This window comes from Malaclemys terrapin, chromosome 3 (assembly GCF_027887155.1).
Source record: "Malaclemys terrapin pileata isolate rMalTer1 chromosome 3, rMalTer1.hap1, whole genome shotgun sequence".
Classification (NCBI taxonomy): Eukaryota; Metazoa; Chordata; order Testudines; family Emydidae; genus Malaclemys; species Malaclemys terrapin.
Window position 1 is genome coordinate 53,469,389 of NC_071507.1, and position 118,499 is coordinate 53,587,887.

General features: G+C 43.3%; 3 protein-coding genes across 5 annotated transcripts; 1 reads left to right on the forward strand and 2 right to left on the reverse strand.

Annotated features, from left to right (window-relative positions):
- Positions 1–31,795: 31,795 nt before the first annotated feature.
- On the forward strand, positions 31,796–33,240 carry MIXL1 (Mix paired-like homeobox). Its single transcript, XM_054022852.1, has 3 exons — positions 31,796–31,880; positions 31,975–32,246; positions 32,617–33,240. The coding sequence occupies exons 1-3, from the start codon at positions 31,796–31,798 to the stop codon at positions 33,238–33,240; spliced, it is 981 nt and encodes a 326-aa protein (XP_053878827.1).
- Positions 33,241–37,995: 4,755 nt separating this feature from the next.
- On the reverse strand, positions 37,996–40,069 carry LOC128834842 (eukaryotic translation initiation factor 3 subunit A-like). The gene is made up of 2 exons (XM_054023974.1): positions 39,605–40,069; positions 37,996–38,541 (listed from the first exon to the last, which is right to left on the reverse strand). Exons 1-2 carry the CDS (start codon positions 39,618–39,620, stop codon positions 38,027–38,029), a joined length of 531 nt encoding a protein of 176 aa, XP_053879949.1. The 5' UTR covers positions 39,621–40,069; the 3' UTR covers positions 37,996–38,026.
- A 4,745-nt stretch (positions 40,070–44,814) lies between these two features.
- On the reverse strand, positions 44,815–108,910 carry LIN9 (lin-9 DREAM MuvB core complex component). Of its 3 annotated transcripts, XM_054022765.1 has the most exons (16): positions 108,832–108,887; positions 91,263–91,295; positions 90,940–91,048; positions 87,721–87,815; positions 81,218–81,322; positions 79,934–80,067; positions 75,843–75,968; positions 70,870–71,027; positions 69,523–69,656; positions 67,380–67,499; positions 67,100–67,201; positions 52,500–52,580; positions 49,632–49,757; positions 49,122–49,304; positions 48,829–48,926; positions 44,815–46,217 (listed from the first exon to the last, which is right to left on the reverse strand). In XM_054022765.1, the coding sequence occupies exons 4-16, from the start codon at positions 87,721–87,723 to the stop codon at positions 46,112–46,114; spliced, it is 1,476 nt and encodes a 491-aa protein (XP_053878740.1). In that variant the 5' UTR covers positions 87,724–87,815; positions 90,940–91,048; positions 91,263–91,295; positions 108,832–108,887; the 3' UTR covers positions 44,815–46,111. The 3 variants fall into 3 exon arrangements, with proteins under 3 accessions (XP_053878740.1, XP_053878739.1, XP_053878741.1); XM_054022764.1 differs by lacking the exon at positions 90,940–91,048 and having other exon boundaries at positions 108,832–108,910; XM_054022766.1 differs by lacking the exon at positions 91,263–91,295 and having other exon boundaries at positions 108,832–108,880.
- Between the last annotated feature and the right edge of the window lie 9,589 nt (positions 108,911–118,499).

The window sequence follows — 118,499 nt, forward strand, 5'->3', positions numbered from 1 at the left end:
AGTGGGGCTCTGGCAGCGATTTAAAGAGCCCAGGGCTCTGGCTGCTGCTGCCCGGAGCCCAGGGCCCTTTTAAATTGCCGGCCTGGGGGGCTGCCCCCTGCCGGTACGGTCAGTTTTGTACTGGCTCTTGCCGGTACGTCGTACCACACTGTACCATACCAGCTTACTTTCACCTCTGCCCACCCTCCTCTTGGAAGAGGTTGGGCAATAGTGCTCGATACCACACACACACACACACACACACACACACACCCACCCCTCTCTTTCAGGCAAGTAAAAATGAGCAAAAATTTCTTAGCTACTGCAGTGAACCTCCCCCTTCTCCTTTGACTGCAAGGGCATATGGACTCCTCGTTATTTTCAATGGAGATGGATAGTACAACCAATCCTGACTCACATCCATTCAACACTAGCTCTGTTTCTTCTCTGTAAACTGAGGCCTGTTCTACACTATAACATTTTGCCGACATAGCTACGTTAGCGAAGGATGTGAAAAAAGTGCACACACACACACACACAGCTGACATAGCTATGCCAGCAAAACCCCCAGAGTAGACAACTATGCTGACAGAAAAGTGCTTCTGTTGATATACATTGCATCTCCATTAGGGGGCTCTGCCAACATAGCTATTCCAGCCAAGGCTCTGTAGTGTAGACCAGTGGTTCTCAACTTTTCCAGACCACTGTACCCCTTTAAGAAGGCTGATTTGCTTTGTGTACCCCCAAGTTGCACATCGCTTAAAAATTACTTGCTTACAAAATCAAACTTAAAAACGCAGAGGTGTCACAGCATACTATTACTGACAAATGGCTTACTTTCTCATTTTGACCATATAATTATAAAACAAATCAGAGGTTGAGAAACACTGGTGCAGACAAAGCCTGAGAAGTGGCTTCACCTGACTAGTTATCCTTCAATTACTGTATTTACATAGTCACGTTACTAAACATTTTGCTCTCCCCACAGTATTTTGTCAGCTATAGATGACCATGTTCTCACCAGCAGGAAATAAAAGTGCTTCTCAGCATCACTCCACACACACAGCAAAAAAGCCTGGTCGACCATACACAGACTCTCTGAAATACAAAGATAGGTGGATATTTCAACATCTCGACTGGTCAGATTGCCCACCAAATGCTACTCAATGGGCAGGTTAAGCAGACTACTACCAACTAGTCATCACTTCGGCAAATCCCCTGGATACATCCAGCAATCTAGATCTTACAGCACCCTTCACCATGGGGGAACTGGACGCTGGCATCAGTTCCCTGAAAATGGGAAAAGCAACAGGCTTAGATGACATCCGAACCAAACAGATCAAAAATGTCGGCCCCTCACACATGGAACAGAGTAGCAGCCGTGTTAGTCTGTATCCGCAAAAAGAACAGGAGTACTTGTGGCACCTTAGAGACTAACAAATTTATTAGAGCATAAGCTTTCGTGGACTACAGCCCACTTCTTCGGATGCATATAGACATGCATATAGACACACATGGAAGTCGCTCCTAAATATGTTCAATACCTCTCTCATCCAGCTCAAGATACTGAAAATCTGGTCACAAACCAAGCTAGCGGCCCTTTTGTAGGCTGGTATGGAACCATCCAGCCCCCCCAAAATTTTGACCTATCTCACTCCTGTGTGATACTTTAAAATTGTCTGAGTGGTTATGGTCATGTCACCTAACACAAGTTATTGAACCACTGCTTATCAATGAACAGGCTGGCTTTCACTCAGGTCAGTGATGGACTGGACAGCTTCTGAACTTGACACAACATATTGAAGGTGGTTGATTATGGAAGCAGTGTTTGTTGATCTCTCAGCCACCTATGATTCAGTCAATCATTGTAAGCTTCTTGCCAAGGTACTAACGGTGACAAAGAACCACCAGTTCATGAACCTAATGCAGACCACACTAGAGAACAGAAAATTCTTCATGAACTTTTATGGAAAACAGAGCCGATGACAATGACAGAAGGATGGCCTCCCACAAGATAGTGTCTTAGCACCTACATTATTTAACAAAGACACAACCAACCAACCAAGCTACCCTGGCACAAGGTGCATTATCTCTGCAGATGATGATCTGTGCATCACCACACAGCACAAGGTGTGAGAGAGAGTACTCTGGTGAATGCACATAACACTCTAGAGAGGTATTATGCAGCCAAGCAACAACGTGCAACCCAGCAAAGACACAAGTCAGTGCATTCCAGCTCAAAAACAGAAAGGCCAAATGCAAACTCAGTATCAACTGGGCTGGGACAAAACTTACTTGTTCCATACATCCCGAATATCTTGGTGTTACTCTCAACCGCACATTCCCCTTTAGAGCCCACATTGAGAAAGCTAAGTAAACTGGTTATCCACTCACTCTGCAATCAACAGCATTAGCACTTTGCTGCTCCTCTGCTGAATACACCTGCGTATGTGGGCATGATTCCCTCATGCAAAGAAGCTAGACTTGTACTTACCACTGCCTGCCGCTATATTACAGGACGCCTTAAGTCTACCCACATCAACAGCCTCTACATCCTTGCAGGTATTGCTCCTCCTGATATATGCTGGGAAGTTGCTAATAGAGTTGAGCACATAAGGCAGTGCACAGATCCAAGACATCCACTATATGATATAACATGGACGCGGAGTTGACTGAAGTCATGACAAAGTTCTACTGCCACCGTTAAACCCCTCGATTTGTCACACAAACAGACAAGGGTTCAGTTATGACAACAAAGCCCTGTAGCCTGTGCACTCCAGCTCCCAGGCAAGCATCCACCACCTGGTGCAGACTAGCCCTGGACTATAAGGCATTGCTTTAATTGACTCCGCACTGGAGTTGGCCAGTCCAGAGACGCGATGATCAAGTGGGCTACTTCGTTGGCCCCCCAATATCTGGGACTGTGGCAGAGCGCCTCAAAAGATGAAGCATCTCCTGCAGTGCCAGCTGCTTGAGTGACTTGGTGGCGTGCAATGATCGGGCAATTGAATATGCACAAACGTGATGGAAAGCAGCATGAGGACATGACAAGAAGATCTTGGAGCTAGCAGTAAAATTTTGGAAATGCAGTAGGAGAACTTCAGTGAGTCAAGTACCAGATAGTTCCATCACGCTGATCAGGCAATTGACACCCGCATTTCTTTTTTTCCCCCTCTTCCTCCTCCCCAATTACAGCATTATTAAGTCCTTTCATTTTCAGTTTAAACCAATTTTTACCGAAAAAATCCCAGGTTTTACAAAAAGTATTATTTGTTTTTTTCCAGTTTTCACCCTTCTTTTGTATCATTCAAATATATATTAAAAATAACTTGTTTTATTATGAAAATACATTAGTCTGTGTGTATATGCAAAGCTGCCTGTTGAAGTAAGGCTATGGATTGGTCTAGAAGATACACACAAAAAACTAACAGGCATGCACGCAAGCTCTGAAGCGTTTGCATATCTGAACGTACTGATGAATCTCACGCCCACCACCTGCACATTTCAAGCTGTGAGCAGATAACTGTTTAAAGATCTGACACACTAAAATGGGAAGAAAATGAAAATCTGTATCAGAATACATTTCAGAACACAAGGAAGTATTCAAAAGTAAAAACAAACAAACAAACAAACACACAACAGGAGAAAAGGATGGAGTTGAGTGTATGTGCTGCAAATGGTGTGGCCCAATAATTAAATGTAAATATTTATAGGCTAATAGTTCTAAGTCTGCAGTAGTAAACTGTTTATTCAAATGAAAAGTTTTATGTGGGGATTAGAGATATATTGTTTTTTTTAAACGCAGAGGTGGCATTGTGTTTTGAGTCCTGTTTTAGTTCTGCGGCAAACTACATTAGTGCTTTGATGAATGGAATTCAATCTATTTAATACTTCCCCACCCCCAATCCTTCGTCCACCAAAATAAACCCCAATATTTACCCAGAAAAATTATGAATGTTTTTTTCCACCAACTTTCATCTATTTTTGTGGTTGCAGTAATAAACACCAATAAATTCCTGGGAAACATAAAATAAAATAAAAATAAAAAATGAAGGGCCCTAAGCATTTGACAAGACTCACTTTTTCATTCTTAAAGGATCATAAATTCCCCTCCCATCAAAGAGCACTGACAACAAGGTGGAAAGAGGCAACATACTGCATGATTAGAGTAGGGAACCAAGAGTCAGATCACCTGGGTTCTGTTCCTGACTCATTGAGTGGCCTTGGCAAGTTAGTTAACCACCCAGTGCTCTCTAGTTTCTTCATCTGTGAAATGACGATAATGAGACCTATCTCACACAGGTGTTACGAGACTTAGTGAAATAACGTTTGCAAAGTGATTTGAGATCCCCCCTTGAAAGATGTGTGGTCACTTCCGTACATGTGTGCATGCTGCTCCATTAACACCGCCCTTCACTGCCCAGCAGATGTCCCTCTTTAAGAGAACACGGCTCCCCCTCCCAGCATGGCATTAGAGCAGCATCACATCTACAGCTATCCTTGAATCTGAGTGGTAGAGCACATCTGCAGTCTGAACCAGCCGCTCCTGCACAGATTTTTAAAAACCACTATTAAAACAAAACCCTACACTGCACACACAATTCTCTCCCTGTGGACTGTAAGCTAGAAAGCATCATAGAATCAAAGGGTTAGATGGGACTGTAAGGGTCGTCTAGTCTAACCCCTTGCCGAGATGCAGGATTTGTTGTGGCTAAACCATTCAAGGTAAATGCCTATCCAGCCTCCTTTTGAAAACCTCCAGCAAAGGAGCTTCCACAGCCTCCCGAAGCCTCTGTTCCATTGTCCTACTGGTCTTGCAGTTCGGAAGTTTTTCCAGAGATTTAATCTAAATCTTCTAGACTGTAGTTTGAACCCATTGCTTTGCCCTCTGTGGCAAGAGAAAACAACTTTTCTCCATCTTTTTTATGGCAGCCTTTCAAGTATTTGAAGACCACTATCATATCCCCCCTTAATCTCCTCTTTTCCAAACTAAACATATGCAGTTCCTTCAGCCTTTACTCCTCTGGCTTGCGTTCCATCCCTTTGACCATCTTTGTCACTCACCTCTGGATCCTTACCAGTTTCTCCACATCTCTTCTATACACCGGTGACCAAAATTGGATGCAATACTCCAGCTGAGGCCTAACCAGCGCTGAGTAGAGCGGTACTATCCCCTCCCATGACTTGCATGCTATGCTTCGGTTAATGCAACCTAAAATTGCATTTGCAACAGCGTTACATTGCTGACTCATGTTGAGGTTGTGATCCACCACAACTCCCAGATCCTTCTCAGCCGTGCTGCTGCCAATTTTTCTTCCCTAAGTGCAGCTCCTCACATTTGTCTTTGTTCAATTTCATTATGTTGTGAATGAACCACATTTGACAAACGTTAGGCCAGGTCTACACTACAGACTTCTGCTGCCATAGCTATGTTGGTCAGGGATGTGATGAGCTGTGATCCCTGGCTGACATAGTTATGCCAGCAGAAGACCCTAGTGTAGATGCAGCTATACTGGCAAAACTGTCTTGCTTTGCTCACAGGGGGTGGTTTTACTATAGGTACAAAACGCAGCTTTGCTGATATAGGTGCATCCACCCTAGGGGCACTTTGACCATGTAGTATACCAGTACAGTACTCCTAGTATAGACATGGCCTTTGCCATGTTATTTCACGTGCTATTGGAAGGTGCTCAAGTACTACAGTGATTAGGATAGTTTGAGAATCTGTACAGAATAGAACAAAACAGGAACAGATGAAGCCACAAAGAAGCACTGTTAGTGTGCTAAAAATAGCAGTGTGGATGTTGTGGCACAGGTGGTGGCACCTGAGCTAGAATCCAGGGGATTGGCTGCACTTGGTCTCATGGCACTAGACCAAGCCATTGCTCATGCCATAATGTCCACAATGCTATTTTTAGCATGATAGTTGAACCCTGTTAGCAGAAGTCTGTCTGTTCGGGCTGGGAGGCACGTTCCCAACTACAGTGTAGACATACCTAAATAGTGGAGGGACAATTAATCTGACCATCCTTCTGAATCCCCAATTTACATACGAAGCCTGCATAAGAGCACGGAAAAGGTCAAATAGGTTCCCTGATCAGTGTGAAAGGTCACAGACATGGGATCAGAAGCCAAGGCTCCTGGCGTTCTGTGGCCATTGTACTAGACAGACACTGTCCCCTTATCGCTGCTGCAGAATAGCAATAGAGTTGTCTTCCCTTCTCAGGACAACCAGCCCCCACGGGCAATGATTTACTTGTCACATTTTGAGGAGTGTGGAAGCCATTCTGGTGCCTCAATGCTTGAGACTGACGTAAATGGAGGAGCATCATAGTACAGGGCCCTATTCCTGCCAGGTGTGGGACTAGAACGGAGAGAGCTCATCGCCTTGCAGGATGGATTCCATGTTTATCAGAGGATAATGCCAGCCTCAGAACAATCTGCAGAAGATGGGAGGATGGAAACAGTCTCTGGTTGGGAGGTTATTGAATGCACAAAACTTATTCCCAGTGTCCTAAAAATCACAAAAACAAAAAAACCCCATGTCCTACAGTTCTATAGCAACCCAGCTTCCCCTCCCATCCTATTATGTATGGATCACTGGACCCCAGCAATGCACCAGTTCCCCTGAGAGCATGTGGCTACAAACTCAGATTTTAACCCAGCACTGTTGACACAACACACCCTTATTCTTCAATATGTGTGTGTGTGTGTGTGTGTGTGTGTGTGTCCTGATTCTGCCAAACTCATATGAAAGAGCTTACTATTGGAACTACTGGTGGAATAAATACTTCTCAGTATGAACAGGAGTGTCAGGATGAGTTCTATGAGGGTCAGTTGCACTTTCATTGCCTTCAGTTTAGACCTTATCTATGCAGGGTTTTTAGCCACTGGTGTAAATCATTCATTGTTGCAGCCGCACTGGTGGCTAAAACCCCAATGTAGATAAGGCCAACAGGTAACTAAGGAGCCTAAATGCTATTTTCAAAAGTGAGTTAGGCACTTTACAGCCTAAATCTCATCAAAAGGCACTGGAACTTAGGCTCCTAAATCGCTTAGGTGATTTTGAAAATTTTACTCTAAATCTCATTTACAGGGCTGTGCTAACAAGACCCCACCACATAAGACACACTTTTCACTGGCGGCAGTCTGTTGTTTTCTTGGGAACAAAACCTTATCTGCTATGCAAAGGGTGTAATTGCTCTTTGATAGCAGTATCTTTTTCTAGCACCCTTCAGCTCAAGGATCGTAAAGCACCTCCTAAATTATATACATAGAACACCATTGAAATGCAGCCACCTCTGGGGAGGAACACAACTGTCTGCTGCACCATAGTGCAGGAAGGGAGAATGCTGACCAAAGATATTGGTGCAAATCCATGCTATTGCAATATTCAGCCTAGTCTACACAGTTTTTTGTGCCAATATAAACTATTTTGGTCAGGGGTGTGCTTTTTTTTACCCAAATAGTGCTACGTAGTGTAGATGCAGTTATATTGGTATAAATATGCCTACTGGTATTGCTTATTGCCCTTCCCATATAGGAATAGTTATGGGTTCTCAAACTGGGGGTTGTATGACCCCTCAGGGAGTCGCGAGGTTACTACATAGAGGGTCGTGAGCTGTCAGCCTCCATCCCCAAACCCCGCTTCGCCTCCAGCATTTATAATAGTGTTAAATATAAAAAAAGTGTTTTTAATTTATAAAGTGAGGGTCGCATTCCAATGCTTGCTGTGTGAAAGGGGTCAGTAGTGCCACTGTGAGAACCACTGGCCAATATAAAAGCACCTTTTCCCAGTATAATTGCATCCACACTATAGGGGTTGTACCTCTTTAACTATACCAGTGTACTTAAAGCAGTACAACTTTTGTGTGTAGACAAGCCCTTTGTCTGCTCTCATTGACAGTGTTATCGGGGTTTTAACATCCACCCAGAGCCAAACAGAGCTTGGGTTTTAAGCTCTGCAGGTGCATCCACAACACCCAGGGTACTTCTGTTACTCCTGTCCCATCGAAGAGCCGAGCCCTGTAGTGTGATACAGAGTTCCAGCAGACCTGTCTTGACTTTGGGGAGTGTGGCAGTGGTCCGAAAAGTGGCTGTGTGAAAATAGCACCTTCCTTGTGTATACTCAGACTCACAGCTGATTAGGGAGTTGGCTCATGCATCAAGAGAACTGTCCAGTAGATCCCGCTTATAACAGCTCTGATCCTGAGAAGGACTCATTTACTGGTGATGGTAGGCAGAAATAACCCAGCTTGACTCTCAGATCCCAGCAGGAGTTTACAGAGATTACAGTGTGGGGGGGAGGGGAGGAGGAGACAATCTCTTTACTCTTACACTAAGAACATTGGATCTGAAGATGAACAGAATGCCACAATGCCATTTTAACAGCATGACTTTGAGAGCAGACCAGCACCTTATGTAGAACTATGGTGCCACACAGTCCTATCTACCATTTGGACTAATATGGTAGAGAGAGAGGCAGAGCCCTGGACAAAGAGTCGCTCATTTAAAAAACAGCCTCCTTTTGCCCCCCTTTAATGCACATGGTAACCATGCTGAAATGTAACTGCAGAAAGAGGATAACCACTGTGGTTATATTTTGTCCATTTGCCCAGGAATGAGCTTGCAATAACCCAGCCCTGATCTCATGATTGTGTTGGAGAGGTGGTGATGAGGGGCTGACCTTTTAAAAATTATTTCTAAAATATGAGAGGAAGGATGGTCTTGGGTTTAAAGCACTGAACTGGGACACAGGAGACCTAGGTTCAATTCTGGCTCTACCATAGGCTTCCTATGTGAGCTTGTGTAAATTATCTGATCACTCTGTGCCTCAATTTCCCCATCCATTCTTGTGTTAGGCACTCACACACTCTGGCTACAGGTAAGTAAGCACAATAGAAACGCCTACAAGTAAAATAAATACTATTCTAAAGACCTAGGGGGCCAAATTCAGCTACCCCAGCTATCTCAAGACAATTATACTGTCATAGTTCCACTGATGTAGCAGAAAGAGGAATCTGACTAGAGACCACTACTACAGGGGCAGTTATACCTCATCCACACTAATGGCACCACTGTGTTGTAAGAGACAACTTAATAAGCACAACCTGTTTAGCACAACCCAAGATGTATGGACTAGAACTAGATTACCTCCTGAGGTCCCTTCCATTCCAACCCTGATATTCTATGTAGTTTAGACAGGATCACAGCGTGTCCGGTCACATCTGAGTCTCCTTGTTTAGCATATAATAATTTCTCTCTTTGCCTAACTGCCCAGTCACCTCTGGCTGCTTTAATATTTGTCACCTGACCATTTCCTCTCAAACCGTGTGAGCATTCCACCACTTCAGACCGTGTCAAAGGACTTTACATGCTGCTTAGACATTGGCAGCACCATTTTCCAGCCATGCTCCAAAGGCCCTATCTACACCACAAAAAAACCAAACCAACCTGGACACAACACCATTGTGCTTCGACACGGCTCTGTCTTGCAGGTTGTCCATGGCTTTAGCATGGTTCGGTCTGTTCTCATTCTGCACTGCAAGGGGAGAGAGCGAGCACTTTATCTAATTCACACTGGTGCTAGCAAGTTGATTGGGGCCTTAGGAATGCTTAATATAGACAAACACATGCCTGATTGGAGATGGACTCCTTCTTTTCAACTGCTACAGCATGTTTCTTTGAATCTTGCTTATGGCTGGGGGAGATGGTGTAAGACTATAGCAGGCTGGGTTGCAGCTCCATCCCCCAAAGGCAAACTAGCTCTGAAGTAGGTCAATCATCTGGCAATGATCTGGCCAAGTTTGCTGTGCTTCCTAGTAAAATGTGGAGCACAGCGTCAGTCACTCCCCTCCCCCAGGATATTCTCCTGAATTACCTGATCTTTTTAAGATTCTATACCCTCGCTCCCATAGAGCCATAACACACATAGTAGAGCATGGGAGTGTGTGCACTGGGCATTGGATGGGTTTGCATTTCAGGTTACAAACGAAACTTGTGGGTTTATCAATATGAACTCATGGGTTTCTCGATCATCTTATTCCTTGCTAATGAGTCACAGTTTGGAGCCTTTAATCTGGCCAGTAAGCAACTGATAGAAGGCATTTCCCAATAGGCTAATTGGAAGCATTTCATCTTAGTTCTCATGCTATTTCTATTGAAAACACTTTCCTGCATCCTCCAAAGAAGAAATAGCTTTACAAAAATATTTGCACATTGTTTGGGCCCCACCATTTGATTATGAACTAATAAAATTCCATCATCAAGCAGTTACAGGCCCTGTAATATCAGGACACCAGGCAGTGATGTCCAGTGGCTAGAACAAGAGGCTAGGAGTCAGGGCACACACGGCTTCTAGTCCTAGCTCTGCCACTGACTTTTTTGTGCAACTTTGGGCAAGTCACTTAAACCCTCTGTGCTTCAATTTCCCTATATGCAAAATGAGGATAATAATACACAGCCAGCTTTGGAAAATGCTTTGAGATCCTCAGCTGAAAGCTGCCATATAAGTGAAAGAATTGTTAAGGGACCATCTTAAATCCTGGGGACTAACACCTACCCTAGCCAAATGTTTGTTCAGATTTATAAAAGAATGAGTTTTACCACAGCATACAGAGAACTGGGTCTTCTCCAGCTTCATTAGTTAAAGATCAGCCACTTACTCCAGACAAGAATTTGTTTCTGTGTGTAGTATTCACAGCTAGCAGAATTCCAAATGCATGGAACTAGTATGCTAACTGTAAATCAGTAAATTCTATTTCAGAAATTAACAAGTTCCTCTAAGATCCTGCTACTAAGGGAAGCCTAGGGTTAACCATGATCAGCTAACGTTTTTAAACACAACTGTTCTTGTCTACTTTATGGGCAAAATCCTGTTGAACGTGTTTGTTAACATGTTTTCTAACATAATGGATTTTCTCCAGTGTAAACAAGGCCTAAGTGAGTTTATACTTGTCCAGTATTAACAGTTAGCAAAGCTACAGAAATTATACATTCGCCGGCCTCTCTGTTACTACACAGGGATTGCTTATACCATGCGCCCAGATCACAGGTAAAATCGGAGGATTTATACAAATCTAGAAGAAATTATTTTTGATACAACCTTGGATTCCTGCTTGTCAAAGAGGCGTCTGTGTTCTGAATTCCTTGAGTTGTACAAGAAGATGATTGCTATAACATTTTCTGTAGGTTGTGTTCACATGAAGTAGGCCTGACTGATAATGCTCCAGAGTGTGTGTGGAGCAGCAGCTGTTATGCTTTCAAAGAGCATTACTGATCTTTTTCAAGCCTGGCTGCAGATTGACATCACTGCTAAACAGATTCAAGTCCTCAAATAAATTCTATCCACAACATACAACTTTCATGCATTGCTAGCAGGAAGGAGGTACATAGAAAGCCTCTGTATGGTGACATAGACCAGTAAAACTTGTGTATTTGTTCCTTTCTCTTCCCTGCACTCAGGGTCTGCTGCATCTATTATGATTAGCACTGTGAAAGACTTATCCAGGGAGACTGGTTGCCTCAGGGAATTAGCAATAGGAGTAAAGTCTTTCATCTCTAGAGCTGTGGTTCAAAGGCAGCCTCTGTCAGCAGTGACCAAAAGTTGTTACCATTTGGTAAGCTAATGGCTAGGAGGTTTTGTTAGTTCCCAGTATATGGCTGGTCCAGATGATAAGAGGCTGGAAACACATTAGACCCTTTACACTGTCAACACTGATGTCTGTGCCCTGAATTCCTGGCTATGCTGGAAGGCTCGTAAAAAAAATGGTGTATAGCAGTCAAAGCCATTGACAGGGAAGCTTGAACTGCTGCTGCCCAGGCTGTACCTGCCTTGTGGATATGCTCAGTCCATCAGTTTCCAGGACGATTGGGCTGGTATTGTTTACTAGCAGGATATTCACAGTTTCAAAAATAAGGACGCTGGGTTTGGGGAAATGCCTGTGGGGCCCAGAGGCAGTTGGGGTAACGGAATAATTGTCATAGATGGTGAATTCACCACTTTGCAGAGCATCTGCACAAGGCCTGTGCACTACTTAAGCCCATAGGGCTTGATTTAGTATTACCTTGGGGCCCCTTTACACTAGCTTGGCTGGCACAAAGGGGCCACAGACAAGCGCGATACCCCTAATGCCATTCAGATGCAGAATGGCCTCTGCCAGCTCTTCACCACTCCTTCGAAGCACATTGGGGAAGGAGGAGCTGGGGCCAGGGCAGCAGACCTGTCCTCCTACAAAGCCCAATAGAGCTCATTGAAGCAGGAGTAGTTAGGGCAGCCTCCTGGATAGAGGAGGCACAAGCTGCTTCCTCCTTGTTCCTGCATCAGGGTGGGGATCAGCAACAGCTCTAGGCTTGGCAGTTCATAGCCCTGGCACCTCTGGGCTTGCCGTGTCAGTTATGAAAGTAAAAAAAAATTGCTTGAGCCCCAGCACCTCTTTCATTAACAATTAAGCACTGGTGGGAATGTGGTCCACTGAGTTGAAATGGTGCACAGTAATCAAATGGGGGGGGGGAGGTTTGTGTGTGGCAATTATAAAAAAAACCTGTTGCTAACATTTCTTCAAAATCTCATTATAAGAAAATGAGAACAGCCATACTGGGTCAGACCAAAGGTCCATCTAGCCCAGTATCCTGTCTTCCAACAGTGGCCAATGCCAGGTGCCCCAGAGGGAATGAACAGAACAGGCAATCACCATTTGATCCATCCCCTGTTGCCCATTTCAGTTTCTATCATTTCATTTGTTCACTGAGAACAGAGACTTAAGAACAACCTTCCCCCTTTTTAAAGTGATTCTCTTCTGAGAGAAAATTCAAGACACTCTCTATTTAGTTCATTTTATCCCGTTTGTGTTATTTTCTGAACAGCACATGTAATAACTGGAGCAACAGTGCAATTGCATCAAAATATCATAGACTGAAATGTTGCTGAATAAGACATAGAGCAATGATTTGGACATGCTGGCATTATGTGATTTAACCTTAACAATATCCAGACAGAGTGGGGACACCCACACGTTCCACAACAGAGGCGAGCTGGTGGGAGGTGGGGGTGAATGTGTCAAACCTTAGGGGGGCTATAAACATCTGATTAGCTGGCCACTTCATCAAAAAAAAAAAAAAAAAAAAAAAAATGGTGGCCAAGGTGTATACATGCCAGACTGTGATGAGCTGGGAAAGTGAGAATATTGCAAATACCTAACAATACATTGTTGCACAATTCTTGTATAAATGCCCTGGGCTTGCTGAGGTACTTCCCAAGGTGGAAACACGTATCACTCTTCCCCTTTTGAGTTTCTAATCAAAGACTGATCTGTTTTCAGCTACAGTCTACTTTGAAGTTCTAACAGACATCACAGCAGTGAAAATGCTCAGGTGACACCAAGCTCCAGACCTGCTCTATTTCACACTCCAGTTTTAAGGCAATGAGGGAGAGCTCTATAACAGTTACCCTATATACTGAAGGACTATGAAGTGTACCCACGCACAGGTGCAGCAGCACCACTGAAAAGTAGCTTTCTGTGTGAACTTGTGCTGCAGTATGGGGAGGAGGAGTTTTGTTTTGGCCCCAACCACTTCTACAAAACGTGCTGCCAATGTCCAAAGACCCTTGAGTTTTAAGATACCATTTCACCGACCTAACCGGTCAACTGCGTTGAACACAGGGCTTGTCTATGTTGACAAATGCTTCGTGTTCAAAAAGCTAAACCAACACACAAGTAGCATTATGATAAACACGATTTTGCCCTTAGTTTTGGCAAAGAGAGCACTGTTTAAAAACACATTAGATGGTTCTGGTTAACACTGCATGAAACAGGGTAGGCTCAACTGGTTAGTCATTGACTGCTGGAATTGGGGAAAATTCCCACTGTAGACAAGGCCTTTATTCCTGACTAACCATCAGCTTGTTGTGGTTTCCTCTCACTTAATTAGTCAGTTTTTTAAAAGTGAATTTCTTGCCGGTGGGACTGATAGGCCTGGAGAGAGAAGTCCTCTTTGCAAGAACCACAGTAGTGCCGGCATCAGCCAACCCTGCCAATGAGTGTCATTGGTGGTGGTGGGGTATGATATGCAGACACTTCTCTACTTTCGCCCAGTGAAAAACTCTGCATCTCATTTCTAAACCCCTAAGCTATTCTTTCTAGTTGATTTTTCCATTGGAAAATATATGTGACACTTTCTATAAGAACAATTTTTCAGCTTGTGTGTTTAAGTGAGTGATATTTGAACATCTTCCTGCACTTTTTCCAGGCTCTAAATGAAGAAATCTGGACCTTTTTATTACTAGATCAGAGTGGGCTAATAGACCACTATAGTTAAGGGTGAGACTAGTTCACTACTTAACAGCTGTTTTTCCTACATGCTCTAAAATCCACATAATTTATTGTCTTGAAAATTGCTGTGCCTCATGGAAATCAGGGGGAGGTATATCGGAGGTTGTTTGAGCAGGGGTTCTTGCAATACAGCCGAACCCTTCCTTAAAAATCATATGAGGTCAACGTTTTATAGTTATTATAACTTTTTTTTGTACATACCTGGGGCTGAGACTAAGACTCTGATCCTCCCAAACTTGATATCACCTGCTCAGGACTGATCTCAGCTAGTGTCCAGCATCCACTGCCCCTTTTGAAAGACAATATTTAAAAGGTTATTCAGAATAAAATTTGGATGTGCCGTGAGGCTTCAGTGAAGAGGCTGTGCTGGAGAAAGTCATCTGTGCATAGTGTAGCAGGACTGGGGCCCTACTACAAGCCAGAGTGTTTGCAGGTAACCTGAAGTCAGAGTAAATGGGCCACTCAAGGTGAAATGCTCTGGTCACTGAACACAAGCAGGTCCATGTACCATGATTCTGAGTCCTACCGTTGGCAGCTTTCCGAGTGTGTGTGTGTTGAGCATATTAATTGCATTCTGCAAGGGCCCCTTCTGTAATTTTTGCTATGAGACCAAAGTTTCAGGTTTAAGAGCTAGTATTTCAAGGGCCCTGAAGTCCACATACACACTTCGGGTATGCCTACACAGCAGCTAGACACCCACGGCTGGCCCATGCCAGCCAACTCGGCTGGAGCCTGAGCTCTGGGTCCTAGAGCCCAGGCTCCAGCTCGAGCGCAGATTTCAACTTTAGCAGTATTGTCAAAGATAACAGCATTAATTACATAGAGGGAAGATGAAAGACTCGAGTAAGTATTGCATTTGGGTAATATAATGTAATCAAGACTGATCGTCTTCATTAAAGCATTTAGGAGGCACAGCTTGATCAGTGCAGCTGCTCCAATGCAGTCTTTTAAGTGTAGACCTGCCCTTAAGTTCCCCTCCACTCCCCCTTGCTGCTGGTAGATATGCACCACATAGCCATATGCACCATAGCTGGTAGATGCACACCTCATAGCCCAGCGACTACCCCATTCCTTCCTCCTTATGGCCCCTTCAGCCCTACTGGGGCAAGAAGGGGCCAGGAGGTGGGCAGACCTGGTAGTTGAGTGGCAGGGAGGTGTTCCCAGGAATCCTCCTGGTGCCACCCGAGGTGCTCCTCTCACTACTGCTACTTCCTCAGAAAATAAGGGAAATTCACTGCCTGTAAACCCAACACATGACATAAAATGACACCATTCCTTATGTCTGCTTATTGGAAGGCAGTCCTGGTTGACACTTACAGCTTATCCCGAGTGACTCTAGCCAGCTCCAGGGGGCAGAGCTAAGGTCAGAGTTAGCATGTACCTTAACTCTTTATTTCCTGCTTTTTCAGCAGTTTAAGTATAGGTACATCCAACGTTTTGGAACTTTACTAGGCACTGTCAGTCAACCTTAACTCCGCATTAACAAAGCCCGTGGCCAATGTTCCTAAGACAACAGTCTCAGAAACAGATTGCCCCCTTGTAGAAAAATTAAACTTTCAGCAGACATACATTTTCCAGGAAAGTAGAAAAGAGTTTGAGGGGGACTTGGAGAAATTTTCAAATATGTTTGCATTTAAATGTATTTACCTTTCACAGTGACCCCTTTGCTTATTAAATAAATTTAATTATTAAATACATTGTTAAATAGATTTAATTTAAAAAGCTCATGCCTAAAATTCTAGGAAATTGGGCCACTTTTATGCTATTAAAGTCACATGCGAGTTACATTGCATCAGTTGCACAAAAGATATACCAAAAATAAGTCTCCCTTTCAACACTCTCTGACTCCTCCCACCCCTCAGGGCCCATATGGTATATTTATGTTATAGCAATACCCACAGTGAGGCACAGGCATAGCTAGTAATAGAACTCCCAGTCCACTGTTCTCTTAGCCTTTGCTGTAGTGAGCCCTAAGAGACATCTACAGGCAGCTACATTCCGTATATCTTAGCTCCTCCCTTCACACTTTTAAGACCAGTGACCAGGGCTGACGAGAGGGGGGGAAAGCCGGTACAAATTACCAGGGCCCCGTGGTCCGGAAGGGGGCCCGGGGCCCGGCTTTCCCCCCCCCCCGCTCGTCGCCTTACTGGGGTCCGGTGGTCCGGAAGGGGGCCCGGGGCCCAGCTTCCCCCCCACTCCCGTTGGCCCTGTTTAGCCGGTCCACCCTTGCTGGGGGGCCCGAAAATGTTTTTTCACTGGGGCCCGAACCCGCTTTCGGCGGCCCTGCCAATGACAGTTATTTTGCAGGTTTCAGAGTAGCAGCCGTGTTAGTCTGTATCCACAAAAAGAACAGGAGTACTTGTGGCACCTTAGAGACTAACAAATTTATTAGAGCATCCGAAGAAGTGGGCTGTAGTCCACAAAAGCTTATGCTCTAATAAATTTGTTAGTCTCTATTTTGCAGGTGTTTTCAGGCAATTCTGAGGGCTTGGGAAATTTCCCAAATGCTTGAGTCTTAGACAAAATTATGAGGGTAGGTGAGTTTGTTCCCTATGTGCTTTCTCTGAACACACTGGCAGCAGTACTGAAAAAATATTTTCCCTTGGCAGGAAATCCCTCTGTGTGATTTGGTTGCATTAGAGTGTGTAGATATAACAACTAATTTTGCAGGACTTTTAATCATGTGTATATATATATATATATACACACACACACACACACACACGAAAAAAAGTTTGCATAATGTGGAGAATTAAAATAAAGGCATTGCAGATCTACAGAAGTGGAAGAAAATCTATGTAAGAATCTCCGTTGTAGGGAGAAAAAAGTCATTTACTCTTATATAGTTTGCTCAGAGGGTTCTGCATCTGCTGAATAACATCGACAACAGTTTAAGCATTAAATCTGTTAAATGTGGTATAGGTTAGAAAAAGCACCCCAGAAATACAACCACTGAGTTTCCATTAGCAATGTGTGTCTGCAGTTTTTGCATAGTCCTAAATCAAAGCCAGATCTGAAAATAGCTTTCCCAGCTTGTTTATTTAACCAAAGGGAAGCCCCATCACGTCAGTCATTTCTATCTAGACTGGATAAAGCACTAAAGAACAGGTTGAAGGGAACTATCTTGCATTGGAACAAACTAGACATGACCAAATGTGGATCTTCCAGGGTGCTATGAACTCCTTGTATAGTTGTAATACTAGCACATGAAGATTACTTTGGTAATTGATGCATCTAGTTGGCCAGCAATAAAATGGTTATCATTATTAATAAGGAAGCCCAGTTGTGGAAAGTTTAAGTGTGCCATTAAAATGAATATGGTTAGGAGTTCACACCTACCTTGGGTCCATTGTTAATATGGGACGTGAACAAGACCACAGTACATTGAATTATATTGTATATGTCCTTCTTACAACCCGAGAGCTAGAAACTCCCTTCGAGCTTGAGCCTGCTCCATTGAAGTCAATGGGAGTTTCACCATTAACTTGAATGGGAGCATGATCAAGCCCTTAAACATGGAACTTGAATTCTGCAAGTAAATCCTGGAATTACTCTCATTTCCCTGCTGCCTCCCCCTGAATTTCTGTTGTTTCACCTGATGGGGAAGGCCTAAATGTGAAGATATCTCAGCCAAGGAACAAACACCAGTGGGAAATTCCTCATCTTCTTACCTTCTCCCTTTGAAGAACATGTGTTTTTCCATTCTTCTAATGCAGCAGGGAAGACAGTCTTCTGAAATGCTGTAAAATGAACATCCTGAATGACATTATTTTGGCCCTGAACAAGTCACCTGTTACAAAACAGCCAGGTAATATTGCAGCCAACTCATCTGCTATTCAGTTCTGTAGATTCCTGCTACTTAACTAGTGACAAGCCCTCTCAAATGGGCACTTTAGCCACTAATGGTGTAATCATGGGACAGCCCAGGTGCTAGCAATAGTGGATGTGTTAATGTAGACAGAGCAGTGAGGTTTTTATATCTAACTCTGGCAAACCCCCTGTACTCTGTTTTATTCCACAGCCCTCCCAAAACTCTGTATTTGGCAGTACTATCACAAAACTATGTTCAATAGGGAGAAAGAGCATTTCTAAGCTAGCTGTAGAAAACAGTTCTTGGGTCTGTATCGGCTCAAGATTTGGGATTGTTATTTTTCTGATTTAGAATATAATAAATGCATTTGATGATAATTTGGGCATGTGTCAAGTGGCAGATGAAAACTTGGCAAAAGGAGGAGAAAACTCAGGATTCTTGGTTTTCCCGTGAGGCACACAAAAGGTGGGTGGAAGATGGGTTAGCCTTGGTCACACACAGAAGCCACTGGAAAGAATCAGGGGGCCAGAGCACTAGAGGGGAATGAGATTATAAATAGTAAATAGAAGGAGAGGGAGATGGAAAACTTTAGACAACAAAGGAGTGGATTAGACTAAAGAGGTGATAATGGTGTTCCTTTGACAAGTCAGGGCTAAAACAGATAACAATAAGCACAACAGAAATAAAAAGAGAAGAGAATGGGGGGGGGGAATAAAGAGAGGCACTTCAAAGGAATGATCAGAGTTGAAGCATTTTTGTTGTGATTAGCTCCTAATGCTTCCAGGTGGAGAAAACATGATTCAGTAGGTTGTGTATGGTGGGGAGGTAGCGGGTAGATGCTACAGACTGGGTGTTTGTGGAGGGGAAGGATATATTGCTTGACTGGAGAGACGGAGGTAGGGTGGGAGGATGGGGCTGTATTTCCTATACAAATGTGCATGGAACAGATGGAGATATTGCCAGACTTGTACAAAAATCACGAGTCAGGCTGCAAAAATCACGACACTGGCTTAAAATTGTGTGATATTGAAAAAAAACAAAAAACAAAAAAAACATGGTGGGTTCTGTCTGATTTCTGAACCTTCAGGGTGCACTCACTCCACGTGATCAAGCTTTCTCCACAACCAGGATGGCTGCTTTTTATTTATTTATTTATTTTAAAGCGATAGTTGAGCTGCTCATGCAATCCATTAATTCCAGCAGCTGTGGCTTTAAGATGGACACCAAATATTGTGAGACTTGTGCTAAAACCACATTGTTTGTCAGATGATGGGAATAGCAGGAAAATGGAATGGAAGATCAGTATCAGATACAGCTGGTTGGGATGGGGGGAGAATGGTTCTCAACCTGTGGTTCTCAACGTGTGGTCCCCAGACACCTGGGGGTTCATAGAGTATGTCTAAGGCATGGGTCTCCAACGCGGTGCATCTAAGTGCACCCGTGTACTGGCCGGTGGATGAGCATCCACCGGAATGCCACTGAGAAGCAGCGTCACCCAGATGCGTCTCTGCTGAAATGCCATCGAAAATCAGCGGCATTTCGGTGGCAACGCCTCTGGATGACGCTGCTTCTCAGCGGCATTTCCGCAGCGATGCTTATTGACGTTGCCGCTTGTTGGCGGCATTTCAGCAGATGCTTGTCCGCTGCCACGGTCCTCCGTGGCTCGTCGTCTGGTGCCCGCCAGAGGAAAAAGGTTGGGGACCACTGGTCTAAGGGGTCCGTGAAAGGTTAGAACAGTGGTTTTCAACCTGTGATCTGGGGGTCCTCGGACTATGTCTAAGTTTTCCAACGGGGTCCACACCCCCATTTGAAATTTTTTAGGGGTTTGCAAATGAAAAAAAGTTTAGGACTACAGGGTTAGGGTGCAGCTGGGAGGGATTATTAGATCGACTGCATATGTATGAGGGCTACATACACAGGGATATAATTATTTTCTATAGTAACTCAGAGTTTATCTAAAGTAGGGAAATTTGTACTGGTATAACCATAACAGTGCAAATTCCTACCCCCTAAAAACAATATAAACCAAGACTCGGTGCAGCTCACTAAAAGGCTTTGACTAAGAACATAAGAATGGCCCATACTAGGTCAAACCAATGGTCAATCTAGTCCAGTATCCTGTGTTCCAACCATGGATGATGCCAGCTGCTTGAGAGAGAATGAACAGAACAGGACAATTATTGAGTGATTCATCCCCTGTCGTCCAGTCCCAGCATCTGGCAATCAAAGGTTTATGGACACCCAGAGCATGGGCTTGCATCCCATACTATCTTAACTAATAGCCACTGATGGGCCTATCCTCCATGAATTTATCAACCCAGTTTTACTCTTGGCCTTCACTACATGCCCTGGCAACGAATTCCACAGGTTGACTCTGTTGTGTGAAGAAGTACTTCCTTATATTTGTTTTAAACCTGCTGACTATTAATTTCTTAGGGTGACCCCTGGTTCTTGTGTTATGTGAAGGGGTAAATAACACTTCCCCATTCACTTTCTCCTCACCGTTCTTGATTCTAGGACAGACCGTGAATAAATCAGTAGGATTGTGACTTTTCATTCTGATATTTAATTAAAACAATATTTGGTATCTATGCAAGTTTCAGCAGAAATACAGGGTCTGAGAACTGCCTTAACCCCCTCAAACTTCCAGATGTGGTCTGAATATTTATTATCTAGTATTTATATTGTGGCAGCCTCTGCACAAAAACATAGGAAGATGAGATTCTTGTCCCTTTCCTTAGTTCTTTTGTTTTTACTTCCCTTGTAATTCATTTACTGGGACCCAGTTACTTCCCTACCTCACAGGGATATTTAGAGGCTAAACCCATTAAGGACTGTGAGGTGCTTAGGTACTGTTGTCATGGGGGCCTTATATGTATCTTAGATTGATAGTTATTACAATAGCCCATTTTAAAGAAAACACCCATAAAATACATTCTTGGCAAGATCCTGTATTCCATCTACAAACCATGGTAATGAGCTAAGCAATCTAGTTTATCCATTTTAAGTGGTGGGAGCTGGTTCTCTCAGTTTTGTGTCCTATAAAATTAGAAAGCTGGATACAGGACTAATAGTTAAAAATCACTGTCAAAGGATGGGCTGTGGGTAAACCCACTTTAAGTGCCCAAAGGCCCAAGCCTGCTGACACTGAAGTCAGTGGGATTCTGGCCATAGACTTCAGTAGGAATAAGATGGGCCCCAAGTGACTGTCAGTTATGTACATTCTGTCTTTCCCAAAGCATCTCAAACTTCAAAGCCAGAATAAGGTTTAATAGAGCCCAGATTCACCAAAAATCCCCTTCACTCTAGATAGACTCTTCCCCTTAACCTAACCCCCTTCCACCTCAAGACAGCTTCCTACTAGTTCTCCCCCCACCTATGCTCTGATCTTCCTCCTACTCCTGAGTCATTCATCTTCCTCGCAAGTGAAGCAGGGAGCCAGCTGCCAGCAATCAGACGTACTTTGCTCCTGCCTTCTTGCTCCATTTGGGTCCCCTCCAAACCTGGGATCTCAAATCTGTCCCTGTTGAGGTTTAGAAAATGCTGCTCCTTGATCTTTTCATATGCATCTTTTGGATTCTTATGCCTCCCGCCTGCTGTTCTTTAAAAAAAAAAAAAAAAAAAAAAAGTCTTCCTTATGTCTGAAGCTCTTATCAACTCTTTGGAACAGAATACACTATTGGTACCATGGGAGACTGATGTCATGTCTCACACCTCCTGGGTCCCAAGTCACATCTGCTTTCTAAGCAGAAGGCTCAAGTCACAAGATTCTACTTGTTCCTTACTGCTAAGGCCAAAGAACAAAATTAATAAGATTTAGGCATTTTTTTAAGAGTTTTGAATTATGGATGGAAGCAAGATATAATCAAACTCTAACCAATGGAGATCAAGTCTCCACCTTTTGGAAAAGGCATGAATACTTGATGCACCATATTTATTTTAATCTGCATATGTACAGCCCAGTCCTGGCAGCCCTGGATATCAGTGGCTGGCAGAATTGTGCCTGTGTTTTGTGAGCTGTAAAGATGCTTGATGCTGCAACAACTGTGCAAGGGTACAGGAGAAGACAGTCTCTTGTATTGGTATCTGTAGATTGTGGTCATCGGGTGCTGATGGCATAGTTTTAGCTCCAAGGAACAACAATTCTTGGCTTTTCTGGAGTGCTCTTTGTCTGTAGCTCTCAAAGCACTTTATAAAGAGGGGGTAAACATAATTATTTCCATTTTGCAGCTGGGGTATATGGAGAAGTGACTTGTCCAAGAACATAAAACAGGTCAGAGTCAGAGCTGTGCTTTTCATCCAAATAAAGCACCTTATTTATCACAGATGACCAAGTAGCAGTGTTGCCAACCTCAAATGCTCAAAAATCATGAGTCAGGCTCACCAAAAAACATGAGGTTGGCTTTAAAATCATGCAATTATGTAAAAATAATAGACTTGGTGTTCTTTTTATTTGTCTTCCGCTTTTTGAGTCTTTAGGGTGCACTGGGGTCACATTCTAACCCACAAGGGTTAGAAACTTACTTACTTTTTCTTTAAGAATGAAGGCTGGTGACCCACCCAGGGCCTGCTTCAGGGTTTTGGCCGCCCCAAGCAGCCAAACAAAAAAACAAAACAAAACAAAAAAGCCGCAATCGCGATCTGCGGCGGCAATTCGGCGGGAGGTCCTTCGCTCCGAGCAGGAGTGAGGGACCGTCCGCCGAATTGCCACCGAACAGCTGGACATGCCGCTCCTCTCCGAAGTGGCTGCCCCAAGCACCTGCTTGGTAAGCTGGTGCCTGGAGCCGGCCCTGGACCCACCTCCAAGCAGTCAATTACACTTAACAGTCCATCAAGATGGATAGAACTGTTCACACCTCTCAGAACTATCGTTTCAGGATGTTTGCAAACTCAGGCAAGTGTCACCCTCTCTGTTATATTTAAGTCACATTTTCAAGCTTTTCTTCTTCACAAGGATGAGGTTCAAAACATAAATATTTTTAAATGAAAGCTTACAGTTAGAAGCATGACATCATGAGATTCCAGGAGCCAGGACCCTATCTATAAGCCTATTGTACCTGTGCCTCAATTTATAGCCCTACCTATGTGTGTCTCCATTAGGGGAATCTGATAACCAACTGCAAGTATTTGAAGGTAGTAAGAAGCATTGTTTAGGGTGTTATATAGTAACTAGGAGTCATGGGATAGAAATTAAGAGGAGGAAGTCCTTAGCGTCCAACTGAATCCTTAGGTAGAAGAAGAAAACTAAGGCCAGTTCTACACTAGAAACTTTTTCTGATATAACAATGCTGGTTAGAGGCGTGATTTTTTACAACATTTTTATGCTGGCGAAAGTCCTACTATAGGTGCAGTTATACTGGCAAAAGAGATTTTGCTGGTATTGCTTATTTCATTTGGGGAATTGGTATAAACTATACTGGCAAACGCTCTTTTGGCAGTATAAGCTGCAGCACCTGCGCTAGGAGGGTTTGCCAGTGTTGGGAAATGGCATTGTTGTATATATTACACAGAGTAATAAACACCCTCTAGTTCTCATGTAGCACTTTTTGTCATTAGATCTCAACATGCTTTATAAAGGAGGTATCATAATCCCCATTTTATAGAAGGAGAAACTGAGGCACAGAGAAGGGGAGTGACTCATCCAAGGTCTACATCAAATATATGGTACCTCTCAGTGCACATAAGGGCTGCTTAGAATTGTATCAGCTGATCACGGTTAAACTACCTCAACTAGGCTGGAAAGCTCAATCATTTGTAAATGAATTCATCAATGGCTTTATGCTAACTGAAGCACAAATGATTAACTCCATCCACACTCGTCATGCTGTTATCATGATAATGACACTTGCAGTTTTGCCCTGTGCTTGCACTAGTAGTCAGCTAGACCAATTCAGCTGCAATAATTTCTGGCAACCTGTACCACTGTTCCCAGCACAGTGCATTTTGAGAGATATTGACAGACATTGTGGGCTCTCTCTGTGGGCCCTGCGAGACTGTGAGGAGTCATACACTCACCATTCCCTTGGGTAGCACAGAACTCACGGTGCTGGCACTTGTTTATGGTATAGTCTTTAGTTACAGATTCACATGCTATTGCCTTATCCCACAGTTGTTTCTACAACCAATAATGTGTGTAGCATTTTGTAGCAATGTACTGTACTCTGGATGCCAGATGGTCCATGAAAGTAATATCTATGAAAATTACACGGTAAACTTTACATGTTAGAATAATATAGGATAAGAGTGAAAATCTTTTGGCATAAGCCAAAGTTCACTAGTTAATTAACTTCATTGATATTTGCCTTACTCCTTGAATCACACCTAATTATATAGTGCACAGGTGGCGGCAAAAAATAAATAAATTAAAATACATACCTTTAAGAAAAAAGCACTTACATAAAGAAGGCTGTCAATAAATTCACATTGGACTATTACCGGGGTAGGTAACCTATGGCACACGTGCCAAAGGTGGCACGCGAGCTGATTTTCAGTGGCACTCACACTGCCCGGGTCCTGGCCACAAGTCCGGGGGGCTCTGCATTTTAATTTAATTTTAAATGAAGATTCTTAAACATTTTAAAAACCTTATATACTTTACACACAACAATAGTTTAGTTATATATTATAGACTTATAGAAAGAGAACTCCTAAAACCGTTAAAATGCATTACCGGCACGCAAAACCTTAAATTAGAGTGAATAAATGAAGACTTGGCTCACCACTTCTGAAAGGTTGCTGACCCCTGGACTATTAGGACAATAAAATTAACGTAAGCATAAGAGAATGAAAAAATATTGCAAGATTACATTACAGATTTTACATGTGCATCTAGAGTTGTAGAAAACAGTGGTATTAAGAGAGCTCCCTCTCCTCAGATCTATTCAGGATTGCAAAGAAAGCTTCATCAGTTTTTGCTGATGTTCTGCTTGCTTATGGAACATCTTTGTAATAAATTGGCTACTGCCCCCAAAACAGAAGGAAAAAAAATACACTACACTCTTCCAGTGCAATAATGTTACCATAAAAGCTAACCCCCTTAGCATTTTCCTGCCCTTCCTGTTTTCTCCCTAGCAAGAGCTGCTGCATTGAGACCACAGTGAAGAATGATTTTACTGGAAAGCAGCACTGGCTGGAGCAGGGGAAGCTAGGTTTACAGAACTGGGATCTAGTAATTAGACAGCATTAGGAAGCATCAGAAACCAGATTTAAATGTCAAGTTTCAGAGTAACAGCCGTGTTAGTCTGTATCCGCAAAAAGAAGAACAGGAGTACTTGTGGCACCTTAGAGACTAACAAATTTATTAGAGCATAAGCTTTCGTGGACTACAGCCCACTTCTTCGGATGCATATAGAATGGAACATATAATGAGGAGATATATATACACACATACAGAGAGCATAAACAGGTGGGAGTTGTCTTACCAACTCTGAGAGGCTTATGCTCTAATAAATTTGTTAGTCTCTAAGGTGCCACAAGTACTCCTGTTCTTCTTTTTGCAGATTTAAATGTGCCTTTCTCCCCTTCCAACTAGATCAATCATGGGCACCACAGCAAAGAAGTGTCTCTGGTGGGAACAGGGTTCAAAATCATGAAAGATGAGCAGTGGTGGGTGGCAGGAGAGATGAATTTTAATGGCCATATTTGTAGTCAGGAAGGAATTTCCCCCCAGCTCTGATTGGCAGAGACCCTGTAGACAAAGCTCATTACAGGATCAGGGCCCAAGTTACTGAGTTGTATGTTATAGGATGTTATTAAGATGTGAAAACTGCACTTTATAAAGGAAATCCTGAGTTATTCTTAACTACAGCAGAGATAGCAGCCAAGTAGAATCCAGACTACAAAATGTGCCACACCTAGAATATAATGTATTCTGTTCCATCTTTCTTCTATTTGCCTTCCCTTCTTTTTATAGTCTATATAAATATCATCTATCTATGGCTCCTCATTAAAGTTTTGAAGTCTGTGAAGGGTCCCTCATAATTTCATTCTTTAGGAAAAGCAGATTAATCATTACAAGCTAGTTATTGGAGCTCCTCCCTCCCCCTTTCAATATCAAGATACAGGAAAGTGCAAGAGAACCCATGGAATCTCTGTTGCCCTAACGATGTCACATAAGTCACTTACAAGGGAAGTGCTGAAAGATCAAAGAACTGAGCCCATTTCCAAATCTACAGGTTGGGAATAGGTCCATTATCTCCCAATACTAGCTCTTTCCTGGGTTTGTTTTCAATATACATTGATATAATGTCTGTCTTCATGGGAAGTCTGACCTGGAAAAGGAAGCATATAGGTCCAAGGTCTGCCTTCAGTTACAGCAGGGCTGGATTGAGGCAAATGGGGATTTAGGCACACCGCCATGTGGGTCCCCCACAGCTCTCCCCCCCCACACCCGTGTGGCCCTGGCCCTGCTTGCACAATGGCACTCTGGTCCATGACTGTATTAACAGTGACAAGGGTAAAACTCATAAAGCTGCTGGCTGGTGGAGAAGCTGGGCCTCCCCCATCTTGAAACTATCACTCCCAGTTACCAGGCAAATTAATGTCCATCCCAGAGGAAGACTCAGCCCCACCCCTTTACAAGAGCATGATGAGATGGTGGTAGCAAGACTCTTTTCATTTCTCCCAGTCATCTCCCCTTGAGTAGCAGGATTCGAAGTTAACAACCCATTTAGATGAATGGGGCAGTTAACACCTCTCTGAACAATTGTTTCATGTTCTTTGCAGGTTCAGGCAGAATGTCTTTTAATCAGTTAGGGTCTGTCTAAACAGGAAAATTATTCCAGAATAAGGTAGGATGTGAATTTAAAGTACTCTGGTTATTCCAGAACACCACATTGTGGGGGCACTCTTATTCTGGAATAAATGGGCCTGCATGAGTATATGGGGGAGGTACAATTTGTATATTAAAGATGTAAACAGAATTTGGGCCCTCCTTTATTTTGTATCACTGGTAAAAGGAGTTTTTACATAACTGCATTGAGGAAACTGAAGTACTGTTTTTAAATTATGTCTTGGTGTCATCAAAAATTCAGAGATGCTAAGGCCAAAAGGGACCATTGTGATCATCTAGTCTGACCTCCTGTATAGGAGAGCCCATAGAACATCTCCAAAATAATTCCTAGAGTATATCTTCTAGAAAAAATATCCAATCTTGATTTATAAATTGTCAGTGATGGAGATTTCAAACTGGAACATATGCCGAGAAGGACTACTAGGATGATCAGAGAAATGGAAAACCTACTTTACGAAAGGAGACTTAAGGATCTTGGCTTGTTCAGCCTAACAAAACAAAGGTTGAGGGGAGATATGATTGGTCTCTATAAATACATCAAAGGGATAAACAGCAGAAAGAGAGAGGAGTTATTTAAATTAAGACCCAATGTTAGCACAAGAACAAATGGATATAAACTGGCCATCATAAATTTAGGCTTGAAATTAGACGGAGGTTACTAACAGTCAGAGGAATGAAGTGGTGGAACAGCTGTCCAAGGGGAGCATTGGGGGGAAAAACCTAACTTGTTTCAGGACTGAGTTTGATAAGTTTATGGAGGAGATGATATGATGAGATTTCCTCCAATGGCATATGGCCCACCTGTGACTGCTGTCCCTAACAGCCTGAGATGGGGCACTAGATGGGGAGGGCTCTGAGTTACTACAGATGATTTTCCCAGGTGTCTGGCTGGTGGATCTTGCCAACATGTTTGGTGGGTCTAACTGATCACCATATTTGGTAGTCAGGAAGGAATTTCCCCCCAGGTCCGACTGGCAGAGACCCAGGCTGTTGGGTTTTTTGTCTTCCGCTGCAGCATGAGGTATGGGTCAAGTGCTGGTTTGAACTACAGTAAATGTGGATTCTCTGTAACATTAAGTCTTTAAATCAGTATTTAAGGACTTCAGTAACTCAGCCAGAGCTTACTACAGGAATGAGTGAGTGAGATTCTGTGGCCTGTGATGTGTGCAGGGCAGATGAGATGATCATGATGGTACCTTCTGGCATGGGTGGAGATTGGGAGGTGCATGTAGGGGTGTCACCCTCCCAACAGTCTACCATAGATTTTCACACTGTGGGACATGCCTCCCTAAAGGGTGTGCAGAGGAATGTTCAGAGGGGTGAGCCCTGTTATGCATGCCAGGCACTGCTGCTCGCCCCCCTAAATGTTCCTCCAGGCCCCCATAGGGAAGCACACCCCACAGTGTGAAAACCTCTGGTATATGTTCAGGGGGGCAAGTGGCAAAGCCAGGCGACTTGGGCCAGCCCCATAGGGGAAGAGGGAGGAGAGGCTTGGGCCAGCCCCACACAGGGGGGCGTGGGGAAGGAGCACCACCTTCACCCCCAACTCACTCATTAAGTACACTGTAATTTAAGTACCACTAACAATCAGTAAATCCGAAAGTTAGACTTATACCTATTAATAATATTAAGCCTCCTGCCCCAAATATAGAAGTCAAACTATGCCTTGTGGCCTTAAAGTCTGTGAGTCCATGAGAATCCACCACAATGCTTAGTAAATTGTTTCAGTGATTAATTTCCCTCACAATTAAAAATGCATGCCTTATCTCCAGTCTGAATTTGTCTAGCTTCAACTTCCAGCCATTGTTATATCTTTCTCTGCTAGAGCCCATTATTAAATATTTGTTCCCCGTGTAGGTACTTACAGGCTGTAATCAAGTCGCCCCTTAACCTTCTCTTTGTTAAGCTAAATAGATTGAGCTAGAGTCTATCACTATAAGGCATTTTTCTAATCCTCTAATCATTCTTGTGGTTCTTCTCTGAACCTTCTCCAGTTTATCAACATCTGTCTTCAACTGTGGGCACCAGCACTAGACACAGTATTCCAGCAGCGGTCCCACTAGTGCAGATTACTGAGGTGAAATGACCTCTTTGAGATTCCCCTATTTAAGCATCTCAGGATTGCATTCACTTTTCTGGACATAGCATCTCAGTGGGAGCTCACGTTCAACTGATTATCCACCACAACCCTCAAATAATTTTCAGAGTCACAGCTTCCCAGGATAAAGTCCCTCATCCTGTAAATATGGCCTACATTCTTTGTTCCCAGACAACTGAGTAAGCAGCATACACCTGAAGCAACTTTCAATATTTTTGGCATTAAATCTACATAGATCCCCTCCCTCTGGGAAGCATTTATCACAGACGTCCCTGTACTCAACTGTGAGGAATTACACCCATTAGTTGTGAGTGGGTGGGAGAAGAAGAGATGTTGTAGTGACACAGGCCTCTGCTTAATATTTACCTACAGGAATTTCCAGATGTGTGTAACCTATATCTTAAAAACAGAGAACAAATCTTTGCTGCAGCAGGTATGTTATAAACCAACAAGCACAATTTACTGTGAGATACTCCCCAAACAAAACAGGAGAGAAGATCAATAGGAGATAACTTTATTTACCATTTCTCAGTCTGTAAGGTACATAAGGTCCTTCCACGCCACTAAAGCGTACCTTCAGTGTATATACTCAAGCACTAAAGACTGGTAGGAAAAGAAAAGCTACATCCTTTAAGAATTCTAAGAGAATGTTTTGAGAGGGATAAGTGCTGAGGTGTCTGGCCTAACCAACTTGACAGGGACTCATTAAAGGCCCAGGCCTGCGAGAACACTGCATAAGATGCTTGTTTGCATTTGCAGGACTGAGCCCATAATGCGTGCCCATATTGTGGTCCATAGAGCTTTAAAATGAAGCCCCTGCTCTGCCCTACCCCCCTCTCTGTAATAACTGCAAAGCAAGAACAGAGCTGATCACCAGCAATGAAACTGAAGTTGAACACACACCTATTACAATGATGCATGGCTCTTTGGCAATTTATCAATGAGGACCTGGGGTTGGGGACACCTGTGCATTAAATCAAATGACTGAATAGATTAACTGATTGCAAAGAAATGCCTGTGATCAATAAGCAAGGAAAGGAAAGCTAGGTCAAAAGACACAGAATATAAACACACCATGCCTGTTAGGGAATAGTGTTTACAGTCATTTGAAACAAGGCACACAGTTTTGCTGGTAAATGTACATAGAGACAAACAATGCTATAAATGGTTATTGATGCCTATCTAGCTGGAGCTGTGGTTTAAATAGTTAAAAGCCCAGCACAGACATGCCAAAACTGCAAGATTCAAGGAGGAATGCACATCCAGAGCGGCCCACCAGCTTCACAATCAAGAAGGGTCACTGTGTACTTTAATGGGTAAAGTACATTGCTCAACAATAGTGCAGTAACAATCCATTTACAAAAAAAGAACAGGAGTACTTGTGGCACCTTAGAGACTAACAAATTTATTAGAGCATAAGCTGTCGTGGGCTACAGCCCACTTCTTCAGATGCATATATGCATGTAGCCCACGACAGCTTATGCTCTAATAAATTTGTTAGTCTCTAAGGTGCCACAAGTACTCCTGTTCTTTTTGCGGATACAGACTAACACGGCTGCTACTCTGAAATCCATTTACGAGCCTCCAAGACCTAAGAACTATTTTATTCAGGGAGTACCCTTCGAAAGGAAGGCAGAGGCACATCATGTGAATCAAAGGGTCTAAGGAGAATGGTTAACTATTGTTAATTACAACAAACAACAAACAACAACAAAACAAACAAATACACCGCCACCACAAGTCAAGTGTTCTGGTGGTTTTTGTGATGACTGCCTTCCCCCGCACTCCACCAAACAACCATCAGGTGACTACACTTTCGGGTTACCGCTTTTATTTATGATGGATTAAAGCCAGTTTCTTTCAAATGCATGTCATGGTAGAAGGGAAAAATTCCAGTACATCGTGATATAAAGGAAGGGACTCCATAAAATAATGATTTGCATCTTCCATTTGAGGATTGTCCAGATTTCTAATGTTTTGTATAGGGCCAGCCCACATGTACAATTCCTTACCCGGAAATCAGAGTTTCCCCTCTGAATTTCCGCCCCAGAGAGCTTGGTTTCCAATCACTTCTTTTATTAAGAGTAGGAGTACTTGTGGCACCTTAGAGACTAACAGATTTATTAGAGCATAAGCTTTCCTGGACTACAGCCCACTTCTTTATTAAGAGTGACTGTTTTCGGCAGGTATCAACGTACGGATCGTTCAGTCACCAGCTGAAGGGTTTTGATTCCTCTAAAAAAAAATCACCCCAAACAGTTGCTTGTTAAACCAATCGAAACATTTTCTTCTACAACCCTTCCCGAGCGTCCCGTTTGGCCTAGTTACCCTACGTGTCTCAACCTATTTCTCTTGGCTTATCCATGTCCAGGCGCCCCATCCCTCCTGCCCACACGCCAGTGTTAGTGTTCGCAGCTTGGATTGCTGAGAAGACCTCTAGGAATAAAGCTCGCAGGGGATGGGCGCACCATAGGTTCGCACTTTTGTCCTCTTGAGTCAATCTAAGGTGTCACAAGTATTCCTGTTCCTTCTCCGTCCTAAGGAAGCGACTATCATCTGTCTCTCTCTCCCGCCGCCGCGCCCCCTGCATCCTAAAGAGACCGGCTGGCTCGGGAAGCCTTTGATCACCGGAGACCAACCTCCATCCACCCCCGGGGCGTCTGGCCTCTGCGCTCCCAGTATAAAGAGGAGCGTGGTGAGGCAGCCTCGTGGAAGGGGAACCCAAACACGCTGGTCTCTCCAGCCCTCTCAGCTACAGGAGCGCAGCGCACGTTGGGCGGAGCCCCATGGATCTCTATCCCACCCAAAATGCAGCCCACAGGGGGGGCCTTGCCCCGCCGGAGGGCCGCTTCCCTAGCGCCTTCTGCACAGGTAGGTCCGAGCTCTGTACGCATCGGATCCCCGCTGCGCCCCAACTCTAGCTCGGCATAGGCTCGCGTGGCTAACTTGCATTGTGTCTCTGCAGACAGGAGTGAAGTGGCCGGAGGTGGCTGCCCTTCCCTATCCCAGGATCTCAGCCCGCCCGCCTCGGCCACTGTGGCCGCTGCCTTGCCTACCCCGTTCCCCCCGGACGCGGCTGAGCTGGTGCCGTCCATCTCCCAGCGCAGGAAAAGGACCAACTTCACCACGGCTCAGTTGGAGACGCTGGAGCTGGTCTTCAACGACACCATGTACCCCGATATCTACCTGCGGGAGAAGCTGGCCGACATGACCCAGATCCCGGAGTCCAGGATCCAGGTGAGTGGGAGACTAGGGCTCTCGTGTCATTTGTAAGGGTGAGGCTAGGATCCCCCACACTCCCCAGCCACTTCGTGTGCGCACTTCCTTGCCTAGCCTTACCACACAGTACGCGGTCTTGGCCTCGGTCCTCCGCCTTGAGCCCTGGGACGCTGCTCCCATCAATGGAACAAAATCGCTCGATCATTAGACATCAGGCTGGTTTAACGTCTCTACCTAACCCCTCCGATAACCAGCTCTTTGCAGCGGCGAACATGTTTATTCTGTGGGCCTGATCCTGCCAGCTCGCAATCACAGCTCACTAGGATTCATAACACAGCATGGTGACACGTGTCCACATCCCTACGGCTAATATCTGATCTCTTCCCAGGTCTGGTTCCAGAACAGACGTGCCAAATCCCGGCGGCAGCGAGGGAAACCTTGCAGCAGTCCAGCAGCTGCAGAGCCTTTCCCTAGCCACAAGGCTCCTGCCAAAAATGCATATCCACCGGTGGGCATTCAGCAGCACACATCAAACACGGAGCAACACAATTACTTCCAGGCCCCCGTGGGCCCTTCAGGGGTTACCTACGCTACCCAGCCTCACTTTCCCAGCAATCATTTAAGCACTAGCGTAAAGGCTCCAGAGGATCATCAACCTCATTACGCGCTGTCGGGAGTAGCCCAGATCATTCAAATAAAAGAGGAAAACGCGGGACCGTACAAGTGGCCCTCCAAAATGCCCTTCCAGCCTGGGCTTGGGGTGGATTTTGAGAGTGTCCCTCCGAATAGGACTATCGGACCTGACATGAATTTTCTAGTGCCCTCCCTGCCCCTTTCAGCCGGTGCGAGTAGACATGGCGGTATGGGGAAGCTGTGTGGTCCTCACGCCCAAACGCCCCAGATTATGCATGGACAATATTCGCCCGTCTCTGATGCAGAAGACACCAGCGGCTATTCGGAGTCCGGTTCAGAGTGGGAGGAGAGCACCTTAACTGCCTTCAGGGGAATCTGAAGAAACCATTCAAGATCCGCGCGGGGGGTAGGGGAAGGCAAAAGGAAATCTGTGTAAGAGTTAATTTTTAAGCAACGTTTTGTAATCCTAGAGTTTTAAAAACGGCGAATTTGTATCTTTTAGAGTGATAAAAATAAGTCTTGTAAGTCACAGGTCCCTTATGAAAAGGGCATTTATTTGTGAGCTCAGGTGTCTGGCAAACAAAACTGCTAACCAATCATCTACCTGGTGTAATTTTAATCAGCCAGACAACCCCACCTAAACATAACTATTTTACTCAGGAAAGGGAGACATGGCAAGAATTAAGTCCGTGCTAGTGCCTGTGAAACAAGTAGAAAGCAATTTCTTAGTTTCCTTATTTTTAAATAACTTACAGATAAACAACACTTGTTTGGTTTTTTGACTTGTAGCCTAATAGGCAAAGGGGAGTGACTCGCACAACTCCGTATCTTCTTTACACAAAGCCACTGAAAACGCTACTGGTGAAACTAGCCAAGAGGGACGCTGGAGGTTACCGTAATCCTAGAACTGGTACAATTCCCTCTCACATCTCTTCCTAAAAGTTTCCTAGCAGCAGCCGTTGAATAACATGTTGCAGAATGCCTGTCTTTCACTGAACCCTAAGAGGTTCCTAAAACTCCTTGCTGCCAGGCGGGAGGGAGGGAGTGGCACCCAGGATCACTGGTTTGTGTAATAGATACATGGATGTACCGAGCCACTGAAAGCTTCTAAGCGTCTTCGTAGATCGCTGCATTGTAATTTAATCACAATGTTTTAGAATTGCACTCTTGAGAACCATATAAGAATATGACTGCCTCGTTTTGTGTCAATATGACTACAGCTGTGTGTGGGGTAGGGTTAGAAAGGCGCACACAGTATTGGAGAGAAAACCTTGCACATGGTACTATCTTCTCAGTATAATTAAATGAAGCTTAGTCTTCTTAAATGTGTAAGATTTTAGATTATTTAATAGTTAAGATTATACCCAATATCAACAAATTTAGGAGTGTACAGAAGACCCAATATTTCTGGGCGGTTCCACCCGTTTCCCCCCTTAATATACATACAAGTGTGTATAACAGAAATTACCATGATGAATACAAAACTGTTCGCTAGCTTGAGGATGAAATTAAGTGCAATAGTAAAACTTTATTTTATCTATTTATTTTAAGTAAGGTACATGGGGCTTGTAAAACTACCATTGGATGAAAATACAGCTCGGCTTGGAAAATAAGAACAGACTGATACTCAGTTGACCTAGCAATGAAGATTTAAAAAAAAAAAAAAAAAAAAACCCACCCCACACTAGCCAGTTTAACTCCTAGTTTATTTATTTTTGCATCTTTATTTAACCTTCTGTAGAAGGATTAGGAAACGCCTGGAACTATGTTTTGGAAAACCTGTGACATTTTTTGAGAAGAAAAATAAATAATTTGTTATACTTGCTTTTCCTTATGTGCCATTTTCTAAATTCCTGAAGGCAGGGATCAACTCCTTCACTATGTTGCATTTCTAGTGTAGAGCAGACTCAGACAAAGGGGAGAGGTACTGGAATATCCAATCTGCAGCTTCTGTTGCTAAATCAGGTCAGAAACCTGTTTTGATAAATTGCAGCTCAAGATTGAATTAGAGAGCAGGTTTGAACAATAGTCAACAAAATGTGTTAATTTACCTCTGAGTCATAATTTGATTAGCACAGATGTTGCTGGGGGGGGTCAGGGGTGGGGAGGGAGAATGTAAATCCTAATTGCCCTTCTAGCAGTGCAAAAAAAAAAAAAAAAAAAGTTTGAAACTTTGAGCCAGCAAACTATGTAAATCTAACATGCCCTACCACCCCATGAATTAGGTTAGATGTTAACCAAAACCGCATAAAAATACATCAGAATCTTTCTTCAGTTAGTGTCCTCTTAACGGTGTGGATAGTAAACTTTCTTTGAAAGGCTCTATACAATTCCTCTTCAGAAGGCCCTAACCTCTTGCGAATACTTAAACACAGATTTAGCTAAATTTTAAGCATCTGAATAGTCCCATTTACTCCAATAGTGCTATTCGCCTGCTTTCATGTGACTATATAATTTTCAGATTTAGTGTCTTGGAACCTAAACTGGGGTTCAACTAATATGGGGAAAATTCCCACAGGTGAAAAGCCAGTGTAAACTGAACCTATGCTTAAAGCAAAATCTAAAGTTTAAAATGTTAAACATTAGAATATCTCCAATATAATCAATGAAGATTTCCCGTAACAGATCTGTAATAGCAGCTAGCTAGGTCAACCAACTGTTCCTGTTACCTCAGATGAGGTGACTGGGAATTTTGTCACCTGTCTTTCCTCCAAACTGGCCTGGGGGAGCTTTTCAAAAGAGAAAGAAAACTCCAGGATCACATAACATTACTTCTGCTACATTCCCCACCCAAATCATATCTTGGTCTATGGCAGGGATGGCCAAACTTATTGGCCCTCTGAGCTGCATACACTAATCTTCAGAAGTTTGAGAGCTGGGGCTTGGGACTTCAGCCCTGCAGGAGATGCCTGATGGGGTTTGGGGTTTCAGCCCTGCTGCTGTTGAAGCCCCACACCCTGGCAGGTGCACCCTGTTGGGCTGAAGCCCTGAAACAACGTCCCCCACCCACTGGGCAGAAGCCCCTACCCCACCACCCTGCTGCAAGACAGAGGTACCAAGCTCCCCCTTCAGTCTAAGAAGTGGAGAATTGGGGGGAGAGGGGGCCCTCCACTAGCTGCATTCTAATGATAAAAGAGCCGCATGTGGCTCATGAGCCACAGTTTGACCACCCCAGGCCTAGGGTGACTGTGCACAAGGTTCATTTTCGGCTGGAATGAGGAATAAAGGAAGGGCTAGATTCTCTCTTGGGGTATGTCTACACTACGGGATTAATCCGAATTTATATAATTCGGATTTGAAAAACAGGTTGTATAAAGTCGAAATGTATGCGGCCACACTAAGCACATTAATTCGGTGGTGTGCGTCCAAGAACCGGGGCTAGCGTCGATTTCTGCACCGTTGCACTGTGGGTAGCTATCCCATAGTTCCCGCAGTCTCCCGCGCCCATTGGGATTGTGGGTTAAGATCCCAGTGCCTGATGGGACAAAAAACATTGTCGCAGGTGGTTCTGGGTACAGCCTCACCTCCTCCCTCCCTCCTCCCTCCCTGCATGAAAGCAACGGACGGCAGACAACCATTTTCGCGCCTTTTTTCCTGGGTGAGTGAACACTGCAGACTCCATACCACGGCAAGCATGGAGCCCGCTGAGCTCAAGACAGCAGTCATGAACATTGTAAACACCTCGCGCGTTCTCGTGGAGTTTATGCTCAGCCAGGACCAGAAAAACGAGGCGAGGAGGCAGCGGCGGCGGCAACGCAGCGACAAGCATGATGAGGACATTGACATGGACATGGACACGGATACAGAATTCTGTGAAACCACGGGCCCCGGTGCTTTGGAGATCATGTTGTTAATGGGGTAGATTCTATCCATGGAACGCCGATTCTGGGCAAGGGAAACAAGCACAGACTGGTGGGACCGCATAGTGTTGCAGGTCTGGGACGATTCCCAGTGGCTGCGGAACTTTCGCATGCATAAGGGCACTTTCATGGAACTTTGTGACTTGCTGTCCCCTGCCCTGAAACGCCAGAATACCAAGATGAGAGCAGCCCTCACAGTTGAGAAGCGCGTGGCGATAGCCCTGTGGAAGCTTCCAACGCCAGACAGCTACCGGTCAGTCGGGAATCAATTTGGAGTGGGCAAATCTACGGTGGGGGCTGCTGTGATGCAAGTAGCCAAAGCAATCACTCAGGTGCTGCTACGAAAGTTAGTGACTCTGGGAAATGTGCAGGCTATAGTGGATGGTTTTGCTGCAATGGGATTCCCTAACTGTGGTGGGGCAATAGACGGAACCCATATCCCTATCTTGGCACCAGAGCACCAAGCCACCAAGTACATAAACCGCAAGGGGTACTTTTCAATGGTGCTGCAAGCACTTGTGGATCACAAGGGACGTTTCACTAACATCAACGCGGGCTGGGCGGGAAGGGTTCATGACGCTCGCGTTTTCAGGAACACTACTCTGTTTAAAGGGCTGCAGCAAGGGACTTACTTTCCGGACCAGAAAATAACCGTTGGGGATGTTGAAATGCCAATAGTTATTCTTGGGGACCCCACCTACCCCTTAATGCCATGGCTCATGAAGCCGTACACAGGCAGCCTGGACAGGAGTCAGGAGCTGTTTAACTACAGGCTAAGCAAGTGCAGAATGGTGGTAGAATGTGCATTTGGCCGTTTAAAAGGTCGCTGGCGATCATTATTGACTCGCTCTGACCTCAGCCAAAGAAATCTCCCCATTGTTATTTCTGCTTGCTGTGTGCTCCACAATCTCTGTGAAAGTAAGGGGGAGACCTTTATGGCGGGGTGGGAGGCTGAGGCAAATCGCCCGGCTGCTGATTACGCACAGCCAGATACCAGGGCGATTAGAAGAGCACACCAGGAAGCGCTGTGCATCAGAGAAGCTTTAAAAACCAGTTTCATGACTGGCCAGGCTACAGTGTGAAATATCTGTTTGTTTCTCCTTCATGAAAACCCGCCCCCTTTATTGACTGATTTTCTGTAAGGAACCCACCCTCCCCCTTCCCCCAGCTTTCTTTCAAACCAAATAAAGTCACTATCATTTAAAAATCATTTATTCTTTATTAATAGATTAGAAAAAGAGGGAGGGAACCCGGGTGGTATTTGGGAGGAGGATTGCTGGGAAGGAAAAAGCCACAAAGAAAAGGTTAAAAAAATGACAGCCTTTTGCTTGGGCTGTCTACTGGGGTGGAATGGGAAGGTGTACGGAGCCTCCCCCCCCGTGTTCCTACACGTCTGGGTGAGGAGGATACGGAACATGGGGAGGAGGGAGGGTGGAACAGGGGCTGAAGCGGCAGTCTGTTTTCCAGCAGCCGTTCCTGAAGCTCCACCAGACGCCGGAGCATGTCTGTTTGCTCACGCAGCAGCCCCAGCGTTGCATCCTGCCTCCTCTGGTCTTCCTGCCGCCACCTCTCATCTCGAGCGTCCCTCCTCTCCTCACGTTGGTCCCTCCTGTCCTCACGTTGGTCCCTCCTGTCCTCACGTTCACTGGCTTCTTTCCTATACTTTGAAACTGTTTCCTTCCACTCATTCAGATGAGCTCTGTCACTGCGGCTGGATTCCATAATTTCAGAAAACATCTCATCTCGCGTTCTCTTCTTACGACGCCTTATCTGTGATAACCTTCGGGATGGAGGAGGGAGGCTTGAGGAATTTGCAGCTGCTGTAGGGAGGGGAAAAAAGAGAGAATTGTTTAAAAAGCTACATTTTGCAGAACAATGCTTATACTCTTTCACGGTGACCAACACTATTCACATTACATAGCACATGTGATTTCTGTGCAAGGTCGCATTTTGCCTCTTAATGCTGAGTGCCTGTGGCTTTGCTGCTAGAGATCACAGGTCTGGGCAACAGAATTCGGCTTGCATGCGGCCATGGTAAGCCATTGTCTTACAGCTTCTGCGCCCTCCTTTCCCACATACCAAGCATAGCCTGTAGAGTGCTGCGGTTTTTCTGTTAACATTCAGCAGCAGCAGCAGAAAACAAACTAACCACCCCCCCTCTCGCCATGAATTCTCTGGGATGATCGCTGTACCCCTCCCCCCCACCGCGTGGCTGGTATCAGGGAAGATCCCTGCAGGCACCAAACTAACCACTCCCCCGCCCCCCTCCCGCCATGAATTCTCTGGGATGATCGCTGTACCCCTCCCCCCCACCGCGTGGCTGGTAACAGGGAAGATCCCTGCTAGCCAAACGCGAAAAACTCAGGGCCAATTTCCCATCTGCGCTTGGCTAACTGCAGGGAAGGATTTATTTTCCGCCACAGGCAAACAGCCCAGTAGGAACGGCCACCTCTGTCCCCTTAATTAAGTTCCCGTATTTCAACCAGGTTACCAGGAGTGATATCACTCTCCTGAGGATTACACAACAAGATAAAGAACGGATGTTGCTTGAATGCCAGCAAACACCGGGACCATACGCTGCCAGGCTTTGTCAGGCAATGATACCAGATTACTTGCTGCAAGCATGGCGTGGTCAAGTGTCCTACCATGGAGGAGGGAATAAGGATGCACTGCCCAAAAACCTTCTGGCAAGGCTTTCGGAGTACCTCCAGGAGAGCTTCATGGAGATGTCCCTGGAGGATTTCCGCTCCATCCCCAGACACGTTAACAGACTTTTCCAGTAGCTGAACTGACCGCGAATGCATCCCAAGTCCTCAGGGCAAAGTAATCATTAAAAACCGTTTGCTTTTACAACAAGTTTTATATTTTAAAAGGTAAACTCACCTGAGGTCCCTTCCATGGGGTCAGAGTCTTGGGTACTGGCTTGGGAGGGTACTTCAGTCAGGGTGAGAAAAAGATCCTGGCTGTTGGGGAGAACGGAGTGCTGTGTGCTCTCTGCAAGCTCATCCTCCTCCTCCTCCTCTCCCCCATCGGCAGAATCCTCAGGCGTCGCTGATGAGACTATCCCCGACCCAGAATCCACGATCACAGGTGGGGTAGTGGTGGCAGCCCCCCCCTAGAATTGCATGCAGCTCGGCGTAGAAGCGGCATGTCCGCGGCTCTGACCCGGAGCGACCGTTTGCCTCCTTTGTTTTTTGATACGCTTGTCTGAGCTCCTTGACTTTCACGCGGCACTGCTCAGAGTCCCTATTGTGGCCTCTCTCCATCATGCCCTTGGAGATTTTTTCAAAAGTTTTTGCATTTCGTCTTTTAGAACGAAGTTCTGCAAGCACTGAATCCTCTCCCCATACAGCGATCAGATCCAGTACCTCCTTCACTGTCCATGCTGGTGCTCTTTTTCGATTATCAGCCTGCATGGTTACCTGTGCTGATGAGCTATCTGTGGTCACCTGTGCTCTCCACGCTGGCCAAACAGGAAATGGAATTCAAATGTTCGCGGGGCTTTTCCTGTCTACCTGGCCAGTGCATCCGAGTTTAGATTGCTGTCCAGAGCGGTCACAATGATGCACTGTGGGATAGCTCCTGGAGGCCAATACCATCGAATTGCGGCCACACTATCCCTAATTCGAAATGTTAAAATCGATTTTGGCGCTACTCCGCTCGTCGGGGTGGAGTACAGAAATAGATTTAAAGGGCCCTTTACATCGAAATAAATAGCGTCATTGTGTGGACGGTTACAGGGTAAATTCGAATTAAAGCTGATAAATCCGAATTAAAGTCGTAGTGTAGACCAGGCCTGTCCCCTTTGCTTTGCCACCACTCTTGGCACAAAGAGGCCTTGATGACCCTCTTGTGGAGGAACCCTTAATGACTCTGTTGCCAGTGTAGATCGCTCCTATGGCAATCCCATTCTTGGACCAAGGGGAGGCATGCTACATTTAAAAAAAAAAGATTTTTACTGGCTGTTCATGGCTGGAAACCAGTATGGACCAAGGCCTGAGTTCCATAGTAACATGCTTTGTACAGTGTACACCGAATGAGGCAGGTCTCTTTAGGAGCCATTAGTAGTTTGGGCAACATTACTAAATTGAATTAGCTCTCTTATAACATATGCATGCCATCTATTTGAAATGGTCTTCATTTACTTACCTAGCAGGAGAAAATGAAGGATGTCAAAAAAGTCTGCGGAAATTCCAAAATCAATGAACTTTGTTTAAAATACCAGTAACAATTGCTATGTATCACATCATTTAGAAACTCCAGGCACTTAAAAATAATTAAATGAGTAGGTAAAGACATCATTAAACTTGTACTTCCCACATGATAAGACTGGTGTGTGTTTTATTAAGTACACCTCTACCTCGATATAACGCTGTCCTCGGGAGCCAAAAAAATCTTACCGCATTATAGGTGAAACTGTGTTATATTGAACTTGCTTTGATCCACCGGAGTGCGCAGCCCCGCCTCTCCGGAGCACTGCTTTACTGTGTTATATCCAAATTTGTGTTATATCGGGTCACGTTATATCAGGGAAGAGGTGTATAAAGAAATGGAAGATTTCTTACCCAATCATTTCTTTCTAGTAGTAGTATCCCCTAGAATCCGTAATGAATGGACTAAGCCTTTTTCCTGCAGAATTCTGAGGTTTTGTTGTCAGAGGCTCCAGGAATAAAATCTGTCCCTCCCTTCCTGCCACCAGAAGAGTTCTTGCAAAGCTCAAGATAGTTAAGCACAATATGAACATCACAAATGCACTTACCTTTACACAATTTCATCACAGCCTGGAAACCTAAAACATATTCTGGCAATCAATACAACTGCTAGGATAGATCAGATTGAGATGGAATTACTAGAAAGGAAATTGCTCGATAAGAAATTTTCTATTCTACTATATAGCACATCCCATAGCAAGTGGAATGTAACAGTGTATCATGTAAGTGAGGAGGGAAGGAGTAAAGCAGAATTATTAATTTTGTTTATATTAAGGTAGAATAAAAGAGATAAATTCCTTCATAAAACACTTTTTAAAGTTAAGCAATTATTTGGTAACCAAACGGATGCCTCCGCAAAAGAAGAGAAACCTCCTTTGTAGAGTTCAATACATGTATGAATGAATACCATGAGTCATGCTCTCCACATTTCCTGTTCATTGTCCCCTAGGAGCCTTGTAGAGTGAGTCTTGATTCCCCTCAGGGAATGACTTCCCAGAAGCACAGTCATATAGTTTAAGGCCAGAAGGGACCACCAGATCATCCAGAGTATTCCAAGTGAAGCAGGATTTAATTGTCTTGGGAAGGGCTATGAGGCTCTGGTTTTTTGGATGGAATGAGAAAAACATGACCAATACGTATACGAAGAGGAGTTGTCAAGCATTTGAACCTGGAACCTCTTGTACATAAAGTGAGAATCAGACTTGTAGACCAAGCAAGCTACTTGGAAGCAACCAAGCTATTTGGTTTCCACCAAGCAGATCATCTTTACCAATGACAGGTCTAATTCTTGGTCTTTAGATTGGCACTCCATGGTATTGTTCTTCTTGAAAGATGAGAGGCTTTTAATCAAGCCTTGAATTAGGGGCTTGCAGAGGAACACTGCTATTTCCTTGCTGGTCAAAGCATGCAAGAAAGAGAGAGAAGTGGTCATATGAAGATCTAGGAAAGACAACTTTTTTGGCATCAGGAGTGGACTGCACTTGGTAGAGTACCACCACTTAGCGCTGGTCTGAATGCACTTTTTGTACTGATGTAACTATGTTGGACTGCAACAATTAAATCAGTACAAAAACTGTGCATAGACTCTTTGATATACTTAAATCAGTTGAACCCCCTATTGTAGATGTAGTTATACCAGTTATACCAATATAAAATATTTACATTTCAGTACATTTACTGAAATAAGCTATATCAATAAGCACTTTTCTATTGCTATTGCTGTTTCCATTAAAGGTTGCAACTATTTCAATTTCTAATCAATACAGTTAAATTCTGTAGATAAGCCTTACATTTACCCCACAGTCTGATCTGTGGTTCTAACAAGTCAGAAGACAAAAGCAGGGGCCCAGGAAATAATCTGAGCATTACCAATGGATAGCCAATCCTACAGAGCCCAGCAGGGCATCCAAGTCCCACCAAGGAGAAGTCAAGCAAGGGGATCCAGTAAAGCCCTGCAAGGTACTTGGTAAGGGTGAGCTAAGCCCAGAGATCAGCAGATAATCTGAGTTTCTCCGAGAGGAAGATGAGCCCAGCAGTGGCCACCTAATAATATTTTGAACATCTGCATGATCTAAGTGGTATTTCACTTTGGAGTCTTAAATGGACAGAACTCAGAAGAATACCACTCCACCTTGCTCAAGTTGATCTCTGTTGCTAATGATGCCTGATTAGCTGCTTACAAAGCTTGGAAAACTGTACAGACTGCCCTTAGTCTCGTGGACTATGGGATCTTTTGGGCATAAGTCCCCTTCTAAAAGGGTGACTATGGTCTTTCATCTTTGGGGCAACTGCTGTACCACCCTTTGGTACCAGCGATGGTTCCTGTAATTTATGAGATTTCCCTGTGGTTTAACTTAACATTTTAGTGTTATTTGCCATTCCAATACACATCGCATGAGGTCCACTAAGGTAGAGAGTAGGAGAAGCCCAGCTTTTAATTCTGTTTGGAGGACAGATATTTTCCCTTCGTTTGGGGACCTTCTTCCTCTGTTTTGCCTCATCAGCCTTGCAGCTATAGTATAAAAACATGCAAAGGAAGGAAAGTATGTGGCTCTGTTGGCCTTGACTGAGCCTGGGTGCTTCTCTGCTGCTGTGTACTCTCCTCTTTAGTGGAGGGCAGAGAGAGCCTAGCAGAGGTACTGAACTGGAGGACCCAGAGGGTTGAAGCCTCAATGCACACGCAATCCCACAATGGAGAAGAGGGAAAGAGGAAGACTAGAAGTTGAAATGGGATCACTACTGCCTGAAAATTGAATAAAAATAAAATGTATAAAGCAAACTGGTTGATTTCTTCCAAACTACTAACTTGTTCCACTGCTGCAGGGAGAACTTAAAGTGGTGGAAAGTGTGGTGAGTCTCAGGGCCAGAGCTCCCAACAACACATGACCACCTTAAAACTCTACAGGGAAGAGGCGCTATCATTTCTTAATGATTGTGCGGGAATTCTAGGATGCATATTTCATCACAACACAACAATCCGATCCTACATAAATATTATTCTTACATTAGTGATCTCAAGATTTAAACATGACATCCTTTTGGAAGAGCAATGTACAAAATTCATTTAAGTTCACATTAAACACACATATTGTTCAACCCCCCAAATACAAGTGCACATGCATAGTTTTACTATAAAAATCGATATTATACAGTTTTTCCTATTACAATAAATATATTACGCCATCCCACAGCAATTATAGGTAATTCAACACAAAACCTCAACAACTTTCAATTGGTATTTTCTGTTTAAGAGTATTCTTTGAAAGAACATATTTAGACATCAAAATCAAGATAATATACAAAAACACTGCTGTCACCACTCACAGATAAGATTGTGGTATTGTGATGAAAATATGTCTCTCTTTATATTTGATAAGAGCATCTATATTATATAGACATTGGCCTATTTGGCAGCCTGATATTTAGTACACTAAAGTCCTGATCCAAGCAGTTCCACTGACATCAGTCAGTACCTAAGTACCTTGATGAAGTGGGAAAGACTGAGCACATTGTGGTTAACCCTACTGTCAATTCAAAGAATATGGCTGATTGGTTCTGGCAGAGGACACTTTACCAGATGGAAGTAAAGTAATGGGGAAGTAGGGTGGAAAGGGGAAGCATATAAAATTATATTCTAGGGTAAATCCTCACAAAATGTGAAATTTAGGTTTAGATTTGTAGATTTCCATGTGCAACTCATCAGGATTACCACTTAGTACTATTCTGTAATTTCCCTTGTATTTTTTAAAATCTCTCCTAAAACACTCACCTTGCCTAGCAAACAAAATGCTGCATTTTTATAAAATTATGCACATTTTTTTCTGTTCAAATGAAATTGGACCTACCTTTATGTGCAAGAAGTTTGCATTTTTGTAAAATATATCAACTCTCATAGGTCAATTTATTTAGAATTAGAAATGTCATTGAGAATAAAAGACTTATGGATTTCTTAATTAACAGAACAACTTTAGCTAAATATAAACTCTGCACTAAAGTTTTGCAGTGGCACAATACCATCACAATACAGAAGTATTTTTTTAAACTATACAAAATTCCAAAATTGAAAATAATGTTTACATTTTCTTTATACATTAACATATAAAAGACCTCATTTCATGAGGCATCCAAAAGAATCAAAACATCTCTACAGCTATCTCTGAAAATTCAAATCTGGAAACAATTTATTACACTGAAGCTTTACAAGACTATTAAACAAACAATCCAATAACCACTTTTTACAAGATTAACATTCCAGAATACACTTGGAGGCATTTTTTAAAAACAGTTCGCAACACTGGTTATCTCATTTGTTATCAAAATCTTTTTATTTATATATGTTGGATATTGTTGAATAACCAGTTATCTAAGTTGAAATTTGTGCAAACAATAAAAAATGGAAAACCAATATGTTATCAGTCATTTGTATAAAATATCAATTACAGGACCTTTTGCCCTGTATGGAGGGAAAAAGCCATAGGACATATGTTCCTGGGAATTTAGCAGTTATGTTTTTCTATTCCTTCATTAGACTCCTTATATAAGTTATGATAAATTAAACATTCCAAAAAGGTATTAACTGATTTATAGAGCAGCCAGTATCCAAGTGTACAATATCTATCTATTCACTTTCATCTATTTTCTGTCCATATTCTGCTGCTGTTTCGTAAGGTCAGGAATACACATACTGCTTCACCACACTGTAGACTAAAGTCTGAGATGGTGACTCACAGGTACTAGAACTGTAGCTTTCAAGAACAAAGGACTGCCATACAGCCACTGATTTGTACCATTTCCTCTTCATTGTCTTCAACACATCAGTAAAGTCATCTGCATGAGTTGGGTAGAATTTACCCAAACTTTAAAAAATAAAGTTGATATATTCTTAGTTGAAATTGTATGAAAGCATATTCGTATACTTTCAGTTTAAAATAAAAAATGTAGTTACTAATAGAAGTTAGCTGTTAGCAAAACTACTGTATGTATATAACAAATGGCAAAATCTAATGTACGCAGGCCAGTAATGCTGGTTTCTTAAGAAGCAGTACAGTTTACCTAAAATGGCCTTTTTAGAGGTTCTCTTTTCCCTTATCTCCCCGAAGTCAGGATATTTGGTGAAGCCTATGTAAAGGAAGAGGATTTCACAGAATTACATGCTGTACACTTGAAATAGACATCCTTTTCAGTCTCTGTTGGTGTTATTGGCTGCAAAGGCATGTAAATTTCCCATCTGGCTCAGGCCACTCTGAATATGTGCAACATGGATCTCAACATTATTCTGAAAACAACTAAAAAAAAGAAAGAATGGTTAAATCTCACATTTTAAGACTCAATTTATTAACTTATCACACCTGAACATGACTATAATGAACAGCAACTGTCTTCAAGCCAAGGTCTGAAACAGGAAGTAGTAAAAGTTTAGAAGGGCCAACATGCCAGACAGCAATATATCTTTATCAAATTCTGTTACTGTAAGGGGAGAGGTATAGCTCAGTGGTTTGAGCATTGGCCTGCTAAACCCAGGGTTGCAAGTTCAATCCTTGAGGGGGCCATTTAGGAATCTGGGGCAAAAATCTGTCTGGGGCTTGGTCCTGCTTTGAGCAGGAGATTGGACTAGATGACCTCCTGATAGTCTATGATTCTATAAAAAGAGCAAAAAACATTATCTGGGCTACAGCCCTATGAAGCCAGTAGGAAGGTTCCTATACCTACATGCCAGTGTATAGGTTTTGCATGATTGAAGTTCATGGAAATATATGACTATAGTGGTCTCCGATAAAGTATATAAAAGGAAAGCTTCGAATTATTTAAATCCATTGCAATGTTTGATTTGTAATTCTGCTTATAGTGAAGTTTAGTTAACAGTGGAGTTTTTCCAAAGGAGAAAAAAAAATACAGTGGTGGCATCCTTTTATTATAGTAGTGTTCTATGCTTTAGAGAATTTAGAATACATTTAGTGGAAAAAAGTGATTTTTCTTTTAATATTTAAATTAGGGCTGTCAATTAATTGCAGTTAACTCATGCGATTAACTCAAAAAAATTAACTGCAATTAAAAAAAATTAATAGCATTGTTAAACAATAGAATACCAATTTAAATACAAATTTATTTTTTTTGATGTTTTTCTACATTTTCAAATATATTAATTTCTATTACAACACAGAATACAAAGTGTACAGTACTCACTTTATATTATTTTGATTACAAATATTTGCACTGTAAAAATGATAAAGTATTTTTCAATTCACCTCAGACAAGTACTGTAGTGCAATCTCTGTGTCGTGAAAATGTTACTTACAACTGTAGATTTTTTTTTTGTTACATAACTGCACTCAAAAACAAAACAATGTAAAAAACTTTAGAGCCTACAAGTCCATTCAGTCCTACTTCTTGTTCAGCCAATTGCCAAAATAAACAAGTTTGTTTACATTTATGGGAGATACTGCTGACTGCTTCTTATTTACAATATCACCCTGAAAGTGAGAACAAGTGTTCGCATGGCACTTTTGTAGCCAGCATTGCAAGATAGTACGTGCCATATATGCTCAACATTCACATGCCCCTTCATGCTTAAGCCACCATTCCAGAGGACATGCTTCCATGCTGATGATGCTCATTAAAAAAATAGTACCTTAATTAAATTTGTCACTGAACTCCTTGGGGGAAAATTGTATGTCTTCTGTTTGGTTTTATCTGCATTCTACCATATATTTCATGTTATAGCAGTCTCGGATGATGACCCAGGAGATTTGACAAAATGCAAAGAAGGTACCAATGTGAGATTTCTAAGGATAGATACAGCACTCGACCCAAGGTTTAAGAATCTGAAGTGCCTTCCAAAATCTAAGATGGGCGAGGTGTGGAGAATCCTTTCCGATGGGGAAACTACAGAACCCAAACCACCAAAAAAGAAAATCAACCTTCTGCTGATGGAATCTGACTCAGATGATGACAATGAACATGCATCAGTCAGCTCTGCTTGGATCGTTATCAGGCAGAACCCGTCATCAGTATGGAAGTACATATTCTAGAATGATGGATGAAGCATGAAGGGACATATGAATCTTTAGCGCATCTGGCATGTAAATATCTTGCGATGCTGACTACAACAGTGCCATGCGAACGCCTGTTCTCACTTTCAGGTGACATTGTAAACATGAAGTGGGCAGCATTATCTCCTGCAAATTGTAACCAAACTTGAGTGATTGGCTGAAGTAGGACTGAGTGGACTTGTAGATTCTCAAGTTTTACATTGTTTTATTTTTGAATGCAGTTATTTTTTGTACATAATTCAACATTTGTAAGTTGAACTTTCAAGATAAAGAGATTGCACTACAGTACTTGTATTAGGTGAATTGAAATATACTATTTCTTTTGTTTTTTACATTGCAAATATTTGTAATAAAAAATAAATGTAAAGTGAGTACTGTACACTTTGTATTCTGTGTTGTAATTGAAATCAATATATCTGAAAACGTAGAAAACATCCAAAATATTTAAATGGTATTCTATTATTAACAGTGTGATTAATCATGTGATTAATCACACGATTAATTTTTTTTAATCGCTTGACAGCCCTAATTTAAATCTTCTTTAAAAACAATTACATACATCAATAATTACTTGTTCAAATTAAAGATACATTTTGAAAGACTGAATGGCAAAGGAGATTCTAGTTTATATTGGATTAATTTAAATACATTTTTAATATTCTTTTTTATATATAGTGAAGTTAGGTAGCCTTTTTCCAATAGGACTATTCTTATAAAGAACTGCAGAATTAGACTCAATTGTATAAATACAGAAACATTTCACCTCTGAAGTGTGTTAAGAATAGCTAATCATGAAATATGCATGTAGGGGGAAAAAAATGTATGTATCATTATTAAAAGTTAATACCTGATATTGGAAGAATCTATTGAATTCTTGATGTCATTTAATGAATCTGTTAGTGATTTAAATTCAAAGGAATTCAGGTCACCTCCTTCTGCTAGACACTAGAGGAAATTAAGAAACAAATTTAGAATTTAATCTACAATTCTACTACATAATTGTAATTTCTATTCAAATATAATTCATGTTTTGACTTAGTTCAAGAGAGAAATTTGACTGATGCCTATGGGTTGCCAAGGCTTTAAATTTTTGTGTATTATGTGAGAGGAAACATTAGAAATTTTTAGTAAACAATTTACCTTAATCTGCAGTAATATTGCTGTAAGTCTAGAGATCAGATCCGTCAGGTTTTCATTTTCCACACAAAGATGTCCTGTTGTTGATGCATTTGCTTGTCTAACTATCTCCTGAGCTTCTTCTTCACAACGGCGCCTCAGATCTGTTGGCTGGTCTGCAGGCTGGAGGCCTTGGTCTGGAGCAAGCTACACAGATATAATTAAAAGTAAAGTTTAAGGGTCTGAGTCTACAGCTGTTGTGTGTGAGAACTGGTAATCAACTTTGAAGGGAGTTTCGTAAATGAAGAGCCTGCAAAAATAACCAGGCCCTCATACTTTAAACCAAAACTGTCCATTGAAATCAATGAGAGTTACCGATATTCAAGAAGAGAGAGGTGAAAGCATATATGACCCCAGTTACTTAAAGTTTGGCATTTGTCTCTAAATGGTCTTTTTCTATATATGAAATTTCAGTTGACTTTTTAATATGTTAAACACAACACCAAATAAACTAAGAGATTAGCAACATATTACCTCATAACAGTACTGTTGAACCTTATGCAAAACTTTGTTTAGGTCCTTATTCAGTTGTTCTAGATCTAGAACAATAGTTGCATATCTTCTCTGAAACTCAATACTGATTGGCATAGAATAGGATTTCTGTGGAGAAGATAATAAAGCATATGAAGTTTATAAATCACAAACACTACACATCTGTATTTACTAAATATGCACTTTACTGTGTAGATGCTTCCTTTAAATGAATAGCATCACCTTTATCTTGTCCTTCTTGTGAAAGTAGAAGAATTTATACACCAATCCTTTTCACCCAGATTTGTTCTACTATTTCTCCAAAATACAAATAACTTAGCTCAGTGGTTTTCAACCTTCTTTCATTTGCGGACCCCTAAAAAAGTTTCAAATGGAGGTATGGACCCCTTTGGAGATGTCAGGCACAGCCTGAAGACCCCCAAGGGTCAACAGACGACAGGTTGAAAATTACTGTTCTGTGGTAACAATAACCTTTTGCGGACCTCTTAGACAGTCTGCGGACCACAGGTTGAAAACCATTACTTAGCTAAATGAATTTAATTGGCTTATGTATTGTTTAGATAACAGTGGCAAATACAATTTTTTTTTTTTTTTTTTTTACACAATCCTCAAATAGGAATACTATACTGAAGACAAAACCTCTAAATAACACTAACTGTTCCCTTCAAAAAAATGTAACTAAAAATGTACAATTGTGTGTATGAGTAACCCCTGTTAAGGAACCCTCTGCATTGTGTCATTTAGAAACTAGTATTATTGCCAGACACTAATGTACTAATTTAGGACCTGCTTTGAGTTTGGTTAAGCAGTTCCACTTACTATATATTAAACTGGTCACTAACTTATAACATGGTCACAAAAGGATTCCCCTTTAACCAAAACCAACCATGTCATTCTGTGTCACTTTAACCAAAAATTATATCAAAATTAGCTAATTGATAAAAATCTTTAAAGAATTCACAAAAGTATTTAAATCTGTATATTATTTTGGTCACGTTCAAGAGTGGCAAGTGTCTGAGAAAAGATTTTTGATTAAATGAAATACATTTTAAAGGCAGAAACTGACTGAAGACAGGCTAAGAATGTAACCCACTGGAAAGGTATCACCTCCTGTAGTTTTATCAGAATAGCCATGAACTTTCACAAAAGTTACTGTATGAGAGGCTTATTTGCAAAGTAATGAACAACAGAGGAGGTTCAAAATATCTCGTATCCCTATCTAGGCTAAACAGACCTAAATATACCAAATTGAATATATATCCTTGTTCCCCTTCCCTCCTGCTGCTGCTTTGTTTGTCCCAATATTCTTTATTTTCCTTCTGATGCCTCATTTTTTCTTTCCTCATTAAGTTTAATTTGTGATTTAGTATTTAAGTTATGTTCATATTTTAAGGCAGTCACCTTCTTGTAATGAGAGAAGGCTTTTATAGTTTATTTTTGTACAAGTGTCATACTTAGACTTTTAGTTAAATTTTTAAAACAAACTTTAAAAAGCAGGATATTTTTCAGCATTAGATTTAAAAATTGTGACAAACTTTACATATAAAGTATTTTAATCCTTTTTTGCTATAGTTGCATAGATTTTAATGATTAAACTGTACAGCAGAAACAATTTTCTTAAAAAAAAAAAAAAAAAAAAAGAGAAAACACAGTTAATGCACAGGAGAGTGAAATAATAATGCCAGCATTGAAAGATGGGATGTGGGTATGGGATAGGAGAAGGGGATGGTGAACACAGGAATGGGGAAGCAGAGAATGGAGAGAGAGTGAGCATACTTGTACACACAGGTGGCCATGGGCAGGAGGGGGGCAGAGAGAAGAAATCTTTTATCCATATTAAAAACCTTAAATGCTTTGTGCAAAAATTTAAGCAATTAGGTCTGGATCCCCAAAGGGACTTAGGCGTTACAATGCTGAGCACTGCAATGCTTAACTTTTAGGCACCTAGCTAATCATACGTGTCTAGGTTCCCTACACAATGCAACTGGAGTGATAGGTGGCCTAGAATGTGGTTTACAAAAGCCAGCATGCTAGGTGGGGAGCTGCCTAAGCTAGCAAATGAGAGATGCTGATGAGAATGGTGTAACCTCAGCCCCTCTGTGTACCTCATATGCTGGGCCTGATCTGGAAGGTGTGCTCAGAGGCTGCTTAGATTTACACAAAAACAGCTGAAGGACGCCCTCCTACAGGGCAACATATAGAGTATTCACCTAGAACATAAGAGAGCACTAGTTCAAGTCCACACTCTGCCTCATGAAGAGAAGGGATATGAACAGGGATCTGCCACCGTTCGGGCAAGGGCCCTAACCACTGGACTATAGAGCTATTCTCACTTGCTCTCTGTCCCAGTCAATATCTAATTATTCAGCTAAAATGAAACAACTTCAACAGGCAAGATTGAGATACCCCCACATCAGGCTATCCCACAGTCCAGTGGTTAGAACACTCCCCTGAGAGATTGTAGATAGTTGTTCAAATCTCTTCTCCATCAGGCAATGGGGTGACCTAAACCAGTGGTCTGTCACATCACATGCGAGTACCCTGACCACTAGGTTAAAGCTTATATGGGAGCTGCTGCTCCTCTTCCAGATCACCATTTTGTGTAGAGTTAGGCAGCCTCTGTAAGCTCAGGAAGTTGTATTTAAAGATAAACACATTTTGAAAATTTGGACTGTAGTGATTTGCATAAAGTCATACCCCAGACCTGTGCTTTAACAAGATAATCCATTCCTCACTGATGATTAGTACTACTGTCTCTGTTTGCATGAAGATTATTTTTCATTGTAGCAGATACCTATAAAACAGGATATCAAAAGCCATTCAAGAACTGAAAAAATAACATGTTTTTACCAGCTTTTCTGCTTCTGTGTTCATCTCCCTTAACTGCTTGATGTGCTCCTTCTTAATCATAAGGATTTTTGATAACCTGGTCTATAGACAAAGAGGAAATATTTTTTTAGGACAAATCTTTAAACAGTTTTAAAATGAATGATAAAATTATTGAAAAATATCAGACACCTTTTGCTAAAAAGTATAAAGATATTTCTCAGACTGACTACAAATTAAATATATAAATTCAATATTTTTTTTCCCCCTCACGGAAATTATAAACAATACTTTCAGGGAGCCTTACCTGAATGAAGCCAAAGCACAATGGTTGAAATTCCCTACACAAAGACTGAGTAAATAGGATCTGTGGACATATTTTGAGGATGAAGGGAACAGAATCCTCCCCGCCCTACAGCCTGAAGATATAACATAGGACTTTTGCACAGCAAGGCTGTGGATGTAATTATCATGGGCTACAGTAGAGATCAGCTGTTTTGCCATTGCCTTCCCCATAAGGTTTTCACCCTGTTGATGGACTCACTTGTCATGTCCCAGACTGGTCACAAACCCATTGTGTGCACTCCTGCAACAAGAGCTGAAACACAACATAGGTTTGCAGCAAACAAGAGGGCTCTGGAGGTTTTCCACTTCTTGGGCTCTTCCTTCAAAACAGAAATGCTCTGTATCTGCTGCATTTGGGGTGTAATGTGCCCACAGAAGGGGCTGCTAGATTTTGTCCAACATGCATCTAACTACTAGAAGTTTGGATGTCAGCTAGGACCCATGGGTGTAATCCTAGTGCCACTGCAGTCAACAGGAATTAAGCCATTGATTTCAATAGGGACAGAATTTCCTCCTGTATGATGAAGGTACCTATACTGGAATTCTGCGCAGTTGGGAACAAGGTACACCAGAATTTTCTCAGAGATATATTATAATTGAGGACTAAATGAAAGTTAGTACTAAACAGTTTATTACAGAAACTACCGTATTTTCCGGCGTAGAAGATGACTGGGCGTATAAGACGACCCCCAACTTTTCCAGTTAAAATATAGAGTTTGGGATATACTCGCCGTATAAGACTACCCCTCTTCCAACGCACACCAAAAAAAAATTAAAAAAACATCAGATTTGATTTCAATATGGTAATTTTAATTCAAATGCTTATGACATGCAGGTACTTAGCAGGAAAACTGTCACTTATAAACATAAGGCTGTTTGTCATCAAACATGTAAACATAAAACAGTGCAAGTGGATTAAACTTTTCCTAATTCACTCTAAAGCTGAAAGGAAGGATAAGACAATAAACCCATGGGAGCTGCCATGCTGTTTGTTTTCTAAGCTGTCAACCAAACTGGAACTGATGATGATAGGAGGAAGATAACAAACAAGAGAGAGAGAGCAAGTGCTGGGCAAGTCCCTGGCGAGTTAGCAACGCCCATCATAACTGCAAGCTACGGTATTTTTACAGGTTTTGCTGGAGTGACAGTTTCCCTTTAAAAGCCTTCAAAATCCTCCTGTTCATCATCTGATATCATAAGTACATCAATGACATCTTGTGATACATTTGTAAGGCAGTCATTGTATGGATCGAATTCCGTATCAGATGGTGTGGTCTCAGCTTCGGCTTCCTCTTCATCTTGCCACAAGTAGTCGTCCTCCATACCATCTAATGAATTTGATATGCCACACTTCTTGAAAGACTTGATTACTGTTTCTGCATCAATATCATTCCAGGCTTTTATGACAAACTTGCACAAAACATCCAACTGTGGAGCACGGATGTTTCCTCCTTTTGTGAATGACTTTTCGCCGCTAACCATCCATTCATTCCACTGTTCTTGAATGCGATCTTTAAATGGCTTGTTTAGGCACACATCCAGTGGCTGTACCAACGATGTCAATCCTGCAGGAATAACTGCCGCATCTGTGTTTAGTCTTGCAAGCATTTGCTTGGTGCTGGGAGTTAAATGAGCCCTGAACATATCCCACACCAGTAGACTACATTTTTGAATAAGTCCACCTGGTCGCCTGCTCCATACATTATCAAGCCATAGCTTTACCCCTTCTTCATCCATCCAGCCTTTTTCATTCACATGTTCAAAACAACCAACAGGGAACTTGAATTTTGGCATTGTTTTTCTTTTAAAAATAATCATTAGTCTCAGTTTGGCGCCATCAGCTGTGCATCCTAGTACCACTGTAAAACTGGACTTCTCATGTCTTGTTGTTTTAATTAAAATTGTTTTTTCACCTTTTTGATGGACAGTTTTATTTCCAACCATATCAAAATTCATTGGAGTTTCATCCATATTTCCAATACTACTTAACGCATAGCCATGTTTAGTGCGCTGTTGTATTACGTATCGATGGAAACTATTTACTTTGCTATCAAGATCTGCAGGTAATTTTGGGGCAATTTTCATCTTTTGCCTCAGTACCATATTATGCCTTCCCATGAATCTAGTACACCAGGATAGTGGCCTTAAATCTGTTGCTGTGATCTGGGTTAGATTTGCCCCACTGAAGTGCAAACAAATGTATTTTATTTCGTGTCACTACATAACCGTTTTGGCGATGCTCATTCACCATGTCTGCTACATGTTTTTCGAGTTCTGGCCAATGTGGAGTGCCTCTTCTTAATGCACACTTACCCCTTGGCATACTCTTTAATGCTTTTTCATTTGCTTTCCAGTCCCGAACCATCTTTTCTGTTACTCCATATTGTCTTGCAGCAGCGCAGTTATTATGTTCCATGGCAAAGTTCACAACTTTAAGTTTGAAACTGGCTTCATATTTCTTTCTTCTTGCTGGTGGAGCCATGATGGGGTTTTGACTGTTGGACATTTGTATACTGTACTGTATGTACTGGTGCTATACTGTATGAACAGGTACAGATACTGGTGCTGTACTGTATGTGGTACCCAGTATACAACAACCAGCCAATCACGGCAAGCGATGTACCTTACCGGCGATTGGCTGGTTGTTGTATACAAAGCCTGCTTGGATTGGTCAGCAATCCCTGCCTGCCCAGCCCTCCCTGTCTCCAAGACTATCAGAGCGGTAGCGCAAACACGCCTCTTTCACCCGTCTGGCCCGCCCTTGTATCCTATTACCTCCTTCTCTGCCTCTCAGATCTCGCACATGCGTGCCTGCGCCGCTTCACTGCAGTCCTCAGGAGCGAGATCTGAGAGGCAGAGAAGGAGGTACGGTAATAGGATACAAGGGCGGGCCAGACGGGTGAAAGAGGCGTGTTTTTCTGGGCACAGCGCCGCTCTCTCTCTTTTTTTCATACCCTGGGCGTCCCGGACGCCTGCAGCTTGCTCCGCCCTTCACTTACACCTTCCCGGTGAGGCGCCCCCTCACCTCGTCATCGGGCGGGGATGCGGCCGCGGCCGTTTTTGAGCCCCCCCACCATATGCGGCGACTGCAGATTCTCCAGTCCAGCTCGGAAGTTTCAGCACCCGCCCTATAAGACGACACCCGGCGTATAAGACAACCCCCGACTTTTGAGAAGATTTTCCTGGGTTAAAAAGTAGTCTTATATGCCAGAAAATACAGTAGCTACTTTCAGTTCCTAATCTTGTAGTCCTCTTATGCAGGCAGAACTACCACTGAAATTAAGGAAAGGAACACAGGAACAGGCTGAATTAGTGTATGTTTCTTTGAGTTAGCAATTTATACTTGAATTTGAGTTACTACAGAACATTTATAGGGACACCGAAGTACTTTTAGTGTTTAAATATTTTACTCTATATTGTTTGCAATATCTTCTGAGAAGTTTGAAAAACATCCATTTTTTCCCTACCAATTTTGTATTTTCCTATTTGTTTTACACATCCCGCCCCTGACCCCGCTCCCCCCACATTTAAACTAGAATTTAGATTTATTTCCTTGTATTTAATTTACACCAGTGAGGAAAACATGCACAGTTCTGGGGAAATACTACGTTAGTTAACATGCTCCCTCTACTGGACATGCAGGAGCACAGTAAAAATAAATAAATAAAAGAGAAAAAGAAAAGAAGTCATTTCTGTCTACATTCCGTTTTTATTATATCTTAATTTTTAACTCTTCCTCAAAAAAAGAAGTATACTGCTAATCATTTGGAAAACTAGGTTCTAACACGGCTGACAAACTGGGACCCGTTGCAAAGGGAATCCCATCCATCAGTTTTGAACTGAAATGTTATATATTTTAAATTGAATCCAGTATCCCCAGAAACATTTAATCTTGTATGTGAGGATAAAATATTTTCATGATTTCTGTCAGTATTCCATTTAGATTGGATGTAAATATTAATGTACAAAAGATGGCCAACTGATATAGCAAATTCCTTTTGGAGCTATCATTTCTCTAATATGCATAACTTTGTCCATAATTAAAGAGAATGTTACTCACCCTGTGCAGTAACTGAGGTTCTTCGAGATGGTTGTCCCTGTGGGTGCTCCACTTTAGGTGTCTTGGCGCCCTGTGCTTATAATCGGAGATTTGTAGCAGCAGTGCCCCAGTTGGCCGCGCATGCGAGGCAGCCATCTCCTGCCAATCTGAGCGGCTACCTCGCTTGAGCAGCCAACCGACCCCCAGTTCCTTCTCTAGCCCAGAGGATCAGCGTGAAACTCCGAAGTAGAGGGGAGAAGAGGAGGTAGTGGAGCACCCACAGGGACAACCATCTTGAAGAACCTCAGTTACTGCACAGGGTGAGTAACCTTCTCTTCTTCGAGGAGTGTCCCTGTGGGTGCTCCGCTTTAGGTGACCATGGAGCAGTACTCCTGGGTGGAAAGAGGGGCTTCAGAGTATCTTTGTTGATGGTAGATAGCACCGAGAGTCCGAACTGAGTGTTGGCAGAGGAATGTTGTTCCAGGGCATAGTGTTTGGTAAATATGTGGGCTGAGGCCCAGGTAGCTGCCCTGCAAATGTCTACAATGGGTACATTATTGAGAAACGCTACTGACGTGGCTAGCCCTCTGGTGGAGTACATATGAATCCCAGCCAGTCTTGGGATGTTGCTCTGATGATAGCTGTCATAAACATACAGCTAACGATAGCATAAAATCCCTCCTTTACTTGTAAAGGGTTAAGAAGCTCAAATAACCTGGTTGGCACTTGAACAAAAGGGCCAATGAGGGGAGAAGATACTTTCAAATCTGTGGGGAAAGGTTTTTGTTTTGTCTCTCTTTGTGTTGTTCTCTCCAGGTCAGTGAGTAATCAGGGCAGGGAAAATACATCTCCCAAAGCCATATCTGAACTAAGCAGCTAAGATTACAAATTGTAAGTAATAGGAAGGAAATGCGTTAGATTATCTTTTGTTGTAGCTTGTGAATTTTCCCTATGCTAAGAGGGAAGTTTATTCCTGTTTTTTTTGTAACTTTAAAGTTTTGCCTAGATGGGAATCCTCTGTGTTACAAATCTTATTACCCTGTAAAATTATCTTCCATCCTGATTTTACAGAGGTGCTTCCTTTAGTTTTTTCTTTATTATTAAGTTCTGCTTTTAAGAACCTGATTGGTTTTTAGTGTCCTAAAAACCCAAGGGCTGCTCTGTGCCCACTTTGTTAACCTATTTGGTTGGTATATTATTCTCAAGCCTCCTCAGGAAAGGGGGTGAAGGGGCTTGGGGAGATTTTGGAGGAACATGAACTCCAAGTTCTTTTCCTTGAATCTTTGTCTAACACACTTGGTGGTGGCAGCAGTACTCCTCCAAGGACAAGGAAGGATTTGTGCCTTGGGCAAGTCTTTAACCTAAGCTGGTAGAAATAAGCTTAGGGGGGTCTTTCATGCGGGTCCCCACATCTGTACCCCAGAGTTCAGAGTGGGGACGGAACCCTGACAATAGCAGAGGTGGATACAGCCAGAAATCCACTTTGATAGTCTTTGTTTGTAGATGACCTCACCCTTCGATCACTCTGTGACTGATAGAGACATGATGATTTTCTAAATGTCTTTGTTCTTTCTAGGTAGAAGGCCAGAGCTCTATGGATGTTGAGAGTATGAAGGGATGCCTCCCTGGCATTGGTGTGAGGTTTCGGAAAAAAACACAAGTAAATGGACTGGTTTAAATGAAATGAGGAGGCTACTTTAGGTATAAATTTAAGGTGGGCTCTTAGGATCACTATCTTTATGGAATGTGGTATACAGAGGGTGTGCCATTAGGGCCCCTAGCTCCCCTACTCTTCTTGCTCAAGTGATCGCGATAAGGAAGAAGACCTTCATTGATAAATGTAGCAATGAGCAAGTCACAAGGGGTTGCCCATGAGGGTGCATAGCACAAGGTTATGGTCCCATATAAGAGTAGGGTGTTTTAGGGGAGGGTAGATGTTGGTCATGCCCTTTAAGAATCGTTTAGTTGTTGGATGAGCAAAGATTGTGGTTCCATCTACCTTATCATGTAGTGAGGTGATCACTGTTAAGTGTACCTTTATGGAGTTATTGGAGAGGCCCGCCTTTTTAAGGCATAATATATAGTCCAGGACTCTGGGTAGAGGGGCAGAATGAGGAAACATATGGGGAGTCTTGCACCAGGTGCAGAAACGTACCCACTTATGAGCATATGTTCTGCGTGTGCTCGGTTTGCAACTTTTCAAAAGAATGTCTTTAACCTCTTCAGAGTAATCTTGATCCAGCCCTGTTAGCCATGGAGTAACCAGGCCTTGAGGCGGAGAACTACTAGGTTGGGGTGAATGACACGGCCGGCATCCTCTGTCAGGAGGTGAGGAAGTTGAGAAGGGTTCGAGAAGGTTTCACTGCCATCTGTATTAGGTATGGGAACCACGTCTGTCTGGGCCATGTGGGTGCAACAGAGTAGGACCCTGGCCTTGTCCTGTCTGATTTTGTGTAAAACCCAGCTCAGAGGAATTGGGGGGTTGGAGGGGAGGGACATGTACATTAGAGGTGCTTCCCATCGACCAGTGGGTGGTGCCCGAGCCCTGCTCGGAAGCAATATTGAGGGCATTTTGTATTGAGAGTTGTTGCGAATAAATCTACAGTAGGGAATCCCCACTGGTTGAATATGGGGGTTCGGCTGACTACTCAAAGGTCGGGTAGTCCATCTCCCACCCGTGGGTTTGTGAAAAAAGTGTCTGCTCAGATGGTCTGCTGTGGTGTTCTGAAGTCCTGGCAGGTAAGCTGCAGAAATGTCTATCTTGTTGGATATGCACCATTGCCATAGGAGTATTGCCTCAATGCAGAGAGGGTATGATCGAGCTCCGCCCTGTCCGTTTTGTCCATGAGGACTTTGATGGTATTGTTGTGGATAAGGGGAAGGAAGTGTTTGCATGCTTTTCTAACTGCAAATCTAAGAGCTCCGGCTCTAGAATGTTTATGTGTAGGTTGATTTCTGCTGGGGTCCAGCGTCCTGGATGGTGGTGTTGTCCAGATGGGCTCCCCATCCCACAAGGGAGGCATCTGTGATGATTGTTATAGTGGGAGCTTTTTGTTGAAATGGGACCCTGAGCAGATGTTTTGTGGTTGCATCCAACACTTGAGGGAATCCTTCACTCTGCGGGGCATAGTGAGCCGTTTGTAGAGGGAATGCTTGTGTGGTATATAGCAGGTATGGAGCCAGACCTGTAGGCATCTCATATGCAGTCTGGCATGTTTGACTGCACAAGTTGTAGCAGCCATATGCCTAAGGAATTATAGGTAGGTCCCTGGAGGATGTTTGGGGGCTGTCTGACATTGTTATCAGCCTGGATAGGTTGAGGAAAATCTCGCTTGTGCTGAGAGGCAGTCGAGATAAGCCCCTATAAACTCTAGTTGCTGGACAGGGACCAAGGTGGACTTTTGGATGTTTATTTGAAACCCAAGGTGGTGAAGAGAGTTATAGTGGTTTGTGTAGCTTGTACTGCCATCTGCCGAGTTGGTGCTCTTATGAGGCAGTTGTCCAAGTACGGGAAGATCATTACCCCCAACCTGCGGAGATGAGCAGTGGCGACGGCTAGGACTTTGGAGAATACCCTTGGGGCTGTCGACAAGCTGATTGCCTAGTGTGAAGCGCAGAAACTGTCTGTGTGCTGGATAAATGGTGACATGAAAGTAGGCGTCTTGTAGGTCGAGGGACAAGAGCCAAACTCCTTTCTCTAATGCCGGAATTATGGTTGCCAGGGTAACCATTTTGAAGTGCTGTGTCCTTATGAACTTGTTGAGTTTGTGTAAATCCAGAATGGGTCTCCAGTCACCATTTTTTTTTCTGTGTGACAAAACAACAGGAATAAAACTCTCTTCCCCTGTGTTGGAATGGTACTATTTCCACGGCACCTAGTTGCAGGAGTTGGTTTATTCCTGGTTCAACAGGGTTTCATGAGAGGGGTCCCTGAAGAGGGATGGGGAAGGTGGGTGGGTAGGGGGAATAGAAATAAATGGGATAGAGTAAACCTTCTGTACAATTTCCAGCACTCATTTGTCTGTAGTGCTTTGGGTATAAAATCTGCCCTGTTTTTTCTTATGGTGGTTCTCGAGTCCTTTAAGGTATGTAGAGATGCATCTGTGTGTTCCACAAATAGTTTTAGTCCCTCAAAAGGGCAGGTCCTCAACTGTGGCTTGTACTTCCCTAGGAAATCCAGATTGTGGAGCCATGATGCTCGATGCATGACCACGGATGTGGCGATAGAATGAACTGCCGTGTCAGCGGAATCAAGGGAGGCCTGCAGGGCTGTTTTGGCAATTAAGGAGCCCTCCACAATGTTAGCTTTGTATTGCTCCCTTGATTCTTCCGGCATTTGTTCAATAAAAGATGTCATTTCATTAAACGAGTTGTAAGTGCATTTCGCCAACAGAGCAGAGTAGTTTGCTATGCGAAATTGCAGTGAGGCCGAGGAACAGGCTTTGCATCCAAAGAGGTCAAGCCTTTTCCAGTCTTTGTCATAAAGGGTGTTTTTTGACTAGTGCTGTTTTCCCCCTTTGGTTTGCTGCCTCTATGACCAGTGAATTTGGAGCCCGGTGAGTAAATAAGAGCTCAGCCCCTTTCGCTAGTACATAATATTTTCTGTCAGTGTTTACAGGAGGGTGGGACAGTGGCAGGTGTCTGCCATATTGTCTCTGCAGGATCCATTATGGCAGCGTTGATGGGCAGAGCTATCTTTGCTGATGGCGATGCCTGCAAGATGTCAGTAAGTTTGTGCTGGGTCTCTGGCAGCTCTGCTAAAGAGATGTCCAGGGATTCTGCAACTCTTTTGAGTAAGTCTTGGAAGGACTTGAAGTCATCTCCTGTGGTGAGAGGCAGTGGCATAATTGTTTTGTCCAGGGACGAGGATGAAATATGCATGAGTGGCAGTGTGTTGCCTTCAGGAGCCTCTTCTGGCTCTTCTTTCTCTTCATCCTGGGCCTCTGATGGTGGTGGGTTCGTGGGTGAAGGAGACCAGGTGGCCCTTGATGCTGGTGGGTTGGGGGGTTAAGATTTTGGGCTTTGTAGATTGCCCAATGTGTCCCAGTATGGCTAATTGGGTGGCATAACAACAGGAAGTGGCATCCATGACTGCGCCTGCCAGCTTTGCCCTTGCATAGGTGGCTGTTGGTGAGAGGGTCCTGGTTTTGGGGAGGAATGACAAGGGGTATAAAGATTCTCTTCATCCTCATCACTAGATAATGGAAGTGCAGATCCACTAGGAGTGCCTATTCGGCTCGGTCCTGGTCTGACTGGGGTACCGTCATTGCCAAAGAGAGGGGGTTCCTGGCGTGGAGGAGATTGCTAGGTCTGCCTGTCTGGTAAAGGGTTGCGGTACTGGGAAGCTTGGTGCCGTGGATGGCAGCGTAGTGTGCTCAGACGGTGCAGCGGTCTTGTTAGGCGGTGTATATGCAGCAGGTGGCGCTATTACACTAGCCGATGCAGAGGCATTCTTCTGTACGGTCGGTGCTGAGCTAGGGAGCTTAGCTTTAGTTCATGCACCTGAGTGAGAGCCTGGCCACGTTGGTGCCTTGGGTCCTCGGGATGTCTCGGTACTGGACATTCCCAGTGCCTCTCGGTCCGGGGTTCTTGGTGCCGTCGGTACCAGGGCAGATTTCTGGCCAGGAGATGGCTTCTTTTTAGGGGGATCTCTCTGTGGTGATAACTGCGATAGATGTTTGGTCGCCTTCTTAGGTGCAGGGTCCTTAGACACAGTTTATGTGGAGCCATTGTCTGAGGCTGCTGCTGGAGACCATTGGCCAGGAGGAGTCCTGGACTCTGGGTTGGAGGCTGACTTCAGGGATTTCTCCATCATTAATAATTTTAGTTGGAGGTCCCTGGCTTTAAGTGTCCTGGCAGATAATTTCTTGCAGTGTGGACACTTCTGTGGTAAATGGATTTCCCCGAGACAGCGGATGCACTGAGCATGACCATCAGCTACAGGAATTGATAGTCTGCAGGTCAGGCACCATTTAAAGCTGGGGGAACCTGGCATGCCTGAGGAGGTCCAGGTCTATAGAAAACGGTCATAGTTCAGTCACTGTTGGCAGAGACCCGCCAGTGGCGGGCGGGGGGGGGGTGTTGGGGGGAAGCAAAGTAAATATATATTTTTTTAAAGTGAGTAAATGACCGGAAAATGGAAGAAAACCGACAAAAAAGGATAAAGATGGGAATATAAACTATTTACGAAATAGACAGGGGTGCTGCTATTGCTCCGACTCAAGCCAAAGGCGGTAGAGAAGGAACTGGGGATTGGTTGGCTGCGCATGTGAGGTAGCCGCTCAGAGAGGCGGGAGACGGCTGACATGCACAGTCAACTGGGACACTGCTACTACAAATCTCCGATTAGGTGTCTTGGCGCCCTGCACTTATAAAGTGGAGCACCCACAGGGCAGTCCGTAAAGAAGAACTAGAAAGATCATTGACCGTTCTTCTTTTGGTATTAAAATGAACATATTGATTTTATAAAGTGGGATCTGTCAGTCTTTATTGATAAATTATGGTAAAAATCAGTCTTACAAGGCCTTATTTTGGGCCAAATTTCTTTTACTGAAACACTGACTAAATTTTCGCTTGCGATCAATTGAGGGTGCAAAATTACTAGTGCAGGTCACGATGTCCTCACATCTAATCATCTAGTTGTGACCACAAATCAACTGTTAGACATCTAAACATTATAATTAGTTCCCACAATTAATTGCAGGCAAAAAATTAGAGGCTGGGTGGAAACCCCTTTGAAGATGTATAACCTATTATACTTATTTTTTTCAAACGGAAATCTTTCAATGAATTTAATAAATTTTACCAAATAACTTGTCTTGAATACTTATATAACTACTATGTAATAAATGCATAACATTAACAGTGATACTTCATTTTTGTAAACACATTCCAATTTCTGATGCGTTAGATTTTGAATCAGTAGGTAATCAAAATGATTGATATAACTACTATCAACGTGAAGCATAATTCCATCAAGTTCCATATAGATTTGAGGAATCTGGTCTACAAACCACTTTAAAATATGCTGACCTTCTTTATGTACCCACCCATTGCCCTTTGGATGGAACTTGACAAAATCTGGTGTGTCAGGATCTAGTATGTCTGCATTCTTCCAGACCAGTGCCACAGATTGTATACCTGATTTTCTCTACTAGTTATGGTTTGCATGAAGGTAAAAGTTTTGGGTCACAGCATAAGATTCTCTAAGGGGGATCTCTAATTATCTGGTACTTTCTTTTGTGTTATCAAATCATGTATTAATCATGACTCATCTGACTTTCTATATAAAGTGCAAATGAAACTTGATTGTTGTCACGTATGAGGAAATTTCAGCAGTTTATAAGCCCTAAGAATGTTCTTAAAGCTTCTTTGGGCTTTTCTATGAAGCTAGGAGGACATATTTTTCCTTTGCACATGACTAAAGCATTGTAATTATAGCCTGAAAAAAAAGCAATAAATGCAGGGAGAAGAGCAAAGGGCAAGTTCCATTTTTGCAGCAAGGCTGTAGTAACTTCTCAGTCCAAGATCCAGCCATATAATGGTAATCAACCTTTAACATAACAATATTACAGTACCTAGACTATACGTTTCTGTTACTCTCACAACAGTGCTGGCATCATGTGAAAGATGATTTACTTACAATACAACCAGTGTTAGCTTTTTCATAGCAACACCTAAGCTCAGCAACACTGCTTCAAAAATCTTCAAATAAAAATAATTCATACTCTAGGCTTAAATATAATGTGTGGCCTTTAAGCCAAGCTTTTTTTTGCATCCTTTTCTCATTCCTTTATTAGAAACATGAATTGGGTAGTCCTGAAATGACCAGACAAGAGTTCACACTGGAAATCTTTGCTCTGATTTTGTTCAGGCACATTCTGGCAATCTCAGCATTAATGGCACTATTTTTGCTTGTTCAGTGTCCTTGAAAAAATGCACTCAGAAAGCATCACAGACAAGGAGCCCATTCTTTGTAAGCTCAGATTACTTAATGTGAGTAGGTGAATATAACCAAATACAAGTTGAAATTTGAAAGTTTTCGGATTTAAAATACAGCATCAACACCACAAAAATCAACCATGATTGGGTAACTGAGTTTTATCGGCTCTTCAGTTTCCTGGTCAGTTTGGTCTTATCACAGTTTTGCAGATCATTCTCCCTAGCACACGTTGATGAATCAGACTTAGAGGATAACTCTCAGATCAAGTTACAGAAACAAATCTCATGCCTTGCAATTAATGAATCTTCATATATCAGTGCCTTATTTTTACTGCAATTGTATTTAATGTAACGTTCTTGACCTTACTAAACACTATCTTACCCTACTTCTTACTATTTTTGGCCATTATGTTTCCCTTAATCCAGTGGTTCTTAACTGGGGGTCTGTGGCCCCATGGGGGTCCACGATCTCTTTCAAGGGGGCCACTGGGCTCCGTGGCTGAAACCTAGAGCCGGAGCCCAGCACCCCCACCAAGGCTGAAGTCCGAAGCTGAAGCCCCGATCCCTGGGGCCCCCCACAGGGCTGAAGCCAGGAGGCACGTGGCTAAAGCCCCGATCCCTGGAACCCCCCATAGGGCTGAAGCCGGGAGGCAGGGGGCTGAATCCCGGAGCCCTGAGCCCTGGTGCTCTCTGTGGGGCAGAAGCCCTGAGCCCATGGGCAGAGTTGGGGACACGAAGGGTGTTGCCCCCACCCCCCACCAAACTGCAGCACAAAAGCAGGATAGTCCCGGGGGCAGCGCCACACCTCGCCCCCACATCTCCTCCTTTCCCTGCCCCCTGGCCAGGTCAGAGTCAGGAAGCTGGAGCTGGGCAGTGAGTGCCGGGCAGCTGCTGCTCTGGCTGGTGCCATGGAGCAGGGCAGGCAGCTGCAGCATTCCCTTGTCTCCGGTTGGTGCCCCGGGTTGAAGCTGCTCCTCAACTCCCAACCCCCTTTTCTCACACAGCTGGTAAGTGTCTCCTGGGCTGGAGGATCCGGCTCCATGGCTGGCAGAGCCCTCGGGGAACAGGAACTGCAGGGGAGCCCTCCTGGCACACAGCCACTAGCTACTCCCCTCCATAAGTTGTTTTCAAACTTTTTGAGCTAAGCCCCCCACCTCTGAGTTATAATTTTTGGTTCCCCTCCTCCTCTCTCTTCCCCCCGGAAAAGCGGAGGTGAGTTAGGGGGTGGAGGTGGCATTCCCTCCCTGGACCCCGCTGTGCTGAGCTGGCTTGAGCCCCGCTGGCCCCTGCTCTCCCAAAATAGATGTCAAACTACGCCTATGCCCAAGGCCCCATCCCTGCTGGGCCCTGGAGCTTTTAATAGCAGGTGGGGGGTGGGGTTGTCTCAGAAAGAAAAAGGTTTAGAACCCCTGCCTTAATTAATCAGTTTTATTAAGCTCTCTGACAAGCAGTATTTACTGCAAGTAATATGCACCATAAGTTGAATGGTCAAAACAGAAATATATTTTATATGAATTGAAGATAAAATTCAGTTCTTTAATCAGTTATGTAATCTTTAAGAACGTTGTCAGAACATCCTGCAGTTATTATTCGAGAATAACCTGTTTTGATTCTGCTTTATGCTAGTTTTTGCAAAAATTATAATGGAATTTAACTTCTTTCATTATAAAGTTGACCTTACTAATGATATTGTTTTGTTATCTAGAAAAACAACTTGCTTAGATTAGTTTCTGTGCTTCCTGGATCTCCACTTCCCAGTATTACATTTTCACACTTCACTGAACACACTCTCAGAATAAGCTAAACTATTATCTTCAAACACATAAGAGGAGGATAAAGATAGATTTGGAACACTAGAATTTATATCTTGAGGGATAGGAAGTGTTTGGTTTAGACGTATCTTTTTCAACTCCCTTTGATTTTGGGACTGCAGAGCTGCCTCTCTTGTTCTCAAAGTGAGCAGGACATCCTACTAGTTGCCCTGGCTTAGTGGATGGGATGTGTCAAATACTTTTTTTTAAAAAAAGGATATATCAATACCATGCAATGTGAAAATTAAAATCTTAAAAAGCAGTAACTGACAAAACAGTACTTACAAAGAAGTTCTACATATAGGAAAAAAACCCATCAACATGTCAAAACAAAGATTTTGACTAATAACTCATGATAAGTTCCTTTTTGATATTAGCAAGCCTCTTATGAATTAGTATCTAGTGTGAGTTAACCACGTAAGAGTTCAACACAATAGATGTAAAAAGGCCAATGCACATACAATTAAAAGAAGAGCAGTAACACTCACCACTTGGATAAGAAATTCTACTGGAAAACCACCTAGTGTTTCGCTATCTGAGCCTGAAATTTTGTTTTTCCAAGAGGATTGTCCTAATAAAGGATCACTGTCCTATACAAGAAAGAAAGTTGCATTTAACAACTTATTTCTAGAAAAATTAAAAAAAAAAAAAATTTATCTTGTTAAATATCCTCAGGTAATTCATTTCAATAATATACTGAATTACTATATTAATGTTTCATAACATTGAATTATTAAGCAATGACATTTTCTAGTACATATTACTTACTGTTATTGGAGACTGGAGTGAAGGTGTGTAGTGTAATCGAGGAGGGGTCATGAAGAATCTAGAAGGCCGCTGTTTTTGTCCAAAAGCAGTAATTGGCATAGTTTCATGAGGCTCATTGCTCTGTTAAGATAGAAAAAGGAAAAAACAACTATTCCAGGGCGACTTTAAAGAGACTAAAAGTTTTACACACCTCTTGAACATCACAAACCCATGGATTTATATTTCAGACTAAAACATGTTAAGAGGGTTGGTAGGCTAGCATTAATGTAATACACTGCTTTAGAAAGATCAAGCTTAAGATACTCCCTTCCCTCAATCCTTCGCTTCCAGGCTACAATGGATGGAGAACATCACATAGATAACCTTTCCTAGGGTGACCAGATGTCCCGATTTTATAGGGACAGTCCCGATATTTGGGGCTTTTTCTTATATAGGTGCCAATTACCCCCCACTCCCGTCCCGATTTTTCACATTTGCTATCTGGTCACCCTAACCTTTCCTTCCCAGTAAAAGGGGATATGTGGCACTGCATCAGGGAATGCAATAATATTTTGAAAGGATGCTCCACTTTCCTCATTGAAGCAGTCGTAGATCAACACTGGAAACAAGTAGGAAGATGCACAAGACTGCCAGAACAGAACCTGATCTGTTAAACACCTACAGTTGTGTTTGACACTTTAGAAGATACAAAGAAAAACATGGTCCCTGCTCTAAAGATCTTACAATCTAGTCTAGATCAACTCATAAGGCAGGAAAATTCCTTTAATTGCACGTACACCAGTCAGGTAAGGTAAGATAACCCCCGAATTACATTTCAGTCCAAGGCACTTTTATTGTGATAAAAGGATCTGAAACAAGAGCGAAACAACTTTATAACACTTGGTCCCAGTCATCAGAGGCATTTCCAGTTTTCAGCAAGTTGGGAGAGGACAGGACAGGAAAGAGCCTTCCCACTGTGTAGCCTTTCCCCTAGGATATCTGCCAGAATCCCATGGAAGAACTCCCTTTGAGGTTTTATTGTAACCATAGGTGATGGGTGAAACCCTCCTTCAGGGAGGCTAGCCCCGGCTCCACCCCTTCCACCCCAGGCCTGAGCTCAGAGGCCCACCCCCTCCCTGTGGCTGGAGGTGCCCCAGCTGAACTGCTGCGGCCCAACCCCTGGGCCTGCCCAAGCACTGGCCCGAGCATCAAGCTCCAGGAAGATGGGGGTGAGGAGGGATGCAGTGGGCAGCCTCATAGAGGAGGAAAGTGGAGGGACGGAGTGGGAGGCGGCGGGGTGTGTGTGTCTTGCAGGGGTGTGGGGTGGATAAGGGATGTGGTGAGTCGGGGGGGGGGGATCTCACAGGGGAGGAGGGTGGAGGAAAAGAGTGACTCATAAGGCAGTGGCAGGCAGTGGGGGCTTCAAGGAAGAGGCGGAGCAGGTAGGGGAAGATGGAGAGTGCAGGCAGGGCCACCAGGGCCCAGGTGTCTGGCAGCGGGGTCCACGGTGGCTGCATCACGAGCCTCCCCATGCCTATTGTACCCGCCGCTCATGATTGTAACCCTTATTTTGTTTCCTACTGAGCTTAGGATAACCCATAGTTCCCAAATGTGATCACCTGATTCATGGTCATATGACTACGGTATGTTCAGACCGGAATGCCTGGTCTTAAAGGACCTAAGGACTGTAACAGGTATACTGGGATGCAAGCATCTGCCCCATGGCCCAGTGCCCTATTACAATGGGGTACGAGGAAGTTTAAAGGAAAAACTGTTGACCTTCAATGCAGGTCAAGGTAAAGCCTTTACACACAACTGTCTCAACCTGAAGGTTTGTGCACATCTCCCTGGGCAAAGACAGCCATAAGACAGACAGCAGGGAAACGGGGAACCTGAAATTATATTAAAGATCAAATTCTCCCCTCAAATATATCTGTGCAACTCTCAATAAAGATATTAAAATAGCAAGAATTTATTTACAAAAAGATACTTTAATGGTAATTTTCTATGCGTTTGGTGTGTCTTTTTCTTGATTTATGGCTAACAGCCTCTGGATTTTATTCCTGTACCATCTTTGGCTTAATTTAAATATACAAATTGGCATATTTTGGAAAAAATCATTTTACATTCCAGTTAGTTTCACAAATGGGTAAATAATACTTACAAGAACTTCATAATCTGGGACTGTATGTGTTCCAAGCCCTGTCCGGTCAAAAGTTACTCTGTAAGTAGCATTAAGTGTGTCTACAGCATCTATCTGTCCAGTGAACAGTCCATCATGGACACCACGCAACCGTGCTAGGAAAGGAAAAACAAATATCAAAAATATTTATTTGAGGAAGATCGATGTTAAGAAGTCTTTTGCAAGTAAGCACTGGCAATATACAGAATACCTCGGATGGCATATTCAGTACAACACGTACACATTAACGAAAAACACTGTAAACACTGAAAACTCAATCACTGTCAAGCTTTAATCATAATTTAACTTTACAGGTCAAATGTAATATTTAAAAAACACAATCACCACCACAGGAATCAATTTGAAAAGAATTTTTGCTTCATAACCAGTACCATCTACTACTTTGATTTTATAGAAAAAATTGATTTCTAAAAGTTTTAGAACACTAATTCTGCCCCTTTGCTCACTGCCACTGATAACACAATTCTTAATTTTCACTTAATACATTGTTAAGTTATTATTTAAGCACTAGGGACCAAACAGCTCCAGTATGGAGTTACAGGAGACTATGGAAATGGCTACTGTGATGTTATTTTTGTTTTTATTTATTATTTGTATTGCTATAGCGCCTAGGAGACCTACTCCTGGACCAGGACCCCATTGTGCTAGGAAAAAGATGTTCTCTGCCCCAAGGAGCTTACAATTTAAGTGTAAGACAAGAGACAACAGACTGACCATGGAGTACAAGGAAACAATACTGGTCAGCATGATAGACTGTCTCAGCACACCAGCAGCCTAACCATTGTCAAATTTTTGTAGGTATCATGGCAAAGGAGAGTTTTGAAGAGGGATCTGAAGGTAGATAATGAAGTAGCTTTGTAGATGTTTATGCGAACGCCTCCCAAGGGCGTTACATTGGTGCCTGTGTGTCTGCTCTTCAACAAGAGTTAATGTTTGGACAATGACACCTAGTAATGGATTGTTTAAGATTTAATGCTTAAAGGTCCAGATTAGGGACTGCAGAGCTATAAGTATTTAAACTGTTGTCTTTTCAGGATATGATGAACTGTCTGGATTTTTAAATAAATTAGATCACTTACAACTGACATAGTAGTAGTAATAAAATTATTAGTTATATGGATGTTTACATCTTCAAACCATGCTACTTCTTTAGAAGCATTAACTAATTCTCAAAACTTCCCACAGTGAATTAAGAAAGGTAAAAACAAAATCTTAATTCAAAAAACGAAATAATTAACTTATCTGAGATGTGTGTTAGTGGGCAGTATTTACTGATATATTTGCAAAAATATTTGTTTTTAAAATTACCTGTAACTTTTGTTCCTATAACAAGTGGTAATGGAATTTCATCTGGAAGATCCTTAAATTGTGAAATATCTGCAACTTTCCGCTGTTGTAAAAGTCGGATTTTCTGCCGTTTCTGTTTTAATGCTGACCTCTCCTCCTCAAAGAATGCAGAAGAACATCTATAATACAAGTAAAGTAAAACTACATATTTATAGACTCCAAGGCCAGATGGGACCATTGTGATCATCTAGTCTGACCTCCTGTATAATATAGGCCCATAGAATTCTCTAATTAATTCTTAGAACATATTTAGAGAAACATCCAATATTGATTTTAAAATTGCCAGTAATGGAAAATACACCACAATCTTTGCTAAAAACTGTTCCAGTCGTTAAATACCCTCACAGTTAAATATTTACTCCTTATTTTTTCCAGTCTGAACTTGTCTAGCTTTAACTTCCAGCCTTTGGAGTGTGTGCTAGACTGAAGAGACCATTATCAAATTTTTGTTCCCCAGGTAGGTATTTACAGACTATAATCAATCACCCCATAACTTTATCTTTGTTAAGCTAAACAGACAGACTCAAGGAGCTCAATCACTATAAGGCAGATTTCTAATCTTTTACTCATTCTTGTGGCTCTTTTCTGAACCCTCTCCAACTTATCAACATCCTTCTTGCATTGTGGACACCAGAACTGGACACAGTATTCCAGCAGCAGTTGCATCAGTACCAAATATAGCAGTAAAATAAAAAACGGTTACTCACCTTCCTGTAACTGTTGTTCTTCGACATGTGTTGTTCATGTCCATTCCAACCAAGTGTGTGCGTGCACACGTGCACGGCAGCTGGAAAATTTCCCCCCTAGCAGTATCTGTTGGGTTGGTCTGGGCACTCCTTGGAATGGTGCCTTCCTGGTGCTCAAAATAGGGCCCTACCAAACCACCCCCCCCAGTTGTCGGACATGTGGGTATAGCCTGTCAAGACCTTTCAGGAAATGGCTGACCATACGGTTGGCAAAGACCGACTGGCCCTCTGCACCTGGATGGAAGGCAGAGATGGCAGCCAACTGAACCCTTACTGATGACATAGACAGTCCTTGCTGCTTGAAGTGAAGACGGTAGTCCAGTATGAGTGGCACAGAGGCGAGCGTCGAGGATGAAAGATGCTGTCAGCCAGATTGATAATCTCTTCCACTTGGCAAGGTAGGTAGCCCTGGTGGAGGGTTTCCTGCTGCCAAGGAGGACTTGTCCAGGAACCCTGTCTCATGACAACCCCGGTAGCCATCACCCGAATAGCTGCATCAGCCCTATCCAGAGCGGCCTGCAGTGAAGCTCGGGAGATGAACTTGCCCTCCTCAACCAGAGCCAAGAATTCAGTGTGGGAGTTCTGTGGCAGCAGCTCTGCGAACTTAGCCATTGCCCCGCATGTATTGTAGCAGTACCTGCTGACAATGGCCTGCTGATTAGAAATGCGGAGCTGCAAGCCGCTAGTGGAGTAGACATTTCTCCCTAAAAAGGTCGAGTTGTTTCGCCTCCCGATTCTTTGGGGAGGGGCCTTGGTAGCCTAGCGCTCGTGTTGGTTAGCAGAATCCACAACCAGGGAATCTGGTGGAGGATAGGTATACAAGTGCTCATAGCCCCTGGATGGCACAAAATAGCATCTTTTATTGTGCTTAGCCGTAGGGAGCAACAGAGCTGGGGTCTGCCACAAGGTTTTTGTGGTGTCGGCAATGGTCTTTATGAGGGGTAGCACAATACGTGCAGGTCCAGAGGGGATGAGAATATCCACCTTTGGATCTGCGTCCTCCACTACTTCCTCTGCCTAAATGCCCAGGCTCTGGGCAGCCCTCCTCAGCAATTGCTGTAGGACCCTATTGTCCTCCAGGGTCGGGGCTACTGAAGTGCCCGTCAACGCCTCATCCGGAGAAGAAGAGGAAGAGACCTCCGCATGGAGTGGCTGCTCTCTTCCCTCCACACCCAAGGGGTCCCGTGGCACTTGGGGATCCTGGACTGGAGCGGACGCGAATGGTGCCGTGCCCTCGGTGCCAAGGTTGCTGAAGCTGGAACCGATGATGTCAAGGCTGTTGTTGGTGCCAAGTCATTGGCGCTGATGCTGCAGGGGTTGGGATGGTGGCATCAGGGAACGATGGATCTACCCCCAATCCTGCCGATGCCAACAGTGCCGGAGGTGGTACAAAAGTGGCTCAGGCCACCGATGCCGCCCTGGAATGCGACCCTTGGCTCCGCCCTTGGGCTTGGTGAAAAGTCCAGGGAGTCCAAAAGGGCCACTGTGCTGGGGGCTGTCGCTATGTGGGCCACAGTGCCAAGTAAGGTTGCAGGTCTCATGACGACCTGGACCACCTGCTTCTGCTCCGACGAGATCGGTAGGAGTCCAACTCTGACGTCTCCAAAAAGGAGGACCCCGGAGGAGTGGTACTTCAAGGTGCCGAGAGTCTGCGCCGAGGGCTCAGGGACTGACGAGGTTGCTGACGCTGTTTTGGTGCCGGGGAGCTGTGCCCCAGGGATGAGATGCCAGGATATCATTGAGGGTTTTCCCCTTGATAGTGCTGGGGGAGTGACCGGTGCTGGTGACCTATCCCATCTAGGCAGGGAGAATGGTGCCACGAGCTGGAGCAGGTACCGGGCTGCCTCGAATGCCTCCAGGGTTGACGGGAGGTATAGTTGTCGGCTTGGCCTCGGTGAGCGAGAAGGGTCTGGACTCAACCACCCTTCCATGGAGGCAGGAGTCAACACGACTGTCTCTGGCAGTGGGGCCGAAGTAGCGTGGCCCGACTCGGGTCTCACATGGCCAGTTCCTTGGGTCTAGCTTGGGGGTGAAGGGTGGAGGAGAGAAGACGACCCCTCTCCAGCCTCCTGTTTTGCGGCACTGGTGATTGAGACTGGTGCCTGCCTGTGGCATGTAAGGTGTGAGTGGAGCCATGATGGTGCAGAGAGTCCTTGTCTTTACTTGGTACTGATCCCTGTGCTGACGGGGCCAGGGCACTGTGTACTGAGGAGGAGGCAAGTGGCGCCAGGTCTGCCGATCCAAGGTCAGACTGGGCCAGAGTGCTGCTTCCATTAGTAGACTCTTCAGGCGCTGATCTCTATCTTTCAGTGTCCTGGGGCGAAACACCCTGTAGATCCTACAGCGATCCTTTTAATGGCTCTCCCCAAAACACTTCAAACATGAAGTGTGAGGATCGCTTCTGGGCATACACTTGCCACAGACTTTACAGGCTTTGAAACCAGGAGACTGCAGCATACCCTTGCGCCAGGATAGTGGTGGAGGGGAACCCCAACCCCCCCCCCACCCCGCACCCAAAGGAAACGTAAGAATTAAGTACCTACTAACTACTTAACGCTAACTACAAAAACTGATTAACTATATACAGACTGCTAAATGCGCTTGTCAGGACAAGAGCAAAGGGAAGTTCCAGCTAACCATCACTGGCGGTAAGTAGGAACTGGGGGTGGTGGGTCGGTAGGGCCCTATATTGAGTGCCAGGAAGGCGCCACTCCAGGAGGCGTGTGGACTGACACGACGGATGCTGCAGGGGAAAATTCTTGTGGCTGCTGTGCACACGGGCACACACACCTGATTGGAATGGACATGAACAAGCACTTGAAGAACCTCTGTTTTCCTATTCAAGATTTCCATATTTATGCATCCAAGGATCACATTAGCCCTTGTGGTCACAGCATCATAGTGAGGAATCATGTTTACCCGATTACCCCCTGCAACGCCCAAATCTTTTACAGAATTACTGCTTTCCAGGATAGAGTCCCCAATGTGTAAGTATGACCTGCATTCTTTGTTCCTAGATGTATACATTTACAGTTAGCCATAACATGTTATCTGCTTGCGGTTAGCTTACCAAGTGATCCAGATTGCACCGTATCAGTTATTTATCACTCTCCCAATTTTTTTGTTATCTGCAAACTTCATCAGTGATGACTTTATGTTTTCTTTCAGGTCATTGATAAAAATGGTAAATAGCATAGGGCCAAGCACCGATACTTGTGGGACCCCACTAGAAACACACCTGCTCAATGATGATTTTCCATTTTTCTATGTTTGAGATCTAACAGTTAGCCAGCATTTAACGGTTATTATAGTTTTTTAATCAAATGTTATGCAGTACTAAATCAAATAACTTACAGAAATTTAAGAATATTACGTCAATACTATTACCTTTAGCGACCAAACTTGTAATCTCACCAAAAAAGATATCAAGTTAGTTTGACAAGACCTATTTTCCATAAACCCATGTTGATTGGCATTTATTATATTACTTTCCTTTAATTTTTTATTAATCAAATCCCATATGAGCTACTCTATTATTTTGCCCAGGAGCTAAGTCAGACTGATAGGCTGATAATTACCCAGGTCATCCTGTTTACCCTTTTTAAATATTGGTACAACATAAGATTTCTTCCAGTCTTCTGGAACTTCCCCAGTATTCCAAGACATTACTAATGGTCCAATGAGTTCCACAGCGAGCTCTTTTAAAACTCTTGGATGCAAGTTATTCGGACCTTCTGATTTAAAAATGTCTAACTTCATTGGCTGCTGTTTAACATCATAGTTAAACTCAAAACTGAAAATACACATATATGGAGAGATTTAAGAAGTTGTGCTGTAGAAAATAGCTTGGGCTCCATTACCAGATAACACTGGAACATGAGAGATAATTATTCCACCATTTTTTCATCCTGTTTTGCAAGGGCCCAATGATCTGTAGGTTTGGCAGCATTGTATGGGCTGGCCATACTCAAATAACTTACTTGGAATTTAAAAAATACAATTCCTATATCCATTTCATACATATACAGGTAAAGGCATGTTGCTTTATTCTCAATGACACTATATTGTCTATATTCAAAAGAAATGCAACCATATTTTAGTAAGATGATCCAGAAACGATTAAGAAAAAAATATTAATCCTCAGAAAAAGGAATGAAAAGTAAAATAAAATTATATATTTATTTTTACCTTCGTGGTTTTCCCATTAATCGTCTGATTTTTCCCCATTCCACTCTTGTTAATTTTCGCGTTTTCAGGTTTGGAAAAGACTCTTTCAGGCATACGCAGAAATCATTATCTCCCTCAAACAATGGTCTGTTAAAACACAAGTGACACTCCGTTAATTACAAACCTGTTAACTACATCCAGAAAACATCTGTCATGAGGAACTATGAAATCTCCATCCTCACAAGAAATGTGTGGAACAAAGTTACTGAAAATGTTAGTGTTCCTTGCAGAGGAATTTATACTTTACCTACTTGAAATTAAGTCAATTAAAAAAAAAAAAATGTACAAAATAGTTTTAGGAGCTACATTTGCACTTGAATCCTCCTACCAATATATATGGGTTACAATGAAATCACATTTTCTTTCTTTTTAAAATGTTTCTCTCCCTTGTTGCTGTGTGGGAAAACCCACAGAAACGGAGGCCCTGAACGTGCATTGTGACCCATGCACATGGATTGTTAAATCTGGGTGGATCCCCGCTGAATCAGCGAGACTCCATACAAGTGCAGCAGTCCACCTGCACAAATCACAGTAAAGGAGTGAGATTTTAGAGGAAAATGAGTGACTTACACAAAAGAGGTGTGAAAATGTCTATGCACAAGGTGCTGTCATATGCACTAAGTAAATAAATTGAGAAAGAAAAATATATTTTTTTATTCTAATCTCTTTCAAATATAGCATGGATTCTCAACTTGGGGTCACAAATAGGTCCAAAAGGGCTGAGACTACCCTGCTTTTTTCTATGGTTAGAAGGAAAGGGTTATCTATTGTAATGTGGGGTCATGGATGATATGAAAAAACTGAGAACCACTGAGTTATTGTAATCTTAGGTGTTTCTTGTATCAATAAAAAGTAAAAAATTTCAAACAGAAATATGATTTTTAAAATCAATGTAGCCCATTTAAATTGGATTAAAATATTTTACAATGGTTAGATTAAAATAACTAACAATGGTTGTATACTGAGTAACGTATTGGTACTTGACGAAGACATCTGTGCAATTTCTAATTCTTGCTTCACATAAAATATTTATATTAGTATTTATTATGTAAAAGAAAGGTCTAGATTATATCATTCATAACAAAATAGCTCATTCTAGAAAGTTTGTTAAAGGATAAGTTGTTTCTAAAACTACAATTGAGGCACTAATAAGTTTACAGGATGGCCATATATCTTAGTGGTATTTATTTCAAATGGTGACAAATTTACTTTGATAATCACCATTTGCAGAGCTAGGAGACTTTGGGAATTATCTACTACATACCTCACATTTCAGTTAACTAATGGACTGAACAATGATATTCATTATTATTACTAGTATAAGCTAAAAGTTCTTAAAGGGTCATTGTCAAGGATGGTGGAATACAAATGTTACTTACGCAAAAATATAACAGTAATTTGTTCCCAGTATCCCAGTAATACATTTAACAAGACCATTTGTTGGAAAAAAAGCCAACAACAACCCTGAAGGCTGTGAATTTAAAGCAAATTAAATAAGTGTAATTTTTATACCTATGACAGGCATATACATAATTCTTTTCCTCTGCTGTGCCTGACTGCTGAGTTCAGAGAATATTGTCTCAACAATCCTGACAGAAGCTATTCTGATTGAACATTGGAATACATTTATGTATCCTGAACAAATGCTAAGGAAAAATATTGGTTAACAACGATATGGTCTTTTATAGGGGGAGGGATAGCTCAGTGGTTTGAGCATTGGCTAAACCCAGGGTTGTGAGTTCAATTCTTGAGGAGGCCACTTAGGGATCTGGGGCAAAATCAGTACTTGGTCCTGCTAGTGAAGGCAGGGGGCTGGACTTGATGACCTTTCAAGGTCCCTTCCAGTTCTAGGAGATAGGATACCTCCATTTATTTATAAAACAAAAAGTGGCAAAGTATTGTTCTGGCTTGTTTTCCTATGGTGGGTTGCTAGTTTCACTGCCGGGTCACACCAGTTTTGAACAACACTCTAAGCTGCTACGGACTAATTTTCCAATGGTCTCGCATTTAGATTTGAACTGTTACAAATCTGTGACGGGATATACAAACCACACAGTAGGCAAGAAGGGGTTAAAGAGCAGCTTTGGACTCACGCAGCTCTGCCCCACTGCCCCTGCCGAGGTATGCCAATCTTGGAGGAGAAGACCTGAATTTCTCCCTTTTCAATTCAGAAGGCCCAGCCTGGGGCGGTGGACAGACCTGTAATCCTCAGTTCCCATGACAGAGAACCAAGCTATATTGACTGTGAACACAGAAAAGCAGGACAAACAGCTGGAAGATCCAGGTGGGGCAGAGAAGCTGGAAGAGCTCTTTATTTCTGTTAATTTATTTTCTCTTCCATTGTTACCTTGAGGACTGAGACTAGGGGGTTGTGAATATGAGCCCTCTGAGGAGAAGGTGGCCGCATTGTAGGAAGCAGCTCAGGGAAGAAACAAGAGGTCTGATGAGACAGACCTTAACTGCTTGCAACCACTTGCTGCAAGGGTCCCTCAGCTGGAACCTAGGGTAGAGGGAGGGACTGAATTCTCCTACAGCCTCACCATGAGGACTAGCCAGAAGACCCCAGGCACAAGGGCCCAGAAGGACTATTGGACCTGGACCAGGACTGTCAACCTGGTGTGAAGGCCTGGGACTACTGAGTGAAAACCCTGATTTATGCCAAAAAGAGTGAGACCAAAGGGGGCCATATCACAAGGCAAGAGGGGACCAATATCAGACTTCGGCAGCAGAACTACAAAGAACAAAACCCAGCAATGCTGCTCCTAGCCACAAAGTGGCCCCCAGCTGGTAAGTTACCTTGCCACAAGTGATGGAGAACGTAGGCATCTCTGCAGCCCCGCTAAAGGGTGTGATATTATGTGACATAAAAAAAAAAAAAATCCCGTACCCCCCTTAACAAGGTTGAGGCGGAGTCTAGAAGCCAGTCAGATCTGAACCCATTTCCAAGAGGGACAACTGCAGTTGTTGCAGCAGATAGCACAGCCGCACTGGCAGATGCAAGTGGTCCTTATCTGGCAGAGATTGATGCAGAAGGCGCAGATGAAACAACCACCCCCCAACATGACAGGGGTTCTATGGACTGTGCATATGGAGAGGTGTGGACTGTGGGCCTGCAACCAAAGCCAGGCTCCATTCACCTGCAATTTAATGGAAGTGGTGGAGATGTTGGACTTGAGGTGTAACCAGGATCAGGAATTAGGCCCTGCAGCAGAGCCAGACTCTGGGTAATCTAATGAGTTCCTTTTACTGTAGTAGACTGATTGGCTACACTGCCTGATTGGCTGAAAGAGTGAGCAGACCCGCTCTTGAGCGGAGGTAGAGCAGTTCAGTATCTATTCAAAGGATTTACCCACAGCTGCAATAGCTCCTGCCTGGACCCACTCCTGCTCCTGTGTTGCCTCACTCCAGGTAACCCGATTCTAACTCTGGGCTCCAAGTCCTGCCTCTGGCCCTGACCTGAGGCTCTGATATCTGGCTTCTGACTCCAGCTCTGACCCTGCACTCTGATTTCTGGTTATCAACTCCTTCTCCAACTATTATACTTGACTCCTGCTCTGACCACTAGGCATAACTGCCCACATCCCGGTCACTGACAGCCAGACTTTGGTCTGTGACCAGCTGATTGGCTCAGAGAAGGTCCCCAGAGAACTTTTTTTTCCCCCCACATTGTGTCCATGGGTATGTGAAGTTTACTCCATCCAGCAGGTTGAGCTGACAGTAGATCTCTACTGGTAGGACTGCCCCCAAGACTTGCTTATCCAGTCATCCTATGCCAGGATGGGGAATCCTTCATAGAAGTGTTGGGCTGATCACTTGTTGGAAGGAACCTTGGAGACCCAGGGTAGAGCTGACTTGGAACCGATAAAACTGGTAGGGCTTGGGGAAAAAGAGGATCCCAGTGAAGCGAACTCCAGCCACTCAGCATCCCCTTCACATTCTTGGGCAATCAGGAACCCAAAGGCTGCCCCACTGTGAGAAAGTGTCAATTCCAGGGAGTAACTTTAGTTTCTACAGTAATAAATAAAAATAATATATAAAGAAATAGTACGTACTTATCTATATTTGAGTAGAACCATTCATATATGCACCATTTGTGTGCTTTGGGAAGTTTGAGTAGATTACGTAACCGTAATCCAATCTTCTGTGATGCTTTCTTGTCTGGCGTTGGCATTGTTGCAGTAAACTTCTAAGCAATAAAATAAAGGAGAGGTTACTAGCAGCTGAACTTCCAAAGTGAAAATGAAAGCATCTGCAGCATTAAATGTGCTAAACAAACAGGAGCCTTCTCAAATTCAATTGTTTATTAAATATTCAGAATTCTTTAACTAGAGAAGCAAAGTTCATTTTCTTGATAAAAATGAATACATTAGCAACTGTAATGTTTTAATTCAAATGTATTGTTCCATGGTTTCTATAATTTTTATTACAAAGATAATACTAATATAAAATGGCAAAGATTATAACTATACACTAAAACACACAACTGATGCCAAGAGCTAGCAGAGATCACGCCCCAAACTATTAGCTAGTCAGAGTCTCTACACTAGGCTTTTTTGTGAACATTTCCCACCAGCAGTTCAGCTCCAGTGGTGGTGGCACTCGTATAGACCGGACTCAAGGTAACCTCTGATGTTTTAAGGTTAATCTAACTTTGCTCCATGCACGGCTACATGAACATGCTGGCTAAAGTGCTACCATCACTTAAACAACCAGAAATTTGAATGAAATAAGCATAATATAGACAAGGCCTCCTTGAGCACAGTTTTTGAATAAGTTTTTAATATCTGATAACCATGCTTGGTGTGGACACAAACCATGTTAGGTTGTGTTTGAAAACTGTTTTACAAGCTATAGTAAGGACAAGATGTTAGGTCCTATCTACACGACAAGAACTATGTTTCAACAGGCAGTTACAGTGGCAACATAAGGTGGCTGCAGCTCCTAGTGGTATTTTTTTTTTAACCTCATGGCAGCTCCAACATTGCTGGGTCCATTTAGTCAGTGTTCCCCACTCTGTCTGATACAGTAGAGAGTCCTAATAGGATGAGTGTTCCAATAGTTCTGCCTTTGCTTAGGTATGGTGGCGCACCAGTCAGCATTTTCGCCGATAGACTCAATGGTACAGGATCAGCATGAACAGAGCTGTCTCAGTGAGGGACCCACTTGTGGGGAGGAAAAAGATGTATTAATCTATTTTGAGCCAAAGCCTTTACTTAGGAATAGGTCCCCCCCACCCCAAATTCATAAACTTATGACGTAAATTGAGAAGAAAACACAATTTATTTTAAAGGATTGCTTTCCTTTCTGGTAATGGTCTCTGCATAACACATACATACCTGTGGAACCATTGCAATCTTCTGATTTCTTTTGGGAGACCTTGTATTTAACTGTCTGTCTTCTTCTTCACAAAAGAGACGACTCCGTTTTGAATTTCTGAAGGGCTATATATATCAAAATTAGGAAGCAATTAAAAGAAAAAGCTCATTTCTTCTTTTGATATACAGAACCCATGAGAACACAAATATAATCTATTTTCCTTTGCTATCTAGATACCTTGGACACTTGAAGTGCCTCCTAACACAGTTATGGTCAAAGATCCATTCATTTAATTATTTCTTTGTTTATAAAAACGTCTTTTAAACAGCTTGCCCTTGACTTAAAAATAAAAAGGAAGGGCCTTCAAACAATCTATTCATTGATTTTGATACATTCTCATTAAAAAGCCAAGCTGGATAGAACAGTTACTTACAGAAATAAATTAATCTACTAGTATTTTTAATGTGTGCTGCTGCCCAGCACTGTAATGGATGTGACTGTGTGTAATGGACATTACTGTATGTAATGTCATCCATAATGGTGTCACACTTTAGATTATTACAAAACACTTCATGATGTTGTTTCAAGGATCACTTATGTATCAAAATATTTTGATAATTTTTAAAAAACTCCTACCATAAAAACTTCCCCCACACCCTAAAATGCTAAGAAACTGAGGAAACTGAACCATCATAAACAATGTTCAAATTATGTAAAGATCTAACATAAGAGGAAGGAATTTCAAATTTAAGGCTGTTCAATGCTAACTGTAACCCTTTACTGTGCTATGATACTACAGTTGCAATAAAATTAGTGGAGGTTGCTGAAAAACAAAAAGTAGAAAATCATAGATTGCAAATTTGTGGCATGAAGTTTTCACACTTAAATTTTAGTTATTTCTTAACAAAATTTCTTCATATGTCAAAGAAAATTGTCCTAATTGAAGACTGAATGACAAATTGCAGCTCACTCTTGCATGGGAGTGATGAGTGCAAAGAGCTTCCTTCTCACACATTGTGACCCAATACAGGAGCCAGTCCCTGCACTCTGCCTAGCACAGGGACTTAACCCGGCTTCTCCTAGAATGCAAACTACTTATAGAGGAAGAGATTGAGCTGGATTCAGATGTCACTGATTTCCTTGGTTTTCTGACACCCTATGCCAGATAAAGAGAGAGGCAGAAACTCGAGGGCCAATGGCAGAAAACAAAGGTTGATACAGACCAGATGAAACAACAAATTCCTCCAAGTTTTATAGGGTTGTCAACGCTCAAGGATTGTCCTGGAGTCTCCGGGAATTAAAGATGAATCTTTAATTAAAGACTAGGTCATGTGATGAAACCTCCAGGAATACATCCAATCCAAATTGGCAACATTACTATGCTGAGGCTGTATTCCAGACCAAGAGAACCTTTCTATCACCACTTCCACTAATGCTGACAAATCTTGCCCCAAGGAGCTGTCCAGGGCGATAAACTGTTTCCTCAATTCTGAGCGTCTAGAAGCCTGCATCAGAACAGGGCGCTGAATGCTGCGAACTATCATCATGCTTTGCTTAAAATATTGTGCATATTTGAGAAGAATTCTCAAACAGCTTGGATCTGCTTTGCCTACACTCACCAACTAATAATCCTCCCACGTGGAGTTCAGTACACTCACTCATCGAGAAATTCTGGACACCCTAAAGGGGTCTCGACTCAAGACCTGTGAATCTGACTCATCTTCCCTGGCTGGTGAAAGAGAGGCACAAGCAACAGAGGTCTCTCATGACTGAAAGAGCCAATGACTCATTCAGGGAAGGAACTTTTCTTTCCTCCTTCAAATATGCAATAGTCTGACCAACACTGAAGAAACCCACTCTGGATATACTGGCTTTAGCCATCTGCTACCCATTGTCAAACTTCCTGTTCCTGAGCAAATTCAGAGAGAAGCTAGCCACTGGCCAACTTCAACCTTGCCTAATTGAAGCTAATATTCTAGACCTGGCAGAATCTGGATTCTGGCCAGGATATGGAACCTAAACTACTTTAGTAGCAGTGAGAGATGATCTCCTGCTATCAATAGATAAGAGGGCAGACATCCATTCTCATCTTTTATGATCTCTCTGCAGCATATGACACTGCTGACCATCAGATACTGCTGTCTTGCTGAAGAGAGCTGGCAGGAGTCCAACATAATACAGTGGTTTGTGTCTTTCCTAAAGGGACACACCCAATGAATAAAGTGACAAAGAGTCCTGTGGAACCTTATAGACTAACAGAAATATTGGAGCATAAGCTTTCGTGGGTGAATACCCACTTCGTCAGACGCATGTGGTGAAAATTTCCAGAGGCAGGTATGAATATGCAGGCAAGAATCAGTCTAGAGATAATGAGGTTAGTTCAATCAGGGAGGATGAGGCCCTCTTCTAGCAGTTGAGGTGTGAACACCTAGGGAGGAGAAACTGCTTTTGTCGTTGGCTAGCCATTCACAGTCTTTGTTTAATCCTGAGCTGATGGTGTCAAATTTGCAAATGAACTGAAGTTCAGCAGTTTCTCTTTGGAGTCTAGTCCTGAAGTTTTTTTGCTGTAGGATGGCTACCTTTAAACCTGCTATTGTGTGTCCAGGGAGATTGAAGTGTTCTCCTACAGGTTTTTGTATATTGCCATTCCTAATATCTGATTTGTGTCCATTTATCCTTTTACGTAGGGATTAAACAACTCAACTGCTAAAAGAGGGCCTCATCCTCCCTGATTGAACTAACCTCGTTATCTCTAGACTGATTCTTGCCTGCATATTTATACCTGCCTCTGGAAATTTCCACCACATGCGTCTGACGAAGTGGGTATTCACCCATGAAAGCTTATGCTCCAATATTTCTGTTAGTCTATAAGGTGCCAGAGGACTCTTTGTCGCTTTTTACAGACCCAGACTAACACGGCTACCCCTCTGATACTTGACCCAATGAATAGTAATGGGAAGTTGTACTTCCACCACTAGACCTTTCACTTGTGGAGTCCACAAGGATCAATTTTTTCTCCAATCCTATTCAACAAATACATACAGCCATCAGGTAAACTGGTCAGATGATACTGTTATGAGTTGGGTGAAACCTTTTATGGGTCAATTTAAAACTTCAAAATTAAAATCAATCTGAGATTGAGGAGTGTGAACTCACCTTTCAGTTAACATAACTGTAAGGATAAATGAATCACAAGTCCTTACCTAAGATAAAAGGGTTTTGTGAACACACCCAGGAGTTTTGTGTGAGTGGATACAGACTAACACGGCTGCTACTCTGAAACCTGTTAGCTGGGTAAGTCAGTCTGTGAGTGAGTGAGTGAGTTAGTAGGCAGAACACTGAGGACCAGAGAGCTAGCCTGTAGAAGCAGCTGAAAAAACAGTGTGTGACCCTGAATGAAACCTGGAGAGTAGTTCTTTGGCTCAGAGGTGTTGGCTGACAAAAGTGTCCTTGGTGCCGAGAGCCTAAAAAGCTGTTTCCTGCTATTCGATTCCTTCAGTGTTCAGGGACAAAGTAAATTCTTTGTAAATAAACAAAAAACTACATCTAAGGCTTTGTCTATACAGTTGTGGTGTAGTCGCAGCTCCAGCACTGGGATAGAGCTCTCCCAGCGCTGTAAAAAAAAACAAAAAAAAAAAACACTCCCATAAGGGAAGTGGCTCCCAGCGCTGTAGCACTATCTACACTGCCACTTTACAGTTTTCACACCCTTGATCGAGGAAAGTTTCAGCACTAAGTGGCAGCGTAGTCAAACACCTATCACCAATTTTTCTTCTTAACTGGAACAACCTAGTATACCCCAAATTTTTGGCTAGCCCTCAGGTCAAAAGGGGTACTAATATTAACTCAAGTGCCAGCAATATGCAGATGACACACAGTTTTATTTATCATCAAGTATGACCATACCACTATCACTAGGGCCCTACCAAATTCATGGTCCATTTTGGTCAATTTCATGGTCATAGGATTTTAAAAATTGTTAATTTCATGATTTCGGCTATATATATCTGAAATTTCATGGTGTAATTGTAAGGATCCTGACCCAAAAAGGAGTTGTGGGGTGGTGTTTGCAGCACTGCTACCCTTACTTCTGCGCTGAGGCGGACGGCAGCTCTGCGCTGAGGCGGACGGCAGCACTGCTTTCAGAGCTGGGCAGCTCGAGAGTGGTGGCTGCTGGCCGGGAGCCCGCTCTGAAGGCAGAGTCACCGCCAGCAGCAGCACAGAAGTAAAGATGGCACAGTCCGGTATTGCCACCCTTATTTTGTGCTTCTGCCTGCAGAGCTGGGTCCTCAGTCAGCAGCTGCCATTCTCTGGCCATCCAGCTCTGAAGGCAGCAGTGCAGAAGTAAGGGTGGCATGGTATGGTACTGCCACCCTTACTTTTGTACTGCTGATGGCGGGGTGCTGTCTTCAGAGCTGGGCACCTGGCCAACAGCCGCCACTCTCCGGCCGCCCAGCTCTGAAGGCAGTTCAGAAGTAAGGGTGGCAATACTGTGACCCCCCCCAAAATAATCTTGTGACCCCCCCTGCAACTCCCTTTTGGGTCAGGACCCCCAGTTTGAGAAATGCTGGTCTCCCCTATGAAATCTGTATAGTATAGGGTACAAGCACACAAAAAGACCAGATTTCACAGGGGGAGACTGGATTTCACGGTCTGACACGCGTTTTTCATGACCGTGAATTTGGTAGGGCCCTAACTATCACCAAGATGTCCCAGTGCTTGGATGAGATTAGCTAATGGATGAAGGACAGCTGGTTGATGGTGAACCTGACCAAGACAGAAGTTATGCTGATGGACAGAGGAAAGCATTTAAGAGTTTGCAGTCATAATGCAGTTTCCTTTGGTTGATGGCACACACCCACCATTGGTTAATTCAGTTAATAGTTTAGGAGTCATCTTTGATTCCTCACTGCTGTTAAGCTCTTGCGTAACAGCATTTGTGAGTAATGCTTTCTACCATCTTTGGTCGGCAAGGAAACTCCATCTCATCCTGGAGGAAGACAACCTGACCTCAATTATTATGGATACCTTTATCACCTCTCAACTGAACTATGTTGTTGGCATGAACCCTTCAGTACTTCGGAAACTGTAACTAGTACAGAATGCTGCAGCACATCTCCTCTGCAACACAGGCTACTGTGAGCACATCAAACCTGTTCTCTGCTTTCTACACTGACCTTCCATAGAATACTGAGTCAAGTTCAAGGTCTCAGTCCTTTTCTTCTTAGGTGTTCAAGGACCTGGATCCAGGATATCTAAAAGTTCACCTGAAGCCCCAGGATGACAATCAGGGTCAACAACTTTGCTCATCTGGTACAATGGTACTTTCCACAATAAGTACAAAGTTCATCTGTGCAGGAGACAGCTTCTTCAGGGACCAGCCTGAGACTGTGGATTGAACTTCCCCTGGAACTAAGGACTATCACAAACCTCATCACTTTCCATTCCAAGAATAAGGTGCATTTTTTGACCTACTATGATGGGGAGAGTGGTATAAGTATCTACATAGAATTGAACAGAATTCCTCTTAACAATACATCACTTCCCTCAAGATAAATGAGCAGTTCACTCAACAAACAATTTAGTCAGCTAGTTTCTTGTGGTAGTTGTGAAAGAAGTGGTCTTCAGGAGAGAGTTCAGAGAGAAGAGGCTGTTCTGTGTATATGGGAGAGGGTGCCATGGAAAAAGCACAGACACAAACGGTAAAGCGGACAAACAGGGAATCAAGATTGATAACACTGGCAGAATGAACTTTGCCAACTCAGAGGGGCTAGGAGACAATGCTGTACACAACAAAATAAGTAGGTTATGTAGGAAGTTGATGGTGATCACAAGAAGCTTCAACTTGATGAAATGGAGAAGATTTAAAGAGTGCAAGATGTGGTCAGATCAAAAGAAAAGGGAGATCACCTTATAGGCTGCAAAACAGTTCATAAAAGCAGTTTTGCTTTTTTGTTTTAAATAGCAGTTCTTTTTTAACTTAACTTCTCCCAATATTCCCCTCCCCCCCAAATGATGTTGCAGAAAACTCTACTTCTATGCATTCATTTTTATTAGAACATCCCCCATAGAATGGCACAATAATGTAAGTGCATTATAGGATTTTCCCACCTTTTCCTAAAGCACCAATAACCCTCCACTGCCAGAGGCAGAATATTAGACTAGGCAGATCAGATGGTCTGATCAGGAGTGTCAATTCTTATGCTCTTTATAGTACAGACACAATAAACACATTCCATATAAACACTTGTAAAAAAGTAGCAAATCATTAAAAATGGTTCATTAAAACTTGAAACTGGTTACCAATTTAATTTTCATATTTATTTATAAAACATGCTTTCATTTCACATTAGAGTTGTGTACATTGCTTTACTCAAAGGATATTCACAAATTATGAAATAAATACATTTTAAAGCAGATCACTTGATCTGTGAATATGAATGATTTTATGCCGTTAATACATGAACCCTAAACTTAATTGACTTTTTTTTAAATCACAAGCATATAAAGATTTACTTCTTACCATTTCTACAGTAGAACCAGCGTTCTTGCTTTTCCAAATAGGTGTTTTCTGTAGAGAACTGTACTTTTCATTCCATGTGCTGGATAAACTTCCCTCTGTCATGAACAGTGACATATTATTAATGCATTTTTTAATCTAACTATTGTCAAAATGGCAGCAGTATACTCTCAAACACTACTTTAATGTTTTTTTTCCCCTTCACTGTTTGTAATGCCTTCCTAAATGGCAATGCAAATGGGTTTAAAATTCCATCATCTTCAGCCAATTATGGTGAATGCCTCCACTAACCAGGCTATAAGAGACATTCAGACCATTTCTTCCCACCACGTTTGTCTCTCATGAAGTCCATCTAGCTTCAACTCCCTTGTGACACCCATCTGGATAGCTATGTTGCAGCTACCACAGAACCACGTTGGAATACACCTCTACCCCGATATAACGCGACCCAATATAACACAAATTCGGATATAACGCAGTAAAGCAGCGCTCCGGGGGGGGCGGGGCTGCGCAATCCGGTAGATCAAAGCAAGTTCAATACAACGCGGTTTCACCTATAACGCGGTAAGATTTTTTGGCTCCCGAGGACAGCATTATATCGAGGAAGGGGTGTATAAAGCCAGTTTATACAGATAAGTCTTTTGTTCAAAAGACCTTTTAAAAATAGGTCTTACCAAGCTCTGAAAATTTTGACTCAACAAGGGCACTGGTAACAGGAAGGAGAATGAGCCAGGCCCTCTGTCTCCCCACACAAATTGTTGATCATGCATCACTAGTAAAGGAGGAGTAGGATTCTGATTCATGCTTCTATCTTCTACCACACTCCTTTGGGGGCCAAAAAATAATCTTCCAAATGTTGGAAATTCTACCTATCCAACACTAGAAAACTGAGATCCAGGAGTGATACTCCTGCACAGATGGTATCTTTAGTCACATACAAAGGAGAGGCATCTTTCTGTATATTTCCACTATTACCTTGTTTATGCTCATCAATTAGGACAGCATAATAGCTCTTGGAATATAGTTTATTAACTTTTGAAGCACCATTTAATATACTGTGGGCCTTATATAATGAATGGTGAGGGCATTGTTTTATTACTTACATTTCTATAGGACAGAAAGGTGCATTTATTTTTAAAGAAATAACAAAGGCTGGTAAATCACTGATCCCGGGAGGGTGGGGTGGGGTGGGCCCCTGGGTCAGCTAGGCTGGGGCAGGAAGAGCCAGGCACAGCACCCCTGGGGCAGGATTGAGGTTTCCTGCTCTGTTGTGTGAGGGCAGAGTATTGACAAAGGGTCAGATCCTCAGCTGGTGTGAATCAGCCTCCCGCGGTGTTTGCTGTGTTGCCTTACACCCAGTGGGATCTGGCCCTATATGCCCCTCCGTAGGGCTGGCTATGTGGGATTCAGCTAGCCCACTGATGGGGCTGGGCAGGAACCGAGAGAAAGCCAGCGGATCTGGGGGATTAGCTGCCATGGCAGGGCTCCTTCCATGGGAGCTGGCAGCTTCCCTCGGCAGCAGAGGGGTTAATGAGCTGCCGGTCAGGTGCTGATAGCCCTGCTGGTGCTGTGCCATGGGGGTCTGTGGTGGCTCAGCGTGGGGCACAGGTGTGCCTGAGGCCGGGCGGGTCCGTGTCCCGTTCGAAGGGCCCGTTAGCGAGAGGCTGCTGGGGCACTGGGCTCGGCAGCCGGATTACAGCCCCCCTCGCCGGTGAACTTTCCCAGGCTGCACGCTGAGTGCTCGCTAATTAGCTCCAGCAGCAGGAGTGGAGCTGAGATGGCACTTGGCTGGTGGGGGCGAGGAGACAGCATGGCCGAGGGGGAGCACCAGCCCCTGCCACGTGCAGTGTGCTGGGCCTGGCTTTGAACCAGGGCCCTGCAGTGGCTGCCTTTGCCCGGGGCTGTGCTCTCTGCTCCTCCCCTCTGGGGGCTGTGGTGCCAGGGAAACACTGCTCATCAATGCCCCGCCCTGGGCTGGTGCCTGCCCTGCCGGGGTCTGGAGCAGGTGTGTGCAGTGCCGGGGGGTGAAAATCACATCAGACTCTGAAAACCATGAGAGTGGCTGAAAACTGCCAGCTTGGAAATGCTAACACACAGCTCGTCCCTCTGGAGCTGTGAGCTCGCCTGGCTCCAACTTCACGTCCCAGCCCCCAGGGCTAAAACATATTAAAGTTTGAAATGGAAGCCAGGGTTCTCCAGGATCTCCTGACTCCAGATGGATGGATCTAGACTGTTCTCAGTGGTGGCAGAACAAGGTGCAATGGTCTTAAGTTGCAGTAGGGGAGTTTAGGTTGGATATTAGGAAAAAACTTTTTCACTAGGAGGTGGTGAAGCACTGGAATGGGTTACCTGGGGAGGTGGTGGAATCTCCTTCCTTAGAGGTTTTTAAGGTCAGGCTTGACAAAGCCCTGGCTGGGATGATTTAGTTGGAGATTGGCCCTGCTTTGAGCAGGGGGTTGGACTAGATCTCCTGAGGTCCCTTCCAACCCTGATGTTCTATGATTCAGAATTCAGAGAACATTTCCCATCTAAATTATAATAATTTTAAGACAGATAAATATTTGGCCTGTAACTAATTGACATTTTCCCTTTAAAGTTAAGCTCTTCCAGAAGATATTTGACTATAGAATTTATTTCTTCCACAGACGGTATTCCAGCAAACATCTGGAATTCATTTTGAACATGTCAGTGTGAAATTAGTATGCTTAGGCATTCCATTTGCCATAAAATAGCTTTTAAATCTATGCTGGGAATAAAATGGTATTAGCAAAATTGTTTTTAAACAGTTTAGAACTTTTTACGCTATAAACACAATTTGCCTAGCATGACTGCTTACAAAATGTGCTCTAGAAAATGATTTTTGAATGGACATGTGCTGCACAATAAAACTGAGTGATCTAAATTGCCTGCACCAAAATTTAGACCATTTAAAACTGGTTCAGTAAACACGTTTTCTCCCCAGTGTAAATGGGGACTTTATAATACATAACATTTCTGGCACTAGGAAGAGTGGAAGGATGCTAAATGTTGATGCAATATGCATGAATAGAATTTTTCTCCAGTGTTAAAATAATATATGCAATAGCTCTGTTGCGTTGGTCCACTAGTTATTGGTAGAAGACAGTGAGATTACGAATTTCCTTTACAATATAAATTCCATCATAAGTAAAGGTCCCACTGATAATAATCCTTCTATCTCACCCCCAAGAAAGGAAAAATTACCTCAAATTTCATGTCAGACCTGATGCCTAGGCAGTACTTAAAGTGGAAGCACCTATTTCAGAAATGGCACTCCAAAGGGTCTCATTCTCAAAAGCAGCATCCAAAGAAGCTGCAATATAAGTAGAGTTTGACTAGTGAGTACCAAACTACTCAGTCTACAGATATCTACAATAAAGCAATCAGCATATATTTTATAAACACCTATCTTCATCGTTTTCCTTTGGAGAGGCTTTCTGAAACCAAAAACTCCAGTTATGATCTGAAGTCAATTTACATCTCTCATTTATACCACACCTAAAGAATACATTGTATTTATTTCTTACCTTTCAAGCTCACAAGTGCTTTTGCTGAAGAACCTGCAATTTATTTAAAAAAAAAAAAAAGTCCATATACATATTTTTCAAAGTTGGTTCACAACTGGTGCAATAGCTACATATCAATTATATATTTTTCTTCAGACGCAGGGAACTATTCTGAAATTAACCCCTTAACTACTGAGTGGGTGAATCCAGTATGCTCTTCACACCACAATGTGCAGTATTGTGTGAGGTATGGCCCAGTAAGCATTGAAGACATATTTACATTTTAATTATTCCCTTTAGTTTTACATCCACAACGCTCCTTGAACCGAGAGCTATATAAATGAATGTAGCCAACTCTAGACAAACTTTACTTCTGAAACACACATTTCCATGTGGATGCACATATTTGATACTGTTTTATTTAGGGCATGTAAACATTATTAGACTCACCATTTTGTGGTAGAATTAGTCTACCCAGGTTTCACGATGAAATTAAAAAAAAAAAAGGAGGGGGGGGATTTCTTTTGCTTTTTCAATCTTGGGGTACAAGTGGGGGATGATGGGATGGAAAGTTGTCTCTGTGGTGCAATGCTCCCCTCCCAGAGATCCAATAGATTCACAGATTTCAAGGCCCAGAAGGGACTTGATGAGCACTTCTACAAATCAGGTCACATATCTCAAGTTAGGAATTAAAAAAAAAGGAACACTCAATTTGCCGTCAACTGTAAAAATTTGTTTTAAGGGACTTGCCCAAAATCACATAGGAATTCTGTGGCAGAGGCAGGGATAGAATTAAATTCTCCAGGGTGGCTTCAACTGCCTTAACCACAAACTATCCTTTCTTAAATCCCATGGCTCATTAGCTACACACCTTCCAACTTCTTCAACAATTTTTTGTTGTTGTTGTTATAAATGGAGATATCCTATCTCCTAGAACTGGAAGGGACCTTGAAAGGTCATGGAGTCTAGCCCCCTGCCTTCACTAGCAGGACCAATTACTGACTTTGACCCAGATCCCGAAATGGCCCCCTCAAGGATTGAACTCACAACCCTGGGTTTAGCAGGCCAATGCTCAAACCACCAAGCTATCCCTCCACCCTGAGGCAGGGGTTCTAAAGAAAACACAGTCTCATTCACTACACAGAACCCTGAAACACTCTTCATCCCATAAATTGAAAGAAGATGGGGTTGATGGAAAAAAATAGCATGATGTGTTCTTGTAATTAAAGATGGTATCTGCAACACTGGCAAGCCAGGTGTCAGCTCAGGTCTGAACCCCGACCAATTCACTTGAGTGTTAGTATAGATCAAAGGGTTAAATGTATAAGTGTGTATTCAGATGTTTAAACTTCACGAAAACTAGTGGAATGTTACTTGTATTGTGTTCACTTATCTTGTTATAATGGAATGGCAAACTTATACATTACGTATACCCCTGTAACTAAGGGTATGTCTACACTACGAAATTAGGTCGATTTTATAGAAGTTGATTTTTTAGAAATCGATTTTATACAGTTGATTGTGTGTGTCCACACTAAGCGCATTAAGTCGGCGGAGTACGTCCACAGTACTGAGGCTAGCGTCAACTTTCAGAGCGTTGCACTGTGGGTAGCTATCCCACAGTTCCTGCAGTCTCCGCCGCCCATTGGAATTCTGGGTTGAGCTCCCAATGCCTGACAGGGCAAAAACATTGTCGCAGGCGGTTTTGGGTACATGTCGTCGGGCCCCCCTCCCTCCGTGAAAGCAATGGCAAATAATCATTTCTCGCCTTTTTTCCTGGCTTACCCATACAGACGACATACCACAGAAAGCATGGAGCCCACTCAGCTCACCGTCACCATACGTCTACTGGGTGCTGCTGGCAGATGTGGTACTGCATTGCTACACAGCAGCAGCTCCTTGCCTTTGTGGCAGCAGACAGTGCAGTACGACTGCTAGCTGTCATCGTCGTCTCCTGGGTGCTCCTGGCAGACCTCGGTGCGGTCGGTCAGGGGCACTGGACATAAATGGGAGTGACTCCAGGTCATTCTCTTCTTTAAGTTTCGTCACACCTACCCCAGCCTACCCCTTGCTCCCATGGCTTATGAAGCTTGGACAGTAGTAAGGAGCAGTTCAACTATAGGCTGAGCAAGTGCAGAATGGTGGTAGAATGGTGGACATTTAAAAGCTCGCTGGCGCTGTTTGCTGACTAGGCTGTTTGCGATTAGAAGAGCACAGCAAGACGCGCTTGCATTTGAAAACCAGTTTCATGACTGGCCAGGCTTCAGTGTGACAGTTGTGTGTGTTTCTCCTTGATGCAAACCCACCCCATTTGTTGATTTTAATTCCCTGTAAGCTGGAACCATGCCTCTGCCCCCGAATAAAAACTTTTCACTCTTCTTCATTTGAATGTGGGTGTTCTCTTCCATGGTGCCAGAATACCATCAGGGGGAGCATGGCCAGCACAGAAGAGTCTCTCCCTACTCTCAGTTCTGGTACATGGTGCCACAGTGGCTGCCAGGAGCAGCCAGGAGCAGCAACTGTAGAAGTCCTGCTCAGCCTCAGGATGGAGCATGCTCAGTATAACTGGCACAAAGAATGGTGAAGCAGCAGTCTCCAAACATTATACTATACTGTGTAAGCATTTTGCTCTCAGACTCAGATGCCTATACTGATCACATGCAATTTTCAGAGGCAAATAATTCTGCCAAATTTGGGTAGATTTTCATGAGGAAAGAAAAGTCATTTCTCATTCACCAGTGTCATCTCCTTTCCAAATTTCTAGTCACTGCTCCAAAATTTGGAAGTACTAGAGTTTCTCAGTGAAACGGTAATAAGTATTTTTTTAAAAAATACTGGCAAAATAACATTTTCCCCTAACCTTGTTCTTGGAAATGGCTGAACCGTTTTTGTTGAAACTTTCCCTCTAAAAATGAGCTTGAACCAACATTGGTATTGGAAATTTTATCCAAATGGTTAAAGTCTAGCAAAGTTATAAGTAACTGAAGACAGGTTTTTATAATGAAAACTGTTAGGCAACCTTAACTACAGGCAGCACTGCCAGCTCTGCCTATTATAGGAAGGTGAACTAAAAGCTCAGAGAAATGTAATGGTTGAAAAGCTGTCACAATACTAGACCATTACTTTTCATTGTAGATTCTTCTCACCCCCCCCCACCTTGAACATAGACACATTCTGCATGTTGCATCTCCTATCTAAGAGCAATCTATAATAGAAAAGAGGTGTGAATCTCCATACTTTTTCAGTTCTTTATTTTGAAGTATATTCATAGTTTCATTCATATAAGTTACAGAGATGGATTCCAACAGGGAATGGGCAGCTCCAATGGAGGATTCCCCCCTACCCCTTCAAGGTGGGCAAGAAGAGGAAGAGAAAACAGGATTCATTTGTGGTCCCACAGGGGATTATTTAAAACAAAAACAAACAAGCAACCCACCCTTGTCCAAACTGGCCCTCCGTTAAATTAAAGAGCAACAAGAGTGGAAGGTCCAAGACATTAGCTACCATACTGCAGCAGTCACGGAGAAAGGATAGACAGGGCACTCCCATTTATCCTCTCTAATAATATGAGAGCAAGGTAACAAACATTCAAAAAACTGAAAGAACAAATTTAAACCAGGTGAAATATTTGAATTAAAAAAACATCAAGATGCAAAATTCACCTCTGGAACTCACTAACACAAGAAATCACTGAGGCCAAGAGCTTGCAAGATTTCAAAAGGGATGATGAGAAGATACATCATATATAATATTTTTTCAGTAGTGGATATGAATGCTCATACATCTGGCCCTAAGCCAATCAGGTGGATTGATTTAAATTACTTTGAATCATGATTTAAATCAGCAAGCAAGAAACCTTGATCCAATTCAAAATCATCAATTTTAATATTGTTTTGCATTTGTACTTTTTAGTTATTTTCCTAAAGATTTAGGTTTTTCTTCTAAATATAGCTGCTTCCTTTTTGTTTTTGGTTATCCAAGTGGTTACAATATATCTACAAATTTAAGTAATTATATATCTTAACATTTATTCAGAGTTTTAATTTACATGTTTTTATTATGTACTTATTTACTAGGTCGTCAGGGGTCGGCAACCTCTGGCACGCGGCTCTCCAGGGTAAGCACCCTGGCAGGCTGGGCCAGTTCATTTACCTGCTGACGTGGCAGGTTCGGCTGATCTCGGCCCCCACTGGCCCCGGTTCGCCATCCCAGGCCAATACGGGCAGCGGGAAGCGACGCGGGCGAGGGATGTGCTGGCCGCGGCTTCCCACCGCTCCATTGGCCTGGGACAGCGAACCGTGGCCAGTAGGGGCCGCGATCGGCCGAACCTGCTGTGTCAGCACGTAAATAAACTGGCCCAGCCCGCCAGGGTGCTTACCCTGGAGAGCCGCGTGCCAGACGTTGCCAACCCCTGTACTAGGTGATAAATCACAAATAAAAAATTAATGTCAAAGTCTTGGATGAAAATTGCAAGTCAAGTAATGCACAAAAAAGGATTTAAAATTTGTTTTTTATTAGTTAAATAAAACTATCTTAAATATGCTGGATACATAAGAAAAAAGGAAGTTTATCAAAACATGTTTTGCATTTAAAACTAACGGATGTATTAAACAATAGTGAATTGAAGTGATTGTGAAGAACATGGTGACCAGAAACAATTTTAAAACTAGTAGATCTCAATCTTTTCAACATTTAGGGCTTGGCTACACTTGCGAGTTACAGTGCAATAAAGGAGCCCCGGGCGCACTAGCTCACTACCCGTCCACACTGGCAAGGCACGTAGAGCGCTCTGACTCCGCGGCTACAGCGCTGCTGGTACTTCACCTCAGTGAGTGGAATAACGTTTGCTGCGCCCCTGCTGGAGCACCGCGGCACCAGTGTGAACGAGGTGTTGCATTACTGCGCTTTGACTGGCCTCCAGAAACGTCCCATAATCCCCTTAAATCAAGTGGCCACTCTCGTTTTTGTTTTGAATCACAGCAGGAATGCAGATATGCCCTTTGAAAGCTCTGTTTCTGACAGCCGGCTGCTTATCTGCCCCAAGACAAAGCAATCATTAGTGTGGAATGCTGTGAGAGAGAGGGCTGGGGGGGGGGGGGGGGGAGAATGGAAGGGGGAGTTTGCCGCTGTCTCGCTGTCTGAACTTATAAGACAGCACGCTGACATGCTCTCCCCCCCCACATACACACAACATACTCCCTGTCACACTTCACCACTCCCCCTCATTTGAAAAGCACGTTGCAGTCACTTGCATGCTGGGGTAGCTGCCCATAATGCGCCGTTCCCAATGCTGCTGCAAGTGCCGCAAATGTGGCCAGTGCGCTTGAACCTGTCAGTGTGGACAGACTGCAGCACTTTCCCTACTGCGCTCTACGAAGGCTAGTTTAACTCAAAGCGCTCTACATCTGCAAGTGTAGCCATGCCCTTAGCTTTTATTTATAGATTGGAAGAGGAAAACAAGTTTTCCTGCTTTTTCAACTCCCAAATGGTATTTTCACGTTGAACAACAAATCATAGAACAGAACTAGATGAATAAAATGAAAGAAAGAAAATATTCTCTCCATCTGCAGAAGAGGCTACTGCTGTCAAAAGCTGGTTGCAATTCAATAAACTCTGGTTACAGATACTTGGCCAGCGATTTCCATCAGTACAGCAGTTTGACTTTTTTGGCCTTAACATAGATTGTCATAATTTCAAATTTAATTTTAAATAACTTTAAATTAAATACATTTTTCTTTTTTAAAAAAATCCAATTTTTAGTTTTTAAATCATCAGTTTTTATTCATCCTACCAACTACTAACAGGGAAGTTAGGAAAAAATTTCCTCATAGTGGCCATTAGGGAATAGTCCTCAAAGGTTTTTTGAACTTCCTCTGAAACATTTGCTACTGGCCACTATCAGAGACCGAATACTAGATTAGATGGACTGATCCAGCATGGCAGTTCCTACATTCAGGATGGGGCTCATAGGCAGGTCCATTAGTACCGAAGTTAGCGATCTCAGATACCACATGCAGCACCAAGGTTCAGTTTCTAGGTCCAGTCTTTTGCTCTCAGCCCAGGGGATCACTTAAGAAGGCTAACAATGAAGATGATCTGTGAGCAACATTAATGGGCTCAGAAGGAAACTGCACCATCTTCTATGAAAGAAAGATCTAATGTGAGGTAGGGTCTTTGAGATTCTAAGACGCACACAAAGGACTTGCTTAAAACTACTTCTCCCCCATTCAAAGAGTACAGTTTTGATAGGTCAAAAGGAGGAGAAGGATAATCACTAAAACTGAACTAAGCAGGTTCATAAAGTGTAGCAAATGTGATTGAATACCAGTGATTGTGGAGGCTTTGACAAATTTTTCTGCCTATATCCATGTGAAACAAACTAGTGTATTTGAAGTTTAAATTAAGCCATTTCCACAGCTGGTCCTACATGTTTATTTAAAATAAAAATACTGATGAGTGCTTGTTTAAAAATAGTTTTGGGGGAACCCCCCCTAACCCTGACTAGGGGTATTCTATTTGCTACCCAAGATCCATAAACCTGGAAATCCTGGATGCCCCATCATCTCAGGCATTGGCACCCTAACATCAGGATTGTCTGGTTATGTGGACTTTCTCCTCAGGCCCTATGCTACCAGTACTCCCAGCTATCTTCGAGACACCACTGACTTCCTGAGGAAATCCATCGGTGATCTTCCAGAAAACACCATCCTGGGCACTATGGATGTAGAAGCCCTCTACACTAATATTCCACACAAAGATGGACTACAAGCTATCAGGAACAGTATCCCCGATAATGTCACAGCTAACCTGGTGGCTGAACTTTGTGACTTTGTCCTCACCCACAACTATTTCACATTTGGGGACAATATATACCTGCAAGTCAGCAGCACTACTATGGGTACCCGCATGGCCCCATAGTATGCCAACATTTTTATGGCTGACTTAGAACAACACTTCCTTAGCTCGTCCCCTAAAGCCCCTACTCTACTTGCGCTACATTGATGACATCTTCATCATCTGGACCCATGGAAAAGAAGCCCTTGAGGAATTCCACCATGATTTCAATAATTTCCATCTCACCATCAATCTCAGCCTAGGTCAATCCAAACAAGCGGTCCATTTCCTGGACACTACTGTGCTAATAAGCGATGGTCACATAAACACTACCCTAAACCGGAAACCTACTGACCGCTACACTTACCTACATGCCTCCAGCTTCCATCCAGGACACACCACAAGTTCCATTGTCTACAGCCAAGCTCTAAGATATAACCGCATTTGCTCCAATCCCTCAGACAGAGACAAGCACCTACAAGATCTCTATCAAGCATTCTTAAAACTACAATACCCACCTGCTGAAGTGAAAAAACAGATTGACAGAGTCAGATGAGTACCCAGAAGTTACCTCCTACAAGACAGGCCCAACAAAGAAAGTAACAGAACACCACTAGCTGTCACCTTCAGCCCCCAACTAAAACCTCTCCAGCTCATCATCAAAGACCTACAACCTATCCTGAAAGATGATCCCTCACTCTCACAGATCTTGGGAGACAGACCTGTCCTCACTTACAGACAACTCCCCAACCTAAAGCAAATACTCACCAGCAACCACATACCACTGAACAAAAACACTGATCCAGGAACCTATCCTTGTAACAAAGCCTGATGCCAACTCTGTCCACATATCTATTCAAGTGACATCATCACAGGATCTAATCACATCAGCCATACCATCAGGGGCTCGTTCACCTGCACATCTACCAATTTGATATATGCCATCATGCGCCAGCAATGCCCCTCTGCCATGTACATTGGCCAAATCGGACAGTCTCTACGCAAAAGAATTAATGGACACAAATCTGACATCAGGAATCATAATACTCAAAAACCAGTGGGAGAACACTTTAACCTGTCTGGTCATTCAATGACAGACCTGCGGGTGGCTATCTTACAACAGAAAAACTTCAAAAACAGACTCCAACGAGAGACTGCTGAGCTGAAATTGATATGCAAACTAGATACAATCAATTTAGGATTGAATAAGGACTGGGAATGGCTGAGCCATTACAAACATTGAATCTATCTCCCCTTGTAAGTATTCTCACACTTCTTATCAAACTGTCTGTACTGGGCTATCTTGATTATCAATTCAAAAGTTTTTTTTCCTCTTACTTAATTGGCCTCTCAGAGCTGGTAAGACAACTCCCACCTGTTCATGCTCTTTGTGTGTGTGTGTGTGTGTGTATATATATCTCCTCAATATATGTTCCATTCTATATGCATCCAAAGAAGTGGGCTGTAGCCCACGAAAGCTTATGCTCTAATAAATTTGTTAGTCTCTAAGGCCTGGGCTACACTTACCAGCTAGTTCGACGGCTGGAAATCGAAGTTCTGGGTTCGACTTATCGCGTCTAGTCTGGACGCGATAAGTCGAACCCGGAAGTGCTTGCCGTCGACTGCGGTACTCCAGCTCGGCGAGAGGAGTACCGCGGAGTCGACGGGGGAGCCTGCCTGCCGAGTGTGGACCAAGGTAAGTTCGAACTAAGGTACTTCGACTTCAGCTACGTTATTCACGTAGCTGAAGTTGCGTACCTTAGTTCGAATTAGGGGGGTAGTGTAGACCAAGCCTTAGGTGCCACAAGTACTCCTGTTCTTTTTCCCCTACTGTTTTAAACTCTCTATCATTTGTAATATCCAATTGAGACTCTGATAATAAACTTTTTAATATCTACAGCTTTTGTTCTTCCTTGTTAGCAAACCTAGATAACATGCATGCACAATCCAAAAGGGGGACTATAGGATTCAGATGAGGGACAACAGGATACAAAGCCTTTCCCCTCTAGGTTGCTATCCTGTTTGAATCCAGCCATGACCAGCAGTGACATTACAACTTTCAAATAAGTTTGTAATCAATGTCATGGTTGACTTTAGATTTTTTTTGTCCACATACAAAATGGGAATACTCTAGGAGTAACCAGGATAACTCTGAGAGTTTCATTCCTGCAAGTGGCCTCAGACGGACCTCTTCCTGCATCAGAGATGGGCTCCCCTAATCACATCAATGCAACTAGTTTGGCTTGTCCTTTCTCCCTGTTCGCTGTGCTGGAGGATAAACCAAAGTGCATTGTTCAGTGTACCGTTGGTGTCGCTCTGTTAGTATGTCCTCCAAGTCCTATGCCCTAGTGATGAAAGGTGGGATAGCTGTCCTGATTTTCCCAGAATGCATGGATACAAACACAGACAGCATGGCAGCTATGCACATGCAAACAGGGTTGATACAGTTGTCTTGTTCATGTACACTGCTTTTCACAAAACTCAACCGTGTGTGTTATAAGCAGGTCAAAGAAAGATTTAGAAAAACATGGTTGTGCTTGTACCGTAGACAGAGGCAAAATTTATTACAATTTGATAGCTGGAAAGTAATCTGTAGCTAGGTGGTGTCAGTGGTATATACTACTGATGGCCATTTCTTCAAACAACCATCACAGTCAATACCAATTATAACCACTTTTGGCTAGCCTCAGTAGAGATACCAAGCCTGAATAGACCTGGAAACTGAACTATGATCTCACCCAGAAGTGGCTGAGGAACATGGATGCTGTAATGCTGCTATCGGTGGTATACCTAGGGTGACCAGATTAGTAGTATAAAATATCGGGACGGGGTTGAGCAAAAAAAAGGTGGGGGGCGGAGCAAAAAAAGTTTTAAAGGGGCCTGGGGCGTTAGCAGGCCCCGGCCCCCGCGCGCTGCCCTCCCCGCGGAGCCTCCCGCCCCCCGGCCCGCCATGGGCATATGCGGGGCGCGGTGGGTCCGGGCAGGGGCAGCGCGGAGCGGGCAGGAGCCGGGTGGGCGGCAGGGGCCGAATCCCCGCTGCTGCCAGGGAGCCCCGCGCCTCTCCCGCCCGCTCGCGGCTGTGGCTCCTTCCCAGCGGGACGCGCCTCCCGCTGCCCCGGCCACATGCGGCGTGCATCCCCTGCGCCTAGTCTCCCTCCCGCCGCATGTGTGTGGGGCAGGCCGGGGGGCGCGTCCCGCTGGGAAGGAGCCGCAGCCGCGAGCGGGAGGGAGAGGCACGGGGCTCCCTGGCAGCAGCAGGGATACGGCCCACGCCCCTGCGCCGTCCACATGGCCCCTGCCCGCTCCACGCTGCCCCCGACCGGACCCACCGCTCTGCCCCGCGGGCTGCAGGGCTGGAGCAGCCTCCACGCTGCGCTCCCGGCCCCGTGTGCAGCGGCCCGGGCAGGAGCCCTCTGGTACGGCGGGGGGGTTCACAGCTAAGCCCCCCTTTGCCCGCCCGGTGCCCAGGTGCCAGAGCTGACTCACCAGCTCCAGGATCCAGGCACCGCCGCCACCCCCTCCCTCCAGGCTTCCGCCGCCATGCTGCAAGCCTAGGAGGGAGGAAGAATGCTGCGTGGTTGGGGGAAGAGGCGGGGCCAGGGTGGGGATTTGGGGAGGGAGCCAATGGGGGAAGGAGGGGGCAGAGCCGGGGCGAGGGGGGCGCGAGCGCCAGAGCGGAGGGCAAAATTTCTTTTTTGTCCAGTGTCCCGACCAAACATTGGTCGGGACGCGGGACAAAGAAGCAAATATCGGGACAGTCCCGATAAAATCGGGACGTCGGGTCACCCTAGGTATACCTATATGGAGGATGAATAAGACTGTCACACCACCATACTTAAAAAGCAATACATTCATTGTGAAAAAAACAGAAGCTGACAGTACACAACTTCCTTGCTTATGCATCACACTATAGAAATGCCATCAGAACTATTCACAGCTCTGGGAACAGCCTGCTATGTTGCGGCTGCTACTCAAAGTCAGAAGAGCAAGCAACAACTGCATTAAAACAAGTTTTACGTAGGCTTTTCAAATATAATATTTTTTAAAATTATTTGACAGAGGTGTGGTGGATCAAACAAATATTTATGTAGAGTCTGAACATTCCCAATCATATTAAACAATGTTTACATAGATAAAATTTTAATCAAATATTAATACTAGCATGTAAGGGATTGTAAGTGTCTTCCTAAAAACTGTTTACTAAATATATTTACATGTTTACTGAAAGAAAACTACTTGGAACCACACCCCAACATTGTCTTAAATTTTCCTAAATAAACTACACAATTTTAGAAGCTGAATATTGTAAAATTTTATTTATTTTTGTAGTACTTGTCCTCTTGGTAGCAATGCCTCATACTTTCTGGTAGCATAAAATTGTTTTTCCCCCCCCATGAACTCCCACAGTTTCCAGCCAAGAGACTGCAACATTGGCTCAAGAACCCCAGTAATAAAAGAACACCTGATTCACTCAGCCTCAAGTATATGTATACAGTATTCTACAAATTAGACTGACTGGCCTAGCAGCATAAGACAAGAGGTGTAGCAATCATACTAAAGAGTACAGCTATTTTTAATCTTACTTCTCAAAAGGGTAGAAATTGATGCTACGTTCAGAACTTCAAAATCATCAACCATTTATCTCAGAGTTCCAAAATTACCAGGATATAAAATGAAAACAAATGCATTCATTGTGACGTTATTGATATAATCGGGGACCATATAGATCATTGTTGCAACTAAGGTCCTGTAGCGGCACCCAAATCTTGTATAAAGGGGGTCAAATGAGGTGTCTAAGAAAAGGTTATGGTTTGTGGATTATAATTATGCTGTCTATATGTGTGCATCAATTTTGTCATTGAAGTTATGAATATTGGCTCTATACTGTCTGTATTTCAAACTTATGCTATGCTTCTGGGTGACATCCCAGACAAGCTGGTGTTAGCTCTGCCTAGCCTGCTTGACGGCCCATTAAGGACCATCAGCTATACAATGAACCTATTGAGAGAAGACAGATACGCCTTGTAACTCAGCAAAGTAGGCAGGAACTGGCCCATGTGACTCCAGACTCCATTTTGCTGTAATTTTCCACAGTGAGAACAAAAAGGTGTTCTTACACCTGGAAAAGCCTATATAAGGCTGATGCCTCATCTCCATCTTGTCTTCAATCCTGCTTCTTACCTCTGGAGGGACTTCGCTACAACAGAACCTCTACACCAAGGACTGATGACCCATCCCAGCTGGGGATGTATTCCAGAGACTTGATTTGAACCTGCAGTTTATTCTATCTCTGCTGCAAGCCTGAACCAAGAACTTTGCCATTACTATATGTAATTGATCCCATTTAACCAATTTTAACTCATCTATATCTTTTTTCTTTTATGAATAAACCTTTAGATTATAAAGGATTGGCAACAGCGTGATTTATGGGTAAGATCTGATTTGTATATTGACCTGCGTCTGGGGCTTGGTCCTGTGGGATCACGAAAACCCTTTTTTTTTATTGGGGTATTGGTTTTCATGACCATTTGTCCCCATAACGAGTGGCACTGGTGGTGATACTGGGAAACTGGAGTGTTTAAGAGAATTGCTTGTGTGACTTGTGGTTAGCCAGTGGGGTGAGACCGAAGTCCTCTTAGTCTGGCTGGTTTGGTTTGCCTTAGAGGCGGAAAAACCCTAGCCTTGGGCTGTAACTGTCCCGTTTTTAGCAATTTGTCCTGAATTGGCACTCTCAGTTGGGTCCCACCAGAGCTGCATTGTCACATTCATTTAGAACAATTATCACAATCATTCCCTCGGTAGCAGCCATACTATGCGCACAATGCAGTCTTAAATATACAAATCCAATGACTACTATGCCTGAAATACTTTTACTGCTACAGATCAGAATCTATAGGGAAATATAATCAAGGCCTTTGTATTCTGTGATTCTTCAGCTATAAGATCTGCCATTGACTCTACCTCATCACAGAAATGTGCGCCACAGTCTCAGTTTTCATTTAAAAAATGATTCTAGCTCTCCCAGCTGTGAAGCCTTGAAAATATTAAATGAGTATCAACTGCTGCATTGTTGTCTTCCTGAGTCTGCAGACAGTCTGAACCAATGAATCAGAGGTGTGAATTTCCCTATGTTAATTTCAATGAAATATTAAATCTGAAACCTGAAGATAATAGTTTAACTACTTCACTGATGATAATTCTAGCAGAAGCATACACCTAGTGTGTTCAACCTACAATTTCAAACTGCCCCCACCCACGTATCTCCAGCTGTTAGGAGTCCCAAATGTTTCCTGCCCAGTTACCCCAGCCCCTGACAAATTCTAGAATGCAATTAGGCATTGTCAAGATAAAAATCTTTGGCATATTAAAAACTGAAAAATGTCAGGATAGTGTATAATAAACTGAACTTATCAAATAAATAACAGGGTTACCAGCTGTATTCAATGCCACATTTAAATTGATTAAAAAAACTTCCATAAAACAAAAAAAAAATGAAGCTGCTGCACAATTTCTCATCTAGTGCAAAAAACAGTAATCATGAAGTAGAATTTAGGTCCATCTTGCCATAGAGAACAAGGGGTTTAACTACAACCTATTTTATATGAAAATTCTGAAAAAAAGCTAACAAAATGTAACGTTCCTGAAAATCCACTTGGGTTAGTGGGCTGTGCAGAAGATGGAAAGCATGGGGGTCTTATATTCTACTCCCATCTGACACTGACTGTGTAATCCTTTGCACTGTTATAGCAATTTACAATATTTTGTAGATACTGTTACTTCCATTTTACAGATTGAGAATCTGAAGCTCAGAAAGGTTAAGTGACATATCCAAAGTTATATAGAAAATCAGTGTCAGAACCAGGACTCTTAACATTAGTCTCTTCACCTCCACTCTCATACTTAATTCACAAACAAAAACTATGTTTAGTAACACTTAAAGTGACACCCCAGCCAACAAAATCCAAAGAACATAGAAAGAGGTAGTTAAGAAAAAAGCCTCCTGAATTTCTTGCTATCTTCATATTGTCTACAACTCTGTCAATAACACATTTTAACACTCCATAAAGCTTTCACTTCCATCTTCAACAGATACGGAAAAGCAATACATATCCCAGCTTCAAACTTCCACTCTAACCCAAACTTTAATTGTGACCTCAGCACTATTAATAATACCAAGCTCTTACATAAAGCATATTAACTTGCCAAATATGTGGATTGTGCAACAGTCAGATGTGCCAATCTAGTCACATAAAATATACACCAATATGCCACATTGCCAATAAGGTTTGTGCAAGTTTGATGAAGTTGAGGTACATATTGTTTTTCAGTTTATGTTGGAGATGGAAGTGAAAATATTATGAAGTGTTAAAACGTGTTATTGACAGTGTTGTAGGCAATATAAAGGTGGCAAGGAATACAGGAATCCCTTAATTTATTTTCAAACTTTTAAGGTTTTGGATGAATGGTGTGTGTATGGATGCAACCTTAACTGTCTACTAAAAGCAGTTTTTATTTGTGTTAGTTTCCTAGGTGGTTTTTTGTTTTTTATTAAAACACATCAGTGAATAGCTCCCAAGGGTCAGGGAGAAGGGGAGCTATACCTTGCCTGGGAATCAGAAGGAGAAACTGCACTGCACAACCCTTCGTAACCGCGATGACCCTTCTGAAGGGTGTGGGAGACTGTAATGAGCCTTAGAAAGTTCTGTATCTCTTATAATCATTTTATGCCTGTTAAAAAAGTGAAGTATGCCAAGAGCAAACCACCATAGTTAGTAGTGGCTACAAAACCAAACAGCTGGAGGGAACCTTTATGAAGGAGTTTGTACCACTGCCTACTCCTTGAAACATACTTCAGCCTCTCATGGACTTCTGGAAATTAGATACGTCTGGGAGCTCCAGCAGGTCTGCCTATTGTGCTTCCCCCTCCCCTCAGTCCTCCAACCTTAAAACTATAAAGCATAATTCTCCGTCTTCAAACCTGCCAATATGTGACAGCCACCACCTTGGCTGACACCAGAGATTAACCAAAGATTTCCAGAGCTACAGGGATGAGTTTTTACAGCTTGTGCTAAATAGCCATGCTTTCAAGTTGGGAGCTGTCATAGGCTCTAACCCTATGTGAATCAGATACAAATGGCAGATGTCTGTCTGTCTGTCTCTCACACACACACTCCAGAGAAAATAATAAAAAAAAAACCCCAACAATGATAAGTACATAAAAAGATTTCTGGGTCATTCAGAAGTGTCTGGCGGTTTGGATTTGGCCTACAGTCCGCCTATTGACTACCCCTGGGTTAAATAAACAAAATGTGTGACATGACTGAAATATGAAACATGTATTTTGGCAATTTACACTCTAATTTACAGGGCAAAATCAGTTTTAAAGAGGTCTTCTTAATGTGTGAATTACACACAACCACGCCATCCTCTCACACAGTTGAGCAGCAGGATTTGAATGCCGTGACCTTCAGATCCTCAGCTCAGAACTTTAATATTTCAGTTATTGGAGTAATTACCAGCTGGCAGAGGAGTGTGGTTTATATTGGTTAGAAATAGGATAAGCAAAGTTGGAACAGTTGGTCAGAAAGGCAATGTGGTATAGTAGATATGACTGAGGTTTGCCATGTTGGAGATGTGGGTTCCATTCCTGACTGTCTGTAGTATCCTTGCATAAGCTGTATCTTTTCAGATAGGGGAACTAGAATTTAGGGGAACAATGTATTGAAGGTGAGGCCATAGATTTCTACAGTTGCATTATAATATTTTTATATTGTTTTCTGTCCCAGGGGTTCTCAATCTGGAGGTCATGAACACCCTCCTTTTCTTCTGGCTAACTGGGATGAGGGTCCCAAACTTTTTCTGCTGTAACAAAGGGTTCCCATAGGGAAAAGGATGAAAACCATTGCTTTGTCCTTGTTTTAATCTAATCTAAATTTTTGCTTATTTGGTTGAGCATCACTGTGCATCAGTTTTCATCAGTCTGTTCTAAATGAAACCATTTAGGATTGTCCCTTGCATTCTTACAGTTCATTTAGAACCCACTAGCGTGTACAAGTAGTTCAAATGGTTATTTCCGATTTACATTCCTTGTACTTCTCTACACTGACTTAATCTGCCAGCCTGTTGTCCAAATGCTTCTTTGCAATCTCTATCCTCCCACTACCTTTCTGCTTCTGAGATATATAAACAAGAAATTCTTTAAGTCTTTGATTTGTGCTTCAAATTCTCAAATAGCCCTCCTAGTTTCAAATGTATGCTTTATGTGCTGTATCATATGCTCCTTTTTAATGGATACACTTTGCAGAGACTTACATGTTTTATAGAATAAACTCTTGTGCCTTTTCAATTAGCCCTACCATTTTTCTGTGCCTTCCTGCTTCCTTTCTTCAGTGTCTATTTGTATATCTATGCATAGTATGCATGTCTGTATGTATATAGTTTGCACAACTCCCACGAATGAGCATACATCTCTATTTTCTGTACCTGTAGTTTTGTTCGTCCACAATCTGTATATGCAGTGGATTTGTGTCTCTATATCCTGGGACCAATGTGGTTACAATATGGGGGGAGGTAATATCGCTTACTTTTGTTGATGAAAGAGACAAGCTTTCAGGCTAACAAAGCGCTCTTCTTCAGAGTAACAGAGCTCTTCTTACCAACACAAGTTGGTACAATAAAAGATATTACCTCACACACCTTATGAGGTATTACCTCACATGCAGCAAGTCTGAGACAGTGTACAGCATGCGTATCAACCTCTCTGTATGTTCATTTGTATCCACATATACAGTGCATGCCTGTGTCTTTGTATATAATGTAAGCATGCGTGCCTTCATATCCCCATCTATTATGTTTAGTTTGCATCTGTCCCCACATGCAGTGTGTGTCACCGTGCAGCATCTGTGTATCCCTGTTCTTGGCATGGCCCTGATGAAGTTTACATGACTCCCTGACCCCCATTTCCCTGGTACCTCTGTCAGACAGCGTTTAGTGTATGTGTGTGTGTGTGCGCCTTTGCTGCCGCCCGCCCCCCATCTCCCTGGGTCATTTTAGTGCTCCCCCCATACAATATACATGTCATTATGTCCCACCCACAAGTCTCCCAAGAGGCAGTGCACTTCCTTGTGTCACCCTCTCCCCAAGTGCACTATTAGTCCCTCCCAAGATACAGGGCACAGCAATGGTCCGTTCAATGCAGTGCACTAATTGTGCCCCCCGTGCAAAGTGCGCCCCCTTCTGCCTGGGCCGAGTCCCATCCCCTCAGTGCAGCCTCCTGCCCCAGGCGCTGAGCACCCCCGTCCAGGAGCAGCTTCCCGTGCCCGGGGCAGTATCGGTGCTCGCAGCTCTACGGCGCGTCCCTATCTGTTGACAGGCAGCGCCCTGGCCCGGGTGCGGCCCGTCTGTGGTCCGGGTGCGGCCGTGGCCCCGGCCTGTCAGGCTGCGCCCGAACTCGGGGTGCAGGTCCCCTCCCGCCGGAGGGGAGGGGCAGGAACCCGGGGGTCGCCCTGCCTCGCTCCCTGGGCGGCCCCTCCCGCCTGCACGGGGCAGGGGGTGGCGGGACGGGGGGGGCCGGGCCGGTTCCAGAGGAAGAGGAGGAGACTCGGGCTCCGGCCCCGCGCAGCGCCCGCAGCAGGCGGGCCCGGCCCGGGGCAGGCGGCCAGACGGGGGCGGGCTGAGCCCCGGAGCGGCTGTGCCCCGCGGGGCGGGGAAGGGGGACACCGGGCCGGGCGGGGAGCGGGCGCGGGTTGTTACTCACTCTCGTCGGGCAGCTGATCCAGCTCCGCCATCTTGAACGAGCCGCGCCGCTTTTTCAAAGGCTGCCTCTCGCGGTGCATTGTGGGGAGGGGTCTGGGCAGTGCGCGAGGCGGCGCTGCCGGCCGGCCCGGGCTGCTCGAACGCTGCGAGAAGCGCTCGTGCCGCCGGCCCGGCCGGCCGGGCTGCTGCAGCGGCGGAGGCGGCGAGCGGGCGAGACAAGAGGGCTGGGCTCGGGGAGCAGCGAAGCCGGCTACGGCAGCCCCGGGGTCTCCTGCTTCCAGGCAGCGTGCACCGCTCTCAGCCTGAGCGCGTCACTGCAGCTGCAGAGCTCTGCTACATGTCTCCTCTGCGCCCCTATTATCGGTAAGCACCTTCCCGCTCCCCCCGCTTAACAATTTGCTGGGGTCTGTCCCCCCAACCACGCCGTTTTATTGTAGAGGGAGGCTGCCTTGGAGCCGGGCACCCTGAATTTAGCTGCTTTTCATACTGTTATCCCCAAAGAACCACACAGGGCTGCAGGAGGTGGGGCATGAGAATATAGTATTCTATAGTATTGCAAATTCTTTTTATGAAAGGGGCCCCTGAAATTGCTTTGCCCCAGGGCCCCTGAATCCTCTGGGCAGCCCTGGAATCACGGTCCTGTTCTGAGCATCCCTAGTTTTACAAATAAGGCTCCCTCCCTCCTCTCTAAACTGTCCCCCTCCCCCTAGCAAGCCATTGACATGAGGCTATCAAGTGATGCTGTCCCCCTCTATTACCTGGCACTGCAGGGGCAATCAAAGCAATTTAGTTTTTAGATGAGTGGCCCTACAGTGCTAGCCTAATGGTGCATCTAGGACAGCAGTTTTCAAACTTCATTGCACCATGACCCCCCCTTCACAACAAAATTACTACATGACCCAGGGGAGTAGAGCCAGAGCCCAAGCCCCACCACCCTGAGTGAGGGTGTTGCTCGGGCTTCAGCTTCAGTCCTGGCTCCCAGCAAGTCTAATGGTGGCCCTGGGGGCCGCATTGAAATGGGGTTTTGGTCATTCAGTGACAGACCTGCGGGTGGCTATATTACAACAGAAAAACTTCAAAAACAGACTCCAAAGAGAGACTGCTGAGCTAGAATTGATATGCCAACTAGACACAATCAACTCCGGTTTGAATAAGGACTGGGAATGGCTGAGCCATTACAAACATTGACTCTCTCTCCCCTTGTAAGTACTCTCACACTTATTATCAAACTGTCTGTACTGGGCTAGCTTGATTATCACTTCAAAAGTTTTTTTTCTCTTAATTAATTGGCCTCTCAGAGTTGGTAAGACAACTCCCACCTGTTTATGCTCTCTGTATGTGTGTATATATATCTCCTCAATATATGTTCCATTCTATATGCATCCGAAGAAGTGGGCTGTAGTCCACGAAAGCTTATGCTCTAATAAATTTGTTAGTCTCTAAGGTGCCACAAGTACTCCTGTTCTTCTTTTTGACCCATTTTGGGGTCCCAACTCACAGTTTGAGAACTCCTGCTCTGGGGCCTACTCTCAACCTCATCTAGATGACTCTGCTTGCCCTTATCCCTGGGTGCAGAATGTTTAGTAAGTAGTGCTGACTATCTTGCACTTCTAGTAGGATTTCAAGAGCATTGGTTATCCTGCCTAGTAGCTCTTGAAACTGATGATAGGCATCAGGTGAGAAGGAGAATGTTAATGGCACAGCCACGTCTAGGGCCAACAAAGGGAATCTCCCCAGGTCGTTGGTACCATCTATCCCCGGTGCCAAGTGTCTACTCAACAAAGGATTGGGTGGCGAAACAGAAGAGTCCTCCCGTGCCGAAATAGTGAGGCTATAAGCTCCAGTATGGCTATCTTGGTTGATCCCATTGTGTCAGTGTCCAAGGAACTGGATACCAGTAGCTCCTTGGCTGAGATAAAGGAGGGAACTGCCACAGTGCCGCCGGAACCCTCTGGTAGTCATGTCTCCAGAACGGAAGCGGCAGACCATGTCAAACAGCTGAATCTTCAGACTCAGAAAAACTGGAATCTGCATGAACTGTGGTGCTTATGGAGCCGTCAGAAGAGGATGCATTAAAGGGCTGTGGCCAACAGGTAGTAGATCTAATGCGGGAGAGGGGGCCCTCCAAGCAGGTGTGCGCACCGGAACACACTGAGACCTCTCAATTTCCAGGGCAAACAGTTTTGTGATGTCCGGGAGCACTGCTGAGTCTTCCCAGAGTTAATGATACCCGGTCTCTGGCTGGGACCAGGACTGGTAAAGGGATGTGTCTCTGGACCAACAATTAACAGGATGCCAGTGGAGCTGAAGCAAGAGGGGGGTACATGGTTCCAGAACCAGCACTGGTAGATCCAGTGAACAGATAAGCAGCCTCTTACTGCTCTTGTGAGCCTTGGAATGCATTGCTCCTCCGTGGCTAGAACTCATGGATGATGCAGCATTCTTCTTGGATTTGGAGGAAGACTTACTGTGGGGTCCATAGCACTGGTACCAACGGAGCTGGACAGAGGCTCCATCGTAGGGGGAGTGTTCTTAGATTGTTCAGGCTGATGTACAGGGTGGGTGTTCCCCTGCCAGGATCTGACTGTGGTCCCATGGTAACCTCCATAAGGTGCATTTTGAGGCGAAGAGCTCAGCCTTCCCATGTACGAGCAGGGAAGAAGAGGCAGATATTGCACCTGGATGCAGTGTGGGCTTCCCCTAAACAGTACAGTGTTGGAGCTTGTTGCTGATGGGAAACATGCAAGGGCAGGAAGCAGAGACTTTGAATCCCTATGTCTTTGGCATAATCCAGTACCCAGATCTTGGTGCTGGAAGGGGGGTGGGTGGGAGGGAATTGTTTGGCCCGAAAACTGCCAGACAGGATAAGATAGGTTTTTTCCCCAACAAACTGTGTGCTTAAAAGCAGTTTAGTTGAGCAGAATAAACAGCATTAGCAGGACAGACACGACTGGATGCTAAGTTTCAGACTGTCTCCATCTCACAATTCAGAAACAATATTGCTTACCTAAAAAGGGAACTATTTAACAGCCATTCTTCCCTTTATCTTCCAGAATGACTGAGATGTATCAACACAAGCATTCCACATTGCACAGTATGAAACAAAGTGATTGCAGCCAGGAGATGCAACTGGGGATGGTTAGCTTAACTGCATTGTTTTATAAAGTGTTTTCATCAAATATATCATCAATAGAAAACATCTGATCATTATAGTTACACTGGGTATTACTGCAGAGACAATACTTTCCATCAAACGATTCACCTTGAGCAGAATATAGAAATAAGTGCACAAACAGCAGCAATATTTTGATTCAAAATACTGTTCAGTTTCTTTTGATTTGTTGTAAGAATATTTTCACTATTAGATGTTGAATTTAGGTTCACAAAGCTCTGCAGGCCTAAACGTTATAGGACAAGCACTGCATGGATGTTTGGTTGTTTAGGATACCAAGAGTCTTTGATTTTAGACTATGGGTTAGTCTATGCAGTGAGGGACAGCCCCTGGTGGTGAATCAGACTCTGGGTCTTCAGACTCAGGCTCACACAACAGTGTTAAAAATAGCTGTGTAAATGTTCAGGCTCAGATTCTGAAGCCTAGCAGTCTGCTTCTAGCTGTGTAAGCATACCTTATGTTGTCCTAGAACCAAAGAAATTCAGAATTAAGACTGAAACGGTCCATACTTTACCATTTCCCCTCAATATAGTAAGTGTGGAATATGAGATTGTTCCCTGTTTGGTAAAACATGTAATTTTTAAGCAAAATGGATTCTATAAAGGGTATACTTTAAATGCAAGATTTCCTAGGTTGTGTGGGCTAAGTTATGCTCTTAGCTACTTTTCTTCAATTTCCTTTTCTTGGTACTGTTAATTTTCTTTGAAAGATGCTATGGGGGCTTGGATTTTGTACCAAAAGGGTGACAGCTGAAATTGTGGCAGAGTGCCTGACTGCTTCACACAGATAAGATGTTTGATTAATGACAATGAAATATCTTGAAAGAACTTCAGTTGAAACATAATTCTGAGTTGCAACTGGTAGGCATTAAGTGAAGAAGTCATCCAGTTCGCATTTTCCAATATAAAATTTAGCTTGACTTCTGGCAAAAATTTTCATGGAAGTAGGAATTTGTATTCCTAGGAGTGGAAAAAAAGCCACTAGTAATTTGTTTGACAGGGACATTGGTGCTAGCACTTCATCTCCTGTACAGGTTAAAAGGGCTCTGTATTCTCTTCTACTTCATTTAATCCAAGTGTAAAGGGGCACACAGATTGGCCACCTAATGCATGATATTCCCTGCTACTGCAGGTAGGGGAAATAATATTTGTTTATGAACAACATCCAGCCCCCTTAGGGGACAATTACAAGGCAGTTAAGTGTCATATCTCTTCTTTTAAAATGAAGGCACGGACTTGCACATTCCAACTGACATTTTAAAAGGTAACCTGAATTTGTTTTTGCTCCTCTCTTTTATAAAGAAGGGGTCCCCCACCCCACTTGTTTTGCCATCTTAGAAATAGCAACATGCCAACTCTGGTTTTGATGGAGGACTTGCTGGGGTGGCCTCTATTAAGTCTGTCACACTGAACTTTCTTCAAATGCTAAGTAGGCAAAATCCTAAAATTTTAAAGCTATTTAAAATTATTTCCCCTTAATTCACTAATCTTTGTAGACCTCCAACAACAGATTTTGCCTAAATTTTCCCTCCATTGCAGCTGTAATGGTGAGAACTCTAGTGTAGGAGAGGTACTGGTAGCCACCGGTATTTATATCATTGTGTCATCTAGACCCACAGCATTAGAAAACATGGTGGCAGACACCAGCAGTTGCCAGCCCTCACTGGAGCCAGACTGGAGGGAAATTTTAGGGGAAAAAGTCTACCATAGACGCAGCCAAATGGTCTGCAACTGTTGTTAGGACCTTAATTTATAATATTAAAAAAAGGAAGTACAATTAAAACCCTTTTTTAAAAAAACACTTCCAGAGCTTCCACATCCCCCTTTGCAGGTCACCTTTAAGTTATTAGATCACAGGTGACGAATCAGCTGGACATTTCTTTAATGTTCCATTCCTTCAGCTGCAGTTGCTGCTGTTACGGATTTTGTAAAACATCCCTGTTACACAGTATGTCACAAGACTAAAGAATAACTACTTTATAATTTGGATTCCAGTATTAACAAGTTTTTACCTTTTGGCCTTTCAAGAAAGCTACTATACCCGTGCATTCAAGCATTTTATGCCTTTTCATTTCTTGTGTACATGGTATTTTCTACAAAATGCTACATACACAGGAAAATACTATCAATCAGGTCAGGTGCAGTTTCTGCTGGCATTTGATGATTGCAGTTCTGAGGGCACGTCCAGACTACCCGCCAGATTGGCGGGTAGTGATCGATCTATCACGTCTCGTCTAGACGCGATAGATCGATCCCCAAACACGCTCCCGTCGACTCTGGAACTCCACCAGTGCGAGCGGCGGTAGCGGAGTTGACAGGGGAGCTGCGGCCGTCGATCCCGCGCTGTGAGGACGGGAGGTAAGTCGAAATAAGATACATCCACTTCAGCTACGCTATTCCTGTAGCTGAAGTTGCGTGTCTTACATCGAGCCCTACCCCCCAGTGTAGACCAGGCCTTAGGCCCCACACCTAAGCTATTCATTTTCTTTGATTGTTCATGTCCTTTTATAGCATTTAAAAAATGCCAATAGCTTACATTCAAATGGTACCAGTGTGATCATGGAGAGAAAAGGGGAAAACCTGCATGAAGATCTCAGATTCAAGCTTTATGGCATGGCAATGGCTCCATTTGTACTGACACACACATTATAGTGAAAAACAGATGTCCACAGTACTAGCAGCCTACCAGTCTATCATTAGATGTTGCTGACCACCTTATACAGATGGAGATTCTCTAAATTGGCTTTGCTCATTCCTTTAAGAGGCTCTAAAGAGTCATAACAGGCTATTGAACTTAATGGCCTGAGCATCATCCTGAAGTCCCCCAGAGCCCACTCATCACCCCTTTTTTTCAGCTATGCAAGACACTGAGATCATGTACATTACTATTACCAAAGTGTTCTGTATCTCTTTTGTATATAGTGCAGATGATGCTATTTCCCAGGGGCTGAAGAAAATTAGCTCAACACTTACCCTAGGGAAGATGGTGGTGATGATAGGAGGAAGAACACACTTCGTGTCAGGAACTGAATGCTCTCTGGTCACTAACAGCACTCTTGATAGACATTCTAGTGCAAGCTCTTTATCCTGCTGTATTCACCACTATTCTGGGCCATTCAACAGAGGCTAGAAATACCTTGTTTCACTTGCGACTAGCCAGCAGACCATGCTCTTTCCCTGGAGAGGCTTGCCACCTCTAGGACTACTGCACCACATTCTCAGTGGAAATGAATGCAACAGCCACACGGTAACTGAAGCCAGTTCGTCATTCAGTATCCTGCCTCAAAATTGGGATAGATAAGACCAGTGCTCCACACTTTTTAGTGGCACCTGATCCAATTCCAGATGTACTTCAAGATGTTGGACCCTGATCATTAAAGCTCTGAATGAACTAGGGACAAGTATCTCTGATTGCCTCTCCCTCAAGTACCTGCAGTTAACACGAACATTGCAGCTAGTTGTCTGTAAGCACTGAATTCTTGGTAGAAGGCCCCAAGCTGTAGAATTCCCCCCTCCTAAATTATCAGGATGAACCACTGTTTCTGAACTTTAGCTTCTTGTTTTCAGAGGGTCTCTTTTCCCTCCCCAATTGAGATACAAAGTGGCTTGGCATTGTTCTATCTAACCATAGTTCTGCTACTCAGAAGAGCAACTAAAACAAGCACGGGGTATGAAATCTAGCTCTTAGTTGGTGTTATGCTTATGCCACCTAGAAACTATGGTAACAGATGCTTTATAAAGCCAGAAAAAAATAACCTGACAGTACATTTTAGACTCCAGTGCATGAAGGTAGACAAAAAAAACAAAACAAAAAACTTCAGGACAAAAATAGCAAATCATGTCTTTATAGTTAGAGCTTAATTTTATTTATATTTTAAGCTTGTTATTTTAGGAGTGGGGAAGACATCTGAGCAGACCTAACTTTCCCTTTTCTTACTCCCAAAACAGTGGAAATATTGAACTTGGTGCCGAAAACTTCTAATGCAAAAAAAATTGGCCAATCCTGCAAAAAGCAGAGTACCCTCTGTGTTTCATAGATTTCAGTGATATTGGCACATTGCAGGGTCAGGCTTTGGGTGAAAAGGGTTTTCCATGCTTTTAGATTAGAGCAGCCTGCAGGAAAACTGCCATAGCAATGTTATTTTAGCCTCACTATGTGACCAGTCTTCTAGATGCCAGTGTGTGAATGAAATGGAAATACTTTTTGGGAAGTAGCCCGGTACTTGTTCAAAGGTAGAAACCCAAGCTAGCTGCTAGCCAGATGTATGTAGTCCAGGGGTTCTCAAACTATGGGTTGGGACCCCCAAGTGGGTCATGACCCCCTTTTAATTGGGGTGCCAGGGGTGGTGGGGCTTGGGTGGGCTCAGGCTTCAGTCATCCCCCTCCTGGGGTCGTGTAGTAATTTTTGTTGTCAGGAGGGGGGTCGCAGTGCAATGAAGTTTGAGAACCCCGATGTAGTTCATCACAGTGGAAACATCATTCTTTATAGTCAAAGACATAGCAGAAGGGATGCAAGACGTAGAAAAGAAATATAACAACCCAGAGTTGGAGGCCGCCTCGTCTCACAAGTATTTTTCCTTTCATTTATGTGAACAGTGTTTTTTTTTTTGTTTTGCTTTAAATAAACTCTTTGTCCACAGGCTTTAGTACTAAAGCAGTTTAAAGCGGAAGGATGGATGTGTGGTTAAGGTACTAGCCTAGCACTTAAGAGAACTGGGTTCTATTCCTAGCTCAGCTGGAGACTTCCCATGGTAATGTGGGCAAGTCACTTACCCTCTGTAGTCTAGTTTCCATTTGTAAAAGGGACATAATATTTCCCTTTCTGCCTTGTCCATTTAGATTTTAAACTCTTAGAGGCAGAGACTCTCTCTTATCTCTTACCATGTGTTTAAGCGAGACAATGTACAATGACCAATCTCAGCTGGTCCCCGAGCAATACCATAATACAAATAAATACCAATTTATTCTTAAATTGCTTGTGCTGTAGTTCTCCTAATTCAGAAAATTCTTCATTTGGTAACACTTACATAATTTCTTCCCAGCACATTTAAATTGGAATCATTCCTATTTAGATCTAAACTCCTTAACCCTCCAAAAACAACCTTATTTAACTCTACAATTCCTTCTTTGAAAGTATTACGGTTAAGTGCTGCCCTATACTTACTCAACAAGTCTGTTCCCTGCATATATTCCAAATCTTAGCTGGTATTTTAGTGACAAAATAGGTCTACTATGTTTTTCCTCTCATGTTAGTCCTGCAGAGGCAATACAGTTACAGGAAAGTGATTCACACCATCAAAGAGGGGCTGATTATCATTTACACTAAGGCACTTTTATGCCATGCTGGCAATATAATTACATGTATACCCACATTAAGGCCCTTCACATTGCTCTGGGAGTAAAAGGAACTTTGAGAGAATCAGGCACAGAGCTTTTATCACTGATGGTGATATGAGCCCAAAAATCATGACAATTTTCTGATTCCAGGTTGGGTATGCAAGGCTGACGTTTAGGATTTTTTTATTTTTTTTTAAACTTGTGAACTGAGCAACTTTAGCATGGAGTCAAGACAGTCAACAAGAAACCCCACAAAGCCAATTATTCAGAGCAGAAACATACCAGTGGTTCAGGGGTTCGGTTCATTTGATTTGACCTATAGGAAGTTGCAAGGTAAAATACACTGTCTTCAAGCTTATGATAGTTGGAATACACTGTAAGTCTTCAATTATTAAACAGAAAATGCACTCGAAGTATTTTTACACTCAAATTCCATTCTGTAATAGCAGGTTACAGTACAATGAAATTTCCAACAAAGACTTACACTAAAGGACACTCCTGTGTTGTCATAATCTCCCTTTTTCCTACCCCCAATGAATCAGTTTCCCCCCTATTCCCTTAACTCTTTGCATTTCTCCTCTTACCCTGGGAGGGGGAAGAGGCTGCTGCTGCACCAAGAGGAAGCCCTTGGCTTCCCAGTTCCTCATGTACCTGCGCTCTGTTCCCCCCCTCTCCTTTTCTGAAAGGAGCAACCAATCAGGGGCCACTCTCCTCACTTTCTCTCTCAAAAAAATCTTACAGTACCAGCTACCCTGCTCCTCCAGTACCAGTGGCTCTTATGTCACATGACTTACCTGCTCCTTTGGCGTTTCCTTCCCATAGAGCAACAGCAGCTCTCAATGCTCCCTCTATTGGCTCTTCATTCCCCTTATTCATTCAGTCCCAGCTGCAGCAGAAGTAGCCATGTAGGCAGCCTTCAGCCTTGAAACGCCTCTTTCAAAGACCCCACGCTTTAGAAAGGACAAGTATCTAATCACTGGAATGCAACAAACCCAATGGGACACTTCAGAAAAAAAATCTCCCAGCAGCAAGCAGTTGAAAATCCCAGTGGACAATCCAATTTTAAATTCTACTCAGAACCATTGTGCACTGAAACCCAATAATTCAGAGGCAGCAAATGATAGTTTGCCTTGCTTGTTGCATTAGCAACTGCCACTGTTC

Excerpts from the sequence above, each read along its gene's own strand:
- MIXL1 (XM_054022852.1), top strand. The coding sequence starts at position 31,796 with ATGGATCTCTATCCCACCCAAAATGCAGCCCACAGGGGGGGCCTTGCC. Across the intron at positions 31,881-31,974 it reads CCCTAGCGCCTTCTGCACAG|ACAGGAGTGAAGTGGCCGGA; the intron begins GTAGGTCCGAGC and ends GTGTCTCTGCAG. Across the intron at positions 32,247-32,616 it reads TCCCGGAGTCCAGGATCCAG|GTCTGGTTCCAGAACAGACG; the intron begins GTGAGTGGGAGA and ends ATCTCTTCCCAG.
- LIN9 (XM_054022764.1), bottom strand. The coding sequence starts at position 108,910 with ATGCACCGCGAGAGGCAGCCTTTGAAAAAGCGGCGCGGCTCGTTCAAG. Across the intron at positions 49,305-49,631 it reads TTCAACAGTACTGTTATGAG|CTTGCTCCAGACCAAGGCCT; the intron begins GTAATATGTTGC and ends ATATCTGTGTAG. Across the intron at positions 48,927-49,121 it reads CAATATTACTGCAGATTAAG|TGTCTAGCAGAAGGAGGTGA; the intron begins GTAAATTGTTTA and ends AATTTCCTCTAG.